We start from the raw sequence: 123,978 nt of genomic DNA, 5'->3' as shown, positions 1-123,978 counted from the left end.
ATACAGAGTTCTCACTGAAACAGTACCCTCACTACTGTATAAGATACTAGATATAGAGCTCTAACTGAAACAGTACCCTCACTACTGTATAAGATACACTAGATACAGAGTTTTCACTGAAACAGTACCCTCACTACTGTATAAGATACAACTAGATACAGAGTTCTCACTGAAACAGTACCCTCACTACTGTATAAGATACAACTAGATACAGAGTTCTCACTGAAACAGTACCCTCACTACTGTATAAGATACTAGATACATACCTCTCACTGAAACAGTACCCTCACTACTGTTTAAGATACAACTAGATACAGAGCTCTCACTGAAACAGTACCCTCACTACTGTATAAGATACAACTAGATACAGAGTTCTCACTGAAACAGTACCCTCACTACTGTATAAGATACAACTAGATACAGAGTTCTCACTGAAACAGTACCCTCACTACTGTATAAGATACAACTAGATACAGAGTTCTCACTGAAACAGTACCCTCACTACTGTATAAGATACAACTAGATACAGAGTTCTCACTGAAACAGTACCCTCACTACTGTATAAGATACAACTAGATACAGAGTTCTCACTGAAACAGTACCCTCACTACTGTATAAGATACTAGATACAGACCTCTCACTGAAACAGTACCCTCACTACTGTATAAGATACACTAGATACAGAGCTCTCACTGAAACAGTACCCTCACTACTGTATAAGATACAACTAGATACAGAGTTCTCACTGAAACAGTACCCTCACTACTGTATAAGATACAACTAGATACAGAGTTCTCACTGAAACAGTACCCTCACTACTGTATAAGATACAACTAGATACAGAGTTCTCACTGAAACAGTACCCTCACTACTGTATAAGATACAACTAGATACAGAGTACTCACTGAAACAGTACCCACACTACTGTATAAGATACTACTGTATAAGATACTAGATACAGAGTTCTCACTGAAACAGTACCCTCACTACTGTATAAGATACAACTAGATACAGAGTTCTCACTGAAACAGTACCCTCACTACTGTATAAGATACAACTAGATACAGAGTTCTCACTGAAACAGTACCCTCACTACTGTATAAGATACAACTAGATACAGAGTTCTCACTGAAACAGTACCCTCACTACTGTATAAGATACAACTAGATACAGAGTTCTCACTGAAACAGTACCCTCACTACTGTATAAGATACAACTAGATACAGAGTTCTCACTGAAACAGTACCCTCACTACTGTATAAGATACAACTAGATACAGAGTTCTCACTGAAACAGTACCCTCACTACTGTATAAGATACAACTAGATACAGAGTTCTCACTGAAACAGTACCCTCACTACTGTATAAGATACAACTAGATACAGAGTTCTCACTGAAACAGTACCCTCACTACTGTATAAGATACAACTAGATACAGAGTTCTCACTGAAACAGTACCCTCACTACTGTATAAGATACAACTAGATACAGAGTTCTCACTGAAACAGTACCCTCACTACTGTATAAGATAAACTAGATACAGAGCTCTCACTGAAACAGTACCCTCACTACTGTATAAGATACACTAGATACAGACCTCTCACTGAAACAGTACCCTCACTACTGTATAAGATACAACTAGATACAGACCTCTCACTGAAACAGTACCCTCACTACTGTATAAGATACAACTAGATACAGAGTTCTCACTGAAACAGTACCCTCACTACTGTATAAGATACAACTAGATACAGAGTTCTCACTGAAACAGTACCCTCACTACTGTATAAGATACAACTAGATACAGAGTACAGAGTTCTCACTCTCACTGAAACAGTACCCTCACTACTGTATAAGATACAACTAGATACAGAGTTCTCACTGAAACAGTACCCTCACTACTGTATAAGATACTAGATACATACCTCTCACTGAAACAGTACCCTCACTACTGTATAAGATACTAGATACATACCTCTCACTGAAACAGTACCCTCACTACTGTATAAGATACAACTAGATACAGAGTTCTCACTGAAACAGTACCCTCACTACTGTATAAGATACAACTAGATACAAAGCTTGCACTACTAGATACGAACCTATCTAGAATTCATTGATAAGTTTATAAGTTACAGACATCCCATAATACCAAGTACGAGACAGATTATTGCAGTTCATACTTACCTGGGGACAGGGCATGAGCAAATTTAGACTGGAAGTCACAAGCACTGCTCTGTAGATAATCATTGGAGAGAATAATGACCATCCTGCGACACCTGTAGAATGTCAAACAAAGTCATTCTTACAGGAACAAGTTCTGATAAAATACTAATAACAAAACGTAATATTAGGAAAGTACAAAACTAACAGTATATGAGTACAGCTATTTCAGGGAAAACCATTTTGTTGTGTTATAGTGTGACCATGCTGTTTCGAATTCAGTTTTACTTGCGATGTGTAGCGGTGAGAGTATAACGTATATTTGGTACAGTATATTCATACGCAAAACACAGTGGGGTTGCCCCTGTTCTAATTAATACGGGTTAATACCAGCCAAAATACTGATTCAGTACCCATTTTATGCTTGATTTCAGAAATATGCAAGTCCTTGTTCAGGATCCGAGACGCTCAAGTGATACTCAGATCAGGAGAGCTTTCTGTGCCATGCAGATCTATCTGGTGTTTCATATGTAGAGAGAGAGAGAGAGAGAGAGAGAGAGGGGGTTGTTGATTATGACCTTCCCTGATACCGACCCTATTTTTCCAACATTTTGGTAAAAGATAACTAAGCCATCTCCGTATCTAAATCACTCTTACAGCCAACCCCCTACCCCACCCCACCCCCCACCCCACCTTCCCACCTCCTCTCTCCTTGTAGCCACCTTTTATGTCCATGGCTTGGAGAAGGTGAGATAAAACAACGGGACACCACAGCAACAGAACACCAAACACGCAACACACAGTAAATGGAAAATCGAAAGTAGATATTAGACAAATACATTTAAGGAGACCACGAAAAATGGAAAATACCATTAACTTCCATGTAAAATAAAGAATGAAATCATGTGTTCCGGAGGAGTATGTATCTGAATGTGATGATTCTGCGTTGCTTCCATAGATACCGATAATTTTTTTAAATGATTTATTTTTGTCTTTCATTTCTTTTTTGATTCAAGATTATGGGAGGTTTTTTTACACTTCACCATGTGTATTTGGTCTCTTTAATCTACGATAAACCTTAGAAGGACTATACAAGTCTGCAACTGATTCGTAACAAAATGAAGTACTTACCGTGACTCAATGAGCTTTGCCTCTGTCACATATTTAGCTGCCCCTGGCAGGCCGTCTCTGCCTGGAATGTAGAGTTTCAGCTTGTGGGGTTCGCCTTCCAAGATCTGTATCATATTCTTCACAAAACTGAGATCCTTTCCTTCGTCGTTGTATGATACGAATGCATCAAAGAACTGAGGAGTTTTGCTTTCAACTAAAATATAAATATTACAATACATTTACCACATTTGTAGTGTGGACACAACAGGAAAATGTACTTAAAGATATGTGTTACGGAATGGTAAACATATCCAAGACAATGTATTCGCAAACAGACTGATGTATAACTGTCATTAAGATAGATGGTCAGGCTTGTGGGTAGAACAAACACAGCAGCTAACGAGAAACAATTACAGGTAATAGTGTAACGACGGTCGGACATCTTTACGATAAAAACAGATACATCCTTTATACAGATGTGATTCCTATCTTAAATGCCCAATCATAATCCAAACACAAATTCAATGAAACCAGGGCAAAATATGCATAAACTGGGATTTACATGGAGATTGCTGAACAAGTACAAGAAGAACAGAGAAGATGTTCTCCTTCATTGGCGACACCCGTCAATCAATCCAAGTAAATAATGTCATGTTCCCAAAAAAAGAACGGAATCAACATGTATACTAACAAGTACTCAACACATTCAACTTCAAATGACGTAAAAAAATAGAACAGTTCCCATAGAGAGCATTATGACAACCGTTAAACAACTGAATAGTACTGCAAATTTGGCAGAATGGAAATGTGTGTAATAAATCACCTACTACACCAGTCCACTGTACACCGAATCCTCTTTCATAGGTAGTCGTGATTACATGACCATGAAAAGGGTTTTGTCTAGTGGACTGTGATCAAAGCTACAGATGGTAGGGATAATTTTAAATAAAATATCCTACATGTGATTCAAACCCATGCACTAACAAATCCTCGAGTTTCACCCAGATGTCAGCTCTTTCTAGGAAAGTATATAGTCTGCAGGAACTACAATGCAATTTTCGTAATCACACACCATCCTTTCCAGATCTACAAAATCACACACCATCTTCTCCACATCTACCAAATCACACACTACCTCTCCAGATCTACAAAATCACACACCATCTTCTCCACATCTATAGAATCACACACTATCCTCTCCAGATCTACAGAATCACACTCCATCATCTTCAGATCTACAGAATCACACTGTCCTCTCCAAATCTACAGAATCACACACCATCTTCTTTAGATCTACAGAATCACACTCCATTTTCTCCACATCTACAGAATCACATTCCATCTTCTCTAGATCTACAGAATCACACTATCCTCTCCAGATCTACAGAATCACACACCATCCTCTCCAGATCTACAGAATCACACACCATCCTCTCCAGATCTACAGAATCACACACCATCTTCTCCAGATCTACAAAATCACACTCCATCTTCTCCACATCTACAGAATCACACACCATCTTCTCCAGATCTACAGAATCACACACCATCCTCTCCAGATCTACAGAATCACACACCATCTTCTCCAGATCTACAAAATCACACTCCATCTTCTCCACATCTACAGAATCACACACCATCTTCTCCACATCTACCGAATCACACACCATTCTCACCAGATCTACAAAATCACACACCATCTTCTCCACATCTACAGAATCACACACTATCCTCTCTTGATCTACAGAATCACACACCATCCTCTCCAGATCTACAGAATCACACACCATCTTCTCCAGATCTACAGAATCACACTATCCACTCCAGATCTACAGAATCACACACCATCTTCTCCACATCTACAGAATCACACACAATCTTCTCCACATCTACCGAATCACACACTATCCTCACCAGATCTACAGAATCACACACAATCTTCTCCACATCTACCGAATCACACACTATCCTCACAAGATCTACAGAATCACACACTATCCTCTCTTGATCTACAGAATCACACACCATCCTCTCCACATCTACAGAATTACACACCATCCTCTCCAGATCTACAGAACCACATACCATCCTCTCCAGATCTATAGAATCACATATCATATTCTTCACATCTACATAATCACACACACCATCCTCTCCAGATCTACAGAATCACACACTATCCTCTCCAGATCTACAGAATCACACACCATCTTCTCTAGATCTACAGAATCACACACCATCATCTCCAGATCTACAGAATCACACACTATCCTCTCCAGATCTACAGAATCACACACCATCTTCTCTAGATCTACAGAATCACACTATTCTCTCCAGATCTACAGAATCACACACCATCCTCTCCAGATCTACAGAATCACACACCATCTTCTCCAGATCTACAGAATCACACTCCATCTTCTCCACATCTACAGAATCACATTCCATTTTCTCTAGATCTACAGAATCACAATATCCTCTCCAGATCTACAGAATCACACACCATCCTCTCCAGATCTACAGAATCACACACCATCCTCTCCAGATCTACAGAATCACACACCATCCTCTCCAGATCTACAGAATCACACGCCATCTTCTCCAGATCTACAGAATCCAACACCATCCTCTCCAGATCTACAGAATCACACACCATCTTCTCCACATCTACCGAATCACACACTATCCTCACCAGATCTTCAAAATCATACACCATCTTCTCCACATCTACAGAATCACACACTATCCTCTCTTGATCTACAGAATCACACACCATCTTCTCCAGATCTACAGAATCACACACCATCCTCTCCAGATCTACAGAATCACACACCATCTTCTCCAGATCTACAAAATCACACACCATCCTCTCCAGGTCTATAGAATCACACATCATATTCTTCACATCTACATAATCACACACACCATCCTCTCCAGATCTACAGAATCACACACCATCCTCTCCAGATCTACAGAATCACACACCATCCTCTCCAGATCTACAGAATCACACACCATCTTCTCCAGATCTACAAAATCATACACCATCCTCTCCAGATCTATAGAATCACACATCATATTCTTCACATCTACATTATCACACACACCATCCTCTCCAGATCTACAGAATCACACACTATCCTCTCCAGATCTACAGAATCACACACCATCCTCTCCAGATCTACATAATCACACACTATCTTCTCCAGATCTACAGAATCACACTCCATCTTCTCCACATCTACAGAATCACACACCATCTTCTCCTCATCTACAGAATCACACACCATCTTCTCCACATCTACCGAATCACACACTATCCTCACCAGATCTACAAAATCACAAACCATCTTCTCCAGATCTACAGAATCACACACTATCTTGTCCACATCTACCGAATCACACACTATCCTCACCAGATCTACAAAATCACACACCATCCTCTCCAGGTCTATAGAATCACACATCATATTCTTCACATCTACATAATCACACACACCATCCTCTCCAGATCTACAGAATCACACACCATCCTCTCCACATCTACAGAATCACACACCATCCTCTCCAGATCTACAGAATCACACACCATCCTCTCCAGATCTATAGAATCACATATCATATTCTTCACATCTACATAATCACACACACCATCCTCTCCAGATCTACAGAATCACACACTATCCTCTCCAGATCTACAGAATCACACATCATCCTCTCCAGATCTACAGAATCACACACCATCCTCTCCAGATCTACAGAATCACACTCCATCCTCTCCAGATCTACAGAATCACACATCATCCTCACCACATCTACAGAATCACACACCATCCTCTCCAGATCCACAGAATCACACACCATCCTCTCCAGATCCACAGAATCACACACCATCCTCTCCAGATCTACAAAATAACACACCATCCTCTCCAGATCTATAGAATCACATATCATATTGTTCACATCTACATTATCACACACACCATCCTCTCCAGATCTACAGAATCACAAACCATCCTCTCCAGATCTACAGAATCACACACCATCCTCTCCAGATCTACAGAATCACACACCATCCTCTCCAGATCTACAGAATAACACACCATCCTCTCCAGATCTATAGAATCACATATCATATTCTTCACATCTACATAATCACACACACCATCCTCTCCAGATCTACAGAATCACACACCATCCTCTCCAGATCTACAGAATCACACATCATCCTCTCCAGATCTACAGAATCACACATCATCCTCTCCAGATCTACAGAATCACACACCATCTTCTCCAGATCTACAGAATCACACTCCATCCTCTCCAGATCTACAGAATCACACACCATCCTCTCCAGATCTACAAAATAACACACCATCCTCTCCAGATCTACAGAATCACATATCATATTCTTCACATCTACATTATCACACACACCATCCTCTCCAGATCTACAGAATCACACACCATCCTCTCCAGATCTACAGAATCACACACCATCCTCTCCAGATCTACAGAATCACACACCATCCTCTCCAGATCTACAGAATAACACACCATCCTCTCCAGATCTATAGAATCACATATCATATTCTTCACATCTACATAATCACACACACCATCCTCTCCAGATCTACAGAATCACACACCATCCTCTCCAGATCTACAGAATCACACATCATCCTCTCCACATCTACAGAATCACACATCATCCTCTCCTGGTCTACTAAATGTACTTACTGTCCTGTTTACATAGGTTCTCTTTCTTTTCCGCTGGACAATCCGATCTTTGTGATGCTGCAAAAGATTTCAAACAAAACTGAGCAATGGGTATACGATTTGTCTCCCCTTGTACAATAATCAAATACAATGATCTAGCATTACATGTACACCTTTGATTTAGCGTCTTTTATCTATTTTTATCCACGTAACGTATTTTATTTTGAACAGAACATTTTCCGGATATCGTAAGTAGCCCACAGTAGATTCATCATTTCCATTTTATGTCGATATTTATCCAACGTATTTCAATTTAAAAGGTATTTGGCAATATTTTAAACTCTAAATTCAAGGGACTGTGAAAAATATCTCGATTCCAAAGAAGTGTATAAATAAGGTTGACGATATCAGTATATCCTATATTTCCTTATACGGTCACAAATTGGCTTTAGAAATGTTTCGTACCTTCATTGCTCTTACGAGGTTGCATCAGGTCTTGTTCTCTTTCTCTGTTTTTCTGGTATGACTCAACATCTTTTACTGAAATTTACAAAAAAAAAAAAATGTTTGGAATTTTCCGTGTAACATTAGAGTCTAACAATTTGTCAGTTTTTACACCAATAATTGTTTATATCTTGAGTTACAATTTACCGTTATGTTGATGTTAAATACGATGGTATTCACAGAATTAAATTTTGGCACCATGTTGATTAGTATCTTAACGTCATGTCAAAGTTTTGTGAAAATCATTCTTATAAATATGTTTATCTTACAACCGTTGTTGCCATTGTCGAAATACAGCTGCCATATATATTTTGCCGTGTTCAGCAGTGACGGAAAACAGCTGTATTTTAGCACGTGCCGTAATGAGACAGATTTACTCTTTGAATTTAAAATGATATATTACGTTGAGAAATATAAATATAGTTGTTGAAATAAGCTGATTTACAAGTTTTAAGTTGCAGGATAAATCGAAAACATGATCAGTGTATTAAAATACAAGCTGCATTTTGGCTCGGGACAGAAAGACAAAAGGAGCGCGCCGAAGATTGACACTGAAAACCCAGATTGATTTCTCTCAGGACTTCACCCGGGATGTCTCTACATGTAGAATACAAGGAACACGCCCTGAGAAGAGTCCATTAGCTGTCAAGCTATACTGATCGAGTGAAGCGAAGGTAAGTAAATCCGGGAGATCAGAAGGCAGATATCGACCTATATTTAAATAATAGAAACTTTCTTTATATTACAACAATTTCAACTGACACTAATCATTCTTGTTTGTCCGAATGTAAGCGCGCGACGGGTCTTTTTGTGGGAGGAAACCGGAGTACCCAGGGAAACCCCACGAAGTCTTACGCCGAACGGCCAGGTGAAAGGCGAGTGCGTTACCACTGCGCCACCCGGCCACTATTTTCAAAAGGGCTTAGGGAAATGTGTAGTAATTTGTACATAACTTGTTTTTTATTCCCAGAAGTTTTCGAATTCAGTTATTTTTCTTGAGCATTATTCTACATCAACATCGCTATCGTGTCGAGGAAACACGTAAATTGGCAACCCTTAAAGAGAATAGGCCGGCGACCAATGTAGATTGGATCTGCGTGTTAATCAATCTTATTCATATATGCCAACGATAGCACGCCTATCATCTATAGCTTTAAATTGTTTCAAACACGTGTAACTTCACTACTTAATTGAGAGGACGTATTTTACATGTATAAATAAACAAATTGTCTGTTACTCAGGTAACAGAGCATGCTGCTTGGACCCAGATGGTGGAGCCAAGGGCTGACACCGAAAACCCAGAGTTGATACTTTAACCGGGATGTGTGTGTATTGTGGATGTCTCCAAATATAGATCATAAGTCTAAAGAAAGCTTCACGCTCCAACAACTACAGAGAGGCAATTGAATGTCTATATTTATGTGAAAAATGGGGGGAAAACCACACCCATCTGTAAGTTTTTATTGTTTTAAAACAAATCAAATTTCACAAATTAATTGTACAAAATATAAGCACTCAAAGAATGTTTCTCAAATTAATTGTTTTGTTCTGGTTTTGTTTGTTTGGTTTTTTTTTCAACTGCGATACATATAGATAATTCTATAATATATAATGATATATTTCGTTTACCTATACCCAACTGACAATCCTTCATGATATCGAATCTGTTGAGAATATACAGTCCCTCCCAAAGTTTGCCGATGGTTGACGGCGCTAGATCGTCCCGTGTTTTCCATTCTTCCAATAATTCCTCAGTGGGGCTTTCCTGTCTTCCGAAATGTTCTGTTTCCAAGTAAGTAAATCCGACAAACTCGGCCAAACCATTGTAGTCATTGACGTATCCCGTCTCTTGGTCCACAACGTCTGATGGATTGTTGAGGTGGAGAGCAACAACTCGATTAACGGAACAGCGAAGTGCTGTCAACGGAATATTGAGGAAGTGATCAGGAAGACCCAAACATTCGCCATTCCCGTCGACAACCTCCGGTATTTCGGAATTCATTACATCAATATGAAGAAATGCCAATCACTGAAGGAAAGATTCCAAACGACAAGAATCTACATTTTCGGTAACAATTTCTGATGCCTTAGCAGCTGTGAAATGTAAACACAAACAGGCTTCTTTGTCGTTGCATGAACCAAATAAATAAATTCCGGGTTGAGATTGCCCAATGCCACACACTTTTCTTACAATACACCAGGTAGTCTATGAATATCTGCACTGATAACAAGCGTCTATTGGACTGTTAAGTAATAGGGGAATTCCCATTAAAACCCTCAACATTTAAAGGCCTTATCGAAGTTTATGGCTAGACCAAACACTTGGAGGGTGTCAAGGTAACGCGACGTTCCGAGATTGTCCTATTCGGAGATTAGTATCTAGTGGAAATCCTAATGTTCTTCAGATCATAAATACTTTTTAGTGAAGATGTCTGTTACTATAGCCACAATACATTAACAAGGAAGAAGATATAGACACGACAACAAATTCCTTAGTCAAGCTCATAATTCAATTAACCTGGGGCAAGATCGGGGATCCCACGTGTGGACAGTAGGTCCAGAGAGGGCAGAGGTTAATTCTAAATCGTGATCGTACTGGTTTAATTTTCAGAGGTCTACAATGATGACGTGTTAGAGAAAGTCTACAATGATGACGTGTAAGTGAAGGTCTACAATGATGACATATCAGGGGAAGTCTACAATGATGACGTGTCAGGGGAAGTCTACAATGATGACGTGTTAGAGAAAGTCTACAATGATGACGTGTCAGGGGAAGTCTACAATGATGACGTGTCAGGGGAAGTCTACAATGATGACGTGTCAGGGGAAGTCTACAATGATGACGTGTCAGAGAAGTCTACAATGATGACGTGTCAGGGGAAGTCTACAATGATGACGTGTCAGGGGAAGTCTACAATGATGACGTGTTAGAGAAAGTCTACAATGATGACGTGTCAGGGGAAGTCTACAATGATGACGTGTTAGAGAAAGTCTACAATGATGACGTGTCAGGGGAAGTCTACAATGATGACGTGTCAGGGGAAGTCTACAATGATGACGTGTCAGGGGAAGTCTACAATGATGACGTGTTAGAGAAAGTCTACAATGATGACGTGTTAGAGAAGTCTACAATGATGACGTCTACAATGATGACGTGTCAGGGGAAGTCTACAATGATGACGTGTCAAGGGAAGTCTACAATGATACCGTGTCAAGGGAAGTCTACAATGATGACGTGTCAGGGGAAGTCTACAATGATGACGTGTCAGAGAAAGTCTACAATGATGACGTGTCAGGGGAAGTCTACAATGATGACGTGTCAGAGAAAGTCTACAATGATGACGTGTCAGAGAAGGTCTACAATGATGACGTGTAAAGGGAAAAATTAAAATGATGACGTGTCAGAGAAGGTCTACAATGATGACATGTCAGAGAAAGTCTACATTGATGACGTGTCAGGGGAAGTCTACAATGATGACCTGTCAGGGGAAGTCTATAATGATGACGTGTCAGAGTAAAGTCTACAATGATGACGTGTCAGGGGAAGTCTACAATGATGACGTGTCAGGGGAAGTCTACAATGATGACGTGTTAGAGAAAGTCTACAATGATGACGTGTCAGGGGAAGTCTACAATGATGACGTGTCAGAGAAAGTCTACAATGATGACGTGTCAGGGGAAGTCTACATTGATGACGTGTCAGAGAAAGTCTACAACGATGACGTGTCAGAGAAGGTCTACATTGATGACGTGTCAGGGGAAGTCTACAATGATGACGTGTCAAGGGAAGTCTACAATGATGACGTGTCAGGGGAAGTCTACAATGATGACGTGTCAGGGGAAGTCTACAATGATGACGTGTCACAATGATGACGTGTCAGGTCTACAATGATGACGTGTCAGGGGAAGTCTACAATGATGACGTGTCAGAGAAAGTCTACAATGATGACGTGTCAGAGAAAGTCTAAAATGATGACGTGTCAGGGGAAGTCTACAATGATGACGTGTCAGGGGAAGTCTACAATGATGACGTGTCAAGGGAAGTCTACAATGATGACGTGTCAGGGGAAGTCTACAATGATGACGTGTCAGAGAAAGTCTACAATGATGACGTGTCAGGGGAAGTCTACAATGATGACGTGTCAGGGGAAGTCTACAATGATGACGTGTTAGAGAAAGTCTACAATGATGACGTGTCAGGGGAAGTCTACAATGATGACGTGTCAAATGATGACGTGTCAACGTGTCAGGGGAAGTCTACAATGATGACGTGTCAAGGGAAGTCTACAATGATGACGTGTGTCTACAATGATGACGTGTCAGGGGAAGTCTACAATGATGACGTGTCAGGGGAAGTCTAAAATGATGACGTGTCAGGGAAAAGTCTACAATGATGACGTGTCAGGGGAAGTCTACAATGATGACGTGTCAGTGGAAGTCTACAATGATGACGTGTCAGGGGAAGTCTACAATGATGACGTGTCAGGGGAAGTCTACAATGATGACGTGTTAGAGAAGGTCTACAATGATGACGTGTCAGGGGAAGTCTACAATGATGACGTGTCAGGGGAAGTCTACAATGATGACGTGTCGGGAAAAGTTAATAATAATTTCCGACTTGGTTTTTAAGAATCCTGACGTTGTTACTGAAATATTATCTTTACTCCTCGAGTTCCGGTTTTAAAGCATGTCTTCTACTTTCTGAAATAATCGTTCAGATGTTCTAATGAAATATATGCTTGATGGGTTTATTTCATCGTGTAGACTCAGGAACATCTTTATGGCGGGGTTTACGTCAAGTGGTGGGTGGCTACCTCAGACATAACCTACTCAAAGGCCTGTCACATATCATCTAGAGTAAATCGGGCGGATTGCCTTACCGAAAGACATTACCATGACAACAATGAAGGGTCCTTCTCTCATCAGCTCTCTGAGAAACACAAACTGGCAGGGGTAGGTGGAGACTCAACGCTCTTCATAAAAATGATTTACGTTACAGTGTGATTCCAATGCAAATTTGGTAGAAGATAGTAGGCATAAGTTTCTCGTGTCCGTCCTATATACAATAACTGTAGACAAGATCGTATGAGAAAAATATGGGTCTATATCCACACATTATCTGATCCTCAATCTAGGTTCCTTTATTATTGTCATTGGATCCAAATCTTTTGATGACCAAATACAGACTTTCTACTCTATTAACCCCCCTCCACCCCTTGTCGACACCTCCCTTCTTTTGTTTGAATTCTACATGTTTTGTTATTGTTGTACTGATATCTGTTGTACTGTAAGATCGCGTGGTCACTATAAAACACTGCTTAACTTGCCAATGAAAGTATTTGATCGCTGAAAAGCCGTAATAATGGACATAAAAACCCGTTAAATGAATAAATAAATGGCGATGAATTGTGAAATAGTATATTCGTGTTTTTTTCTTACGTTACGTGAGTTTTCTTAATGATCCCGAATACGACTGAATAGGTTCTGTTTTTGTACATGAAGTGGTTGTTCTGTTTACCAATCTGTATAGAAAGTGGCTGCTCTGTTTAGAGATATGTGTAGGAAGTAGCTGTTCTGTCTACAGATCAGTACAGGAAATGGCTGTTATATTTACCGATCTCTATAAAGTAGATGTTCTGTTTACAGATCTGTACAGGAAGTAGCTGCTTTGTTTACAGATCTGGACAGGAAGTAGCTGTTCTGTTTACATATATGTACAGGAAGCAGCTGTTCTGTTTACAGATATGTACAGAAAGTGGCTGTTCTGTTTACAGATATGTACAGGAAGTAGATGTTCTGTTTACAGATCTGTACAGGAAGTGACTGTTCTGTTCACAGATCTGTACAGGAAGTAGCTGTTCTTTTTACAATTCTGTACAGGAAGTGGCTGTTCTGTTTACAGATCAGTTTAACAAGTGGTTGTCTGTTTACGGATCAGTATAGGAAGTAGCTGTTCTGTTTATAGATCAGTACAGGAAGTAGCTGTTCTGTTTATAGATCTGTACAGGAAGTGGCTGTTCTGTTTACAGATATGTACAGGAAGCAGCTGTTCTGTTTACAGATCTGTACAGGAAGTAGCTGTTTTGTTTATAGATCAGTACAGGAAGTAGCTGTTCTGTTGACAGATATATACAGGAAGTACTTGTTCCATTTACTTTTTTGTTTTTTTTCTGTGATAATACACTTGTCTCCTCTTCCAATGACTTTTTCCTTACATTTTCTTTATTCTTCAAACTCCCGATGAAAATAACTTTCAATAGATACCCGGTATGGGACACAGAACCTTAACACATCGGATTTTATTGATAGTTTTCACTCTCACATGCAAGCACACCTTAGACACAGCAAAGGCTTCTCCTCTGAATGGCTGTAGAACTTTGTGTTGCCAATAACGTTTTCATTTGCTTTTGAGACATTCAAGCTGGTTCCAGGTTGACGTTACACATGACTGGTTTTTCCATGACCACATTTCTAATACTGATAGTTCTAGACCCTTTAAACCTTAACCTTGTTAACTCCTTTATGCTGAATGATTCATCCAGATATTCTAGAGAAAAAAAATATATCATCTCACTCTTTCAGCACCCTGTCACTACTTTATCAACTGTAACATTGGCAGGATTATTAAAAAAAAAATCAAGAAATTCATATTATAAGATAAAAATATCACAATCTGAAAATAAATATGCTTATAATACATATTGCTGTGTGCTAAACCAAGCTATAAATTACAAACTACAATCATAATAGTTTTCTGGCTTTATTTATGTCTTGGAGAATATATATGCAATATATATGCATATGTACATGTATGTACAGGCTAGAGAGAGACAATATTCAATAAAATATAAATATAAATGTAATATGCCATTCTAAAATGTTTTAAATCATGGTTCTAGTTAGTAAAATATGAAATCATTTCTGAAACAAAGGCTAGAATTACAAAAGTTTGCATCTATGTCAGGTCAGTGTGTATTATGATAAAAACTCAGTCAGTAGGATCATTATCTTGTTTTAAATGTATTCATAAGTTAATGTAGAGAGGGGTTATTGAGCTATCTTGTACGCATGCATTTAAGTTCAGTGATGTGGCTATACTGTGGGAACATGGTCAATGATGTTACTGTACTGTGAGTACATGGTCAATGATGTGACTATACTGAGGGTACATGGTCAATGATGTGACTATACTGTGGGTACATGGTCAGTGATGTCACTGTACTGTGAGTACATGGTCAGTGATGTCACTGTACTGTGGGAACATGGTCAATGATGTGACTATACTGAGGGTACATGGTCAATGATGTTACTGTACTGTGAGTACATGGTCAATGATGTTACTGTACTGTGGGTACATGGTCAGTGATGTGACTATACTGTGGGAACATGGTCAATGATGTGACTGTACTGTGAGTACATGGTCAGTGATGTCACTATACTGAGGGTACATGGTCAGTGATGTGGCTATACTGTGGGTACATGGTCAATGATGTGACTGTACTGTGGGTACATGGTCAGTGATGTGACTGTACTGTGAGTACATGGTCAGTGATGTTACTGTACTGTGAGTACATGGTCAGTGATGAGACTATACTGAGGGTACATGGTCAGTGATGTGGCTATACTGTGGGTACATGGTCAATGATGTGACTGTACTGTGAGTACATGGTCAGTGATGTGACTGTACTGTGAGTACATGGTCAGTGATGTGACTGTACTGTGGGTACATGGTCAATGATGTGACTGTACTGTGAGTACATGGTCAATGATGTGACTGTACTGTGGGTACATGGTCAGTGATGTCACTGTACTGTAAGTACATGGTCAATGATGTTACTATACTGTGGGTACATGGTCAATGATGTGACTGTACTGTGAGTACATGGTCAATGATGTCACTATACTGTGGGTACATGGTCAATGATGTGACTGTACTGTGAGTACATGGTCAATGATGTCACTATACTGAGGGTACATGGTCAGTGATGTGACTGTACTGTGAGTACATGGTCAATGATGTGACTGTACTGTGAGTACATGGTCAATGATGTCACTATACTGTGGGTACATGGTCAATGATGTGACTGTACTGTGAGTACATGGTCAATGATGTGACTGTACTGTGAGTACATGGTCAATGATGTCACTATACTGAGGGTACATGGTCAGTGATGTGACTGTACTGTGAGTACATGGTCAATGATGTCACTATACTGTGGGTACATGGTCAATGATGTGACTGTACTGTGAGTACATGGTCAATGATGTGACTGTACTGTGAGTACATGGTCAATGATGTCACTATACTGTGGGTACATGGTCAATGATGTGACTGTACTGTAAGTACATGGTCAATGATGCGACTATACTGAGGGTACATGGTCAATGATGTGACTGTACTGTGGGAACATGGTCAATGATGCGACTATACTGAGGGTACATGGTCAGTGATGTGACTGTACTGTGAGTACATGGTCAATGATGTTACTGTACTGTGGGTACATGGTCAGTGATGTGACTGTACTGTGAGTACATGGTCAATGATGTGACTGTACTGTGAGTACATGGTCAATGATGTGACTGTACTGAGGGTACATGGTCAGTGATGTGACTATACTGTGGGAACATGGTCAATGATGTTACTGTACTGTGAGTACATGGTCAGTGATGTCACTGTACTGTGGGAACATGGTCAATGATGTGACTATACTGTGAGTACATGGTCAGTGATGTCACTATACTGAGGGTACATGGTCAATGATGTGACTATACTGTGGGTACATGGTCAGTGATGTCACTGTACTGTGAGTACATGGTCAGTGATGTCACTGTACTGTGGGTACATGGTCAATGATGTGACTGTACTGTGAGTACATGGTCAATGATGTTACTGTACTGTGAGTACATGGTCAGTGATGTGACTGTACTGTGAGTACATGGTCAGTGATGTGACTGTACTGTGAGTACATGGTCAGTGATGTGACTGTACTGTGAGTACATGGTCAGTGATGTGACTGTACTGTGAGTACATGGTCAATGATGTGACTGTACTGTGAGTACATGGTCAATGATGTGACTGTACTGAGGGTACATGGTCAGTGATGTGACTATACTGTGGGAACATGGTCAATGATGTGACTGTACTGTGAGTACATGGTCAGTGATGAGACTATACTGAGGGTACATGGTCAGTGATGTGACTATACTGTGAGTACATGGTCAGTGATGTTACTGTACTGTGAGTACATGGTCAGTGATGTGACTGTACTGTGAGTACATGGTCAGTGATGTGACTGTACTGTGAGTACATGGTCAGTGATGTGACTGTACTGTGAGTACATGGTCAGTGATGTGACTGTACTGTGAGTACATGGTCAGTGATGTGACTGTACTGTGAGTACATGGTCAGTGATGTCACTATACTGTGGGTACATGGTCAATGATGTGACTGTACTGTGAGTACATGGTCAATGATGTGACTGTACTGTGGGTACATGGTCAATGATGTGACTGTACTGTGAGTACATGGTCAATGATGTGACTGTACTGTGGGTACATGGTCAATGATGTGACCATACTGTGGGTGCATGGTCAGTGATGTGACTGTACTGTGGGTACATGGTCAGTGATGTGACTATACTGTGGGTACATGGTCAATGATGTGACTATACTGTGGGTACATGGTCAATGATGTGACTATACTGTGAGTACATGGTCAATGATGTTGATGTGACTGTACTGAGGGTACAGTCATTGTTGTGACATAACTCTAGGTACGTGGTTGCTGTAGTGATTTTGTGAATCTTCTGTATTTACGACAAAGTAAATGCTGTGCTAACCTCTGTCTATAGTGATTTCAGCTTTCTGCCGACTATGACCCTCTGGGACAACTGATTCTGGTGAATAATTCAATCAGTATAGGTATGACAGATCTTACCCCTGAAAAGTGTGCCATAGTGACTTAGTCTGATCAAATTCATAGCCTAGATAAGCAAATTATATGGATCAAGACATGAATTTAGTTACTTTGCTAGAACTATACCCCAACAAATCACAGGAAAGAAAAAATCTTTAGACAATATTGTTGTTCACATCTACTTGGCCCTACAAAGAAATCACTGCCTCAGCAGCCTCATTGTCAAGCACAAACAAAAACTCTATCTCTACAACAGAAACTTTTGGACCAGCTACATCGTGTAATCTTTCTTGTCACAGTCATGCTTTCAGCCCAGAACAAATATATACTTCATACAGGGTTTCAGCCCAGGACAAATATACACTTCATACAGGGTTTCAGCCCAGGACAAATATACACTTCATACAGGGTTTCATATACACTTCATACAGGGTTTCAGCCCAGGACAAATATACACTTCATACAGGGTTTCAGCCCAGGACAAATATACACTTCATACAGGGTTTCAGCCCAGGACAAATATACACTTCATACAGGGTTTCAGCCCAGGACAAATATACACTTCATACAGGGTTTCAGCCCAGGACAAATATATACCTCATACAGGCTTTCAGTCCAGAACAAATCCAGATACCTTTTGATAATACGGTAATTTATTACAAAAAAATATGTATTATTCTGAAACAGAAGCCCCTGATGTCAATCCATGTATATAATTAAAAGACAGTTATTAGGATCATAAAGAGATTGGAAATAATTATTTATACAAGAAACAGAAACCAGATTACATAAAAACACTGACATCTTTGTAAAACCAACCTGTAAAAAAGACAAGCATCTTCTTAACACAGACATCTTTGTATAACCAACCTGTAAATAAGACAAGCATCTTCTTAACACAGACATCTTTGTATAACCAACCTGTAAATAAGACAAGCATCTTCTTAACACAGACATCTTTGTATAACCAACCTGTAAATAAGACAAGCATCTACTTAACACAGACATCTTTGTATAACCAACCTGTAAATAAGACAAGCATCTACCTAACACAGACATCTTTGTATTACCAACCTGTAAATAAGACAAGCATCTACTTAACACAGACATCTTTGTATAACCAACCTGTAAATAAGACAAGCATCTACCTAACACAGACAACATCTGTATAAAACACAAACATCTGTACAAACGTGCAGATTTCTGTATAAACATGCAGACATCTGTATAAACACAAAGACATCTGTATAAACACAGATATCTATATGAAACACAAACATCTGTACAAACATGCAGATTTCTGTATAAACATGCAGATATCTGTATAATACACAGACATTTGTATAAAACACAGACATCTGTATAAACATACAGACATCTGTATAAAACACACAGACATCTTAATAAACACAAAGACATCTGTATAAACACAGATATCTATATAAAACACAGACATCTGTATAAAAACACAGACATCTGTATAATACACAGACATCTGTATAAAACACAGACATCTGTATAAACACAGATATCTGTATAAACAAAGATATCTGTATAAAACACAGACATCTGTATAATACACAGACATCTGTATAAACATACAGACATCTGTATAAATACACTGGCATCTGTATAAACATACAGACATCTTAATAAACACATAGACATATGTAAAGAGCAAGCATTTATGTAACACGGACCTTTCTATAAAACATCGACATCGGTAAAGAGCAAGCATTTATGTAACACAGACCTCTCTATAAAACACAGACATCTGTAAAGAGCAAGCATTTATTTGACACAGACCTCTCTATAAAACAAAGACATCTGTAAAGAACAAGCATTTATGTGACACAGACCTCTCTATAAAACACAGACATCTCTATCAAGTTAGTTATTAAATATCTATTGAGGCTACACCTAGGGGTGCAGACAGAACCCTTCACCATATTTCCGATTCAAATCAAGATGTTGACAGTGGATTTTATGAGCATCAGTGTTTCAGATCAAAATGTGATAAGACCTGGTCATGATTCATCTATATAAGTAAAGTTGTTATCAGTTTTAAATATTGCTGTTGTCAATCGTGACACTGGTATGTAATACTCATGTTACTATTATAATATACATATAAACATGATAATATCATCACATTGAATAGACCTTGTCCAGGAGAGTTACCGATACAATAAAGAAAATGGATTCTCATACACCATTAAGTATTCTGTGATTATGTGATGAAATGAATGGTGTGTGATATGAAAAAAAATACCTATTAAAGAAAAGATGATCAACCAACATGTATTACTAAAATTAAATAGTGATAATACACATGAAGTGTTTATAAAATAAATGCCTTCCATTTGCGTCGTGAATTAGATCCAAGAACTGGCCATAATCTAAATACCATATAAGGCAACCAACCAATATCAGCCAATAGGTATAAGTCTGGTTTACTGTAGAAAATATACTGCATGGCTATCAGCTTATCAATCATAGACTAAACAATGTCATCTTATCGGGCTAGAGATAAATATACAACAGAGTCGTGTGTATCACAAGGACAGTAATCTCCATCACAAGTCCATACACGAAACAGTCTATTCAGACTCTTTATAAACCATGTTGACATCTAACAAGGCATCAATTGTAACAAACATATAATTGACTTTATCACAAATAACATTCTAAAATTACAAATTTGTGAAAAAATTAAGGCAGCCATTATTTTTTACCATTTCTGTAAATCTAAGCCATTTGTTCCTTGTGTCATCACAGAGAGTTTTCTTATTAACAACAGGCCCATGGGCCTTAATGGTCACCTGAGGTCTTCAGGTCTTTAGACAGTTTTAGAACCTGTCCATCAGTCCCATCATTGGGGCAGACAGAACAGAACTGATATATATATGCTTACAAAGTTTTAATTGTTTCAAAGTTGAAAGGCTCAACTTTCTATTTAACAGAGCTGATGACACTGTCTGTTGTTAGCATATTTGAACCCTGTGACTTTGAAAATAGGTCAAGGTCATTCATTTGAATAAACTTGGTAGCCTTTCATCCCTTTATGCTGCTGGCTTACCGCCATGACACTGAGTCAAAAACGTAAATTGTTTACAATGCACAACGGCAGACAAAAGGAGATCACAATAGGTCACCTGAGACAAATGTAATTTATCAGCAAACACTCGGAGAATAAGGCTGTTTTACACCATTGTTTTATGTTATTGGGAAGAGTGGTCTTTGACAGATGAGCTACTTGATCCTCTAAACGTTGCACTTGTAAATTTCCCAATTTGTTCAAATATTCTTCTTTTCAGGTCTGGCTTCTTCACTCGAACAGAAGATCCCAAAGAACTGGATGCCGATGATTGCGATTTGTAGCAGGTTTCAGCCTTTTCATCCTGTTTAGCAGATGGAATGAAGGAAGGGGTTGGTGCAGATGAAGAGACTCCTGATGGGGGTGACATCTGTGATTCATCTAGAGAGAAATCATTACTTAGGTCAACCCAGTCTGACTTTACATCATCATAGGTGTTGCAAGATATCTCCATTTTAATCTCAGAACTAGATGACATCGAGTGCTCAATGCCACTATCTGGCGACGATGCTAACGAAGACATTGATCCTGATGATGTCAGAGATCCTTGACCCCAACCACTAGTGACTGGGTCAAGTGGCTGTTTGATGGCAGAAGACAGACGACTCCAAAACCACTCCTGCAAGTCGACTTTGGTGTAGTCACACAATGTCACATGACGAAGAATCTGTGGGATCTGTACCATCGGTTCTATGATGACAGGAATAAGTTTCTTGCTACGAGCACCTTCAAATAACAATGAAACAAAACTCTTGATTATATCATCAGATACATATAGGATCTCAAACGAGTAGTAGCTTTTATTTTTTTCAAGTCTTGGTAAGCAACCATTAAAACTGAGACAAGCTTCAAAAATCTCTTTTACAGTAAAATGAAAAAGAAATCTATGACACCCTTTATAAAATAACACAGAAAAGTTACATTTTGAAAGATTTTAAAGTAACAAGCTAATATATCACTGAGGAGCCTTGATGCCCCCTCTCACTGAAACAGTACCCTCACTACTGTATAAGATACAACTAGATACATACCTCTCACTGAAACAGTACCCTCACTACTGTATAAGATACTAGATACAGACCTCTCACTGAAACAGTACCCTCACTACTGTATAAGATACAACTAGATACATACCTCTCACTGAAACAGTACCCTCACTACTGTATAAGATACAACTAGATACACACCTCTCACTGAAACAGTACCCTCACTACTGTATAAGATAGTAGATACAGAGTTCTCACTGAAACAGTACCCTCACTACTGTATAAGATACTAGATACATACCTCTCACTGAAACAATACCCTTACTACTGTATAAGATACTAGATACATACCTCTCACTGAAACAGTACCCTCACTACTGTATAAGATACTAGATACATACCTCTCACTGAAACAGTACCCTCACTACTGTATAAGATACAACTAGATACAGACCTCTCACTGAAACAGTACCCTCACTACTGTATAAGATACTAGATACAGAGTTCTCACTGAAACAGTACCCTCACTACTGTATAAGATACTACTAGATACAGAGTTCTCACTGAAACAGTACCCTCACTACTGTATAAGATACAACTAGATACATACCTCTCACTGAAACAGTACCCTCACTACTGTATAAGATACAACTAGACACAGACCTCTCACTGAAACAGTACCCTCACTACTGTATAAAATACAACTAGATACAAAGCTTGCACTACTAGATACGAACCTATCTAGAATTCATTGATAAGTTTATAAGTTACAGACATCCCATAATACCAAGTACTAGACATATTATTGCAGTTGATACTTACCTGGGGACAGGGCATGAGCAAATTTAGACTGGAAGTCACAAGCACTGCTCTGTAGATAATCATTGGAGAGAATAATGACCATCCTGCGACACCTGTAAGAATATCAAACAAAGTCATTCTTACAGGAACAAGTTCTGATAAAATACTGACAAAACACTGATTATTAGGCAAGTACCAGCAAACATTAAACTCATTTGTCCATAGCATTTCACTACATCTATTTAGGGGATAACCCTACAGTGTTTTTTGAAATTGCTGTTGGTTACATATTGAGATTACACTGTTGCAAATTAAGATTTATTGGTGTAGCGTAGTAGAGATGGTTAGCAGTATTTGTTGCAGTGTAATCACAAATATCAAACACAGTTGGGTTACCCCTGTTTTACTTAATATGGGTTTATACCAGTGTAAACATGATGATTTAGTACTGATTTATGGTACAGAAATCTGGTTGTCCTCACTCGGGATTCCCGATTCCTTTAATATCGATACTCAAAATCAGTTGACATTTCGGGATCACACCGGAAATTATTTTCATGTTGTGCCAAAATCAACTATAATATAAATGTATATTGTGCCCAATAACAATGGTTCAATGCCTCTGGGCCCTATAATTTACATTTATAAAGTAATTTATCAGTTATGTCAAACCCTTACTCAATGATAAGCCTTGGGACTACAACAGTCTACAATTGATCCCTACAAATTTACCGTGACTCAATGAGCTTTGCCTCTATCACATATCTCGCTGCCCCTGGCAGGTCGTCTCTGCCTGGAATGAAGAGTTTCAGCTTGTGGGGTTCACCTTCCAGGATCTGTATCATATTCTTCACAAAACTGAGATCCTTTCCGTCATGGTTGTACGATACAAAGGCATCGAAGAACTGGGGAGTGTTGTTTTCAACTACAAAATTAGCATTACCATACACAAGCTACATTTTTAGCATTGTAACACAACAGAAAAATAACTAATGTATTCATAAACAGACCTATCTATAAACATCTTTAAAAATAGTCAGGTTTGTGGGTAGAACAAACACAACAGCTCAGGAGAAAAAAACAACCATGGGTTACAATGTCGTATTTCTATTTTTACAGCTATAGATTCAATCTTTATACAGAAATGAATGATATCTACCTCTTAAATCAATTCAAGTACTGAAATGTTTCTGGATGGCATTCATGGGCAATATGAATTCCAACCGAAAAGAAGCATGTCAGTACTTCCTGGTGAATTTCTCTTTATACTGTTTTTGTTCATAATGCATATGAATGTCAACTCAATGCAGCTCAATGCTTGTATTTATCATATTCATATTTTTATTTATTACAAGCCAAGATCTACACCCAATCACTCACCATCCTTCTAGATCTACACACATCACTTACCATCCCTCTAGACCTACACACAATCACACACCATCTTCTCTAGCTCTAAAGATTCACACACCATCTTCTCCAGAACTTCTAAAAGTACTTACCATCCTGTTTACATAATATTTTTATTTCTTCTACTTGATGGTCTGAACTTTGTGATACTGAAAAAGATTTCAAACAAAATTGAGCAATGGTTTATGATTTGTCTCCCTTTGTAAAATAATCAACTATAATGATATAGTATTTAGACTGTACAGTTAGTTCCTTTATAATTCTATAAATATAATCCACATTTAACAATAAATTCCTTTATGAGGGAAAAATAAATTTATTTTTTAAGAAAGAAAAAAATGGAATGGCAGCACACAGTAGCTGCATTCTTTCCATTTGATGTAGGTTTTTATCCTACTTATTTCGAAGTTTTTCAATTTTTAAATGCATTTGTCAATAATTACAGAATTTTTAATCATATCCCATATTTCATTTTAAGGTCACTATCAGTCTTTAAAATGTTATTTTCACAACACATGTTGTTCTCTAATTTTACTGTATGAAAAGAAACAAAATTTTTAAGAGAGTAAAATTTTAATCTCTAGTATCCTCTCCCTGTGATTAGGATTTTTTGTTTCTTCAAATTATTGTTGTGGTGTTTTATACTCACATTTGGTTTACACCACAAACAACTAGAACAAACATCAAATATAACTGTTAATTATCAAGCGGAGTTGAATTATAAATCTACCAAAAAATAAACCCTGTCAAACTGCAGTGTTGCAGTGCTTCGTACCATCATTGCTCTGGAGAGGTTGTATCAGGTCCTTCTCTCTTTCTTTGTTTTTCAGGTATGACTCAACATCTTTCACTGAAATTAGGCAAAAAAAAGGTTGTTTATTGTTTTTCTGTGCAACATAAATAGCCTCCAATATTTTACCACATATCATACCAAGAATTTTCTAGATCTTAAGTTACAATCTATCATGACATTAATGATAATATGACGGTATTCACAGAATTAGATTTTGGCACCATGCTGACCAGGAGCTAAATGCCATGTCAATGTTTTGTTGAAATCATCCTTAGAAATACTTGTATGTGTAACACAAACTACATTCATATCAACAACAAATACAATACGACCTTTCATGAATGGGGTTAAATAATACATTAATAAAAGTACAACAAGATTGTTTGATAATCATTTGTCAGAACCAATCATATACTGTCAGCCTGGTGTCTGGCTGATCTATACTTGCCACTTTGGTATGTACAAATAAACATAATTTCTGTCACTCAGGTAGCAGAGTATGCTGTTTGGACCCAGATGGTGGAGCCAAGGACTGACACCGAAAACCCAGATTTGATACCTGTTAGGACTTTAACCGGGATGTGTGTGTATTGTGGATGTCTTCAAATATAGATCCTAAGTCTAAAGAAAGCTTCACGCTCCAACAACTACAGAGAGACAATTGAATGTCTATATTTATGTGAAAAATGGGGGAGAAAACATACCCATCTGTAGGTTTTTATTATTTTAAAACAAATCAAATTTCACAAATTACTTGTACAAAATATAAATACTGAAAGGATGCTTTATATCAGTCTTAAAATTGTTGGAGACCTCTCAAGTTTTTTTGTTTTTGTTTTTTTTTAACCGAGAGACATATAGATAATTCTATAATATATACTAATAGGTTTCGTTTACCTATAGCCAATTGACAATCCTTCATGATATCGAATCTGTTGAGAATATACAGTCCCTCCCAAAGTTTGCCGATGGTTGACGGCGCTAGATCGTCCCTTGTTTCCCATTCTTCCAATAATTCCTTAGTCGGGCTTTTTTGTCTTCCGAAATGTTTTATTTCCAAGTAAGTAAATCCGACAAACTCGGCCAAACCATTGTAGTCATTGACGTATCCTGTCTCTTCGTCCACAACGTCTGAGGGATTGTTGAGGTGGAGAGCGACAACTCTCCTAACGGAATAGCGAAGTGCTGTCAAGGGAATATTGAGGAAGTGATCAGGAAGACCCAAACTTTCTCCGTTCCCGTCGACAACCTCCGGCATTTGGGAATTCATTGTATAAATATGAAGAAAAGTCAATCACTGAAGCAAGGTTTCTGGAAAAAAAGCGTCTACATTCTCGGTAACAATGGCTAATGCCTCAGCAGCTGTTAAATGTAAACACTCACAGTCTTGTTTGTTGTGACACGGTTTGTACACTAATTTCCGGGTTGAGATTTTTTGGAAGCGCCTCACACTGAAGACACTGGTGTAGTCCATCGATATGTGCGTTGATAACAAGAGTTTTGTGGACTGTGAAGCAATAGGGGAATTCCCTTCTCAACTCCCCATCACGCCAGATTGATGATGATGATGATAAACTTAGCAGCTTGACCAATGTCCTACAGGTCGTGGCTTCATTAAATGTTTTGCGATGTTCCACGGTAGTCTGCTTTGCAGACAAGTAAAGAACAATTCATCCGCTATTTCCCATTTTCTCCAGATTTAACATATATATCTCATGGAAATCTAGAGTTATCGTTCCTAAATTCAATTTCCAATAATATTTCGGGGGGTCGGGGAGGGGAGAGATGCAGGGCTGGGATTTGTCGGGATCAACTTTTTTAACCAGGCCAGTGGTAAAATGTGAACAATAGAAAGATTTCAACGGAGACCAGTAAAAAAAATTACGACGATAGATAAACATGCATCTCTTAAAACCCAGTGATATGAGTTTGCCCGCCAGTTGTCGATAGCTGGAAAGTCCTAGAATATCGAATCAACAGCCACATGTAAACGCCATCGATTGTGAGGAAGATTGTTGCTATATTTTGTTCTCTTAATCCAGATTTCTTTTTTTAAAAGATCTATTTTTCGATTTTTCCCAGTTGAATTAACTTTTCAGTTGTCATAGTAAGTTATTTACATACTGATTTATTTCTCTCCAATTTTCAGATTAAATGGCCAGTGTTCTCACTTAGTTGGTCTTCTAAAATGTCTTCAAGGATTTAAACTGCACAATTTCTCATGTGTTCTGGACCAGCAGAGCTGCACCAGTGTGCCTCAGCAATGGCATGTTCCTCGGGGAACAAAAATAGAGCCTGTTCCTCTGAATCACATTTTAGTAGCCAGACCTAAGGAAGTGAGGAAAAGAAAACCCCTGACATGTGGAGTTGATGAAAACTATAGGTATTACAACATAAATAAAGGACTATATAGCTCAGACTCTGCCTAACAATAATGATCATCTTGACCTTGTCTGTTTATTGGGTGATGAACCAGGCAATCAGAAAATCTTGGAAGACTACCTATATTTCTTTGCATATTTCAGGAAGAGATTAAGTTCTGGTTTGTCTCACGTTGGTATCATTAAAGTAATGCAAACAAATGTACTCTTAATGTCAGATATTATTACACCCTGATGACATTATGCTTAGTACATGTATTCATATTTAAAGAAAATACATAAATTGCATAAAAATAGCTTTTTAATTTGCCATAAATCTGTTTATCAACATGTAAATGACAACAGCACAACATGTATATCAGAAAATACTTAGCACTTATTGTTTTCTCCAGATTACCAGAAGTCACTACTTCAGATGAATCAAAACTGGCAGCATTAAAAGAAACACCACTCCAGCATCTTATGCTGAATTCTGCTCCAAAAGCAACTACAGCAGTATTTGGACAACTTCCTTTGGGATCCATTCTCTCATACCAGGTAAGTTTATTGTTATTCACAAGTGTAATATAGTTTTCTTTATATTACCAGGATGGCATATGTAATAATAACAAAACTCTTGTAGTTTTGGCAATATGTATGGGAAAAATGTTAGTACTTTCATTGTTTGTCTTTGACAAAAACATCCTGGAAAACAGTCAGAAGATAACATACAGACCAAATTTCATTAATTTTTGGAAATAGACTTGTCGGCACTCTGTGTGAAACCATTTTGAAAGTTTTTACTTTTGCTATGAGTCTCTCAATATGCACCCTGTGTTTAGCAATTTTTTGGGTTTCACTGATTTCTGTAGGACTCATTTGTGTACCAGTCTTGGCAAAAGGTGGAATATTTAACCTCAGTCCCAGTTTTTTTAGTTATTATCAATAGTGAATCCCTTGTCTGCCATGATAGAGTCATCATCTTCCATGTAGCCATGTTTTTTCATGTCCTTTAAGACTTCATAAAATCCACTTTCTTCTGCAATAGCCTTGTCAGAAATGGCACCTGAATGTAACTCTGACACAAACATTACATTACCATTTGGGTCACATCCAATTAATCCTTTTAAGGTGTTGCAAGATTTATAGTCACTGTACATTTGACTTTGAAGTCCAAGGGCAGAAGGAGTTTGGGTTCTTAGTTCTGTCCCATCAATAATCATCAGGGTTGTAGGATAGTCTTTCCTGAATTCCTTGGGCCTGTTTTCGATGATTGTGTCTCCATGAGGCCATATTGACAACTGTCCCAACTTAAAATACATATGAGCTATCCATGTATTAAACACAACACCAGCAGATTGTACACTGAGTCCAAACCTCATTGCAATATCTTTCAGACCGAAATTGTGACGCAAACGACACAAACTTAAAAACAAAGCGTCGGCATCCAATTTTGATAAGGTATCTTGTATCCTGGGGGAACAACGAAGCTGAGCAGTGCTAAAAACCGTACATGCACTATTCCTGTATAGTATTTGAAAACAATTTTGAGGTTGTCTTCCTTCTCCAGTACTTGTTTTACCCCAAAACCCTGTTCCTTTGTTTTCTTGTTAAGTTGTTGCAACTCCTCAATATTTTTTTCTTGGCTTTTTACTACTGCCCGAAGTTCATGAAGCTCTGTTGTGACAGAAAGTAGATCTAAAGGCGAGATCCCTGAAAAAATAATAACCACAATAAATGCATTTGATCAACATGATAACATGCATTTCATTCAGAATTAGTGGTATGTACATGTAATTTACAAGTTCATGTATAATACTTATGTATCATTTTATAATCAAAATAAATTATATGTATTTACAATTTACAGACAATACAGACAAGAAACTTAAAGAAACCACAAGTACAAGTATCACCTGATGGATGTGGAGATACCTGTGTCACAAGAACTAAATCAAGACCACAGTGTTAACCAAGATTACATCATAGAAATTGAAAGGGAAACCAGAGCGCAGTCAAATTCAAAACTCTGGATTGAGGCAAGAAAATCAAGGATAACATCTTCAAACTTTGGCAAAATACTGAAGAGGAAAGCTAAACCGAATCAGTCATTTGTGGACTCGATCTTTGGTACCAAATATGTTAATGCGGCACCATTAGAATACGGGAGAAAAACAGAGGTTAGCGGGAAAAGAAAATATTTGAAACAATTTCCTTCATCACATTTTCATGAATGCGGACTAGTCATCAATGAAGAACTTTCATTTCTTGGTGCTTCCCCTAATGGAAAGTTGTGCTGTGATGGTCAGTGTGGAGTAGCAGAAATAAAATGTCCATTTTCAGCAAGAAACATGACAATTTCAGAAGCGTGTGACAAAATCAACGGATTTTGCTTGGAAAAAAATAATGGGAAAATTAACCTAAAGCAAAGTCATGAATATTATGCCCAAGTTCAAGGACAGTTGATGATCACAGGATGTGACTTTAGTGAGTTCATTGTCTATACGCATTGTGAATTGTTTGTACAAAGAATCTTGCCTGATATTCCATATATGAGAGACATGTTGTACAAGCTGGCATTATTTTATAAGGACAATGCTCCTCATTCTTGAAAAATGTGTATTAGTATCTATTTTGATGTTTATTAAATATATTACTTACATCTCTCATCTGTCTGTGTTGCTGATTCAGTTGTTGAAAGGACTGTTCCCTCTGAGTTATCATCTGCTTCAAATTCACAATTTGTGCTGTAAAAAAAAAGGAGGAAGAAATTGTCTTATGCTGTCTTGAAGGTATATATAGTCATTGATTTTGTTATGACACTGATCTCATACAATACAATCCAATATATACATGTGTTCAGCGAATAATATAAAAAAAGACAGTAGTTAAGTATTTCTGTAAACAATATTAAAGACTTGTAACTAACATCTGAAGATGTTTTCAACTTGTATTTTACAACACTCTTGCCTTTTATATGTATACATATTTAATTGTTAAAAAATGACTTTTTTGTGTCCAACATGTATTATCCAGTAATAAAGATCTGTTTTACTCACATCTCTGTTTTCATTTAGTGGAAATTTCTTCCTCATTTTATTATCTGATGACTCTGTGTCAAAGGTAAGCAATCTTCTTTTTGGTAATGGCCTTGCTGGGGTACTTTTTGAGACATCAGCTGGTAATGGATCAGGGAATAAAGCAGTTGGTCCATTACCTCCTTCAAAATGCTGAGAGGAAAATAAAAAAAATACAGCTGTAATTAAATTGATTAATTTTTTATGGTTTAATGTCAGCATGACAGTCTGAATCTAGCAAGATACATTATCTTTATAGTGTCAGGCTGCCAGCTCATTGCAGTTCTGTTTTGTGTCAAGGCACCTGTACCCTACAATAGCTGGGGTATATAATTTAATGATCCCTGATTTGAAAAAAAATACTTCATGAGTTTGTGTACAAATAAAATGAATAATTTGAGATTTACTATGTAATGTGTTATAACCTTCATGTTTAAGATTTACAGAAATGTGTAGTGCTGTTCAGATATTCTGAGATGATATGAAACGACTTCTCATCAATTTGAATACCAACTAATATTTAAATCATTCAAACTGCCATGCTTAGAATATTGAGATAGAAATTAAAGAAAGTTGCATTTTGGAACAAAACAAAATTACACATATTTTTGTCTAGCCATGCAGATTAAACCACGTTTACTTCAAATATTGTTATAATGATAATCAGCTGATGGTATCCATCCGTGAATTAAAAAAAAAATGTAACGTGATGATGCATGTATGCCACGACAAGCACATGCAGTAGGTCCGTGTCTTTTAAGAACGTGTGCTAGGCCTGCTTGGCTCCGGGCTCACCATAATCATCAACATTGAACAGACGAAGTAAGGAGGGGTGTTATACTTCAAAATTATTCGAGCTTCCGAGTTTTGTATTATCAGAACATGTAAACTGAACTGGGCCTTGTGTTTCAAGTAACTTTAAGTTAATATTCGTAAGGAAAACCGTGTACAAAATTAAACGATAACATACCGTAGAGCACACGGCTTTGTGTTTGTTGATTCTGTCGACATTGAGCTGGTCATTTATTAGCAATTCATTAGCATAAATAATGGACGCAGGCTTAAAGCCTCTATGTCCATATCAAATATTACATATTGTATAGTAATTACATAGTAATTCCCGTGTACTGGCTTATATCTGAGTTAATTGATGTACATGATGTATCAAAACGGTTATTTTTCCAATGTTCATCTAACATTATTTCAAATTTTATTACAGAGTCCACATTTATTACTGATTGTGGTAAACTATTCCACAAATCCACCACTCGGTAACTGAAAAAGTGCTTTTTAATATCAAGACGGCATCGTTTTTTGGAATATTTTCTTGTTATGACCTCTAGTTCTACTTGTACTGTCCATTTCAAAAAAGTTCATAGTTACCCTACTATCGTATATATTGTTTACAATCTTAAAAGCGTTTATCATATCTCCTCTGGTCCTTCGGTGTTGAAGCGTTGGAAGACTTAGTTTTGCCAGTCGTTCCGGGTATGAGAGGTTTTTAAATCCAGGAAGCAGCTTCGTAGCCCTTCTCTGTACGTTTTCAATAAGTTCTATGTCCCTTAATTTTGACGGGCTCCATACACTGGCGGCGTACTCCAGGTGGGGTCGCACTAGAGATGTAAATAGCATTTTAAACATTGATTCATCTAGGTAAGAAAAAGATCTTCTAAGTGTTATTGAGGGGGAATGATTAATACAGTTTACATGGACTTCATGAAGGCCTTCATAAAGTGCCTCACAAGAGACTCATTGAAAAGCTGTCCTACTATGCTGTTTGTTTTGTTGACCATTGACTGTATGTGTGTTCTGAAGCTTAAATCCTCATCTATAGTGACACCGATGTCCTTTTCTTTGTTAACGTGCTCCAGCTGGATTCTTATATATAAATGACCTCCAGATCCTTCCATATAATAATTTCGTTTTTGGGTTGCCTTAATTGAAAGAACTTTACATTTGTTAGGGTGGAATTTCAATAGCCATTTGTTGGACCAATTTTGAAGATTATCTAAATCCTTCTGGAGTATTTTGATATCATGCATGTTATTTATTTGTCTATATAATTTGGTATCATCAGCAAAGAGTGGCGATTGAGATTCGGGTATTTCAGGTAGATCGTTGATATATGCAACAAATAATATGGGGCCCAAAACGCTTCCTTGTGGGATACCACTTAGTACTGGGTATGTTTTAGATGATTCGCCATTGACAATCACTCGTTGACATCTATTACTTAAAAAGTCTTGTATCCAGTTAACAATTTGAGGACTTATACCATAACCTGACAATTTTTTTAGTAGACGTTGGTGTGGCACTTTGTCAAACGCCTTCATGAAATCCATGTATACAACATCCAACTCTCCAGTTTTACTACAGTGAAATTTGAAGATTAAAACCAAGTGGTCACTACTTCCAATTGGGCTTTTATAATGGATTTCCTTAACCATTTCCTCTTCATTTGTTATGATTAAGCCCAATATGCTTGGATCGTTACCTCTTCTGACTCTTGTAAAATCTCTTGTATGTTGGTGAAGATAATTATCCCGTAGACATTCTTTAACGTTTTCGCTGACCTTATCATTGCGGTCGTCCACATGTTTTTATCCATCGTAGACATTTTTCCAGGTTAGTCTTCGGCTTTGGAAATAGTATCAACCTTGCACCATTCAGTCGCTGTGGGTATCTCTCATCGGCAGTGCAGGTTCCCCCATGCACATCGTAAAACCATACCTCTGTTTACTTGTGGGACAACATGCGCTTGTGGGACTTAATGGCGGACGAGTAAACAGCTGATCGGGGCAAAGTACATGCAATTGGTTGACAGGTCGGAACTATGTATTGTTTACGATCCTTAACATTAAGAGAAAATAACATCTATCACCGAAGAAGTGATGAAAATGGATCCAATTTTTCATAAATGGCGTTGGTATCGCAATTACGCGAAGACAAAATAAAATGGCATACTACGGCAAATTAGTAATATTAGTTACGTCACCATAATAAAAAGATGTATCGAGAGCAAGCTAAGGCGTATTAAGATTTACAAAATGTTTACGGAGGTTGAAAGTTTTTATGAAACATTTCATAAAGATATTTCTTTAACAAAATACAATAAGAAAATAACAGCGTGTCCAATAATCGTAATCCAACCTAAAGTCATTAAAACTGGAGCAAAACATGAACAAAAGAATGATATCTCTCTCCTTCTCTCTCCCTTCCTACCTAAAATAAGATGTTAAATTAGATGCCTCTCCGGTTAGGAGAGACTGATTTACACGAAATTACAAAATCTCTCTCTCTCTCTCTCTCTCTCTCTCTCTCTCTCTCTCTCTCTCTCTCTCTCTCTCTCTCTCTCCCCCCTTCTCTCTCTCTCTCTCTCTCTCTCTCTCTCTCTCTCTCAGTGTATAATTGTATATTTAAACATGCCACTTTGTCTTGTTGTTATATATTTTGTCAAACTTTATAGGGAAAGGGCCTAACATAAGTTGGAAACCTTGTGCCCAATCCTATTGAAATTGTCCAATAAAATATGTCTAAATCAAAATGATTTACACGGTCACCCCTGAAAAAGTAAATGTACAAGAATAAGACCATGTGCTTCGGAAGAGTAAACGTCTTCTGCTTTATCGCCGACACCCGTCATGTAAACCTTGGTCAATCCAAGTAAGCAATATCACGTCCATGAATGAGAACTGGGTATAAAGGAACCGACAGTTAAAATTAACGGACATCAAACATAATAATTTTATATTATGTATATTCCATCAGATTCAGCCAATTGTCATCTGATGCTATTTGGAGAAATATACCATGTATCGACAGCGTCAAACTTGAGGTACTTTATGGATTTAACGGACTTCATGACCGCTATTTCGGCCTTATCAGCAGACGCGAATTTTCAGACTTAATAAAATGTCTATATAACTTCAGAACGAATGAAAGTATCGTGACAAGCAGGGTTAACTCTGGCGATTTAAGTCGTATGGATAACTAGAATATCTTCGCCGTACACGCCTTCAGGATAAATCTACGACACCTAAATGTTATTTTTCAAAACATACCTTGGTGAAGTTTTCATATCTTATTGTGAGGAGATCTACTGTAAGACACGTTGCCGTATATATTTAAATATCTTCCTAACTAACTGGAGAAATAAACGATGTATTTAATTATCCGTGGAACTTCCTCTTTAGAATCAGTCTTGTAGTCACACGAAAAAGTGGATTCGTTTATTAACCGCCCTGCCACACAGGCGAATAAGACTTAAACGTTGAAGATTACGGATTTGATCACAGGGACTTGTCAGGGATTCCCAAACTTCACTCCACAAATTTGTATTATAGTGACTATAATACATATATGTACCATGGGTTTGGAATTCGTGAAAAGTCCCAGTGATCGACGTGCATGTTTAGCAATTAGCTCCGCCAATGTATATTATACACCGATGAGTGTAAAAATGTTATAAACAACGCACAGATGACCATAAAAGGTAATATTACCACCAAAAGTAGGTCACATTGATTAGAATGAATAAGTGATATTGATAAAAATGAATAGATGATATCATAGATTTAAAATGAATAGGTGCCACCGCCATAACAAATAGATTATGTAACCAAACTAAATTTAACGAGTTGATGAATGCTGTTTTTAGCAATATGACTATGATAATTATGTGATACCACGAGAATGGTGGGTGATGCCACTATAATGATCAGGTGAAACAATTGTGATGACTAAGTGATACCATTGTGATGACTAAGTGATACCATTGTGATGACTAATTGATACCATTGTGATGACTAAGTGATACTATTGTGATGACTAAGTGATACCATTGTGATGACTAATTGATACCATTGTGATGACTAAGTGATACCATTGTGATGACTTAGTGATACCATTGTAATGACTAATTGGTACCACTTCCATCGAATATAGAGTAAAGCGTTATCACAAAGAAAAGTATCGAAATATTCTTACTGGTAACTGGATACAGAATTGGACACAAACAGTACGTGATTTCAACGTCTGACAACATGGTCACACAGCTCATGGTGACCATCAAATTCAAGATGGCTGATTTTACGGCAAAAATAAAGAAATGGAAATTTCAGAGTTAATGAATATTACCAGGCCCGGAATGTTGTTCATATCTCGTTGTGAAGCCCATTTCCAATAGGTTGACTATACTGGTCATTGTCGGCCCGAATGACCATGTCCTCAGTCATATCCATAAACGATATTAGCTGTAAAACGGGAGAAAACTTTACAATATAGTTTTACACAACCGAGACATGTGATAAGATTCTTTCTCTTCCGGGTATAATAATAGTCTTCGAAATGGCTTCCTTGATAAGTTATTGAGAAACCTATCAGTGGCTTATCAGTAATGTATACTTGTATGCTTAAACATACACTCATTCCATTGGGATATGGTGTAACTTACTGCGTCACTGCAGGTCACGGATTGTGACTTTGATGCTTCCTGTTAGGACTATATAACTGAAAGCCCAAGATTTTTTACGGCGTGTTTCACTTCATTGCTTGATTGTATGGGGCTACTAAAAGTGGCCCCTACAGAATCGGGAGATTTAGTCCGTGTCTACTACCAAGTGGAAAATGAAGAGGCCAAATTAAGGGCACCTAAGCAAATCATGTGTTTTGTATTCTAAAAAGACTCTAAAGTTGAAATGAAACTTTACCAAACTACATCTGCTGATCCCGTTGTAACTCTTGGAATCTTGATATTGTTTTACTCCCTGTCAGTTCCATCGTTCTGTGCCATTCTGTTTTGCTGTTGACGTCCCTCTCGTCTCTCATCATCATATGACTCTGGCTGTTGTCAAGATATCAAAAATGACACCAACATCGTGTTAAATACATTGTAATGTCGGTGATCGGTTATGTTAGTGTGACTTCGTCAAAGGGGGATGAAATATTTATTTTTCAATAAGTTAAACAAAAAGAATTCACTTTATATAAATATTGGGCTAATCACCATATTGTATGGCAGGATTGCAGTTTGGTAGATTTCCACTGATATTTAGAAAATAAAGAATATTTAAGAACCAAATATATTCGGTTAAATCAGACTGAAGTTTCCTTGGTTGTGTTTTGAAACAGATTGTGAAGATATGTTAAAGGACAAAGATACAGTCAAACTTCGGTATTTCGAACTTCAGTATTTCGAATTTCTCGGTATTTCGAACTTTTTAAAAAGTCCGGAAATTTTTTTACTATATAACTATAGTAATTTTACCATACTTATTTCGAACTTTTACATATCGAATTTCTCGCTATTTCGAACTTTTTTCTAGTCCGATTAATAAAAACATAGGAACATACACGTTTTATTTCGATGTTTTGAAAATTTACCTGTATATGAGGATTGAATGATTTGTAATACAATAAACCTATATATGACATACAATACATTCGTGACAAGATTATCGCCATCTAACACAGACACTGCTTTTTAAACTACGTTATTAAGTATTGTATTAATGATGCTATGTACTGACTGTAGAAAAATGGCAATCTTGGGGCAGGCTTCTTCACTAGCACCGGATGTAGTATTCTCTTCGATTTCCTTGTTCGTGAAACTAGAGGTCAGAAAGTACCGTTGTGTATGTCTTTCTCAGATGACAGTTCCGCGTTACTATTCGTGAGATAGCAACAACACTTCCTAAAAGTGAAGTTCTCATCTCTCAAACCTTTAGATAAATGTGAACCGAGCTAAATCTGTGTTATTGAACCAACATTACGTTTCGTTGAAGGTAGCCATGTTTTTCTTGCATAGGCTTCTGAAACCATGACTTTACCTGGGGGGTGCATATCGACAAAAACTGCCCTGATTCAATCCAGACTTACGATATGAACTCAGGAAAAGAAACAGATTACTCAAATATTCAAAACCCTAATCGTTCTCCAGGCAATTTGACTTATCCCGGAAACTACGAATCATGTAAATAATATTAAAAAACTTACTAAAGAAAACTTCATTTCGGACATAAATGGTATTTTAAATCGTTATATTGTTTCGCACCATAGATTCCAATCAGTTTTCTCTTCAACATTCACCTACATTTTAAACGAGTTATCTCCCTTCCGCCGGTCAATTTTAATAAATAAATATCTGTTTTTTTTAAAAATACAGTCTTAATATGAAAGAACCAAGTTTTTTCCCCATCAATAAACAAAAGTTAGAATATCCTTTCCGTTATACATAATTAAGATGTTAATTGAATAATTGAAACTTACTTTCTTTTTCTCTTTCAGGCAACGAGTTCTGCTAACCGGGTCGAAACCGAAAATAGAAGTCTGCATGTTGGAAGTAGTCAGAACAAAATGTCTGCGTTTAGATATGTTCGTCCGAATCTGTTTACGCTAGGCATGTTAACTCTCATAATAGGGTTTTCTACTTCGAACTGGCGAACATTTACTGTGAACAGTTCGGACAATGTAACATATATCGGACACGAGGGTCTGTGGCAGAAAGTTCTCTCCAATGACAGTGTATCCTGCTCGGGGTATCTCGGCTATCATACAGGTAAGCTGCTTTGTTTTCCCGATCACATAACGAGTTACCGCTAAAGCGGGCCAGGAATTAGGGTTGTGTTGTGGTGGTGTTTTACACGAGCTCTGATGCATAATACTTGAAGAAATTGAGAAAAGATGACATAAGGACAACCTAACGTGTGAAATATGGTACGCCCTGTTCTGGCCCATTAAGTATGCTTAAAAGATCGCTGTATGAGTAGGTGATCGTAACGTCGGATAACATATGGACACTTTGATTTAAATATCTTATGTACTATTTTAATAGTTATTTTCACTTAGGTAAGTATATACCTACTATAATGAGTCATAGACCGTACAGCTGTATGATGCAGGGGTGCCAGTTTTGGTCATGTGACCATTCAGTGATAAACCTACATTTTGAGCTCACCTGACGCCTGTGAGCGATACAGGTCCTCTGGGCCTCTTGTTTGCAAGAAGACGTCTCTAAATTGTCAGCTGCAAAAAATGAAGCTTTTCGCTGAATGATTACAGACTATCAGCACTCGATTCCTCAATAAGAAACCAAGGTTCAAAATTTAAGCCCTTACCATCTGAGGCAAGATGATTTAATACAAGAGCTTAAACGTATGTATGAATCAACTTACCATCTTACTATATTTAGTAATGTCCTTGCATATATATCTACATGTAACACCTGTGGCCATACAATTACCTTGTTAGTATGTAATGATAAGACAATGCACAACTCACATCCTCCTCGGTATATTAACACAGAAGCGTATCGTAAGTATGGACAGTAGAGTTAGAATTTGTATCTACTTCTTTAGCATACCTGTCAACTTTTCAAAATTCTCTGTAAAGATCACTGACTGATGAAAATGTCAGTACTCCACCCTGTAAAGATCACTGACTGATGAAAATGTCAGTACTCCACCCTGTAAAGATCACTGACCGATGAAAATGTCAGTACTCCACCCTGTAAAGATCACTGACTGATGAAAATGTAAGTACTCCACCCTGTAAAGATCACTGACTGATGAAAATGTCAGTACTCCACCCTGTAAAGATCACTGACTGATGAAAATGTCAGTACTCCACCCTGTAAAGATCACTGACTGATGAAAATGTTAGTACTCCACCCTGTAAAGATCACTGACTGATGAAAATGTCAGTACTCCACCCTGTAAAGATCACTGACTGATGAAAATGTCAGTACTCCACCCTGTAAAGATCACTGACTGATGAAAATGTCAGTACTCCACCCTGTAAAGATCACTGACTGATGAAAATGTCAGTACTCCACCCTGTAAAGATCACTGACTGATGGAAATGTCAGTACTCCACCCTGTAAAGATCACTGACTGATGGAAATGTCAGTACTCCACCCTGTAAAGATCTCTGACTGATGAAAATGTAAGTACTCCACCCTGTAAAGATCACTGACTGATGAAAATGTCAGTATTCCACCCTGTAAAGATCACTGACTGATGAAAATGTCAGTACTCCACCCTGTAAAGTTCACTGACTGATGAAAATGTCAGTACTCCACCCTGTAAAGATCACTGACTGATGAAAATGTCAGTACTCCACCCTGTAAAGTTCACTGACTGATGAAAATGTCAGTACTCCACCCTGTAAAGATCACTGACTGATGAAAATGTCAGTACTCCACCCTGTAAAGATCACTGACTGATGAAAATGTCAGTACTCCACCCTGTAAAGATCACTGACTGATGAAAATGTAAGTACTCCACCCTGTAAAGATCACTGACTGATGGAAATGTCAGTACTCCACCCTGTAAAGATCACTGACTGATGAAAATGTCAGTACTCCACCCTGTAAAGATCACTGACTGATGAAAATGTCAGTACTCCACCCTGTAAAGTTCACTGCACTGCTTAAGCATGTAAAACTGGTCTGTTATCCTTATTAATATTATTTCAAATATATTTCCATTTATTTTAACGTGAATGTATTTTCATACATGATAGGCAAATATACTATCTTTTCTTTCTACTTCAGATTCTCATGCCTTGAACAGCCTACATACTGTAAGAAATCTATTGGCTGTTGCCATAGGAACGTCTTTCCTACTCCTGATAGTCTGTAGTTTAACACTGTGTCTGCAGGATGACGACAATGACGACGAGGAAATCCATGCAGGATGTGCAAAATGTCTCTACCGCGCACTGTTTGTGTTCATACTATTAATATGTAAGATTGAAATTGATTTTGATTTGATGAAGTTTTGAACTTTTCAGTAAGTGTCGCCACAAAATAATGAAACAAATATATTAAATAAACTGAGTGTCAGACATTACTTATATATGTTGATCCATTAGTCTGCTGAAGATAAATAAGCTTTTGAACATTTCAATGATATGAACAAAACAACATGTCAACAAAACCTTAATTCAGACTAAAATTAGATTTATATGGATTTCCCTGAGAAAATACAAACAGAATAAGGCCGCATGTTCTGCAACTATAACACGTTCCCCAACGAGAACTAGGTAAACAACAATGGAATCGAGACATGCTAACTAGCATTGGACAAGTTCAATTTCAAATTGCACAAGGAAATACAAGGGCTTCGTAAAATATTTGCCAATTACGCCAATGTAAGGACTGTTAAAAACCTAACGTTCATCAACCTGCATCTCGCTAAAATCTATGTTGTAAGTTTGTTAGTTACCAACACCTTGGAGGAAAATGGTGACATTAGGAGCAAGCTTTTGAATATTGAATCAACTGTAACATGTAAAGACATACATTGGGGAATCAGGCATGTTGCCATCTCAAAATGGAAAATTCACAATAGGTATATTGAAATCACACATATTGTATCTTGGTGGAAAACTGCCCCTGTTGGTTTCGTTTTAGGAAAAAATAGATATAGGCATCTAATGTAGAAAAGTCTGTCGAGTCCTCGACTTCCAATTCAAGTGGGTATATATGATTTACATGGTCAGTGTTTTATTACAGAAAAGAAAAAAACAACAAGATGTCAGTTGTTTTTTGCCTGTTTTGACAAGTTCTTTATTAAAGTCATCCTCTAATGAAAACAAAAGTTACCCAACAGAGAGAGCCACAGTTTAGTTCCATGCGTATGCCTTTAATTGGGTAGAAAATCACCAGCAAAGTCTACGGAGATATTGTCAAAGAAAAAGTGAGCTGTGATAATTTTACGATTTCTTACTTCACATTTTTATTCTTTGATTTGGATGAGTTGTTGATGTTGGAGACTGAAATTGAGAAAACATTCACAAAATATCTCCTATTTTGAAATGGATAATCGTATTTCCTTTATAATGTCTCATCAAATATCGATACAGATTATTTACGGTTCATCTGGAAGGCAGGAACTATATATTAGACAGTTTAGTCAACTGATATTTACAAACAATTTTATACGCTAACATATTAAGACAGGTTTGGCTGGTTACATCTTATGCTGTGATGTATTATATATATTTTGCAACATAACAAAATATTTGAACTTGAAATTTGCTCGTTAATTATGTCAGCAACAGATATCTTTTGGACATCCAGTAACATATGGTAGGTAACAATCACACACTGAGTAAAGTAGGTCTTTTTTAAATCGCACATATCTTAAGCCAGGTTCAAAATTACCATGATGAAATTTTGTTTATAATATTTAATTACCCAATTTATTACACACACTGACCTTAAAGCATGCTTTCACACAGATGCTTGTTGATATCTGTAAACAAGTGTGATGAACATGGAGTTTGAATCACAGCACATCTTGTTCTGTAAATAAAAGACATATATTTTCTTCTCTTGTAGTGGTTTTAGTTCTGGCGGGGATATTGATGTATGACAAACACGCCGATATCAGCAGTGCTGGAGAATTCGGGCGGAAGAAATCCTGGTCGGTTGTTGCGATGATCGTTTCTCTGGTTTTCTTTGGCCTGTCAGTTCTTGTGTGTGATCAGAGACTGTTAAATGTAAAAAAGACGTTCCCTTGGTTGACAGTGATTGGTGTTGCATTGTTGGTAAGGTACCTGTATGATATGATACCGGAACAGCGCCGCTGCCGACACGTTATACTTTGGTGTCTTCACGTCGCCATAACGACGCTGTTTAGCGTTGGTCTATTCGGCTGTACCTGGTTCAGCATGTCCAGTACACGGGACAGTAATGTGACGGTTGACATGGCAATGTGGTTCCAGTGTCGTTATCAGTATTCTCTTACATGTTGTAGTGGTACAACTTACTTTTACACAGATATACCAGGTAAAACAATTACTTACCTGCAAACCAGTTATCGTTAGATTCTCATATTATCCAGGAAATGTGTAAAATATGTATTGTCCAGGTAAAACGAATCTAGGTCTCCTCTGAATGGTATTTAATCAATTTCAAATTTAACAAAATTTTTTTTTACACCTCTTGAATTTATACCGCATATCTAATAATTATGGTATGCGGATATACGTGTTATATCTCAGGGACATAGACACCCCTGCCTTGCACAGTCTTCCGCTGCCTTGTGGGATACAGGTTCTCGTCAGAACCAAAAGCTAAGGGAGACAACCCTGACAGAAACCATGCAAATGTGGAGGCATTGAGGGCGGTTGCTGAATGGAACACCCATCATCTACCGGCCATCCGCTACAAGGACTAATAGTCTGCGCCTGTCTCGACTTGTTCTTGCCGGTGTAGGAATACTATTAAATCCTGAAAGAGTGTCGCTAGTAACTTGCAAAAGCTATCGACACTTCATCATCCTTTGCAAGCAGTTTTTCATGAAATGTACAACCGAGCTGCAGACAGGAATGACATGAAGGCTTTCTACAATGGGCTCAAGGAAGTTTGGGGACCCCAGAAAAAAGGACCTGTACAACTGAAGTCAGCGGACGGGCTGGAAACAATCTCAGACAACAAAGAAGTTCTGGCTAGATGGAGTGAACACTTCCAGAAGCTCTTAAATGTTCCCGGAGAGATTCAGACTGAAGCCCTTGACAACATACAGCAGCGGACCACCAAACACTACCTTGATGAGACTCCATCCATGAACGAGGTGACAAAAGCTATTGCTGGATTGAAAGATGGCAGAGCCCCCGGTGAAGATGGAATACCCGCGGAAGTATGGAAACATGGAGGTACCAAATTAGTGGACAGGCTGCACCAGCTGATATGCAGTGCATGGGATGAAGGTACAGTTCCACAAGCCTGGAAGGATGCAAGTATTGTAACCATCTACAAGAAAGGAGACAGGTCAGATTGCGGAAACTATCGAGGAATCTCTCTGTTGTCCATTGCTGGCAAAATCTTCGCTAGGATCCTTCTGAACAGACTCTCCAAGCATGTCACTCCAGAAATAGTTCCCGAGTCACAGTGTGGTTTCAGGCCCAAAAGGAGCACCATCGACATGATCTTCAGCCTCCGACAGTTACAAGAAAAGTGTATCGAGCAGGACCAGCCACTGTACGTTGTATTTGTAGACTTCACTAAAGCCTTTGATACAGTTGGAAGAACAGGTCTGTGGCAGCTGCTGAGGAAGTATGGATGCCCTGATAAGTTCACATCCATGATTGAGTCGCTGCACACAGGGATGAAGGCCAAAGTCAGCGATGGAGTGGAAACATCCGATGCTTTTGAAGTTACAAATGGAGTCAAACAAGGCTGTGTACTAGCACCTACTCTCTTCTCCATATTCCTATCAGCGATGCTGGATGAAGCTTTCAGAGACTTGACAGATGGTGTCTACATCCAGTCAAGGCAAGATGCAGACCTCTTTAAGGTCACACACTTCAAGGCAAGAACCAAGAGCATCCAGGTACTGATAAGGGAGCTACTCTTCGCAGATGACAGTGCCGTACTTGCCCACTCACCACAGGAAATTCAACGCATAGTAAATGCCTTCTCGGAAGCATCAAAGAAATTTGGACTGAAGATAAACATCAAGAAAACTGAAGTGCTATACCAACCAGACTCTTCAAAGTCCCAGGAGGTGGATATACTGGTCGATGGTATCAAACTAAATTCTGTCCCAGAGTTCACCTATCTTGGTAGCACAGCAGCGAAAGATGGGCGTATTGATGCCGAAATACAGAGAAGAATTGCTAAGGCCAGTTCATCTTTTGGTAGATTACATCAGAGACTCTGGAACAACCATCATGTTTCATTGAAGGTGAAAGGAAAGATATACAGAGCCATTGTCATATCCACTCTCTTGTATGGAGCCGAGTCGTGGACAGTATACAGAAGCCATGTGAAGAAGCTTCATGCTTTTATGATGCGGCACCTTAGAACCATCATGAAAGTAACCTGGAAAGACAAAGTTACCAACAAGGAAATACTCGAAAGAACTGGATTAACACCCATGGAAGACATGCTGATCAGAAAGAACCTTCGATGGACAGGGCACATCATGAGGATGCCGCAAGACCGACTTCCAAAACAGATCCTGTTCTCACAGCTTCCAGTTGGTAGTAGGAAGAGAGGCAGACCCCGACTACGGTTTAAAGATACAGTCAAAAGAAATTTGAAACGGAGGAACATCAACTTGAATTCCTGGCCAGAGTTGTGTAATGACAGAAGCATATGGAGATCAGCGGTTGGATAGAACAGAGGAACAGACTTTGTCGCATTGCGACCGTCAGCATAGTAGTAGTATCTAATAATAATACTGATAAGAAGATGACACATAACAATAGGACTTTTCACACATGTTTTCATCAATTAGTAAAAAAGGCCTAGTTAACAAAATGACATTGTGAGATTAGAAATGGGTCGCACAGATTGCTTTGTGTGTTGGAGTTCCAGCTAAACTCACTTACAGATGCCAAGTTTAATGGTTTAACCAATGACTGGCAGAATTTAAAGTTTAAAATTATGTATATTTTAAAAGGGTTTATTTCAGACAGTGAAGTAGACCTATTCATATTTGAATTAATAGAATTTATATTTGATTGGGTAAAATATGAGTATCATAGAAAAAAAGAATAGAGATCATTAAGACATGTTCATAAAATGGATAGAAATTGCCTCATTGTGTATGTACCTTCGTTTTCAGGCTGGTTTTTCACCTGTCGAGATATCACCATGGTAGCATATGCCCTGTGTTTGCTGGCTCTTACTTTCAGTTCCATTCTCATGTTTATTCCGACATTCCGAACACCACTTTTTATCACCCAAATATGTTCAGGTAGTATTTCAATCAGAATATCTTATATCTAATATCTACAACTTGTGAGTATATGTGTATTTTTAACATATCATGAAACGAAAAAAAAAAATGTTAAATGGATTTTGTAAGAAACCTTTAGAATGGATGAAACAAGCAAATTTGAAGAAAAATTTTATCATGAGCTTTAGAAATTAATTATTGGAAATTATATTATTGATAAAGAATGCATCTGCCATGGAGAAATCCAAAGAGTGTGAAATGGGTCACGATTCTTTTCATCGCGATGTTTTAGGTGTTGCGTTGGTGGTCAGCTGTGTCCAATACATCATCAACATAAATAGTGAAGCCGATGTGCACTTACACTTCAGGGCTGCCTTCATCATTAGTGTTGTCGTCGCTGTCACTTTCATATGCCTCTATTTGGTAGTTGTAACAGGTAAGTATTGCGCTGAACATTTGTCAATGTTATGATAATTTATTTACTTATGATTTCAGTAGTTGATAACTCCTTGTCAAGAGTAGGTTGCACTGTCCAGGAAAAGTGATAACCTTTTTTAGTTATAGTAATGACGATGGGACATTGTGTGTAAAGTCATGGAAGTTGATGGAAATTTATTGGGAGCTGATAGGTCAGAGCAGTGACGATGGGACATTGTGTGTAAGGTCATGGAAGTTGATGGAAATTTATTGAAAAATGATAGGTCTGTGCCGTTGCATGGTCACCAAGATTAAAATGTCTAATTGGTCACTCTACAAAATAGGTTTGTTAAATTGTCATTGATCAGATGATACAATATTGTCAGTCTCATTGATCAGATGATACAATTTTGTCAGTCTCATTGATCAGATGACATGATATTGTCTGTCTCATTGATCAGATGACATGATATTGTCTGTCTCATTGATCAGATGATACAATATTGTCTGTCTCATTGATCAGATGACATGATATTGTCAGTCTCATTGATCAGATGACATGATATTGTGTGTCTCATTGATCAGATGACATGATATTGTGTGTCTCATTGATCAGATGACATGATATTGTCAGTCTCATTGATCAGATGACATGATATTGTCAGTCTCATTGATCAGATGACATGATATTGTCAGTCTCATTGATCAGATGACATGATATTGTGTGTCTCATTGATCAGATGACATGATATTGTCTGTCTCATTGATCAGATGACATTTCAAAATATTTGTTTTTCAGAATGCCAGCAGATTCACCCAGACTCGGACAGCAGTATGACAGAACCTCTCATACCACGGTCAAATGAAAGAGGTATATATTGTTGTCATTTTAGATACGTTTCTCGGGGAATTCTCTCTCATGCCAAACCCACATACATTTAGCATTCTCACCACACGATGATGACTTGTGAACAAAGAATTCGACCTGACGAATTTTTCGATATGGGAACAAATGAATTCAAACAGGATAATATTTACCACACGTTGAATGGTGAAATGCTCAAAATCAGTGCATTTGTTTAGAAAATGTCTTGATGTGCAATAAACGCTATATACATTAAAGTTTGGAGGCAGTTCTTTTGAGAACAAAATCCAGAACCTAGGAACAGTGTCACAACCAGAAAACCACTGAAAATATGCATTGCCCTTTTATTATTTTTTTTAACATGCAACAATAAACATTCTTCTAAACATGTGACTATAGCATTGTCCCTGTCATATCTTCTAAACATGTGACTATAGCATTGTCCCTGTCTAAACATGTGACTATAGCATTGTCCCTGTCTAAACATGTGACTATAGCATTGTCCCTGTCTAAACATGTGACTATAGCATTGTCCCTGTCTAAACATGTGACTATAGCATTGTCCCTGTCTAAACATGTGACTATAGCATTGTCCCTGTCTAAACATGTGACTATAGCATTGTCCCTGTCTAAACATGTGACTATAGCATTGTCCCTGTCATATCTTCTAGACATTTAGACATAGGTAGAAAGTGTACTTTTTTCCCATTTTTGGCAGTTATCCGCTCCACTGTTCATTCTAGATATTTTTGATTTACATGTGTATGAGGTATTCACAGCTTTACTGTGTCATCTGTACTAAAGTGTATTATTTTGGTTTGAATTTCAGTTGAGGACTGGTCTTGGAGAAAGCTGTTTATTTTGTGGAAGGAGAGGTTGAATCATAGTAAGTCTGATACATAATATCTGTAATACACAATCGTAGAATTGAACCAAATGACAATGTAATACATCATGCTTATCTCATGGATTTCATACATTCCTTTTCTGTAGGGAAATCTCGAATGGAAGCTCGAAATTCTGTGAACGAAACAGGTATGTGCAACTTATCTACACTAATAGACTTTTATGCAGCATATTCACACATATTCATTAATCTTGTTTTATTTCAAGAAGTTTGAGCAATACATTTGTTTTCTGTCTTGACAAACTCCATTTCCAGGTGTAAGTCTTTAATATGATCATAATCCCCTTAATATGAATTATCCGTCTCCTCGTTTGGACATCATTCTGATCTCATTGACATTTCTTCTTCAACTTTTGATGCTGGTTTTTATGCCAGCTCTCAAATCAGAATTGTGGAATTTTACCTAGATTTACGATGTGGGAATTGGTTAAATGGTAATTCTATAGTGATACAGATACAAGATTAACCTCTTACATTATAAAATTTTACAGTGTAATGTTTGTATGATAAACCTTTTACAGTGTAATGTTTGTATGATAAACCTTTTACAGTGTAATGTTTGTATGATAAACCTTTTACAGTGTAATAATTGTATGATGAACCTTCCACAGTGTAATAGTTGTATGATAAACCTTCCACAGTGTAATACTTGTATGATAAACCTTCCAGTGTAATAGTAGATGATAAACCTTTTACAGTGTAATAGTTGTATGATAAACCTTTTACAGTGATAAACCTTTTACAGTGTAATAGTTGTATGATAAACTTTCAACAGTGTAATAGTTGTATGATAAACCTTTTACAGTGTAATAGTTGTATGATAAACCTTTTACAGTGTAATAGTTGTATGATAAACCTTTTACAGTGTAATAGTTGTATGATAAACCTTTTACAGTGTAATAGTTGTATGATAAACCTTTTACAGTGTAATAGTTGTATGATAAACCTTTTACAGTGTAATAGTTGTATGATAAACCTTTACAGTGTAATATTTGTATGATAAATATTTTACAGTGTAATAGTTGTATGATAAACCTTTTACAGTGTAATAGTTGTATGATAAACCTTTTACAGTGTAATAGTTGTATGATAAACCTTTTACAGTGTAATAGTTGTATGATAAACCTTTTACAGAACCTTTTACAGTGTAATAGTTGTATGATAAACCTTTTACAGTGTAATAGTTGTATGATAAACCTTTTACAGTGTAATAGTTGTATGATAAACCTTTTACAGTGTAATAGTTGTATGATAAACCTTTTACAGTGTAATAGTTGTATGATAAACCTTTTACAGTGTAATGTTTGTATGATAAACCTTTTACAGTGTAATAGTTGTATGATAAACCTTTTACAGTGTAATGTTTGTATGATAAACCTTTTACAGTGTAATAGTTGTATGATAAACCGTTTACAGTGTAATAGTTGTATGATTAACCTTTTACAGTGTAATAGTTGTATGATAAACCTTTTACAGTGTAATAGTTGTATGATAAACCTTCCACAGTATAATACTTGTATGATAAACCTTCCACAGTATAATACTTGTATGATAAACCTTCCACAGTGTAATACTTGTATGATAAACCTTTTACAGTGTAATACTTGTATGATAAACCTTCCACAGTGTAATACCTTTTACAGTATGATAAACCTTTTACAGTGTAATGTTTGTATGATAAACCTTTTACAGTGTAATGTTTGTATGATAAACCTTTTACAGTGTAATGTTTGTATGATAAACCTTTTACAGTGTAATAGTAGATGATAAACCTTTTACAGTGTAATAGTTGTATGATAAACCTTTTACAGTGTAATAGTTGTATGATAAACCTTTTGTATGATAAACCTTTTACAGTGTAATACTTGTATGATAAATATTTGACACCATAAAATGCTGATATCCTCCTTTTTGAATAATTTAAGTGACATATTATTGCAAAGTGAATGTGTTATATTTGCAGAATTAATGTAATATTTGTCTGGTGATTATTTTTGTAGTGTTAATTACTTGTATGACGAAATTTTAACCAATAATTTAAAATATTTCAGAGTGTGACGTATGCATGATGAATCCAAAGGACACCCGACTTCATCCTTGTGGTCATACCTGCTGCAGAGTGTGTGCAGAACAACAGCAACGATGCCACATGTGCAGAGGAGAGATAGAAGATCGACATATTTTTTACCTATGAAAGATAAAAACATGAAGATAAAGATGTTGTCACTATAACCAATGTATCGGGGCCATCAGTAGGGTATGGGGGATGGGGACAGTTATGAACCTGCACTGTCTAACCCATGTCAACATACCCCCCACCCTCCCTGGGAAACATCACATTAAAATACTGTTTTCTATCCTTAATTCTAAAAGTTACACTCTGCAGGCACTGTAGAGTCAACATCCTTAACATCCTAGAGAAATATTTCAACTTGTAATTTATGTAAAATTGAGTGTTTAAATAAGAAATGATATGTTTTTAGCATGCATGCTGAATGCCAAGCATTTTGCAAGACTGCTACTTCTATCATTATTGTTCTCTCCTAATATTGGCTTCAGCAAGATAAAAGTTATCAATTTAATATCTGGAAACAGATTCCATCATTTTTTTCTTTAAATTTTTTTCTTAGTTCACAATCATCAGAGTGTGGACTATTCAAATTGTCCTATGTTCATATCCGTCGTCATCAGTAATTCTTGTGTACACAGTATTACCTGAGAAGATCTGGATGGATCCCTATAGAATTTGCATGAATGACCCCTTGGTACCTAGTTATGACTTTTGATTTTTGGAACTGGACAGGAAAACAAAATAGCCAGCGGGCGACCATCTTGGATTTGGCAGTTAAAAATAGCTCAAAATTCATATAAATAACACAAAAAAGGGTCAGAAAAGAAGGGGAAAGATCTAACTTTTAAAGAAACAAATGAAGATCAAATGATGGAGGGTGCCAAGATCCCTCTAGGACCTCTTGTTCCTTTAGGGGTTAATAGTTATAGATTAGTAGCCATTCTTTATCATGATTGGTCAATTATTTATGCATTTTTAAGTGGTGCTACCATTGTTCATTATGGCAAAATGCTTCCAGAGTTGGTACTGCCATCTTTCATCATGGCAGAATACGCCTCTCAAAAGATGGTGCTCTCAACCTTTACCATTGACTGTGAACTAGAAATTAGGTTTGTTATAACAATATCATAAGTGTTATATGTCAACAACATCGAAGTAGTAAGACCAAGGTTATGGTCTCGCAAACCTGTTTGACTTCACAAATAGACACTTAAAGTTCTCTTAAACCTAGAAAACATTGGAGAAAATTACAAAAAAATTTTGCTACCTATCGTTAAGTGCGAAGACGACGCATTCCGATGATCGGCCCTGGGATACTTTATGGACAGGATAACATGTTTAATTAACATTACATCCATGACTACACTTCAGAATCAGACTCGTACGATACCAAATGAGAGATATACCAGTATTGTGTCATTCATTTTCTTTAAAAAAACCATCAATACCATAGATGAGTGTCCCTATGACTGTGAAATGTTTGCTTTTTTGGTGAATGAGAGCTAAAAGTTATTTACATAAAAATATATATACATGAACAGCTTGAATTACTATAGTGCAATTTGTTATCTTATCTGTTTGTTAAATTTTTTGTTTTGCCTCATAAATTTAATCATGTGGATTGGCACAAATTAAATCAACTTATTGAGCCCCCCCCCCCCCCCCCCCCCCCCCCCCCCCCCCCCACATATATGTAAAAGTTGCGTGATTAAACTAAAAAATCTCTATCAACATACAATCACCATATCAAAAAAATGTTGTTAGCAAAGTCACTGATATCCTCTTGATTGAGAAACAATAACAAACTTTGAATTCTTTCGATTTGAAACAGGTTGTGTTAAAAAAACTAGACAAAAAGAAACTACTAAATATTAGATATATATCATGGCTCAACAAGACGTCAGTCGAAATTTTTTATTATTTTTTTTTCAGAGTGAAATGCAGTAAGCATTTCAGGGATTTTTATACAATTTGGATGTTGGTGAATATCTGTCATTTGTTGTAACATTGCTTTTGTTTATCAAATGTTTACATACTTGTCATAATTATTGTCATATTATTTTTTTATCTAATATTATTACTTTATTATATTTAAATTTTTTATCTACTTTACGCTTCAAAATTTAAGAATTCCATCATTTACTTGCTTGTATGTTTTAATCATGTTGCAAATATTTATATCACTATTAATCACACCACTTAACGGTTAATGACTTGAGAATACAGCTTGTGTAGACAATCAGACATGGTCAGTGATTATCGCCACTTTGTGTCTAGCCCTTGCCTGGCCATTGTTCACGCTTCCGCCGAGCTGTGAAAACTGCCATGGGACATTCAAGTTTTCTCGTACAGGTAAATTTTTTGACTTCGATTCATGTGTTGTGATTTCTAATGGTTTCTTAACCATGGGACCGGGAAAAAAGTTCGAAACAGCGAGAACTTTGATTCATAAAAGTTTGAGTCATAAATGTGAAATTAGTAGTATTATATAGGGGAAAAAAATCCGGACCTGACAAAAAAATTGAAGTTCGACTCATCAAAGTTTTACTGTATATAACACAGGACAGATGTAATGTTTTGCACCACCATTTAATGGTGTGTTCAAATCACACAGTGTTTGCAGTTTGTCGTGCCAAAATTTCGTGTGAAGTACTGCATGGATGGATCTGTCTCAGGTTTAAAACGAAAATTCTCTTTGTTTCCTTCTTGTTTCATTTTGATTGGGCGACTGATCAGAGCAGCAGAATGGCTGATAGACAAAATTTGATCCTGAAATTTTGTAATCAGTTCTTGGGAAATGTGTAAATCAGTCTTGATCATGTTTAGTATCCTTTCCATCATGCACACATGGACAGTAATCTTTCATATTCTGGTAAAATCGTTCAATTTTGTAAATTTAATTCTATCATCCAAAAACATGGACAATAATCTTTCATATTCTGGTAAAATTGTTCAATTTTGTAAAATTTTATTCTATCATCCAAAAACATGGACAATAATCTTTCATATTCTGGTAAAATTGTTCAATTTTGTAAAATTTTATTCTATCATCCAAATACATGGACAATAATCTTTCATATTCTGGTAAAATCGTTCAATTTTGTAAAATTTTATTCTATCATCCAAATTATATGCTTGACTAAAGAATCAACAGTGCAATTTTTTACAGAATACTCACACAATTTTCTTGATTTGTTTTATCAGATTGAGTCATATATATTTATATATCATTCATTTGCAGATAAAGAATAAATCTTCTGGTTTTTGTTTGAGTGCTCTTTTTTGACAAATTTTGCATTGTTCAATGCAAATTCTTCATCAATCTATTACTTTCTTAACAATTCAAGTTAGTCTTGGACCAAAAAAACAAAAAATATATGATTCTAGAAAAACTTATTAATGGTGAGGTAATGTCCCTGTAATTTCAAATAACAACATGTTTCTTGTGATATTTCAGATTAAAACACTTAAAGATGATTTTCAATTACCGGTAGTTCACACCTCTGAGGCGATAGTTAAATCTCTCCACAAAATATGTGAAATCAAAATCGATGACACAAGAACAAAATGTGTACAAAAGAAAGGTTGACATGGAAATCCTTCGAATTTGAGGCCTGTAAGTTTTCATGTTCATCCAACATTTAAACATCAGAGAATTTAGCCAATATATTGAATATCCTTTTGAAAGGAAAAGTAGAAATATTTGGTCTGAACATTTCTACAACCCCAGGAGATTAACCTCATTTATGTAAGAAAGAAATGTCCTTCTTCGATGATGTTTCAGTCTAAATTTAGCTGAAATCCATCAAAACCATAGGGCGTAGAATTTCGTAGAATGCAAGTATAAAGGAGAATATAAAACCAGGTGTGAAGGTAAAGGGTAAACATTTCATCCACGACACCTGCCATGTGCATCATGTTCAAATCAAATATTAAGTAATATCAGATTCTCAGATGAGAACACATTTAAGAACAATAAAACATTATTTCTCTTCTCCCAAGGATATGCTGGACCAAATCTAGTTAAAATATCCTCAGCTGTTCATGACTAGTAGTGATATCTAGGAAAAGTTGACAAATTCATTCTATTTCCACTTTGAGACCCGCCCTCTCACCAACCATTTATATAAAACTGATTTCACTTCTCCCAAGGATGCTTCAGACCAAATCTAGTCATAACTTCCTCAGCTGTTCAAGACTAGTAGTGCTATCTAGGAAAAGTTGACAAAGTTATTCTATATCCACTATGAAGCCCCGCCCTCTTGCCCACTGTTTAACCATGCTTCAAACCATTGAGCCTCATCCCTCCAACCCAAGGACGAGACCCACTGTTTATACAATATAAAACTATTTCCTCTTCCACAACAATGCTCAGACCAAAAATCTGCTCCGTCATTCATAGCAAGTAGCCAGACATCGGACACTGTGGTATCCCGATAGCTCTCTTGTTTCCTTGTGTGGTCATGGTAGCAACCAGAAAACTTCCTCATTGTCTCCTGCAATGGACCCTGTGGTTTTTTTGGTTCTCTTCATCTTTCAGTAAAGTCGTGATATGGCTAATAATCTCATGTACTGATCTCATCAATTGCGACAAGTTAAGACAACAGGTTGGAAAGTAGGATTATTGCTATCATTAAAAGGAAAGTTCATGATAAGGGAATTGTCGTAATCGTGCTTGTCATACAGCTAGATGGATAATTGTCCCTGTTGGTCTCGTTGGAAAATATTGGAGTAAGATGATGTAAAGGTTGTTCATGTCTTCAATTTCTCATTAACAGTTAAAAGGACGTAGTCAATAGCTTTTATTTGAAGATATCATCACTATCTAAAGAAAAATTGACATGTTTTCATCTTTGATAATTTCAATCTTGTATGAAAACAAAATACAAGCCAGAGAGGGGCAATTTTTCTTCCTGTGAGCATGCCAATAGTCAGTTTGAAGGTTCAAACATCTCTGTAGTTATATACAACTCTCTATCCAAATTTTCATTTCTTTTTAGCAATAACAAGACTTTAAACTTGTTTTTAACAAAGGAACACAATTTGTTTCATTCACTTCTGATATCTTTCCCAATACACATTTTTTTTCTCAGGTAAAACTAAGATATTGTGATCTTGATGGGTCAAAACATAACAGAGAGCACAGCAGGTTATAGTAATATTTATCACAAACACAACGTGAATTGTTGTGATAAACAAATACAAATTATCAGAATTAAAAATAACACAACAGTCATAACAATCATACATACATCAAACAGAAATAATGGAATGAATTATTATCATCGTATGTAAATTATTATTATAAATACACACCTTATTGTTAATAAGAAATGAAGTGTATTATTACAAACAAATAGTATAGTAGCTTATACACTACTATCATATCTACATACCTCAGGATATGAAAAAATCTTTTATGATAATTGGGTTTGCATCCTTGAAAAATGTAGTGACAGAATTGTTGTCTTGCAGCTGCCCTGTTCAATGGTCTGGGACAACTAAATTTCACAAATCACTACCACGAAATATATTCCTAAAAGTTTACAATGAAAAATGTTTCCTAATCAATTGTCAATCAATAAAATATTGATTCTGACATTTGATTTCTTTCCACTTTGAGGAGAAATCATCGTGATTTAGTGCCAGCTTCCAGTGGTGGTGAATACATGGTGTTCCCTTACACCCTACAGGATCATACTGACGGCTAAACAATGGTTAGGTTTTCTGTCTGGGACCCATGAAATGTCCAACTGCAAATCTTTAGTTCTTTTCATGACCTCACAATCTGCTGATTTTAATCATGACGTCATTACATGATGAAAAGTCATGTACAAGCTGCCGAATTTATCCTGATATGCAGAGAAGATAGGAACATACTGATGAGTTTATCATGACGACATGACATGTAGAAAAGAGTGCATGTTATAGGCTGCTGGGTGTTAACAACCTTTCAAAAACAGAACTTTACATCAACAAGTTAAACCAATATTAATGAAAAAAATAACTGATAAACTGTACACATGTGTGCATCACACAAACCTGTCTTGTAATTATTATCAGGTAAAACTACACAAATAATCTCATATAAAACATTTTGGCCATGAAGTAATATACCAGCAAACGATTTGACTATAATGAGAATCATTATAAAACGTTCTTCACACCCTTTCTTCATTAAAATAATTTGCATACGAAACAGATACAAACTTAAGACAAACAATTAAAATAATTGGTAACATTATATGGTTATGAAAACAATATTATCATGTGTTGATCTTCTTACTCATCAGATAAAGGTTACACTATAATAGCACATTTGTCTCATTTATGTGATAAAAATCAAATTTTAAAGAAATTTCAAAAGCACAGCAATTTAGCACACTGAACAAAGTCAACGGGTGAAAAAGAAAAATAAGTGATGAAAGTTATATACATTTCTGCAGCGTAGCACCATTATAATTGTTACTAATGGATAATTTGGCTCATCTTTTCAAAAAATTAAAAAAATTAGAGCTCTGCTTCTGTACACATGTGCACACTCAGTGGCCTATATTATCATATACATTGCCTGTAAATAATACCTGGAGTCTCTCTCCGTCTCTCTCCATCTCTCTCTATCTCTCTCTATCTCTCTCTAAAAATGTAGTCACTTGTTTTGTTATTTTTCTATATGTGATATTTAATTAGTATCTGAGGGAGCTGAAAATAAAAACATATCACAATCACATTCAGTTTCCTCATTTTCAGCCACAATTTCTCCAATTGTATCTTTTATGTCAAGCCTAAATCTTTCTGAATACGTTAAACATTTAAGTCATGGACTGAACAAGTTCACTTACCAGTGAACACACTCATTGTAACTTATATAACAAAACATAAAAACAACCATCAATAATCAACCTAGTCAGTTAGATCAGGTTGGAATAAAAACTTGTTTACCCTACGACTAGATTTATTTTAAAAATTTCGAGGCATTTTAAATCAAAAGATATAAATCAATATGTTAAAATCATGTTTAAATTAAAAGGAAACCGGGTCAAGTATGTGTGTGTAAAATGAACACTCATGTTAAAGACTAAAAATAAAGAATAAAATATGTAAATATAACTGCATTTCCTTTAGAAATAGCACTGTAAAATTATAGATCACTCGTTAATTTCACTGAAAGTGGGTCAAGGATGTCCATTTACACAAATTAATAGTCTATCACCCTAGTAGCCCAGCAATTCAGAAAATTGCGAACTTTCAATTATCAATTTATAAACTCATCCCAGCATGCTATTGACCGAACACCGTGACCTTTAATGCAAGAACTGTAGTATTCAGAAGTTGGGTAAAAATTTAAACAATTTGACTCATGTGATCTTGAAAATCACTAGTGAGATGTGCTGGTCATGGAAACAGGTTTATCAGGTGTGAGATGTTCTAGTCATGGAAACAGTCAGGTTTATCAGGTGTGAGATGTTCTAGTCATGGAAACAGTCAGGTTATCAGGTGTGAGATGTGCTGGTCATGGAAACAGTCAGGTTTATCAGGTGTGAGATGTGCTGGTCATGGAAACAGTCAGGTTTATCAGGTGTGAGATGTGCTGGTCATGGAAACAGTCAGGTTTATCAGGTGCGAGATGTGCTGATCATGGACACAGTCAGGTTTATCAGGTGCGAGATGTGCTGGTCATGGAAACAGTCAGGTTTATCAGGTGCGAGATGTGCTGGTCACAGAAACAGTCAGGTTTATCAGGTGTGAGATGTGCTGGTCATGGAAACAGTCAGGTTATCAGGTGTGAGATGTGCTGGTCACAGAAACAGTCAGGTTATCAGGTGTGAGATGTGCTGGTCATGGAAACAGTCAGGTTTATCAGGTGTGAGATGTGCTGGTCACAAAAACAGTCAGGTTATCAGGTGCGAGATGTGCCGGTCCTCAGAGACAGGTTTATTATCAGTGGTTAAATATGTTGCTCTTCTGGGACAGCCATGTTTATCTGGTAATTAGAAGGATCTTCTATGGACGGTGCCATTCCTGCATACTTTGCCTGTATTTTATTTCCCAGGACACCGAAAGTGAAGAATCCTACTCCTGACCCTACAGCAGTTGATACAAAAGCTGTTTTAATAAAATAGTTTAAGGAAGGACTGAGGGTTGACATCTTGGTCCATGTATCCAGAATATCACCTTGAGTGGCCAAATAACTAATTCTGACCTTGATTAACATGTGTTGGGGAAATAGACAACTATAACATGGGTTGGTGAAGTGGACAATTATAACATGGGTTGGTGAAATGGACAACTATAACATGGGTTGGTGAAATAGACAACTATAACATGGGTTGGTGAAGTGGACAATTATAACATGGGTTGGTGAAGTGGACAATTATAACATGGGTTGGTGAAGTGGACAACTATAACATGGGTTGGTGAAGTGGACAACCATAACATGGGTTGGTGAAGTGGACAACTATAACATGGGTTGGTGAAATGGACAACTATAACATGGGTTGGTGAAGTGGACAACTATAACATGGGTTGGTGAAGTGGACAACTATAACATGGGTTGGTGAAGTGGACAACTATAACATGGGTTGGTGAAGTGGACAACTATAACATGGGTTGGAGAAATAGACAACTATAACATGGGTTGGTGAAGTGGACAACTATAACATGGGTTGGTGAAGTGGACAACTATAACATGGGTTGGTGAAATGGACAATTATAACATGGGTTGGTGAAGTGGACAATTATAACATGGGTTGGTGAAATGGACAATTATAACATGGGTTGGTGAAATGGACAATTATAACATGGGTTGGTGAAGTGGACAATTATAACATGGGTTGGTGAAGTGGACAATTATAACATGGGTTGGTGAAGTGGACAATTATAACATGTTGGTGAAGATGGACAATTATAACATGGGTTGGTGAAGTGGACAATTATAACATGGGTTGGTGAAGTGGACAACTATAACATGGGTTGGTGAAGTGGACAACTATAACATGGGTTGGTGAAATGGACAACTATAACATGGGTTGGTGAAGTGGACAACTATAACATGGGTTGGTGAAGTGGACAATTATAACATGGGTTGGTGAAGTGGACAATTATAACATGGGTTGGTGAAGTGGACAATTATAACATGGGTTGGTGAAGTGGACAACTATAACATGGGTTGGTGAAGTGGACAACTATAACATGGGTTGGTGAAGTGGACAATTATAACATGGGTTGGTGAAATGGACAATTATAACATGGGTTGGTGAAATGGACAATTATAACATGGGTTGGTGAAATGGACAACTATAACATGGGTTGGTGAAGTGGACAATTATCAGTTGGGTTGGTGATATGGACAACTATAACATGGGTTGGTGAAGTGGACAATTATAACATGGGTTGGTGAAATGGACAACTATAACATGGGTTGGTGAAGTGGACAACTATAACATGGGTTGGTGAAGTGGACAACTATAACATGGGTTGGTGAAGTGGTTGGTGAAGTGGACAACTATAACATGGGTTGGTGAAGTGGACAACTATAACATGGGTTGGTGAAATGGACAACTATAACATGGGTTGGTGAAGTGGACAATTATAACATGGGTTGGTGAAATGGACAACTATAACATGGGTTGGTGAAGTGGACAACTATAACATGGGTTGGTGAAGTGGACAACTATAACATGGGTTGGTGAAGTGGACAACTATAACATGGGTTGGTGAAGTGGACAATTATAACATGGGTTGGTGAAATGGACAACTATAACATGGGTTGGTGAAGTGGACAATTATAACATGGGTTGGTGAAGTGGACAATTATAACATGGGTTGGTGAAATGGACAATTATAACATGGGTTGGTGAAATGGACAACTATAACATGGGTTGGTGAAGTGGACAACTATAACATGGGTTGGTGAAGTGGACAATTATAACATGGGTTGGTGAAGTGGACAATTATAACATGGGTTGGTGAAGTGGACAACTATAACATGGATTGGTGAAGTGGACAATTATAACATGGGTTGGTGAAATGGACAATTATAACATGGGTTGGTGAAATGGACAACTATAACATGGGTTGGTGAAGTGGACAACTATAACATGGGTTGGTGAAATGGACAACTATAACATGGGTTGGTGAAGTGGACAACTATAACATGGGTTGGTGAAATGGACAATTATAACATGGGTTGGTGAAATGGACAACTATAACATGGGTTGGTGAAGTGGACAATTATAACATGGGTTGGTGAAGTGGACAACTATAACATGGGTTTGGGAAGTGGACAATTATAACATGGGTTGGTGAAGTGGACAACTATAACATGGGTTGGTGAAGTGGACAATTATAACATGGGTTGGTGAAATGGACAACTATAACATGGGTTGGTGAAGTGGACAATTATAACATGGGTTGGTGAAATGGACAACTATAACATGGGTTGGTGAAGTGGACAACTATAAGATGGGTTGGTGAAGTGGACAACTAAAACATGGGTTGGTGAAGTGGACAACTATAACATGGGTTGGTGAAGTGGACAACTATAACATGGGTTGGTGAAGTGGACAATTATAACATGGGTTGGTGAAATGGACAATTATAACATGGGTTGGTGAAGTGGACAATTATAACATGGGTTGGTGAAGTGGACAACTATAACATGGGTTGGTGAAGTGGACAATTATAACATGGGTTGGTGAAGTGGACAACTATAACATGTGTTGGGGAAATAGACAACTATAACATGGATTGGTGAAGTGGACAATTATAACATGGGTTGGTGAAGTGGACAATTATAACATGGGTTGGTGAAGTGGACAACTATAACATGGGTTGGTGAAGTGGACAACTATAACATGGGTTGGTGAAATGGACAACTATAACATGGGTTGGTGAAATGGACAACTATAACATGGGTTGGTGAAGTGGACAACTATAACATGGGTTGGTGAAGTGGACAACTATAACATGGATTGGTGAAGTGGACAATGGGTTGGTGAAGTGGACAACTATAACATGGGTTGGTGAAGTGGACAACTATAACATGGACAATTATAACATGGGTTGGTGAAATGGACAAACATGGGTATAACATGGGTTGGTGAAGTGGACAACTATAACATGGGTTGGTGAAGTGGACAACTATAACATGGGTTGGTGAAGTGGACAACTATAACATGGGTTGGTGAAGTGGACAACTATAACATGGGTTGGTGAAGTGGACAACTATAACATGGGTTGGTGAAGTGGACAACTATAACATGGGTTGGTGAAGTGGACAACTATAACATGGATTGGTGAAATGGACAACTATAACATGGATTGGTGAAATGGACAACTATAACATGGGTTGGTGAAGTGGACAACTATAACATGGGTTGGTGAAATGGACAACTATAACATGGGTTGGTGAAGTGGACAACTATAACATGGGTTGGTGAAGTGGACAACTATAACATGGATTGGTGAAGTGGACAACTATAACATGGGTTGGTGAAGTGGACAACTATAACATGGGGTGAAGTGGACAATTGGGGTGAAGTGGACAACTATAACATGGGAAGTGGACAACTATAAAATGGACATGGGTTGGTGAAGTGGACAACTATAACATGGGTTGGTGAAGTGGACAACTATAACATGGGTTGGTGAAGTGGACAACTATAACATGGGTTGGTGAAGTGGACAATTATAACATGGGTTGGTGAAGTGGACAACTATAACATGGGTTGGTGAAGTGGACAACTATAACATGGGTTGGTGAAATGGACAACTATAACATGGGTTGGTGAAGTGGACAACTATAACATGGGTTGGTGAAGTGGACAACTATAACATGGGTTGGTGAAGTGGACAATTATAACATGGGTTGGTGAAATGGACAACTATAACATGTGTTGGGGAAGTGGACAACTATAACATGGGTTGGTGAAGTGGACAATTATAACATGGGTTGGTGAAGTGGACAACTATAACATGGGTTGGTGAAGTGGACAACTATAACATGGGTTGGTGAAGTGGACAACAACTATAACATGGGTTGGTGAAGTGGACAACTATAACATGGGTTGGTGAAGTGGACAACTATAACATGGGTTGGTGAAGTGGACAACTATAACATGGGTTGGTGAAGTGGACAACTATAACATGGGTTGGTGAAGTGGACAACTATAACATGGATTGGTGAAGTGGACAATTATAACATGGATTGGTGAAGTGGACAACTATAACATGGGTTGGTGAAGTGGACAACTATAACATGGGTTGGTGAAGTGGACAACTATAACATGGGTTGGTGAAGTGGACAACTATAACATGGGTTTGGGAAGTGGCCAAGTATAACATGGGTTGGTCAAGTTGACAACCATGACATTGAGTGGTGAAGTGGACCACAATTGTCTTGTACAATTTGATATTGACTTTTGTTTACATACCTACGATGACTCCAATTGTGATCCAAACATTATATGTCATCACTGCTAACATGAGGATATAGCCAATGATAAGATTAAAGATGTGTGTCAGCAGCCCTAGGCAGTGGTACTTGATTCTGTAAGGGAGATAACTGTTAGAATTACTGTAAAACTAACCCCAGGCAGTGGTACTTGATTCTGTAAGGGAGATAACTGTTAGAATTACTGTATAATAAACCCCAGGCAGTGGCACTTGATTCTGTAAGGGAGATAACTGTTAGAATTACTGTAAAACTAACCCCAGGCAGTGGTACTTGATTCTGTAAGGGAGATAACTGTTAGAATTATTGTAAAACTAACCCCAGGCAGTGGTACTTGATTCTGTAAGGGAGATAACTGTTAGAATTACTGTATAATTAATTTGTAATATAATATACATTTATTTTATAACAATTGCCAAACAACCTATCAGCTTATATCACTCTTGTTGGCGTGGATGAAAGTGTGATAGGGTTCTTACTCTGGCAGGAAAAACCCACATGGTTGGGCAGGTGACCCATACCTTTCCACTTCTGTTTCGGGAATCAAACCCCTGATAGCTAGGTGAAAGGCAAAGGTAGTACCACTGCACCACCCCACCACTCATGATTCTTGATTCTATAAGGGAGATAACTGTTAGGATTACCGTATCATCAACCTCAGGCAGTTCATCCTCGATACTCCAGGAGATACAATAACTTTCGATCTCTGTTGAAGGTTCCATGCATGACACCTTGTGGACAAGACAAATAGACTAGTTTGATCGTTTGATGTACATCGAACGATCCTCAAGGTCGCATAACAGTATATTGTACTGGTTTTGAAGTTGGGTGTTGCTCCTTTGTAATCTTCAAAAGGAGCATATCAGCCTGTGATTGGTCTGTTTTTGTTCTCCTGGCACTTATCAAATTACTTTGTTGGTGCCCTCAATTTTGCTATGACATGTTCAAAGGGTGCAGAGAGCAAAAGTGGAGTATCAAGGATGTAGGCATTGGCACTTTATTATGCAAGGGAGATAACTGTTAGGATTACTGTATAACTAATCCCAGGCAGTGGCACTTAATTCTGTAAGGGAGATAACTGTTAGGATTACTGTATAACAAACCCCAGGCAGTGGCACTTGATTATGTAAGGGAGATAACTATGAATCCAAGAGAGGCCCTTTGCTGTTTCCATTGGACCTTGTGAACATGATAATTTTCTTAAGGTTGGTTGTCAACAGAACGAGAGTTCATATAACACGAGCAGAAGAAGATTTGAGTGTGCTGTTTTGATGACTACACAGTCATCTTCATCCGAAAAAAGACCAGTGTGAAACATTCTAGCACTGACAAAATTTGCATACAAGGCATACAAGTTGGCAAGAAATCGACTTTTTTTAGCTATACTATAATCCTTTGTACACTAAAAAATGCAAAAAAATGTGACAAGATGGTAAACACTAAATACTTGACGTAAAGAGATTATCATGTAATCTTTTTGAATAAGATCTTTGATGAGATGGACAATGGAACTTACTTAATTGTATTATATAGAGTTATGGCCCTTTGCAGTTTTATGACCATCAGACTTTGTGAACAAAATAACTTCAGTAAGTATGGACAGATTTTGATTAAACTTGGTATGCTGCTTTATATAAATAAGATATTCAAACCTTCTTGATCGAATTTGTTCTAAACTTGCTGGAATCATCAGTGACGCTGTGAGATCATCACGTTCATCTAAATCTTCTGTGTCCGTTAGACCATATGTCAATGGGTTCTGTTTGATTCGTACTGACCAGTACATCATCAGCATCTTGGCCCCCTCCAGTAAGAATGTCATAGCTCCTACCACCAGGCAGGTCACAACCAGTCCTGAGTGACAATGACAAACAACTCCAGTATCACAAATAGCAGGAAAGTGTAATACACTTATAGTACATGTCATTACAATGAGGTAATGATCGAATGAAAATTACTCAAAAGAAGGCATTTATTCTTTTGTATCAAAATCATACATAAGATAAATAGGTACAGTTCATGAATTACTTGGTATCACATTTTTTTTTTATCTCAGAAGTGCCTATCATGAATATAGTTCTTATAGTGAAAATACAATATGATACAGTAAAAATGCCCTTTAAAACAATAAAATAATGATAGATTCTGAAGACTTGTTACATAAACAGATTCCAAAATTGACAATACTGTCGATAAGAGAAGAACACATTTCAAACTAATTAATATCTGAATATCAGTTAGGAAATTGAAACTGATTTCCATTACTAAAATGCAGTGATAACTACTAGTTTTGTGTTAATGAGATGAATACCATAATGAAGAACAATTTCAAAAGAATCAAATTAAGAGTTTAATTTACCACAATGTGCATGAATTAACTTAACCAAAGACTTTAATTAACCTAAACTTACCACTTGTATTTTCAACATTTAATCCCTTGAAAATGAAATTATTCAAGGGAGTGTGAAAATTGAAATGACCAGTCTGAAAAAGAAATGAAAAACACATTAAACATTATCTTTTAATTCTAAATGTAAGACCTTTGAACTTCAGTCATAGTTAAGTCATTCTTTTACTGCGAGCACCACATGCTATCCAGAGAACTTTGGGTAAATTGTCTTGTTTAAGGATACTACTGCCATATCAGTGTAGGCCCTGGTCTGCGATTTCAGCGTTTGAGAAACACAAGCCAACCCAAGTAGAGATTAAACCACACTCTTTGGATCTTCACCTGAGTCTACTGAAATCTAAAGTAAAGGAATGAGGTTCTCTAAATCCAACACTTTTCAATTTAAACTATTTCCAACCTATTGGCCAGATTGAGAAAGCACAGAAACGTGCCCAAAGTTCTGATATTAGGTATATATCAGACATTTTTGGTTTTCATTCAATCATTTACATCAGGTTATTTTTCCCAGATACATCTATAATATGATTTATGGTGTGAGCATACTACAAAACACCTTCTTTTTTTCATTAATATGGCTATCAGCCCACACCTGATACTTTTGTAACCCTGGTAAATATTTAGGCATAACTTATTGTTCTGCTAGCAATAGAGTACTTTTCTTTAGCTTGATAAGTTGAGCATAAGTAAACCAGAGATCCTGGGTTTCACATAGAAATAAATAATGACATCTGCTTATGTTATGTCAGCCCAAACTTATCATTATACAGTGTTTGGAATTAACAATAAATACCAATGTGTAGTTTATCAGCCCAAACTTATCATTATACAGTGTTTGGAATTAACAATAAATACCAATGTGTAGTTTATCAGCCCAAACTTATCATTATACAGTGTTTGGAATTAACAATAAATACCAATGTCTAGTTTATCAGCCCAAACTTATCATTATACAGTGTTTGGAATTAACAATAAATACCACACCATCGTCCTGTAATCAATGAAATGTGCTGGACCCCTGGATTCATAACAGAATGAAGAGGGGGTATAACTCACAATTCTTCTTCTATGTATGGATGCTTTACAAGATGATTGGAAAACATGCTCTTAATATCACACAATTATATTGTACCTTCTTAAATGAATTAAATCCCTTGGTTTAGTGCCAGTGTTCACACGAATAGGACATGTATTCTGTGTTGACATGAGTTAGCATCAGAGTTGTGGGGAAGCATTGGAGTGTTCACTCTCAATCAAGTAGATTTTACACAGAAAATTGGTCAGGGGTTGGGCATTCCCTTACTCTCAACTTTCCAGTAAGGGTTTTGTGGATTCATTTGAAAATAGCAATACTATATCACTAATGGATCATAAATGTGATATTGATATCTTAGATGCGACATTTTTGAAAACAGAAAAAGAAAATTGTAAAACAGGAACAAATATGCAAGTGAAAGTAGGGGTCAGGTGGTTATCTGCCAATCTGGCATATGGTAAAAAATCACACTTTCAATTTCACATATCATGATAATTTCTCGAAAAGCGACCATTAGATACAAGCTATTTACCATAGTTAGTATCAAAGTTTCATCCCCAGACAAACTTTTACACTAGATATTCGGTAAAAATTTGTAAAACTCGTTGTTGGTGGTGAAAATCCATCTCTTACAATCCTTCAAGTTTCCTGGCTACCATTTTCTTATCATGTGACATCTAAATATAGACTATCGACTTCCGGCGCTTCCGGTAAATGAAATGTGTAAGACGTGTTTTCATTGGTTAGCTGTCAAACGGCTCGAAATTCGGATTCGAAAACGTAATGGGGAATGTTTACATTTGTGGCCGTTGATAGGCTGACTATCAATGAAGTAGCTAGACCTATATATGCTGAAGATTCAACGTTAGCACGATGGATATTGGCGACCACACTGGTACTCTTTCTCTTCGTCAGGATGATGCGTTGGAAAACTTCGGGCCTATTGCCTTCACAACTTCAACTCCGAGTAACCCAACTCGACGAAGTGGAAGAAAGTCATGGTTTGATAATTTGGGAAATGCGGGGAAGGGTACTAAATATGAAATTGCTGTGGAGAAAACGGTTAAGAGACGATCAGTTTGTCGTAGAAAAAGCGAGGATGATGATATAGAAACTCTTACACTAACCCATTTTACAAATCCACCGAGGATAAGCTTTGGTAGAGCAAAACCAGGAACGATAAAAAGACGAAGTTTATTAATAAAAAATCCCCACGAACACTCTCAAGATGTTGTGGTAGAAAAATTCCCGTTCAAAAAGCATTTTGACATTGATGAAACGAAATTCACAGTGGAAGCAGAGGGCACCTTGCTCTTGACAATAACATGGTCACCAGAGGACGAAGGCAACTTCAGGGAGATGATTCTACTTCATGTCGACGGATCTTACAGACTACAGGCTTTTGTTTTTGGCACCGTTGAAAAGCCTCCACAAAAGAAAAAAGTGGTGTGTTTGAGTTTAATATATATCAGGTTGGAAACTTAATTGGAAAATTGAGGCTGTCTCGATTTTGGGATAGGTCTTTGTAATGTATGTATATTTAGTGTATACAACCAAAAGAGTTAAATGTTTAATGAGTATGAAATATCTTTGGTGCTTTACATAGAGTTTTGTAATTTGTAAAATATGAAATATGAGAGTCTCAACCTTCCAAGGATGTTCCCAACATAGATAGAAGTTAATATGTATACATAATGACTGTAGTGTTTAGTGTTTCTTACCAATTGAGTTATTTAAAGAGAAATGTTCTTATCTTAATTAATAAGTAAATTGCCTGCATTAAGGCAGTATTCTGATAAGTGGGTGGATGGGGGTAGTGTTGTGGAAAAAACTATCTGGCACCTAACCATGTTAGGAAGAACCCAAGAGTTATTGATTAAGTAACAATTATGATGGAAGTATTTGGCCTTACTCCACATGGGACTTTTCTAGATGGGTAAACACCACCACCCTATCAATCACACATTAGGTAATTAATTCATCTAGACAAGTTCTGTGGGTATAGGACAAATCAGATCAGCAAAATTGCAGAGCAAACCACTTTCAACCAATAGATTTCATTCAATATGTCAAAAATTAAAAGTTCACTACGACGAGTTTCATGGAATTTTATATGAAATATGAAATGTGTGATTTCTGACTGGCACAGCCCATGAAAAACACTACGCTAGTGACACATGGAAAATAATTGTAGGTGAATTCACTGGTTAACAAGCTTGATGTGTGATAAATGTTTTCATTCAAATAAATTTTATAGAATGACAGGGCTCTCACACCCCATTTTGGGACTGGGGCCCGGGGCCCTTAGAATTGGGAAAATTGGGGTCTAAATTGGGAAAAAAAGATACCATTTTGCATTGGGAATGGGGCAGAATATCGGCACCAAATCTGGCAGATCGAGAGCCCTGAATGATCACAAACTATTAATCATTGTAAACACACTGTACTTTTTGAATCGTACCAGGAAATTGTTTGATAAACTTTCCCAAACAGGTCAATGTTTATAATAATATGATTCATTAAACTTTGTGTATCTGACCTTCACATTGCTCTTTATTATTAACGTATCATCTGGGTTTTTTTTTTCAGAGAAAAGGTCTTATGGGAAAAGCTACAAAAAAGCCATTTGCTGTCATACATACAACAAGCCTGGCCAACATTGCCAAGTCATACAGCCCAACAAAGGGAGAGGCGAGAAAGAGTGGTGAGGGACGCAAGAGGCTTTCCAAGGGAAGGGAAAATAAAGTTAGTGTTAAAAAGACCCAAGTGAAACAAGATAATTCCTATCCAAAACCAAAGCAGCATTCAGCACAAGTAACTGAATTTGTTGATGGAGGTCTTGATTCAAACATCAAAATCAGTCACATTACCCCCATCAAACCAGTTGAAGACCCTGTTATATCTGCGGCAGAATTTGTAGTCCCTAAGGTAGTGAAAATGCCTGGTAAATCTTCAGTCAACAAACTCCAAGGTGACTTTCAGGAGGAGTTGGAGTGTCTGTCACCTTTAGTGGCTAAGTACCTTGATAACAGTGATGATGATGTTATTGTTGTTAGACAAACTGTGAACAGTGAAGATCAGAAAAATCAGCTGAATACACCAGATAGAATGATGTTGGCTTCAAACAAAATCTCGTCATCAACGACTCATGACACTCCTAAAAGCACTGTGCAAGTAGTTGAACCACACAAAAACAAACTAAACACATCAAACAAAGTTGATGTTGTGGAAAGAAAAACTCCTGATAAGGAAAATCAGTGGTTTGACCAAGAAGGGAAAGCAGATGCACTGTCACCCAACAGTTTCCTGCAGGACTCTCTGTGTAGCCAGAGAGGTGTAGATACCAGTCTGTATGATGCTGTCTCCACTATCAGCAGACAACCAGCACATTCCACTATACTGCCAACCCCAGAGAGGATGTCATGTGCTAATCAACACAAAGATTTTATTAGCCCAAACAAGTTTCTGAAGGAGTTGAATGACACACAGGAAAGGCTTGAGTTGAGTCTCCAACATGATCCCGATACTATTCTCAGTCCTGAGTCCATTTTGAACAGTTCAATCCCACATGCCATCATGGTTAAACAGTTACAGACAGTCAAAATGTCTCTGGCTAGTCCAAATCCTCCAGTATTTTCACCTATGTCTAACAAAAGAGAGACATTTGTCCTGAAGTCTAACCTCAGTATTAACCAATCTCCAGCTCTTCGTAGGGAGACATTCCTTAAGGGAAGAACAGTTACCAAATCAAAGCCATTTCCATCCAGTTCCAGAAATGCCCTATTTACACAACAAGGGAAACAAAAGACAAATACAAAGAAAAAGGACACAAAACCTAGAGTTGATTCCAATAACTTGAGGAAAAAGAGCAAGGAAGACTGTGAGAATCTCTACAAGAAAACAAATTGTGAAAATGGAAAGTTCAGTCAAGACTGGATAAATGGAGTGAGTTCAAGTAAAGCTATTCCTGTGTCACCTCTTCCTACAAATATTCCATCTACTGGCATACACCAAGGGGCCATTAACACACCTGAATTACTCTTAAATTCTCAAGCCATTACTGATTCTGTGAGTTTAAAAACTACAGATGGGAATACTTTGTCAGGGAAAACATTTACGCCATCTGGTGTTGTTTCACTTAACACAAAAAGTACTATCTTGGAGACCCCTGCTAACTTGACTGTAGACACACCTGTAGCAGAAATGCTTTCTGTCAGAGTTCCTGCCATCAGTATGCAACTTCCCTGCGATATTCGTACAGGAAAACATGACAGGATGAGTCAAGATAGTCTTGAGGGTTCGGTTTTGGCTATAGACTCAACAACAGTAATGAAGGAAAAAACATTGAATGATATCACTCCAGAAAGGCAGACTTCAACAGGGAAGAGGCTGTTAACACCTGAAAATGAAGTGTCGCCACCACAAGATTACAGCTTCCAGTCCCCAAGCAATCTTCCTGAAGATACACCAATGAGAGAAGTGTTTACACGTCGGACCACTCTGACAGTCACCAAGGAGAAACCGTCTGATGCTCTCCTACAGGTCACAAAGAAACATATCTCCTCTCAACTAAACACAGAAGACAAAGCTATTACCTCTGATAACACAGTTCACAATCTGACAAATGGTTCTCCAAGACTGCATACAGCTGTTCCAGAGGAAAATCCCGAGCGATGCATTTCTATTTTGTTAAGAAATAGCACAACTTCACATCCTGTAGAGCACACCCCAACTGATGTTAGTGTCAGAAGCATTGACAATAAAACCAGCAGTTTTACAACAACCCCTCATCAGTTACCAACCAGTCCAAACCCTGATAATTCCCGGCGGTCTACACATGTTATTGAGAAGCCAAAGGTTCTTGACCTCAGCATCATTGGGAGAAAGCGTCTGTTTCCACCACTGGAAGATTCAGCTGATGAATCTGTCACTCAAAAAGACAACTTGACAACAGTAACAGTTGCTGCTACTTCTAGTACACTGGATGTTGTTCCTGTGCAGTTGGCAACTGACCATTCTGACAACTTAACATTGGATATTAGCCGTCACACTAAGCAGGCGAGTGAAGAAAAATCCCAAGATGAAGGTATTCCTAGCAATGATGAAGTTTCTTTGAAATCTGATCTTGGGAAATCTTGTGTTCCCGATATTGGAGATGAAGAAAAGCAAAAAGTTGATATCACTTCAGTCAAGCAAAGCCCAGACAAAATGGTGACAATTTCACAAGAGAGAAAACCGTATGTTGCCTTCATAACAGGTTCTCCTGTTGATCCGCCTTCTAAACAACCCAGAGTGACCAACAGAACTAAGGAGATTGTAAAGAAGCGTACCCACAGTGAGAACAGAGCTGTGGATCGGGTCGACAACAAGAGACTGAGGTCCACTGGCACTATAAACACGGGTATGTCTGGGAGAAGCCAGACTGTCTCTTCATTGTCTCATTCTACCACCAGACCAAGACCAGCAACAGCCAGTAAAAGAGACAACAAAACAGGTAAGCACACCCTCCACAACGGCCAACATATGAACAATTTCTAGCTTTCAGAACTCGTATTTTTGTTTAGAGTAATTGATGGTTCATTGTTGATAAATTTAAAATTCTCCACTAAACAAGGTTTAACAAGTGTGTTTCACAATGTTGAGAAGGTGTTGTCACAAGCTGTTTTAGGGCTATTTCACCCTGTTTATTTGGAGTAATGTATACTCCAACTTTGATAATGATAAACTGCTGAAAAGTTCAATGTTTTTTGTGGAGAAACAGGTGGACCACTGAGAACATCCAGTAAATTCAAGAGTTCACTGAAAGGCGTGGCACAGACCAAACTCATCCTGATGAAAAAATCACATCCAACAGGTACTCAGATATAACATTTTTCATGTCTTCCTATCACAAGTGATTTAATCCTTATAAAATTTTCCAACTTATAAAAATCAAAATTGACTTTACATTTTGCACTTTTTAACATTTGTTGATTTCTCATTTCCTGTTATCAATTTTCAATTTTTCCACTTTACCTGCTTTTAAGGTTTTCAAGTTTTTGACATATTCTATTTTCTTGTGAGCATAATAATTCAGCGCAGTGCTGAAAGATGTATCCCTGCAAGAAAGGTTGATAGGGGCATATTAGAGTCAAGATTATGGAGTTTTGCTCAGAAAGTTCTGTTTACTGTTAGAAATCTGGTAGGCTTCTTGTACAAGATGAGTGCCACTTACCTAAGGTAGGTAGTACACATCCTCAGGAGTCATAGTGTCCCTTTGATAACAATCTTATACGGACAGGAGATTACACAACACATTGATTGTCTTCTTAACTAGTTACTGTGAAAACAAGAATACATTGTCTTTACTTTATGTAGAACCTGAAACCTGACTTTGTGGCCACAATATACTGGCTGAAACTTCTAGTCAATGTAGAAGCTGAAACCTGACTCTGTGGCCACAATATACTGGCTGAAACTTCTAGTCAGTGTAGAACCTGAAACCTGACTCTGTGGCCACAATATACTGGCTGAAACTTCTAGTCAGTGTAGAACCTGAAACCTGACTCTGTGGCCACAATATACTGGCTGTAACTTCTAGTCTAATTAGAAGCTGAAACCTGACTCTGTGGCCACAATATACTGGCTGAAACTTCTAGTCAGTGTAGAACCTGAAACCTGACTCTGTGGCCACAATATACTGGCTGAAACTTCTAGTCAATGTAGAACCTGAAACCTGACTCTGTGGCCACAATATACTGGCTGAAACTTCTAGTCAGTGTAGAACCTGAAACCTGACTCTGTGGCCACAATATACTGGCTGAAACTTCTAGTCAATGTAGAACCTGAAACCTGACTCTGTGGCCACAATATACTGGCTGAAACTTCCTGAAACCTGACTATGTATACTGGAACCTGAAACCTGACTCTGTGGCCACAATATACTGGCTGAAACTTCTAGTCAATGTAGAACCTGAAACCTGACTCTGTGGCCACAATATACTGGCTGAAACTTCTACTCTATGTAGAACCTGAAACCTGACTCTGTGGCCACAATATACTGGCTGAAACTTCTAGTCAGTGTAGAACCTGAAACCTGACTCTGTGGCCACAATATACTGGCTGAAACTTCTACTCTATGTAGAACCTGAAACCTGACTCTGTGGCCACAATATACTGGCTGAAACTTCTAGTCAATGTAGAACCTGAAACCTGACTCTGTGGCCACAATATACTGGCTGAAACTTCTAGTCAGTGTAGAACCTGAAACCTGACTCTGTGGCCACAATATACTGGCTGAAACTTCTACTCTATGTAGAACCTGAAACCTGACTCTGTGGCCACAATATACTGGCTGAAACTTCTACTCTATGTAGAACCTGAAACCTGACTCTGTGGCCACAATATACTGGCTGTAACTTCTACTCTGTGCAGAACCTGAAACCTGACTCTGTGGCCACAATATACTGGCTGAAGAAACCTAAACCTACAATATACTGGCTGAAACTGTGGCCACAATGATACAATATACTGGCTGAAACTTCTACTCTATGTAGACCCTGAAACCTGACTCTGTGGCCACAATATACTGGCTGAAACTTCTACTCTATGTAGACCCTGAAACCTGACTCTGTGGCCACAATATACTGACTGAAACTTCTACTCTATGTAGAAACTGAAACCTGACTCTGTGGCCACAATATACTGGCTGAAACTTCTACTCTAATTAGAAGCTGAAACCTGACTCTGTGGCTTTGAATTTAAGAAAATTTCACTAATTTTTCGATGAGTGTGTTATTCGCAATCTTTTTTTCTGGTTCTCTATTTCTACATTTTAGTTGGTGGTATTGGTTATCCAATGGTTTATATCTTTAATTCTATCTGTTGTACAGCTTTACCAAAGCACCCCATGCCCTTTGCATCAAAGAATATGTACTATGATGAGCGGTGGATTGACAAACAGGAGCGAGGCTTTGTGCACTGGCTCAACTTTGTGTTAACACCTGCGGAAGAGTATCAGCACAGCAACAAACAAGTAAAAGGTGAATGATATTTCATTGGTTTTCTGATTTCTTCAGTAGTATAAAGAACGATGTAACATAGAGATAAAGTTAATGAAATAAGCTTTAGCAAGCTGCAATGAAATAGTATTATGTATATTGTATTATTTTTTCCTTGCTTTCTGAAAAACATCTTATTATTCCTTGTGATGTCTTCAAGAATACACATTACTGATAAATTAGAAATAAATTTAACATCAGTGTTTTTTTTCAATACTCATCAGTGTTATATATGAACTATCCAATGAAACATTTTTAATGACAAGTAGTGGAATTTTCAATTTATTTTTCATTTTGACACGAATAGAATTTAAGGATTTAAAAAAATACTTTTAATGCAAAGAATACTAGATTTTCGTCATTATTCTAGAAAGAATTTTTCATGAGAGCTTCCTGTCGAACTAGTAAACTAATATATAAGTGCTACAAAGAAATATGATTTTCAAAAAAATTAATCTTAATCAATTTTCCCTTGATATTGATCTTTATCTGAAAACAATATTTTTAAAAGTAGATGACTTCAGATTTGATATCTTTCTTCAGTTGATGCGGGGGCTCTGTCTGTGGAGGCTAGTCGAGCTAGTGTTAAGCTGGCACCAAGCAAAGAAGTTCTGTCCATACGAGCTTACACTGCAAGACGCAGACTCAACCAGCTTCGTCGAGGTGCTTGTAATCTCTTTCAAACAAAGGAAATAATTTGCGTGATTCAGAAACTAGAGGCAGAAATTGAAAGTCTGCGACTGGTGATCCGTAAAGACAAGAAAGTACATGCAGACCTTGGTATGTATATAGATAAACTGGATGATAACTGATAGACTTATATACAGGTGTGTTAAGGATTGAATTTTGCTTATGTCAGTTTCATGGGATGATGAATTGAGTTGGTCTTGAGACAAATTTAATGAACTGCAAAGCAGTTCATGTTTTTACAGGCACCAAAGCGGAGAGCGAGAAATATCAGGCTTCAGTCGCTTCACATCTTTTGAAACGTAAAGATACTGTTATTAAATGTTGAATTAAATTTTTATTTTGATGTTTTTAAATCTCATACTTGTGGTATATTGCCAGTCTAGTAGAAGTTGGGGAGTTTTCTCCCCTTACCTAATATTTGTATTCATATGCACTGGCAATGTTATCTGGTCAAATTCATTGGTAAATGAAACGGATCACATTTAGTAGTTTCATTGAGTCAGATTTGGGTAGAAATTGAAATATTATTGTATGAATATTGGCAATACAGAAATATCACAAATTCACAAAGATCAGCAGCTTGTTTTAAAGAGAATTTCAGCTCCCAGTGTTCAGAATTTGAATAATGATCTTGATTTCCTGAAATATTTCTGAAAAAAGCTTTGGATACAATTATGCAAATTCAAAAGTAGAAATCATAATGATGTTATATTGGGATTAAATGGGTTTTTTTTTTTTCATTTTCATAGCAGCAATGAACATCAGCAGCTATCTTGATATCCTATGGTGTGACCTAAACATGCTAACTTTGTATTATTGGTTTGACTCTGTAGGTATGAAACAGGACATTCTTGACATGATCCTTTCCTTCAATCCACTGTGGCTAAGGATTGGTTTAGAGGTAAAGACACCGCTTTTCACTCGTTTGACAAATCGATAAGGCCATAAAATTTACAATCTTAGTTTTTCAGACCTGCTTGCATCCAATTTAAGACCTACTGCCAAGTTGTACATTTAGGGGTAGTGGAAATGGTAAAAAAAAATATTTAAAGCGTTTGGCCCATGAACTTTGAAGCCATTTATATTTAAAGTCAGTAGGCGTCAACATTAGATATATAAAAATCCTGAAGTAGATATTGACTAGTTTATAAGGTGAGACATTAGTGGCAAAAGACTTCAAATTTACCATTGTAATGTTACTTTTTTTCCCTTTTCTTGTGTAATTTTTTACAATCATTGAAATTTCTTTAAGATTTCAAAATTATTTGTGATATTAAAGAGAGATTATAAAATCTTTAATTGTGCACTGTTATCGGTTATTGTGTTATTCTTGTAGACGGTTTATGGAGAGATGATTCCCATGCAGAACAACACTGACGTAATCAGTATGTCTCGATTTATTGTCACTCGTCTACTCAGCAATCCAGACATTGCCTCAGAGTATTGTCATCCTACAGTACCACACCTGTATCGTGATGGTAGGTATTCTGTCACCCTACAGTACCACACCTGTATCGTGATGGTAGGTATTCTGTCATCCTACAGTACCACACCTGTATCGTGATGGTAGGTATTCTGTCACCCTACAGTACCACACCTGTATCGTGATGGTAGGTATTCTGTCATCCTACAGTACCACACCTGTATCGTGATGGTAGGTATTCTGTCATCCTACAGTATCACACCTGTATCGTGATGGTAGGTATTCTGTCATCCTACAGTACCACACCTGTATTGTGATGGTAGGTATTCTGTCACCCTACAGTACCACACCTGTATCGTGATGGTAGGTATTCTGTCATCCTACAGTACCACACCTGTATTTTGATGGTAGGTATTCTGTCATCCTACAGTATCACACCTGTATCATGATCGTAGGTATTCTGTCATCTTACAGTATCACACCTGTATTATGATGGTAGGTATTCTGTCATCCTACAGTATCACACCTGTAGCTTGATGGTAGGTATTCTGTCACCCTACAGTACCACACCTGTATCGTGATGGTAGGTATTCTGTCATCCTACAGTATCAAACCTGTCACCATCAGTATCACACCTGTCACCCTACAGTATCACACCTGTCACTCTACAGTACCACACCTGTCACCCTTTAGTATCACACCTGTCACCCTACAGTATCACACCTGTAACCCTACAGTGCCATACCTGTCACCCTCAGTATTGCACCTGTCACCCTCAGTATAACACCTGTCACCATCAGTATTGCACCTGTCACCCTACAGTACCACATCTATCACACTCAGTTTCGCACCTGTCACCATTAGTATCGCACCTGTCACCATCAGTATCATGCCTGTCACCATCAGTATTGCACCTGTTACCCTACAGCATCACACCTATCATGTATCTGTCGTTGGATTCTCATCAAATCTGGTATTTGAATTTTGAAAATTGACCATTTTATTACTTACTGCACAATAACTTGTACATTCTGTAGTCAAATTTTCTTTGAATGTCTTATGTCGATTTGCATCACTTACCACGTGATTACCACTGCCATCCATCATTATTTGATAGATTTATGGGACTATGAATGCCAAAAGTATACTATTTTATTACTTTTCATGCACTGCATATTTGCAGTCGAATCTTCACCATATTTGGTATGTGGGTTTATTAACATGAGACATTGCATGGATTTGATAACAAATGGAATCTGTTCATATCTACAAGAGTTATGGGGCTTTAAAAACCAAGCAATTGTTGATTTTATGCCATTTTGTACAACAACTGTCATGGTTGTATAAGATTTCCACCAAACTTGTGTGTTGTCTCTTATATGTAAGACCTTGTGTGGGCTCTGCTCCAACTCACCACAGTGGTTCCCATACTGATCATGTTTAGTATTGAGGCATTGATCATTCCCAAGTCATCCAAATGTGGACACATCATAGCGATCATTAACAGATATTTGTGGACTGTATGGACTGGATAAGAATGCACTGTTGCAATATCACAATCTCAGGTTAAGACTTCTGCTTTGTATGTAATGAGAAGCAATGAACTGTTGATAAATAAAATTAATTACAGATAGGACAATTTTTACTTGATAGGATATTGTGCCCATCTCATTGAAACATCACAATAAACCATAAACATGGTTTATTTTTATTTGTGTTTTTTTTTTTTTTTTTTTCACATTGTTATAGGTCATTTTTTTTTATAGGAGATTGAACTTTGTAGATCTTGGAGTTTAAGCCTAGATTATTATTTCAAAAACAATATTGAAGCATAAACGAAACCTTCTGTAGATTATCAGAGGGCCCCTGCCCTGATATTGGTCTTTAAATCTTTGTTTCATATTTGTTCCCCAAGTCAGTGTATTCAGTTCTACAAAACTCTTCTGCAGGAAAAGTTGTTGTAAAGAATACGAATATTTAATAATGGTGTTTTAATCTAAGATGAATTGACTTTAAAGGTAATTATGTAAAATCTTTTTACTTTTAGGTTATGCTGAGGCCATTGCCCAACACCTGCTGAAGAAGGTCTTTATGTTGATCTACTTCCTTGATAAAGCCAAATCACACAGACTTATCAACCATGACCCATGTCTCTTTTGTAAAGACTCAGAGTTCAAGGTATTATGTTTTGTGTCACTTATCTGGTTGTCACTCTTTGTCATCATTTCAACTGTCTTATTAAGAGACAGCAGGTATTATGTTTTGTGTCACTTGTCTAGTTGTCACACTCTTTGTCACCATTTCAGCTGTCTTATTAAGAGACAGCAGGTATTATGTTTTGTGTCACTTGTCTAGTTGTCACACTCTTTGTCATCATTTCAGCTGTCTTATTAAGAGACAGCAGGTATTACGTTTTGTGTCACTTATCTGGTTGTCACACTCTTTGTCATCATTTCAGCTGTCTTATTAAGAGACAGCAGGTATCTTTTTACTGACACGTTTTAAAGACTTCACAAATGTATTTAAATGTCATGGTGATCTGTCTAATTTAAGATCACTGTTAACCAAAAATAAACTTACATCATCACAATGTCTGTTGTTTCTCTGTCCTATCTTCTATCAGATAAGTTTGAATGAAACTTTAATGGTGAAAGTTTTGGTTCTTTTTACAGCTAAATTATGCCAGTTTCACAAAAAAACCTTGAAAACTTGCGTGTCAATTTTCACAGCTTCAAATGAGCACCTCAAGCTTTTAATTTTCTGCATTCTAAGGCCTCTTCATCCTCTGTTTGATTGTACACATGTCTGTACACTAGTGACCTGATTGAAATGCCAAATCATATCTCCAGCCCAAAGTAGTGATATAATGTATATCAAAAGCACATTCAGTGATATAAGGGTGGATGTTTTTTACTCCAAAAATCTTTTGTAGCAAGACAGTTTCTCACATATCTAATGATCTGAAGATATGATCAAAAGCATTTTCTATTTGTAAAACTTTTCTGCTGGAGAAATTTGTGAAAATTAAACATAATATTTAAATGTGTTGGTAATACTTCATGGATGTACATGAGATGTTTTGTCTGTTTCAGTCAACAAAAGCCATGCTGATTCAGTTCTCCAGAAACTATCTTAGCGGGGAAGGAGATGTTACAAAACACCTTGGTTACCTTGGTTACGTGGTAACTCATCAACAGACCTCCATGGACGAATTTGATTACGCTGTTACCAATCTGGCTACAGACCTTCGCGATGGTGTCAGACTGACGTAAGTTATTTCTAAGAATAATTTTGGTTCGTTTTCACTACAATCATCAAAACTACACACCTATATTTAGTAATGCTACATCTTAATTGATGATCACACAAGCGTTTGTAATGAACATAGCTAAAGAACTGTTTCAAAACCAAGATACTCTTTTCTTCAAGGGTGCAGCATAATTGTAAAATTTTAAAGTTTCCATTGCAAGAGATCAAATGTAACTGATATTTTAATGAATTGTTCTCTTTGTCACTGGTTTTTTTTTTAACACCTTTCAATGATGCCAGTTTGTATTTACTGCTCAGCTGTTATCAGATTATGGATGTAAACATGAAATCTTATTGATATAGTAAAGTATACGGTAATTAATTAAATGCAGTAAAACATGACTAAATATCTAGAATCTATTTAGCTGTAAAACAATCACAGTTACAGTTCTTATTATAGTCTCAGTGTAATATCCACTTCATGTAATATGTGTGGTTTTCATAGTGGTTTTCAAATTTTTGAAAAACTAGTTCACATAGAAATTATTTCATAACGGAAAAGCCTAAAAGCAACCATGCTGATATGGAAAACGGCCGGATTAGGTTGAGAGCAAAAGTGACAAAAATAATTATTCTAGTTTAAACCAGCTGTATACAGGCAGTAGTATATGCTACTGGAAATGTAGTTTTTAGAGGTTCTACTTGTAGTTGGTGTTTTTATTTCAAGATGGCTCTTATAGATATCCTCCTAAAACCCATAAAGTCAACTAAAGTATACACATTAATTTTTGTACTTTTGACTCTTGGGGATTCTATGGACATGTTGTCTGTTTGTCTGTCTGTTTGTCTGTTGTCAATATTCATCTTCCCATAACTATTGCACTGTAAATGGAAGGGCTTTCATATTTGACCTTGACCTGACCTTTCTGGTGCTACCAAAATTTGTAACCATGACTGTGAACTTTGACCTACATTTAAATTTTTTTAATATTAGCCTTTCCTATGGTACTTTCAGAGGTAGGCTTTAATATTTGACTGTTACACCCCTTGAACATAGAATTTCCAATAATTCACAGTTGCCGTTCATTATCTCAGGACAATTCTCATGCATGTATAAGTGAGAGTTCAGATTAACATTGTGTTTTGCCTCAGATATAATTATTTGTAATGAAGTATAAAGTTTCACGAAGTGTGCATGCAATTAGCACATGCCTTACACAATACAGTTTTAATGTACCACTTCAGAATTTTGTTGCAACCGGGGGCAATAGTGCTTCATAAACACATCTTGTTTTCTTTACATTTACCGTTTGTTTGTTGTTGATTGACAGACGTGTATTAGAGCTACTGACCAATCACTGGGATTTATCTCGGAGTCTTAGAGCTCCAGCCATCAGCCGTCTCCAAAAGGTTCACAACATGGAGGTGGTGTTTAAAGCATTAACCACGCAAGGTGTTACCTTTGACAAGGGTGAGTAAGCTGACCTTCTAGCAGTCAGGGGTCACAAAATTCTCACAGTTTTTTCCTGATATCACTGGAATGTTAGCCTCATAGCCCTATTGTAATGCAACATTGAAAATCATTCTTAGATCATTAGGATAGATTTTATTATATATATTCTTTGTATCATTCTCAATAGAGAAGTGTTTTACAATGTACGAGATGTCTTGATTACCGAAGTATTGGTGAGGTTTGACATCTTACTAATCTGAGGCAACTTGAGACATCATTATCTATGACCTTTACATATTGTATACTAGATCACTAAGCATGTTTCTAGAAGAGGAAACCTCTCATACTTTTATATATGATGAAGGCATGACATGATGATAATTTTGTTTACAGAGAAAAAGATAACTACTAAGGACATTGTGGATGGACATCGTGAGAAGACCCTTCATGTTTTGTGGGCTCTTATCCTACAGTATCAGGTAATTTGTTACTACAGTAGTGTAAAGAGGGAACAGATAAACAGTGGTCAATGTGTGTTGTTACTACAGTAGTGTAAAGAGGGAACAGATAAACAGTGGTCAATGTTACTTGTTACTACAGTAGTGTAAAGAGGGAACAGATAAATACTGGTCAATGTTAGTTGTTACTACAGTAGTGTAAGGGGGGAACAGATAAACAGTGGTCAATGTTACTTGTTACTACAGTAGTGTAAGGCGAGGGAACAGACAAACAGAAGTCAATGTCAGTTGTTACTACAGTAGTGTAAAGAGGGAACAGATAAACAGTGGTCAATGTTACTTGTTACTACAGTAGTGTAAGGGGAGGGAACAGATAAACAGTGGTCAATGTTTGTTGTTACTACAGTAGTGTAAGGGGGGAACAGATAAACAGTGGTCAATGTTACTTGTTACTACAGTAGTGTAAAGAGGGAACAGATAAACAGTGGTCAATGTTACTTGTTACTACAGTAGTGTAAAGAGGGAACAGATAAACAGTGGTCAATGTTACTTGTTACTACAGTAGTGTAAAGAGGGAACAGATAAACAGTGGTCAATGTGTGTTGTTACTACAGTAGTGTAAGGGGAGGGAACAGATAAACAGTGGTCAATGTTACTTGTTACTACAGTAGTGTAAAGAGGGAACAGATAAACAGTGGTCAATGTGTGTTGTTACTACAGTAGTGTAAAGAGGGAACAGATAAACAGAAGTCAATGTCAGTTGTTACTACAGTAGTGTAAGGGGAGGGAACAGACAAACAGTGGTCAATGTTAGTTGTTACTGCAGTAGTGTAAGGGGAGGGAACAGATAAACACTGGTCAATGTTACTTGTTACTACAGTAGTGTAAGGGGGGAACAGATAAACAGTGGTCAATGTTACTTGTTACTACAGTAGTGTAAAGAGGGAACAGATAACAAGTACTCTGTTGTTAAATAAGGCATCCTACAGAGAAGTAATTTAATTTACTATACCACATACAGACCCTGTATAGGGTGTAGAACAGCTGGCTGCTGTACAGAGTTAGAACAAAGTAAGAGTTCACTATACCACACACAGACCCTGTATAGGGTGTAGAACAGCTGGCTGTTTTACAGAGTTAGAACAAAGTAAGAGTTCACTATACCACACACAGACCCTGTATAGGGTGTAGCACAGCTGGCTGCTGTACAGAGTTAGAACAAAGTAAGAGTTCACTATACCACATATAGACCCTGTATAGGTGTAGGACAGCTGGCTGTTTTACAGAATTAGAACAAAGTAAGAGTTCACTATTTTTAAACACAGGTGGATGTGTTGTTAAATAAGGAAAATCTGAGGGAAGAGATTAACATCCTACAGAGAAGTTTGTATGTGAGGAACCAACTAGCAGCTTTGCAGAGATATGAACAAGGTAAGATTTCACTATACCACATACAGACCCTGTATAGGGTGTAGAACAGCTAGCTGCTGTACAGAGTTAGAACAAAGTAAGAGTTCACTATACCACATATAGACCCTGTATAGGGTGTAGGACAGCTGGCTGCTGTACAGAGTTAGAACAAAGTAAGAGTTCACTATACCACACACAGACCCTGTATAGGGTGTAGGACAGCTGGCTGCTGTACAGAGTTAGAACAAAGTAAGAGTTCACTATACCACACACAGACCCTGTATAGGATGTAGGACAGCTGGCTGCTGTACAGAGTTAGAACAAAGTAAGAGTTCACTATACCACACACAGACCCTGTATAGGGTGTAGGACAGCTGGCTGTTTTACAGAGTTAGAACAAAGTAAGAGTTCACTATACCACACACAGACCCTGTATAGGGTGTAGGACAGCTGGCTGCTGTACAGAGTTAGAACAAAGTAAGAGTTCACTATACCACACACAGACCCTGTATATGGTGTAGGACAGCTGGCTACTCTAGAGTTAGAACATGGTTCTGTGATAACCGTTATGGATCAACTACAATATATATACAAATTGAAAGCAGTCTCTTCTGCACTTTTAAGTTGCCATTTTTCCAGCTTTGGTGACAGACAGGTGATTTTATGGTAAATGGTGGGATATGACAGCTTGTAACAGCCTAGTTTGTAAGTTAAGAAATTTTCCACATCAATTTGTATGTATGTTCAAGAAGATAGGTATTTGATTTCTCACGTGAATAAGCCAGCATGTTTTGAAACTTCAGTGATTTTTCTTGCAGGGTTGAGCAAGAAACGGCGTGAGTCATCGGAGCAGGACTTACATTTACAGAGTGATAGCCTGTTGTTGCTGCTGCGCTGGTGTCGCACCGTGTGTGCCTTCTACAATATCAAGGTTGGTAACTTGTTGTGGTAGGTTTGATGTTTTTGTTACAGGTTTGGTACACCCGTCAGTAAACATCAAAGCAACAATTTAGTCTGTCATAGGTTGAGGATCTTTGTGATAATCTGACTTGAATTCACCATTGAGTAATCAGAGGTTCTGTTAGGTAGGAATCATGTATAAATGACATATTCAATACTCTATACTTTGCACTGATTAGTCCAATTAATGATCGTGTTGAAAGTTTGACTAACTGATATTTTCAATGGATTGATTTTTACCTTGGGGAAATGTGGAAAATTTGTCATTCACAGCTCTCTTCATTGATAACAATATGTAATTGATGAATACTTTTGGAATATCTGGTTGCAGCAACTTCAAGTGATTATAAAATGTTGATGTCATACATTGTGTTGTTAATTAATGTCAGCTTCTGAAAATATCACTCTGTGGAAAGTCATATTTGCTACTTCATCCTTACCCTCCTGCTAAAAATGTGCTGTTTTCTAAGTTGCTGTAACACTGCAGACAAACCTCAGTTTGAACAGTGATCCCTTTACATGGATGAAATGGTTTCTGAACTGTACGCTGAGATAATGGGCAGAGTTCCCTCAAACTTCATACACTATTACGTCACCAAACCAAAAGCTAGTGCTCTCAAGTGTGAGGGCAATGTCATTATTGCTGTAAATAAAAAATTGGTTCTGACACAACACCAAAGAATTCATATAAAATTTCTAACTCAGCTTCCATTCAAATAAATATGTGGGTGTTCAGAATATATTTCCTACATTAACAAATGTCATTTATCAATACAACACTGGTGAATTGTTGGTAGTATTGTATGTACTTTGTTGATATTGTGATAGAATTTCATGCCATGAAGTTTGCTATCAAGTTTGATTTATTTTGTGAAATAGACAGGTCATGCTGATCCCCTTTTTTTTTACAATTTGTTTTGATGTCGGCATTTCAGATCAGATTTGAGTAATTTTTCATTTCCTCAATCTACAGATTGAAAACTTCACTGTGTCTTTTGGAGATGGCCGTGCGATGTGTGCTTTGGTCCATCACTACCATCCAGCTCTCCTTCCTTGGAACTCTATTAACACTAAGACTACCTTGACGTATCAAGATACCCTAGATGAGGAGATGTGTAGTCGTAACCAAGATCTCAACTCCTCTGAAGTGTTTAGTCCAGCTCCATTTCCAGGTAATATTACAAATACAGAAAAAAAAACTCTCAAAATGTCCCAAATACAAGCTTTTTATTTTTGTTTTTGCAAGTATGAACAATCTAGAATAAATGAAATCTCACTACAGACGCCACTAAGAGACCATCATTCCTTCAATACTACATCCATTGCTTTATAGAGTGACCAGTTCAGATTAGTCTAAACATGACGTTGTTAAATGTACTTGAAAAAGTAGGTTAAACAGAAACTTAAGTTTTATCTTTACTCTTTGTCTTTTTATACGTGTCATGTGACTATGATTAACGTGTTACTACATTTCTGTGAGCTTCCTCATCAAGATTGATCTTGTAGGATTTACAGCTTAAAGCAGAACAAGATCAGCAATTCAGATTTTTTCTTTTTGGTTTTTGTTTTTGTTTGTTTGGGTTTTTTTTTTTAGATATATAAACATGAATAATCACCATAACTTGACTGTGCATGCTCCTATCTAAAATGTTTCTTTTTAGTTGGTGCCATTTTGAGAGTGTCACATATTTTATATTTTAAGAATTTTCGGTCATCATTTGACTTTGGATTTCATATAAGTTCCATACCTTTCTTATTTCTTCTTTTAACTGAAACTATTTTCAATGACAAAATGTTCCTTTAGGGACGGTTCTAGATAGAAATTTCTTCCTTATCATAGTGGCTGAAGATCCAGTACTGTTTGAAGAATTCCTTTCCAATGAGAAGGCTAACTTCAAGTTACTGTATGAGAAAGTATCAGAATTAGGAGGTATTCCCCTGATGCTGCGGTCGATGGACATGTCCAACACCATTCCCGATGAGAAAGTTGTGGTCACGTACATCTGTTACTTGTGTGCACGCCTATTGGATATCAGGCATGAGTCACGCGCAGCAAGAGTCATCCAGCTGGCATGGCGTAGACACTATCTGAGGAAATCAAAGAAGGAGCTACAGGTCAGTCAAATCATTTTATAGTAACAATAGAGACAACCATTTCTTAAGTTGCAAAGTCCACACCCTTCAAAAATTTAACCAAAAGATCACGGAAGTTCAAAAAACAGAATTTGAATAAAGAAAAATAATGATGGGGATCAGAGTATCCTTCAAGGTCAAACACAACTCAAGGAATACATTCACAAAGAGCAAAAACAGAATGTTTTATTACACACTCATGTTATACAGAGCAGAAAAGTTAGTAACTCGTATGTAGAACTTACAGAAAAGGGAGTTACTCACATGCAGTGCAGAAAAGTGAGTAACTCACATGCAGTACAAAAAAAGTGAGTAACTCGTATGTAGAACTTACAGAAAAGGAGTTACTCACATGCAGTACAGAAAAGGGAGTTACTCACATGCAGTACAGAAAAGTGAGTAACTCGTATGTAGAACTTACAGAAAAGGGAGTTACTCACATGCAGTACAGAAAAGGGAGTCACTCACATGCGGTACAGGAAAGTGAGTAACTCGTATGATTACTCTTGAACTTTTAAGGACTTATTACTGGTAATCACATGCATTGTTTCCTGGGGATGACCATTGCTGCTCATGAATAGTCACATGTTCACCCAAATGATTATCAACAATAAGAGTCCCTTATTGATTGTCATCCATCATTATTTGCAAGAATTACTGGACTTTGAACGCCATAAATATACCTTTTTTTTTTACTTAGCGCACACTGCCTATTTGCAGTTAGATTTTAACCATATTTGGTACGTATGTTTATGTATACAAGATATAGCTAGGATTTGATAACCATTGGAATCTGTGCATATTTAAAAGAGTTATAGGACTTATGCAAATGGTCATTATGGCCTCCCTCAATAATGTGTTGATTTTGGTGCAGATTGGAAATTCTAATATAGATGCTGTGGCTTCAGATTGCCTGAGGCATTTTAAAAACTTCTCCTCAAGAACAGCTGGAACAATTGACTTCTTATTTGGTATGAATGATACTTGTGGAGTCCCAAACAAGTATTGATATTTCTCATGCAGATTGGAAAATTGAATATGGCCACAGTGGCTTCTGATTGGCTGAGATATTTTTTATTTTTTTTCTCAAGAATGGGTGGTGAAATGGATTCTTAACTTGGTGAGAAATTATCCTTATTAGGTCAGGACCATGCAGTGCTACTTTTCGCTCTGCCCTGGCATATGAAACCTGTGCAATAGGTTATAGGCAGGGGCCTTCCTTGACATTGGTCTGGTTGTATTCAAAAGAAATAGTCATAAAGGAGTCTATTCAAAACAGATTTTTAAACACATGTAATAAATCCAGTAAGCTCAATACTTTATGTTTTTAGATGAAGCATGACGCAGCTATTGTCATCCAAAGAGCAGCAAGACGTTTCTTGAGTTCCAGACAGGCTGTCAGGAGAAATGAGGGGGCAAAGGTCATACAGAAACATGTGAGGGTGTGGCTGGCTCGGAGGACTATCGCACAGCTGAGAGCGGCAAAAGAGGAAAGGTGTCGCACAAATGCTGCTTGTGTTTTACAGGTATGATTATACCTTGTTACTCAGTAATACAAAAGATTGATGTGGATTCATGTCATGATATAAAGGTGTATTGTTTGTAACATTTCAAGGGGCATTCTACTCAAGAACCATTTGTAAAACATAGTTTATAATATGGTGACGGTAAAAGGATAGCACAGATATACATAATACCTTTCTGTTTATTAAAAGGGTTTAAGGAATTAATTTAGAATATTAACATACCGTGTATATGCACTCTGTAGGGCAGTATTCGGATACGAAAATGATTTACAAATATTCACTTTTGCAAGTATGAAAAATTAACATTTGGAAGATTGCTAAAATTCATCTCTTATTTGTTGATGAATTGTCCAATTAAATAAAACTTCGTCATCTGTACAATTCATCTTGACATTGAGTAGCCTATCAATGGATGGTCTGAGGTCACTGTTATCAAGGCAATCTCCACAGCCAGGTGTACACATGTCTGCTTATCCACTGAGGGTTTAGTGGCAGTTATTGTGACAGATGCAAGCAAAAACAAAATTTTGTCTCTAAAGCTCATTTCTGCACGTGTACTTTAAAATGAGCAAAAATGATAGAATTGTCCATTAATTTCATATTATAATGATTACTGGACCTATGTTTGAAGCTTGAAAATAATGTCTCTTTTTCTTAAACTTTTAGTCGGATAATAATAATCTCATGGCTAAATATATGCAGCACAGGCCACCATTGTATCAGAAGTGGATTTACTGTTACCATCGTACATATAAACAATAAAGAACCAATACATGTCATACAGTGCTATGATGATTCTGCTAATTCTGTTTTCGAAGTTTTCTAAAAGGATATGTTTGTGTCTTAATATCTAACTATTTCTTTAGACATATTTTTGCATTATATTTGCATTTTCATGATAGCGTTCAATTGCCTAAAAGCTGACGTTAAACTAATTATGTGCTGTGCTTATCCTTTTCCAAAATTTGAGCCATTGTGGATGCCATTCTGTTCTGTAATGGTAAGACATTACCGATACAGTAGTGTGGAACTTCTGCCTTCTGACATGAAAACAAATATTCAAATACTGAATCGGACAAATATTTGAATACAGAATCAAATGAATATCAAATCGTAGTTTCTATCAAGTTGACATCCTTAGTATTTTTTGTGGATGGTAGCTAGTGTAACTTCAAGGCGAACCCCGTCTGTACTAACAACTGTGTAGCTGGATCATAGCCAAATCGTGTTCTTTGTCTGAAACAAGGCAACTTTGTTTACTGTCTTCCACCTTTCACCTTATCTTTGTAATTCAAGTGAAATTGAGAAATGCAAATACTTTGTAATCTAAAAACTTCTTTGAATTTCAACTGCAGTGTCCCATTTCGTTTTTGTTTTTGTAGCTTAAAATCATGCATCAGGGTTAGAAGTGATAGTCACCAAGAGGTGATTTAAGATAACTTTTTAACAACTTTATAACATCCAATTAATTTAATACCTCACAACCTAGAATAAAGTAACATTTTACAGTGGTTAGTTTTGTTGATTTTAGGTGGCCGTCAGGAAGTGGCTGAAAAAGCAAATGACCAAGAAAGAGACAGCTGCTGTCAGAATTCAGGCTGCTTGGAGATGTCACAGGGAAAGGAAAAGGTTCAGACAAATCAAGTCTGCCTGTGTTATCATACAAAACCAAGCACGGATGTACTTACAAAGATCACGCTATGGAAAAGTCAGACAGGCTGTGATTTGTATACAGCGAAGATATAGAGCCCATCATTCTATGACGAGTCATAGGAAAGAATTCCTGCAAATAAGATCTGCTGCCATCACCATACAGAGTAGATACCAAAGTCTGGTGCAAAGGCGACTGTTCCTCCGACTAAGAGCTTCTGCAGTGAAAATTCAGGCTACAGTTAGGACATGGATAGACAGACGTAGGTATTTGTCACTCAGGCTTGCTACAATAAACATACAGCGACATTATCGTGCCAGGCAAAAATCAGCAGAAGTCAGAAAGGAATTCCTTTTGCAGAAACAGGCTGCTGTTTTGATTCAAGCTCACTTCAGGAGTTACACGGTCAGAAAAAACAGGAAACGCCTTCATGCTGCAGCCGTCGTCATTCAAAGTCGCTTCAAAGGTCTTCATGACCGTAAGAGATACCTGAAAGTGAGATCTGCTGTGGTTACACTACAGAGATGGATACGGGCAGTTACTCAAGGCAGAAAGGCAAGGTCAGATTTTAAAAAGGTCAGGTCCTCAGTGGTGAAAATACAATCTGTTTACAGAAGTCACAGGGCAAGGTCAGACTTTTTAACAAAGAGGTCTGCAGCTATAACCCTTCAAGCTCACATCAGAGGTCATCAGAAAATGGAAGCATTTAAGAAACTGAAGGCTGCTGCAATAAACATACAGAGAAGATTTCGAGCTCAGAGAGAGGGAGAAAGAGTGAGAAGACAGTTTTTAGTACAGAAGGGTGCTACGATGACAATACAGGCTTTCTATAGAGGTCACAAGGTCAGACAGCATATAAAGTGTCAACATTTAGCAGCCACTAAAATTCAGGCGGTGTTTAAGGGACACGTACAGAGGAATATATTCCTTAGGGTGAGAAAGGCAGCCTTAATTATACAACAGAAGGTCAGAGCAAAATTTGAAGGAAACATAGTAAGAAAAGAATTTCTAATAAAGAAAGGAGCTGCCATGACAATACAGGCACATTTCAGGGGACACATGATCAGAAAGAACATAAAACGCCTTCATGCTGCAGCCGTCGTCATTCAAAGTCACTTCAAAGGTCTTCAAGACCGTAAGAGATACCTGAGAGTGAGATCTGCTGTGGTTACACTACAGAGATGGACACGGGCAATTACTCAAAGCAGAAAGGCAAGGTCAGAATTTGAAAAGGTCAGGTCCTCAGTGGTGAAAATACAATCTGTTTACAGAAGTCACAGGGCAAGGTCAGACTTTTTAACAAAGAGGTCTGCAGCTATAACCATTCAGGCTCACATCAGAGGTCATCAGAAAATGGAAGCGTTTAGGAAACTGAAGGCTGCTGCAGTAAACGTACAGAGAAGATTTCGAGCTCACAGAGAGGGAGAAAGAGTGAGAAGACAGTTTTTAGTACAGAAGGGTGCTACTATGACAATACAGGCTTTCTATAGAGGTCACAAGGTCAGACAGCATATAAAGTGTCAACATTCATCAGCCACTAAAATTCAGGCAGTGTTTAAGGGACATGTACAGAGGAATATGTTCCTTAGGGTGAGAAAGGCAGCCTTAATTATACAACAGAAGGTCAGAGCAACATTTGAAGGAAACAGAGTAAGAGAAGAATTTCTGACAAAGAAAAGTGCTGTTTTGACCATCCAGGCATACTTCAGAGGTCATGTGGTTAGACAGGAAGTAGCAACGATGAACTCGGCAGCAAGCATGATACAATCTAAGGTCAAAGGCTACCTTCAACGAAAAAGGTTTCTGAGGCTGAAAGGTGCAGTTTTAGTTATTCAACAGCGATTTGCTGCACAGTTAGCGGGACGACGCCTTAGACAGGAGTTCTTGGTGAGGAAAGGTGCAGCTATGACAATACAAGCAGCGTACAGGGGGTACACAGTCCGTAAAGAATTGGATAGATATAACAATGCAGCTGTGATCCTCCAGAGCTTTTACAGAGCCCATAGAGCCACTACCTTGTATAAACAGCAAAGAACAGCAAGTATACATATACAGCAGTGGTACAGGAACCTCATGTTTACCCGACAAATCAAGGCAGAATATTTCAGGATGAGGGCTGCAGCAGTCACTATTCAAGCCTGGTACAGATGTCATAAAGCTGTTCAAGCTCTGAAAATGGACAAATCTCGTGTGATCACAGCACAGGCAGTTGTCAGGGGTTTTCTGCAGAGGAGGCGTTTCGTCAAACTTTGTCATGCAGCTGTACTTATCCAGCGCAGATTTGTTGCCAGGAGGCAGTGCATTAACATGCGAAGAGCATTCCTTATCAAGAAAGGTGCAGCCATGACAATACAGGCTGCATTTCGAGGCCATCTGGTTCGGCGAGGTTTAAAGAGGATGCATGCAGCTGCTGTAGTTATACAGAGTTCTTATAGAACTCATCAGGCTGTGTTATCATACAGTAAACAGCGCAAGGCGGTGACGACCATTCAGTCATGGTATAGAAACTGGCTCTACTCTAGAACTGTACGCTCAGACTATCTCTCCAAGAAAAATGCAGCTGTAGTCATTCAGAAACATTACCGATGTTTTCTGGCTAGAAGGATTTATCTTCGTGAACTTTCCAACATCATACTTGTCCAGGCCCTGGTCCGTGGTGTGTTACAAAGGATAGCGTTCAGACGACTTCAGTGGGCTGTCACTGTTTGTCAGACACAATACCGTTCCATGCTGGCAAGTCATCAACAACGGTGCTGGTTTCAAAATCTCCGATCTGCAGCCATCGTGTTTCAATCAGCTTGGAGGAAACGTAGAGCCCAGATGATGTACATAAAAACTAGACAAGCAGTCATCTTATTGCAGTCACATGTCAGAATGATTCAAGAAAGAAAACATTTCTGTCAGTTGAAAGCAGTCACTATTAGGTGTCAAAAACTTGTTCGTTCAAAGCGCCAAATGCAGGAATGTCGCAAAGACTATCTGATTACACTAGGCGCTGTTATTACCATTCAGGCTCATGTTAAGTCTTACTTGGTACAAAAACAATACCATGCCACCCTGAGGTCCGTGATCTGTATTCAAGCACATGTGCGAAGATTCCTTGCACAGAGACAATATAGGAAAGTATACAATAATGTTGTCGCTGTACAGACTCGCTTCAAGGCCAATATAGCTGCAAAGAAGCAAAGGAGCCTATTCCTTGTGCAAAGGAAAGCAGCCATAGTAATCCAGACTGCTTTTAGGAAACAACAAGCCAGAAGACATATGCAGAGAGTCAGGTCAGCCATTGTAATCCAGAAAATTTTCAGAATGTTTGTTACTAGACAAGATTTCATGAGACAGAAAAATGCTGCTATAGTGTTGCAGTCCCATCACAGAGCATGCATAGCACGTCGGGAGAAAGAAAGACGCAAGCTTGCAGTTGTATCTCTCCAAAGGGCAATGAGAATGTTTTTATTCAGACAGAGGCTTCGTCAATGGATGCAACGGAGAAATGAGGCTGCGATGAAAATTCAGTGCTGTTTACGAGGCTACCTAGCCCGTCGATGGGTGAGGAAAACCAAGTCAGCCATTGTTATACAGTCTGTATACAGGATGTATCATCAGAGGAATCTGTATCGTCGTACAACCAAGAGTATCGTACTCTTACAGAGTGCATTACGAGGAACCCTAGCCAGACGAAGGGTGAATCATACTCGCACACAGCACAGTGCTGCAACTTGTATACAAAATGCCTACAGATCATTCAAGAGGAGACAAGCAGAGCAGGTATGTCTATAGAACTACCAGACAACTGAACTTACTGCATGTTATCTTTAATGTGTATACTTTTTCATGATTGAAATTCACAACAAATAATGAGAGGTTTTAAGATGGTAAAGGACTAGATATTGTAAAGACCATTATTTTCTATATAAATAATGAGAGATTTTAACACTGGTAAAGGACTAGATCCTGTAAAGACCATTATTTTCTATATAAATAATGAGAGATTTTAACACTGGTAAAGGACTAGATACTGTAAAGACCAATATTTTCTATATAAATAATGAGAGATTTATGACTTGAGAGTTTGTCTGTGTTATGTAATGGCTAGAGAGACAAAGACGGTTTCAGAGTGGTAAAGGGCTAGATACTGTAAAGACCATTATTTTCTATATAAATAATGAGAGGTTTATGCCTTGAGAGTTTGTCTATGTTATGTAATGGCTAGAGAGACAAAGACGGTTTAAGACTGGTAAAGGACTAGATCCTGTAAAGACCATTATTTTCTATATAAATAATGAGAGGTTTATGCCTTGAGAGTTTGTCTGTGTTATGTAATGGCTAGAGAGACAAAGACGGTTTCAGAGTGGTAAAGGGCTAGATACTGTAAAGACCATTATTTTCTATATAAATAATGAGAGGTTTATGCCTTGAGAGTTTGTCTGTGTTATGTAATGGCTAGAGAGACAAAGACGGTTTTAGAGTGGTAAAGGACTAGATACTGTAAAGACCATTATTTTCTATATAAATAATGAGAGGTTTATGCCTTGAGAGTTTGTCTGTGTTATGTAATGGCTAGAGAGACAAAGACGGTTTAAGAGTGGTAAAGGACTAGATACTGTAAAGACCATTATTTTCTATATAAATAATGAGAGGTTTATGCCTTGAGAGTTTGTCTGTGTTATGTAATGGCTAGAGAGACAAAGACGGTTTCAGAGTGGTAAAGGGCTAGATACTGTAAAAATTGTAATTTTTTGAGGATGGAGTAAAAGCATGAGAAACAGACACCTGAAAATTCCTGTTTTTTGATAAAATTACTAGGTTCTTGATTAAAAATTTTGTTTAAATCACCAGAGTTTGTAAATTTAAAAAAAAAAAAAAAAAAAAAAAATTTTTTAAACAATGCTTTGATGAATGTTGATTTCTTTTGAGGGAGTCTTGACCCCAACAGTAGGTTCTATTACTATCAGTTTTATATGTAAGACTTGTGTAATTATGTGAACAGGTATTGAGGAGGAGAAGAATGAGGTACCTACACAAGTTCAGTGAAGTGGTGTCTGCCCACCTGTCTGCCATGAAAATACAACGCTGTTACCGTAACTACCGAGTCCTGTTGGTTGCACAGCAACGCCTTAACACCATCATAATTATACAGGTGAGATCTGGGAGACAGTAAAAACACAAATGATAAGCATCAGCAGCTTTTAAATATTCTTACTTCAAGGACATTGATGAAGTGAGGCCAAAACATGTTAAACATGTGTTTCCTATTCCTTGAAATTTCCAGCGTAAAAACCATATGTAAACCGAACATTTTATTTTTGGGGGACATTAACATTTATGATAAGAAAAATGGAACCTTACTGGATTACAATATATCAAAGATATTGGGTTTATTTGCAGCGATGGATGAAGGCAAAGTTGGCTCGTATGCGATTTCTACGGTTTGTGTCAGCTGTCAGGGTGGTTCAGGCAAGGGCGAGACAGTATCTCCATCTCCGTCAGGCCTCTGTGATAAAACTGCAGGCAGTTGTTAGGAGTTGGCTAGCACGACGATGGATCGTCCGTCGAGAAGAATCGGTCATAAAACTTCAGGTTTGTTGCTAGATCATACATAAAAATGTCTGTTTTCTCTGTTGTGTATTTCGTGAAAACAAGTCACAGATTTTTCTTTCTGTATGGGCTGTAACTCTTGAAAACAGACCTTGTATATTGCCAGGGTATAATTTATGTCTAGATTAGAAGAAGTCTTTATCACAGTATGGCTCAGGGAGCAAACCATAGCTAAATAATAGATTGTATTGGCATGAAAGTCATAAACTGTCACTGGTGACTGCTGGTAATAGGAACTGGTCGCTATAGACAGGGGGAGGGAATTGTAAACCTGTGTCATCAATTCTTCAACACCATATACCTTACATTCATGATATTTGAACGTTTTTCGATAGTCATTTTAAACTGAGGTCATTAAAGGCTGATTTGACAGGACTATGAAGAACATCATTTAGAGGAACTTTCCTTTTTTAAAGCACAGTAATGTAACTATACATAGATGAACATGAGTGCCACTTCATACTGATTTGTGATGGTGTCATGAGTTAGACAGACAGTGAACCAGTGTTAGAGGGACAGTGAACCATTGTTAGAGGAAGAGTGAACCAGTGTTAGGGGGATAGTGAACCAGTGTTAGAGGGACAGTGAACCATTGTTAGAGGAAGAGTGAACCAGTGTTAGGGGGATAGTGAACCAGTGTTAGAGGGACAGTGAACCAGTGTTAGAGGGCTAGTGAACCAGGGTTGGAGGAAGAGTGAACTAGTGTTTAAGGGATAGTGAACCAGTGTCAGAGGGATAGTGAACCATTGTTAGAGGGACAGTGAACCAGTGTTAGAGGGACAGTGAACCAGTGTTTGAGGGATAGTGAACCAGTGTTAGAGGGATAGTGAACCAGTGTTAGAGGGATAGTGAACCAGTGTTAGAGGGACAGTGAACCAGTGTTAGAGGGACAGTGAACCAACCAGTGTTAGAGGGACAGTGAACCAGTGTTAGAGGGATAGTGAACCAGTGTTAGAGGGACAGTGAACCAATGTTAGAAGGACAGTGAACCAGTGTTAGAAGGACAGTGAACCAGTGTTAGAGGGATAGTGAACCAATGTTATTGGAACTAGGTTTTTTGTGTGGTCTGTCACAATTGGGGGGAAATAGTGTTATAAGCAGTTGTTAGCTTGCTTATAATGATGCTAATAAGAGACGGAGTGTATTATAACCCCAAAAATTTAAACAAAATTCGGTTTTTCCTTTTCAGTCTATCTGGAGAGGCAGGAAAGTAAGAAAGGCTTATCGCTCAAAGAAATTTGAAACTATCCGCAAGAACCTGAAGGAGGCGACAAAGTCTGCTACGGAGGATAGAAAGCTAGGGAACAGGACAGAATCAGCACTGGATTATCTCCTTAAGTACAAGCAGCTGTCACAGATCCTTGAAGCTTTGATTCATCTCGGTAAGGCTTAACTTAACATAATCACAATATTACTGTTAATGGTATCACATTCTAATAGGGATTACATGTAGACACATCACAAGTATCATACAAAAGGCCAGCTAAAAATCCATTATGAAATGTCAAATGTGAATTTCATTTCATGTTTTAATGTAACCAGCAAAAAAACAGATGAATCTTATTAATCAGTCTACTATTTATCAAGTAATATGCCCCCCAATGTAGTGCTGAGATGTTTGTGTCGTTTCTTATAAAGTTACATGAGCAAAATTTTACTGAAACTCTGTGATAAGGAAAGTAAAATTGGATATTTTCACAGAAACATCGACACGTCTGTCACCAGCCTGTTGCCAGCGGATGGTGAACGTTAATGCCGTCGGAGTGATCTATCGTCTGATACAGAGTTGTAATCGTAGTCAACCACACATGGAGATCATCCGGTATTCCATCAACATTCTGCTCAACCTAGCAAAGGTAACCACTTTAAATATCATCTTCCTAGCTGAGAGTGAGGGCCACTGCATACCAGTTTGTGATGGTGTCACTGAGAGTGAACCAGTCTTAGGGGGACAGTGAACCAGTGTTAGAGGGATAGTGAACCAGTGTTAGAAGGATAGTGAACAAGTGTTAGAGGGACAGTGAACCAATATTAGAGGATAATGAACCAGTATTAGTGGGACAGTGAACCAGTATTAGTGTGACAGTGAAACAGTGTTAGATGGATAGAGAACCAGTATTAGAGGATAATGAACCAGTATTAGAGGGATATTGAACCAGTATTAGTGGGACAGTAAACCAGTTTTAGAGGGATAGTGAACCAGTGTTAGAAGGATAGTGAACAAGTGTTAAAGGGACAGTGAACCATTTTTAGAGGGATAGTGAACCAGTGTTAGAGGGACAGTGAACCAGTGTTAGAAGGATAGTGAACAAGTGTTAGAGGGATAGTGAACCAGTGTTAGAAGGATAGTGAACAAGTGTTAGAGGGATAGTGAACCATTGTTAGAGGGACAGTGGACCAGTATTATTGGGATAGTGAACCAATGTTAAAGGGACAGTGGACCAGTATTAGTGGGATAGTGAACCAGTGTTAGAAGGATAGTGAACAAGTGTTAGAGGGATAGTGAACCATTGTTAGAGGGACAGTGGACCAGTATTAGTGGGATAGTGAACCAGTGTTAGAAGGATAGTGAACAAGTGTTAGAAGGATAGTGAACAAGTGTTAGAGGGATAGTGAACCATGGTTAGAGGGACAGTGGACCAGTATTATTGGGATAGTGAACCAATGTTAGAGGGACAGTGGACCAGTATTAGTGGGATAGTGAACCAGTGTTAGAAGGATAGTGAACAAGTGTTAGAGGGATAGTGAACCATTGTTAGAGGGACAGTGGACCAGTATTAGTGGGATAGTGAACCAGTGTTAGAAGGATAGTGAACAAGTGTTAGAAGTTTAGTGAACCAGTGTTAGAAGGATAGTGAACCAGTGTTAGAAGGATAGTGAACAAGTGTTATGGATTTGCGATTTTGTACATTATTTCACAGGTGCAGGAATTCGCTTTAGGTGCCCATAATTAGAATCCAGTCTTTCAAAGGAATGTATAATATTTGACTTCGTAATCAAAATATATATCTCTTAAGACAATTACTGATGGTTTTTATTAGAAGGATCTGACATTTTGAAATCCAACAACAGGGCAATGCATTAGCTTTACTTACTAATGAGTATAATTACATCATGTCACACTAAATCTGCGGGTATAGTGTGCAGGTACATTTTTGGGTTCAGATTTTTTAAAAATGATAATAATAGAAAGTATATATGATATAGATATTGATTACCAGTTACCGCAATGCATCAGTTAATGTCTTAATCCATCGATAATAAGGAAACCACAATGAGCGTGACCCTAACACATTCAATTATCTTAAATTCACGAAGGTGCCTTACCTAACAAGCATGGAAGGCTAGGCTAATTGAATAATGGTCATTAACAGGTAACAAGTTGAGTATAAGGGGATTGATGACACCCTGCTTGGGCTGAACACGTGCTATTGGCCAGAAAACGATATTGTTTTAAGTCTGGAAATGTTTAGTCCTACCCTGTATCCATAAAAGCAGGTGATATGTTCAGTATTGGTATGACCTGTCGTGGTATCTGTACCCACCGCGGTATCCGAAGGTACTTAATGATAGATTGCTTACAACGACTTCGACATGGGGAAATAGCAAATATTATTTACAGCCAAAGAGATACTGGAGGCCATTGACTGTGCCGAAAGACTTGGTTGTCTTGCCAACCTACTTTGACATCACAGAATCCAACATTCGGGCATGGAAGATCAAAGAAGAACGCCTAAAGTCCCAACCTCTGACCAGAAAAGCCGACAGATGGAGAGAGAGAGAGCTGTATAATTTTGAATGTGATCGCATTGGTGTCAGAACGACAGAGCTTCGTGTGCAGGCCATGCAGATCCAGAGAGGTCATAAGGTCACCGACTTCAAAGCATCAATAGGATGGGCTTTTAGTAGACCCGCCGTTGCTGTTGACGTGGAGGATAATTACGACCGGTTTTACCACAACAATGAAATCCTTCCGAGGGAGACTTCGATCCGGTGTTCTTTTACAATGACAACGATGAGGAGGAATTCCAAGGATTTCAGGGACTGTTTGTTTAGCACACAGTTAAGAAAGTGATTGGTGACTGTGTTTAGTGGAAAGTAACTTCAGTGCTATTAACCGCTTCAGTCTTTATATATAAAAAAATAATGAATTGCATTAAAACATTCAAAATTTATTTCATATTTTGTTGCTTTTTTTCTTTAATTTATCATGTATGACTGACGACTCTAAATATATTTATGTAAAGGGAGGTAATCCAATATGGCAGACAGAGAACTGAGGATGATAACCCCTAGAATGGCATGTTCCTTCGTATAGTACACACCCCCTTTTAGACATGACAACTTTTGCCTAAAAAAGTGTGCTCTGTACACACAAATTTACAGTATATATTGACTAATCAATACTAATGAATTTGTTTGCCAATTAAAATCTTAGTCCAATGACAAAACTTTATCAAGATGAGTGAACATTTTTTATTGTCAGTCCTTAAACTTACCAATCTTTTCAAAGTAAAGGGAGGATATTAATTTCTTAAAAATTAAAAGTTAAGTTTGCTCATCTTCACACCATCCTAAGCCACCTGTGATACCGAACCCTCTCTACCTTCACCTCAGAGAAGTTATTATACACTAACAAATTCAGTTAGGTTAAACAGGATATGCACACATTTCAGATACCAGGCTGTCATTTACATCAAGATTGAGCTGGAAGTGTGTGTCTTTTCTGCTTGACTTTCTATCTGCTAAATGTGACTGGATTTCAATCAGATTTGGTTTTTAAGGTGTATACAGCTATCTTTCAGTCTGAGTTTGGTTACCAACATCATTTGATGACATTTCAGCAGAATTTATTGTACATAGCACTTCAACTCTGATTTGCTAATTATTTCCCTTACAATAACTTCGCTGAATGTGAATGAATTTTGATCAAATTTAGTTTGAAGGTGTATCTTTCCTTTAGCCTGAGGTTGATGTCATCTATTACTGTTTATGCATCATTCATCAGACACTATGATTATGATTTTCCAACTGGTTTCTGTGCATTAACTTTGCTTAATATCAACGGATTTCAAGGGAATGTTGGTTTACATATGTATTTTACTTTTCTTTAGTAAGACTGAAGCTGTCTTATGTATTAACCATTGAATTAGTTTGTTTCTACAAAACTATGTTCATTTCAGTGCTAACTTGTATCATCTGATATTATCAGGAAGTGATACCTGTATATGTAGATACAGGAAGTGATACCTGTATATGTAGATACAGGAAGTGATACCTGTATATGTAGATACAGGAAGAGATACCTGTATATGTAGATTTAGGAAGTGATACCTGTATATGTAGATACAGGAAGTGATACCTGTATATGTAGATTTAGGAAGTGATACCTGTATATGTAGATACAGGAAGAGATACCTGTATTTGTAGATACAGGAAGTGATACCTGTATATGTAGATACAGGAAGAGATACCTGTATTTGTAGATACAGGAAGTGATACCTGTATTTGTAGATACAGGAAGTGATACCTGTATTTGTAGATACAGGAAGTGATACCTGTATATGTAGATTAAGGAAGTGATACCTGTATTTGTAGATACAGGAAGTGATACCTGTATTTGTAGATACAGGAAGTGATACCTGTATATGTAGATTTAGGAAGTGATACCTGTATATGTAGATACAGGAAGTGATACATGTATATGTAGATACAGGAAGTGATACCTGTATTTGTAGATACAGGAAGAGATACCTGTATTTGTAGATACAGGAAGTGATACCTGTATTTGTAGATACAGGAAGTGATACCTGTATATGTAGATTTAGGAAGTGATACCTGTATATGTAGATACAGGAAGTGATACCTGTATATATATAGTTACAGGAAGGGATACCTGTATATGTAGATACAGGAAGTGATACCTGTATATGTAGATACAGGAAGTGATACCTATATATGTAAATATAGGAAGTGATACCTGTATATGTAGATAGGATACATTTGTAGATACAGGAAGTGATACCTGTATATGTAGATTAAGGAAGTGATACCTGTATTTGTAGATACAGGAAGTGATACCTGTATATGTAGATTAAGGAAGTGATACCTGTATTTGTAGATACAGGAAGAGATACCTGTATTTGTAGATACAGGAAGTGATACCTGTATTTGTAGATACAGGAAGTGATACCTGTATATGTAGATTTAGGAAGTGATACCTGTATATGTAGATACAGGAAGTGATACATGTATATGTAGATACAGGAAGTGATACCTGTATTTGTAGATACAGGAAGAGATACCTGTATTTGTAGATACAGGAAGTGATACCTGTATTTGTAGATACAGGAAGTGATACCTGTATATGTAGATTTAGGAAGTGATACCTGTATATGTAGATACAGGAAGTGATACCTGTATATATATATATAGTTACAGGAAGGGATACCTGTATATATATAGATACAGGAAGGGATACCTGTATATATATAGTTACAGGAAGTGATACCTGTATATATATAGTTACAGGAAGTGATACCTGTATATATATAGATACAGGAAGAGATACCTGTATATATATAGTTACAGGAAGGGATACCTGTATATATATAGTTACAGGAAGTGATACCTGTATATATATAGATACAGGAAGTGATACCTGTATATATATAGTTACAGGAAGGGATACCTGTATATATATAGATACAGGAAGGGATACCTGTATATATATAGATACAGGAAGTGATACCTGTATATATATAGTTACAGGAAGGGATACCTGTATATATATAGTTACAGGAAGTGATACCTGTATATATATAGTTACAGGAAGTGATACCTGTATATATATAGATACAGGAAGTGATACCTGTATATATATAGTTACAGGAAGGGATACCTGTATATATATAGATACAGGAAGTGATACCTGTATATATATAGATACAGAAGGGACCTGTATATATATAGATACAGGAAGGGATACCTGTATATATATAGATACAGGAAGTGATACCTGTATATATATAGATACAGGAAGTGATACCTGTATATATATAGATACAGGAAGTGATACCTGTATATATATAGATACAGGAAGGGATACCTGTATATGTTGTTTTTTTTTTCGTGTTTATGTTTTTTTCTGATGGATAGTTTATAGCTCTTTGCAGTTTCTAATTTTCAGTTTTCTTTGTTTCAGTATGAAAAAACTCGTTCTGCAGTTTATGAGGTAGAAGGTGCCACAGAATGTCTTCTTGAGCTGATGCAAGTGTATCGAGAGAAGGGACACATTTTCAGCTGTTCTTGTACCCTGATGGGTATCCTGGGCATGATGGATGATAAGAAACAGGCAAGTACTCAGTTCTATTTCGTCAATTACCCCAATAGTTCTTAAAGTAAATCATAAATTTATATTCAAATCTTCCTAAGAAACCTATTTTATTATCCAGCAACTTCCTCCAGTATTCAATGATTTTCTCCAGTATTCAGTGAGTTCTTCCTGTAACCAGTGACTTCCTCCTGTATTCAGTCAGTTCTTCCTATATCCAATGACTTTCTCCTGTATTCGGTCAGTTCTTCCTATATATAGTGACTTTCTCCTGTATTCAGTCAGTTCTTCCTATATATAGTGACTTTCTCCTGTATTCAGTCAGTTCTCCCTATATATAGTGACTTTCTCCTGTATTCAGTCAGTTCTTCCTATATATAGTGACTTCCTCCTGTATTCAGTCAGTTCTTCCTATATATAGTGACTTTCTCCTGTATTCAGTCAGTTCTTCCTATATCCAATGACTTTCTCCTGTATTCAGTCAGTTCTTCCTATATATAGTGACTTTCTCCTGTATTCAGTCAGTTCTTCCTATATCCAATGACTTCCTCCTGTATTCAGTCAGTTCTTCCTATATATAGTGACTTTCTCCTGTATTCAGTCAGTTCTTCCTATATGTAGTGACTTTCTCCTGCATTCAGTCAGTTCTTCCTATATATAGTGACTTTCTCCTGTATTCAGTCAGTTCTTCCTATATCCAATGACTTTCTCCTGTATTCAGTCAGTTCTTCCTATATATAGTGACTTTCTCCTGTATTCAGTCAGTTCTTCCTATATCCAATGACTTTCTCCTGTATTCAGTCAGTTCTACCTATATGTAGTGACTTTCTCCTGTATTCAGTCAGTTCTTCCTATATATATAGTGACTTTCTCCTGTATTTAGCGTCTTCTTCCTATATCCAATGACTTTCTCCTGTATTCAGTGACTTTCTCCTGTATTCAGTGACTTTCTCCTATATCCAGTGACTTTCTCCTGTATTCAGTGACTTTCTCCTGTATCCACTGACTTTTTCCTGTATTCAGTGACTTTCTCCTGTATTCAGTGACTTTCTCCTGTATTCAGTGACTTTCTCCTGTATCCACTGACTTTCTCCTGTATTCACTGACTTTCTCCTGTATTCACTGACTTTCTCCTGTATTCATTGACTTTCTCCTGTATTCACTGACTTTCTCCTCTATCCACTGACTTTCTCCTGTATTCACTGACTTTCTCCTGTATCCACTGACTTTCTCCTGTATTCACTGACTTTCTCCTGTATTCACTGACTTTCTCCTGTATTCAGTGACTTTCTCCTGTATTCACTGACTTTCTCCTGTATTCAGTGACTTTCTCCTGTATTCACTGACTTTCTCCTGTATCCACTGACTTTCTCCTGTATTCACTGACTTTCTCCTGTATTCACTGACTTTCTCCTGTATTCAGTGACTTTCTCTTGTATTCAGTGACTTTCTCCTGTATCCACTGACTTTCTCCTGTATCCACTGACTTTCTCCTGTATTCAGTGACTTTCTCCTGTATCCACTGACTTTCTCCTGTATTCACTGACTTTCTCCTGTATCCACTGACTTTCTCCTGTATTCACTGACTTTCTCCTGTATTCAGTGACTTTCTCCTGTATTCACTGACTTTCTCCTGTATCCACTGACTTTCTCCTGTATTCACTGACTTTCTCCTGTATCCACTGACTTTCTCCTGTATTCACTGACTTTCTCCTGTATCCACTGACTTTCTCCTGTATTCAGTGACTTTCTCCTGTATCCACTGACTTTCTCCTGTATCCACTGACTTTCTCCTGTATTCACTGACTTTCTCCTGTATTCAGTGACTTTCTCCTGTATCCACTGACTTTCTCCTGTATTCACTGACTTTCTCCTGTATCCAGTGACTTTCTCCTGTATTCACTGACTTTCTCCTGTATTCACTGACTTTCTCCTGTATCCACTGACTTTCTCCTGTATTCACTGACTTTCTCCTGTATCCACTGACTTTCTCCTGTATTCACTGACTTTCTCCTGTATTCACTGACTTTCTCCTGTATTCACTGACTTTCTCCTGTATCCACTGACTTTCTCCTGTATTCACTGACTTTCTCCTGTATCCAGTGACTTTCTCCTGTATTCAGTGAACTTAAGTGATGATATGAAACTGTATACAGTGACTTGTGTTCATTGACTTCCATTATGATAAACTGGATTAAGGTCTAAATATCAACTATTTTTTTTGTGAATTTTCACAACAGTGTTTGATCTATATTCAGCTACATTGTCCAGTATAACAATTGACATCATTTACCATTTTCCTGACATAAAATATCTTAAAGGTGACCTTGAATTGTATTCACAGCAGTAACAGCCTAAATTGGCAAGCAGAATTTAACAGCCAGTTTTAGCTCAATTCAAACAAAGTTAAGGGAAATGGACTAATCATTTTGTACAAAAGAATGGTTCCAGCTAGTTTTGATATTATTACAGTGTCATATAATATACACTAAGACCCCGATAAATCTAACTCCTTGAGATCATCTCGATAGTTTGAGGAACAGGGTATTCTAGTAATCAGAGGTTGTTGGGTATTGACCATCCATGTTTGTGAATGAAGTATTAAATAGTTCTTTGACCAGTCCAATTTATAATTATCATAAAGTTTTTAAGTAAATTAGTAACTGAGGTGGATTTATGATTGAGGTTGGTGATTGAGGTTGGTGATTGACGTAGATTTGTGATTGAGGTTTGTGATTGAGGCTGGTGATTGAGGTTGGTTTGTGATTGAGGCTGGTGATTGAGGTAGGTTTGTGATTGAGGTTGGTGATTGAGGCTGGTGATTGAGGTTGGGGATTGAAGTAGATTTATGATTGAGGTTGGTGATTGAGGTAGATTTGTGATTGAGGTTGGTGATTGAGGTAGATTTGTGATTGAGGTTGGTGATTGAGGTGGATTTGTGATTGAGGTTGGTGATTGAGGTGGATTTGTGATTGAGGTTAGTGATTGAGGTGGATTTGTTCTTAAGGTTGGTGATCAAGTCAACCTTTATATATATGTAGTCTTTGAGTGATCTGTTTTTATTCCCTACAAAATGTGTTGCAGGGAATATTGAATAACTAGGGCTCTGTATTTTACTTCTGTTTTGCTTCTTATAAACTGCTCATCTGAGTGTCTAAAAATCTTTAAACTTTGTACACATGTCATTTTAATTCCTAGTTGTGCTTTAGGCTCTCAATAAGATTTGATTTTGTAGGTCACCTGTCACAAATTCTAAAGTAACCTGTTGCGATTGCCTTCTGTTCGTTGTTGTCCGTTGTAATCAATTTTTTTTTCTTTTAATTTTCTTAATAACCAGAAGGCCCAGAGTTCTGATATTAGGACTGTAGCATGCTCAGATAAAGGGCTTCTAAGTTTGTTCAAATCAATAACTTTTACTGACTTTCAAGGTCACCGGGGTCAAAGGTATTAAAATCTTCCAAACAACTTTTGAATAACCGAAAGGCCCAGAGGTCTGATAATGGGGCTGTTGCCTGTTGGGAAGAAGTGCTAATAAGTCTGTTCAGGTGAATAACATTGACCCACTTTTAAGGTCACAGGGGTCAAATGTTTGAGTATTGGTATTCATTTTCAGTTGGAATTACAAAACAGGTTAGAATTATGTTGTCAAGGAGGTTTGATGTTTTGAAAACTTTAATGCAGGGCCTGAAGGGTTAGATTTGTTCATATTTCTGCACTGTCCTTTAAATACACACTTGCCACAACAATACTCTGCATGCTTTAATCTGTATACTAGATGCTGGATAAGGCAGTTTTGTTAAGTTTTTGCTTGTCATTCATTAAAAATAGAAATTCAACTCAGGTGACTGTTAAGGCCTATGGACCTCATTTTTTTTTCTTTTTTTATTTTTTTTTTTTTTGAAAAAGCATATTTATCATTCCTGTCTTTAACGTTCCTTATATCACCATTGTACTTTCTGAGATTGTGATTGAGGATCTTTCTATTGATAGTTAGGTGTATTGTGTTCAAAATCGTCAACATAACCATAGAAAATTCATCTGATTTCACACTGGGAGTTTCCGACTCTCCACCATGTTTAAGTCAATAATTAACTCAATGTACACACCTGGGAATGACAAATCATCCACCAAGAGCTGTCACATTGTGTCAAATCTACTTCTGTTTTACCAGCTTTTGTGATAACTGTGGTGAGTCTTTTGCTACACAAGACGGGTACCATAAAGCAGTTCAATTCTGGTGGGGTTTTTTTTCTTTTTTAGATTAAAAAACTGGTGTGGGGCTAAAAAAAATGGGATCAGGCGATGATGGGAATCTTAGAAATAATTTGTTATAGCATTGACATGGAAACAAATAGAAATTTATACAAAATATACTTTTAGCAAGCTTTTCTTGAATGCAACTCAATCACCGTTCAACTGTTTTACAAATACAGAGCTCATAACAAATAATATGCTAGAGCTTAATTACTGTCCAAAAAAATTTGTTGATGGACAAAACAAAACTGTTCTCAAGGTCATAAACAGTGAAAGATACTAAGGATCTGCCAATATGTTAACTTTTACTGTAAGTTTAATGTTGATACATAGGCAAAGATATTTCAATATACTGCATTTTGAGCAGTCAATCCAGTTGAGGGGCAGGGCCCAAAATTGGAAATTCTTAAAAATCTCTCTGTAAGGTCATTGTGTGAATTGGTCTGAAGCATCTTTTGTAGACAGAAACTTCATTTATAGCTCAGCTGGGCCCAGTAGGGGAAATAGAGTAAATTTTTTTAAATCCTACTCCTCCTGTACAGATGAATGAATAGTTCCCAAATCTGAAGTATTCTATGGTGAAGCTGAATCAGTTGTGTATAAACAGTTTATTCTGGCCCCCGAGGGTGGGAGGGATGGGGCCTGTTGGGGAAATAAAACAAACTCCTTAAAATCCTACCTTCCATTAGGGACGATAAATATCGCCCAAATTTTTTCAGAAGTATTCTTGAATGAAGGGGAACAAAATTTGTGTAAGGCTTGGTTTCCATTTGCCTTCAGGGCGGGGCCCAAATGGGGAAATTTCATATAAGAATGAATTGATATTGCCCATAATTGGTCTGAATTATTCTTTGGTGAAGGGGACTAAATACAAACAGTACAACCTGGCCCCCTAGGGCAGGAGGGGGGCCCATTTGGGGAAAGATAAGATTTTACCAGTCTTTCTTCCATATAAGAATATTGTCCAAGTTTGTTCTGAAGCAATTGAAATGAGCGCATCAATTTTTTTGACTGTAGCAACTCGTTACTATTTACTTGGAAATCTCAAATTAATCAGATTTGCATATACATGTTTGATCCCTCGTGTTGATAGGATTCCTGTGGTATATAATATTAAGCTTTCAGTGATGTAGCAGTGTATAGGCAGCACAAGAGAAATGTCACATTGTCACAGCAAACCTTGGCATTGAAAGTCCTGGGCTGAGGCCTTAACATTGATTTCCGACTCACGTGTCAGCTACTGCTGTGAACTTGACTTTTTATTCCCAAAACAGATCGTAACTGCTCAGTTTTGCGACTTTTAGGATTGGAGTATCATGAAAAGTTTGATCAATATTGGAAAGGTACATCGACAGCATTGCTTGCCATGTGGGAGGGTGGAGGCGTGCTGAGGGTGTTCTCACATGTTGGAACATGTGTATGTTGTAAGCTGGCCTTCTGTGGGTGTGCAGCTCTGTGAAGTCATCCCATCAATATAGAGAACAATTTTTGACGTAATCAGTAAACAAGAAAACTCTCCTCAAATAGATGATCAATAACAATTTCCAAACGGGGTAAAAAAGATAAACTCTTGTTGTTCTGTCAACATTCACACAGTTTTGCTGGCCAAGTTGAAGCCCTACTTGTTTTCTGTATGATCTACATCCTGAACAATCTAAATGTTTCACAACTGTTTATATTCTTTTCAAAATATTTGTTGGGATGTATTTTGGTAGGTGTTTTGTTGTCCATTCATTCATTGTAGGCTTTTATTTGTTAACTTTTCAACCAATTTCTTTCAACCTTGATACACTTAGTAAATATTATGTTTTTCTGAGTGACAGCTTGGGTAAACAAATTTGGAAGTCTTATTGTAATTTGGGTTTTTTGGGGTTTTTCCTTTAGAGTATCATAATCTTGCTTTTGACTGATCTTGTTTAGAATTGGTATGGTTTATTATCAAAAACATGTTTTCCCTTGTGACATTTTGCATAGGACATGTTTGGTGTTAAAGCGTGTTTCGCGAGGAATAGCTGTCATCAATCATTAGTATTTACTAGTTTGTTTATGATATACAGAATCAGCCTTAGTGCATGGGTCAAATTTGTTCAAACCTTACAACTGACAAACCAATGGCACAAAAGCATAGTATTTGGCCGGTGGGTTGCTGGGTTAAAGCCTGTAAAAAGTTTGCAAAAAGAAATGACCTTGACCCATATTCAAGGTCACATGGGTCAAATTTGTTAAAACCTTTAAATGACTTCTGCTAACTAACCCAGATTCATTAAAGTTTGATATATGGCTGACAGGTTCCAAGGATAAATAGTGTGACTTAGAGTACACACAACTACACATGTGAGACCTGTATACTAAACAGTGTGACTAGAGTACACACAACTACACATATGAAACCTGTGTACTAAATAGTGTGACTAGAGTACACACAACTACACATGTGAGACCTGTGTACTAAATAGTGTGACTAGAGTACACACAACTACACATGTGAGACCTGTGTACTAAATAGTGTGACTTAGAGTACACACAACTACACATGTGAGACCTGTATACTAAATAGTGTGACTTAGAGTACACACAACTACACATATGAAACCTGTGTACTAAATAGTGTGACTAGAGTACACACAACTACACATGTGAGACCTGTATACTAAATAGTGTGACTAAGAGTACACACAACTACACGTGTGAGACCTGTGTACTAAATAATGTGACTAGAGTACACACAACTACACATATGAGACCTGTATACTAAATAGTGTGACTAGAGTACACACAACTACACATATGAAACCTGTGTACTAAATAGTGTGACTAGAGTACACACAACTACACATGTGAGACCTGTGTACTAAATAGTGTGACTAGAGTACACACAACTACACATATGAGACCTGTGTACTAAATAGTGTGACTAGAGTACACACAACTACACATGTGAAACTTGTGTACTAAATAGTGTGACTGATAGTGGCACTTGATAGGAAACTCTTATTTCAAACACAAATACTTGCTTTTCCATTTCAGTGTAATGGAACTGATGACACAACAGATGATGGCTGCAAATTAAGATTTCTTATATTGTATTGTAATTCAGAGTTCACTGATACTATTTTTAGATAATATTGTAGTGAAGCATAGCTCAATAATGCTCTTAAGGGCGAGCTGTTATGGTTGTTGTTAACATACTGGAGACTGATTGTTGCCATGGTCACACCTGAGCAAGGCAAAACGTGGGAAAGGGAAAACGTTTGATGACCATCCACACACCAGGATATTGATCGATATAGTGATGTCACCAGCCATATGCAATCTGACCAAATATAGGTCCTCCAGTTTATTGCTTTGCTGCGTTATCAATATTTAGAGAATATGTGTCAGCAGCTGTCTTATGATTGAAGAATGAATAAGGAAAAACAGTGCAGATGATCTATGTTTGCTTACAGCTTGGGGTTTGACTTCTATAGCAACAGAAAGTGCACATTCTTGTCAACAATATCGGAATGCATCAATAACACATATGATGTTGTAGAGAGTTTGGAGAGACGGTTCATAGAAAGTATCGTTTTTTTAAGAGTTCTATACAAAATATTGTATATTTATTTATTATTAAGAACAATTTGAATCAAACGGGAAATTTGAGTTTTTTTTCCATCCATTCAGATTTTACAGGAGAAAACTTGACTATATGACTTATTTCAATGGTAGATATACTTACACTACATCAAACTAGAAAAACTCATGGCACCATATTACTACCAGGGTCGTCACATATAGATATAAACTGATGAACTGCGGATCCAGATTTTGACAATTTTAAGAAAATTAAACGTTTTATTCCCTTACAAAACATATTTAATATATACATGCTGTATGAATATAATGGAAATGAATAATTCAATGCATAACTGTCCCAAAAATTTTACATGTTTTGTGATTAAAGAATAGTTGTCAAATTTGCTATCAAATCTTTGTTTCTTTTACCAGCAAAACTGTCACCAAAAACCATGTGTTTTCCTTAATTCTTCAGTTTTTATGGAATATTTATCCATTTTTTTTTTTTTTCAATTTCTTTTAAGACTTTGAGATATATGTATTGAAATATACAAAAGGATACATCACCATATTTGTTTCTGAATTATGATCGATTATACTGCTGGTAGTGTTGTGAAATGACGTTGCAGATTAAGTACAGTTCCAAGGATTTCGGGTCGCTACACCTGGAAAGCCTCGTACCTCTACATTACCTTTGTTTAGCTCACAGTTTTCGTGCAAATCCAGTCAATAGAGAAGATTCTTTCAGAGCCTACTTCTCTAATAGAAATTATTGGATCTTGTTTGGATTTAGTCTGAAACATGGTTGGGTTAAGGGGTATCAGTTTTATATAAACAGTGGTTCTTGGACCACTAGGGTGGGATCAACAGGGCCTACTGGGGCAGGATTGGCAGGGCCCACTGGGGCAGGATTGGCACGGCCCACTGGGCAAATTAGAGAAAATTCTTTAAATCCAATCAATTTTCAATGAATGGATGGTCTTTGCCCCCTGGGGTAGGGGAATGAGAGAAATAGAGTAAATTCTTCAAAATTCTACTCCTCCTGTAGGAATGATTGAATTATGCCCAAACTTGGTCTGATGCATTCTTGGATAAACGGGAATCAATGTTGTATAACCTGCTGGGGGCTAGATGGGCATAGCACAATAGGAGAAATAGGGAAAGTCCTTTAAAATCCTTTTTCTGTAGGGATACATGGACTCTGTCCCAATATGGTCTGAGACATGCGTAGGTGAAGGGTATCAATTTTGTATGAACACTGGGTTCTGGTCCTCTGGGGCGGAGCTAAGTAGTGGAATAGAGCAAATTCTTTCAAATCTCCCTTCTATTGGAACTGAAGACATCCTTGGTGAAGATAACATAGTTTTATACTAACAATACATCTAACACCCCAGGTAGGAGGGACAAGGCCTTTATTAAACACTTTTCCTTCGGCTTGAATTAATCAATTAAGCAAACTCAACCATTTGAATGATACAGGCCCTATGGCCCTCTTGTTTATAAATTAGGTCCAGTTTACTTTATAACCACACTCAACATATAATCTACATGTGATTGCTCATTCATGTAATTCTTCGAATTTCTTCTCTACAGATGGTACTTGCTGACAAAAAGATGACGGGCAAAATTTTGAGTATCTATACTCTGACTTCAAGAAAACACAAGATCACAGAGAACAGGATGATCAGACAAGCCAAGATTTCCGCAGCCAAAAGTTTTAATGCTTCTTTGCCCATTTTGACCTTACAGAAAAGACAGAATCGGATCCATCCTGATTGGGTTTTACAACGCAACCAAATGAGACATATAGAGGATCCCCTCCAAGCTATCAAGTTTGTGCTGGACAACTTTCAGCTCACCCCAAAGTGAAAACAGACATTCATTTTAGGATAAAGATTTATGATCTTTAGACAACGTACACCATTCATAATTGTTTTGACAAAGTGAGATGAGTGAGCTAGGAGTGTGTGTCTGGGTTACAGCTTGCCCTATACCTAGATATCTACAGCAATTTTAACTGCTAAACTTGAAAAAAAAAAACATGACTATGTTTGTCAGCTTAAGGTGTTTTTCTCTATAATGTAGTGATGTCACAGAATGCTTCATCGTAAGTATAGCGATTTATTTATCTGGTGTTATTTTCCACCATTGTCAAGTATCTGGTCACTGACGTTTTATTTTCCATCACTTTCGAGTGTCTGATCACCGACATTTATTTTTCAATACTGTCGAGTGTCTGATCACTGACGTTTATTTTTCAACACTGTCGAGTGCCTGATTACAAATGTTTATTTTCCACCATTGTCGAGTGTCTGATCACTGACGTTTATTTTCCAACACTGTCGAGTGCCTGATGACAAATGTTTATTTTCCACCTTTGTCAAGTATCTAATAACTGACATTTAACAGCAACCTGCACCTTCAGATCAAAAATAGATACTAGTAGTTATTGTCAATAAACAGAGGCTGATATGTTTTTGTTCAAAAATAAATTTCAAGGTGTAATCAAAGTTTCCAATCCCACAGATGTAGTAATGGAAGCCGTCACATATTGGTGTTTTTATACTGTCTAGCTTAAATAGCCAAAATTATTCAAGTTGTAAACTTTAACTTATTTTGGGGTTTTGATGAGTAGTATATTTATCATGTAACATTTTAACTGCTGTATTCTTTTGATAAAACCTTAATGTTTATGTTCCATTTTGATAAATCCTTTACTGGTAGCTACACAAAATGGTGGCAGTGTCTGTTTTTCCTTGGTTGGACTTTTAAGAGTTTAATTCCTGTCACACTGTTCTGAAACACTACTTCCAACCTGTCACACTGTTCTGAAACACTACTTCCAACCTGTCACACTGTTCTGAAACACTACTTCCAACCTGTCACACTGTTCTGAAACACTACTTCCAACCTGTCACACTGACCTGAAACACTACTTCCAACCTGTCACACTGACCTGAAACACTACTTCCAACCTGTCACACTGACCTGAAACACTACTTCCAACCTGTCACACTGACCTGAAACACTACTTCCAACCTGTCACACTGTTCTGAAACACTACTTCCAACCTGTCACACTGACCTGAAACACTACTTCCAACCTGTCACACTGACCTGAAACACTACTTCCAACCTGTCACACTGACCTGAAACACTACTTCCAACCTGTCACACTGACCTGAAACACTACTTCCAACCTGTCACACTGACCTGAAACACTACTTCCAACCTGTCACACTGTTCTGAAACACTACTTCCAACCTGTCACACTGACCTGAAACACTACTTCCAACCTGTCACACTGACCTGAAACACTATTTCCAACCTGTCACACTGTTCTGAAACACTACTTCCAGCCTGTCACACTGTTCTGAAATACTACTTCCAGCCTGTCACACTGTTCTGAAACACTACTTCCAGCCTGTCACACTGTTCTGAAACACTACTTCCAGCCTGTCACACTGTTCTGAAATACTACTTCCAGCCTGTCACACTGTTCTGAAATACTACTTCCAGCCTGTCACACTGACCTGAAACACTACTTCCAGCCTGTCACACTGTTCTGAAATACTACTTCCAGCCTGTCACACTGTTCTGATACACTACTTCCAACCTGTCACACTGTTCTGATACACTACTTCCAACCTGTCACACTGACCTGAAATACTACTTCCAACCTGTCACACTGTCCTGAAACATTACTTCCAGCCTGTCACACTGACCTGAAACACTACTTCCAACCTGTCACACTGACCTGAAACACTACTTCCAACATGTCACACTGTCCTGAAACACTACTTCCAACCTGTCACACTGACCTGAAACACTACTTCCAACCTGTCACACTGACCTGAAACACTACTTCCAACCTGTCACACTGACCTGAAACACTACTTCCAACCTGTCACACTGACCTGAAACACTACTTCAACCTGTCACACTGTTCTGAAACACTGCTTCCAACCTGTCACACTGACCTGAAACACTACTTCCAACCTGTCACACTGACCTGAAATACTACTTCCAACCTGTCACACTGACCTGAAACACTACTTCCAACCTGTCACACTGTCCTGAAACACTACTTCCAGCCTGTCACACTGTCCTGAAACACTACTTCCAACCTGTCACACTGACCTGAAACACTACTTCCAACCTGTCACACTGTCCTGAAACACTACTTCCAACCTGTCACACTGACCTGAAACACTACTTCCAACCTGTCACACTGACCTGAAACACTACTTCCAACCTGTCACACTGACCTGAAACACTACTTCCAACCTGTCACACTGTTCTGATACACTACTTCCAACCTGTCACACTGTTCTGAAACACTACTTCCAGCCTGTCACACTGTCCTGAAACACTACTTCCAACCTGTCACACTGACCTGAAACACTACTTCCAACCTGTCACACTGACCTGAAATACTACTTCCAACCTGTCACACTGACCTGAAATACTACTTCCAACCTGTCACACTGACCTGAAATACTACTTCCAACCTGTCACACTGACCTGAAATACTACTTCCAACCTGTCACACTGACCTGAAACACTACTTCCAACCTGTCACACTGTTCTGATACACTACTTCTAACCTGTCACACTGACCTGAAACACTACTTCCAACCTGTCACACTGACCTGAAATACTACTATATCCCTGTCACACTGTTCTAAATTTCTCTCTTCTGAATTCCTGTTATGTGTACTCCTGGTTATATCAAGGTACCACAGGGTTTTTTGGCAATGTCCATGTATGTTTACCACAGTTTTTTTTATATCTTGTTGGAATAGATACCATATTTAGTAAACATAATTAAGTCAGTATCCTCTTCCTAGTCAAGAAATTACAAATTACATTTAGTTTTTATTTAGTAAAGAAAATTAGCCACATGTAAATCAGTTGTAGAAGCTACTCAAAGTACATATACCGCGGTACCACAAAGCAAAGTTTTAAAACTTTGAATAAAGTAATTTCATTTTATAACATAATTTTACCATTCAAACTCTTTTATCTTAATTGTTAGTGCAGTTTTATTTCTTGATTTCAGCAGATCCATGTATGTGTGATCTATGTATGTGTGATCCATGTACGTGTGATCTGTGTATGTGTGATCTATGTATGTGTGATCCATGTACGTGTGATCTGTGTATGTGTGATCCATGTATGTGTGATCCATGTACGTGTGATCCATGTACTATGATCTGTGTATGTGTGATCCATGTACGTGTGATCTGTGTATGTGTGATCCATGTACGTGTGATCTGTGTATGTGTGATCCGTGTACGTGTGATCTGTGTATGTGTGATCCGTGTACGTGTGATCTGTGTATGTTTGATCCGTGTACGTGTGATCTGTGTATGTGTGATCCATGTACATGTGATCTGTGTATGTGTGAACCGTGTACGTGTGATCTGTGTATGTGTGATCCATGTACGTGTGATCTGTGTATGTGTGATCCATGTACGTGTGATCTGTGTATGTGTGATCCGTGTACGTGTGATCTGTGTATGTGTGATCCATGTATGTGTGATCTGTGTATGTGTGATCCATGTACGTGTGATCTGTGTATGTGTGATCTGTGTACGTGTGATCCATGTACGTGTGATCTGTGTATGTGTGATCCATGTACGTTGGATCTGTGTATGTGTGATCCATGTACGTGTGATCTGTGTATGTGTGATCCGTGTACGTGTGATCTATGTACGTGTGATCCATGTATGTGTGATCTGTGTATGTGTGATCCATGTACGTGTGATCTGTGTATGTGTGATCTGTGTATGTGTGATCCATGTACGTGTGATCTGTGTATGTGTGATCCATGTACGTGTGATCTGTGTATGTGTGATCCGTGTACGTGTGATCTGTGTATGTGTGATCTGTGTACGTGTGATCTGTGTATGTGTGATCCATGTACGTGTGATCTGTGTATGTGTGAACCGTGTACGTGTGATCTGTGTATGTGTGATCCGTGTACGTGTGATCTGTGTATGTGTGATCCATGTACATGTGATCTGTGTACGTGTGATCTGTGTATGTTTGAACCGTGTATGCAATCATTGTAGGCAATTCAGAGGTAAATGTTTCTTATGATCAAGTTTTATTGAGAATGCTTTGTTTCAAAAGTAATGCCACTATCAAATATACCACATTGAAAATAGAGTTCAAAGGTGGGATGCTCATCTTTGAATCAAAATGAAAGAAATTATTTCTTTGAAGTCGTCTGGAATTTTAATAGAATCATGATGTAATTAGTTGTCTTGTATTCTTTCATACATGTATTTTACAAGATATCTTATATCTGTCAAATAAGCTTCAGATAATACAGACATATGATATTCATATCGTTCTTCTGTCTTTTTACTGATTTCTTTTTCATAGTTGGCAACATATCCTTCAAAATATAGGAACTGACAACAGAATATTTGTGAACATTTTTGCCAAGTTATTACCTCAATATGTAAAACTGATTTTTGCTCATTTATGCATAACATTCATTCCTGAATATCTATGATGATTTACGGGTCACATTGGAGATGGCAAGAACTTCCTCAGTTTATCTTGACTATCAAAATACACAGTCAAATACACAGTCAGAGTGTATACTGTATGATCCATTCCTTCTCTGTCCATCAAAGAAAATCTGATACCAACTACATTCTGTGCCTCACATGTTGACAAGTTTGGTAAAACACTTAACAGTCAAGTTTGGAAAATCTCAAGTTTGGCTTAACAGTCAAGACAGGTAAAACATCCAGCAGTCAAGTCAGGTAATACATCCAGCAGTCAAGTCAGGTAAAACATCCAGCAGTCAAGTCAGGTAAAACATCCACCAGTCAAGTCAGGTAAAACATCCACCAGTCAAGTCAGGTAAAACATCCACCATTCAAGTCAGGTAAAACATACACCTGTCAAGTCAGATAAAACATCCACCAATCAAGTCAGGTAACACATCTATCAGTCATGTTTGGTGAAATACCTAACAGTTAGGTTTGGTAAAACTCCTCGTAGTCTAGTTCACAGTCAAGTGAGGAAAAATACAAGAGTTATGTTTGGTAAATCTCCTAAGTCAAGTTTAGAAAAACTGCTAACAATCAAGTTTGGTGAACACATCTTGACAAACAGGTCATGTTTATAGTGGATGAAATACCTAACAGTTAGGTTTGGTAAAACTCCTCGTAGTCTAGTTTGGTAAAATACCTTACAGTCAAGTGAGGAAAAATACTGAAGAGTTATGTTTGGTAAATCTCATAAGTCAAGTTTAGAAAAACTCCTAACAGACAAGTTTGGTGAAACTCATAACGGTCATTCTTCAAGAGTTGACAAACAGGTGGAAACGTTATCAGAATCTATATGATGTTAGCCTGATGTAGACAAGGATATCAGAATAAGATTGTTAGCCTGATGTAGAAGTCATAATGTATGCTGCCAACTGATGATTGTTAGCCTGATGTAGAATAAAGAAAGATAACAGAATACTGATGATTGTTAGCCTGATGTAGAATAAAGAAAGATAACAGAATACTGATGATTGTTAGCCTGATGTAGAATAAAGAAAGATAACAGAATACTGATGATTGTTAGCCTGATGTAGAATAAAGAAAGATAACAGAATACTGATGATTGTTAGCCTGATGTAGAATAAAGAAAGATAACAGAATACTGATGATTGTTAGCCTGATGTAGAATAAAGAAAGATAACAGAATACTGATGATTGTTAGCCTGATGTAGAATAAAGAAAGATAACAGAATACTGATGATTGTTAGCCTGATGTAGAATAAAGAAAGATAACAGAATACTGATGATTGTTAGCCTGATGTAGAATAAAGAAAGATAACAGAATACTGATGATTGTTAGCCTGATGTAGAATAAAGAAAGATAACAGAATACTGATGATTGTTAGCCTGATGTAGAATAAAGAAAGATAACAGAATACTGATGATTGTTAGCCTGATGTAGAATAAAGAAAGATAACAGAATACTGATGATTGTTAGCCTGATGTAGAATAAAGAAAGATAACAGAATACTGATGATTGTTAGCCTGATGTAGAATAAAGAAAGATAACAGAATACTGATGATTGTTAGCCTGATGTAGAATAAAGAAAGATAACAGAATACTGATGATTGTTAGCCTGATGTAGAATAAAGAAAGATAACAGAATACTGATGATTGTTAGCCTGATGTAGAATAAAGAAAGATAACAGAATACTGATGATTGTTAGCCTGATGTAGAATAAAGAAAGATAACAGAATACTGATGATTGTTAGCCTGATGTAGAATAAAGAAAGATAACAGAATACTGATGATTGTTAGCCTGATGTAGAATAAAGAAAGATAACAGAATACTGATGATTGTTAGCCTGATGTAGAATAAAGAAAGATAACAGAATACTGATGATTGTTAGCCTGATGTAGAATAAAGAAAGATAACAGAATACTGATGATTGTTAGCCTGATGTAGAATAAAGAAAGATAACAGAATACTGATGACGAGTTTCTCCGCAAGCGTCTCCACCGACGATACCTGTCATAAATCTGGGCCAGATGCAAGAACCAATCTATCGACAAGGCTATTCCGACTGACAAACAATCTAAAAGGAAATGAAATTCTGCAGAAAACAAAATATATAAGATGTTTATGAAATCACTGCCTTGCCTTTCGGACGGTTTGATGCTCTTGTCTTGTGACATTGATTCCTGACAGAACTTGACGCTAACCACCATTTCGTCTTTATTGCTTTAATGCAAATTAGAAATTGCCTATTTCTTGATTAGCTGTTGTGACACTCAAACTACGATCATTCATATTGAACGAACACTTCTCGGGACTGACTTGAATACGACGGGTGGGTGATGTTTTGTGTTGGAGTAATTAATTTCCATTTTTCACAAGAAAGATTAATGAATAAAACCATCGATTTGCTGCTAATTCTGTCCATTCGGATTGCTGTTAGGTCTGTCCATTCGGATTGCAGCTAAGTCTCTCCACTCAGATTGCTGTTAGGTCTGTCCATTCTCCGTTGGAATCAGTAAGCCTAAAGCAGATAGTTCATTGTCTCCAGATTTATATAAAGAGATATGACGTTAAAAATAGCATCTATAAATAGCCAACACCCTAAGTCCGCAACTCTAAAAGGACAAGGGACACGATTTTGATTTTCCACAATCTAACATTTTTAAGATGATATGACGCCACGGTAGCTTTAATTCACAAGACTTCGCCCCTTCCCACGCTTAAGTGACTGGCCCACCCGATGAATATGCATATTCTGTGAACGAAAACGAGGCTAATGGACCTGTTATATCAGCCTAAACGCCCGTTTGAGTCTGTATTTTTTCAAACATTGGATAGATTTTTCATTCATCACTAAATCGGTAAGATCGATTCTTGTGATGCGTGTAGATTAGAAAAGATAGTTAAAACTTAACGAGGATAAAATTGTATAAAAAAAGTATCTGCTTTAGGAAGAAATTACTAAAAGTTGGACCATTTTGACGGGAAAACCTTGGCTTCAAATGCATAGCGCACTCAAGTACCAACTAAAAAGTTGGTTAACTTAACCTAATTCAGCGTAATCATATGTAACACGAATCCTGTCCTCGATAGAGTGGGCGCTTATGCTCTCGATATTGAATTTACGGCTAAAATGTGGCTGATTTTTACATCAGACAGAGAGACGTCACTCTCACGTCAGGGGAATTTTCATAATGTCGCACGTTCGATCTCGACTATTGACATAAGGACATTATCGCAACTTAATTTTTATTTCATATTTTAATATACCAAATCTAGTGGTGAGTGTCCTTTTATTTATTTGATTGTCCATATGCATTGCGACAAGTACTGGTCAAACCACGTGATAATGACTCAGTCAACGATTTACAATACAGTGCTAGTGACATAGTTCTTCTTCATTTCTTAAAAAGCCACCATGCTTTCTATTACTGGTATTGTTATTCAGCCAGACTGGAAATTTTTCATCGATAACATTATTTGTTATTTTTACATTCAGTACCTTGTGCTACACACGATCGAACGGTTCGAAAACGGAAGTTTAACTTATTTCAAACACTGAACATGATCGTGTCATTGATATCCAAGTTAGTGATTTGAGTGTAGACTTTCTTGGTCCTTATGATCATCCAGGAGTAATTTTAGACGAATATTACAAATTAGGTAGACACATAAAAATATTCCTAATATTGCATCCAAACAGGTAAGTGTTCTCTGGAAAGTTGGGGTACATGTTGAATAGATAAACTTTAGTAAAAATCTATAAAGTATACATACTTCCATTATTAAAATCTTGCTTTGAAGTTTGGGATGGGTGTTTTCTCAGTGACGCAGAAAAATTGGAAAAAATCTTCAGTTAGAATCCCCTCGAATTATTACAGGTTTACCAGCATATAGCCACAGAGAATCTCTCTATATCGAAAGTGGTTCAGAACCGCTATCAGAACGAGGCTCTAGAAGAAAGCTACAACTATTCTACACAATAAGTAGTAAACTCACACCTAATTATCTATCCTCTTTATTGCCTCCTTTAGTGTCAGAAAATTCACAATATAACCTCTGTGACGCACAAAACTATTCTTTGCCAAATTTTCGACTACAGCTACATGTAATTAACTTAACCTTTTTATCGTCTACTATCCGACTTTGGAACCAACTTGACCTTGAAATTAGTCGTAGTGTTTCTTATCTGGTTTTGTTTTTAAAAAAAATTCTGTTCAAACCCCTACACTAGTTTAAAATTATTTGATTTCTCAATATGAAGTCCTATCATCCCGTATTGATTTGGCAGCAGATGTGCAGATGTTTATATCACTCTTTCGTAAACAACGAAGAAAAATCCAACGTGTCAAAAGAATCTTAATTCATTATAACATCACATCAAACTAGGACAAAATATAAACAAAAGAAAAAATTACACAGGGACTTCTGGATAAGTAAAAAGCAAATAAGACGTGGTGTTCCGAAAGTGTTAGCGCTATCTTCTTCGTTTATGATACCCGCCATGAAAGCCTTTGTCTATCTAAGTATGTAATGTCACGTTCTTAAGTAAAATACTGTAAACAACAACGGAATCAACAGGTTTAGTAATGAGCATCATACAGGTCAAAGTTCACATCGCATGATACGATATGTTCCAATGAGATGAGTATGATAATCGTAAAACTTCTCCGTAAAGCTCACTAACCCACACCTGCTGAAATTCTGTGCTATGAATTTAGCCGTCAGTTGTCTCAGAACTTGAGAATGGCTCAATCATAAATGGACGTCGTATTTGCAAATGCTTTATTCTATTCACCATTATGGACTTTCTCCTTGTTAAGACACCTTGGGACTTCCTCCGGGTTTAGACACCTTGTGACTTCCTCCGGATTTAGAAACCTTGAGACTTCCTCCGGATTTAGACACCTTGGGACTTCCTCCGGGTTTAGACACCTTGGGACTTCCTCCGGGTTTAGACACCTTGGGACTTCCTCCAGGTTTAGACACCTTGAGACTTCCTGCGGGTTTAGACACTTTGGGACTTCCTCTTTGTTTAGAGACCTTTGGTCTTACTCCGGGTTTAGACACCTTGGGACTTCCTCCGGGTTTAGACACCTTGAGACTTCCTGCGGGTTTAGACACTTTGGAACTTCCTCCGGGTTTAAACACCTTGGGACTTCCTCCGGGTTTAGAGACCTTTGTTCTGCCTCCGGGTTTAGACACCTTGTGACTTCCTCCGGGTTTAGACACCTTGGGACTTCCTCCGGGTTTAGACACCTTGGGACTTCCTCCGGGTTTAGGCACCTTGGGACTTCCTCCGGGTTTAGACACCTTGGGACTTCCTCCGGGTTTAAACACCTTGGGACTTCCTCTTTGTTTAGACACCTTCGGTCTTCCTCCGGGTTTAGACACCTTGTGACTTCCTCCGTGTTTAGACACCTTGGGACTTCCTCCGGGTTTAGACACTTCGTTATTGCAGTAAAAGAACCGTCACTTGCATAAAGAGTAAAAATTCTCCCTACGGTTTGGTCTACAGTTAAAATGAAATCCAGTTAGCTTCACTACCATATATACTGACCTTTCTGAACGAAATGAGAAATTGAGAGATTCAGACTTATTGTTCATTGAAACCGGTGGTTGTTTGGAAGGTTACTGAAGGGACAATATTTTCACAAACAATCGTGACAAAATGTCACAAAAACAATTATCTGATAAGCCTCGTTATCAAAACTTTAAAATTGTGTATCTAATACGTTTCTACATCCAATTCGTTATTTCTTTTTAAATATCATTTAATATTTTTTTCGATTTCAACTTGGAGTTAAAGTATTTCTTTTTGTGATGGTCATTTTCAGGTGTTTTGTCCACAAACGACTCTAATCGTCGATAAAAAAAGAAACGAGTAGGCGTGAGTTCATGTTGAATGATCTACATCCGGTTGATGTAGGCAACGGAATACATACCTATCAGGAGACCTAAGGATAAAGTACCCATTTTGTGGGTCAAACTGTCTCGTAGGACGAACCCATAGACATTGTTCACTGAAATAAAGTAAATTAGAATCTAGATTTAATTAATCACCCCGGTCTTTTCAAATTTTCAAATACGACGTTGTGAGGAATCCGAGATAATGTATTTGTATATAGTGTTGTTCACCTAGTCCTAGGTACGTTGAGCTGAGGCAGCAGTGATCCTGGCTAGTCGAAGACAAATGGTTGTGTGATATATGTCCTCCAGTGATTTTCCTGTTGCTATCCAATATGAGAAAATACACAAAAAGAATGAAATTCTCGGAAACGGTAAGTACTTCATTGAATTTATTCTGGTTAAGCATCAAACGAATACCATGTATTTATTTTCTTAAAGAGGTTTAAAGTTTGTTAGTCGGAAACGTAAAAGATATTTCAGTTTAAATCACTGCTTTTTTGACACAGTAATGAACCTATAAGACATTTAGATACAGTTGAGACCATCCCCTTTACATGTAAATCGTGTTAGGCCCAGTCGTACAACCTGTATTGGTTGATAATATGTACACAGAGTTTTGTTATGAACGTTGTTAATGGAACATTTTTTCGGAAGCCTAAAACATCTTTGTTATAGAAATAGAAAAGTGTCAGAGAACGTCTCCGCTGGTTATTCTATCTGTATCGTTAGTAATTGTTCATTGTGTCTTAATGTACGGGTTTCAGAACTGATACAGTAAGTCTGAGTGTACATGTTTAGACCTGGCCAGTCCTATTGTACATGTTTAGGCCTGGCCAGTTTCAGAGCTGACACAGTCAGTCTATTTGTACGTGTTTAGGCCTGGCCAGTTTCAGAACTGACACGGCCAGTCCTAGTGTACGTGTTTAGGCCTGGCCTGTTTCAGAACTGACACAGTAAGTCCTATTGTACGTGTTAAGGCCTGGCCAGTTTCAGAACTGACACAGTCAGTCTATTTATACATGTTTAGGCCTGGCCAGTTTCAGAACTGACACAGTCAGTCCTGTAATACGTGTTTAGGCCTGGCCAGTTTCAGAACTGACACGGCCAGTCCTAGTGTACGTGTTTAGGCCTGGCCAGTTTCAGAACTGACACGGCCAGTCCTAGTGTACGGGTTTAGGCCTGGCCAGTTTCAGAACTGACACAGCCAGTCCGAGTGTACGTGTTTAAGCATGGCCAGTTTCAGAACTGACACAGCCAATCCTATTGTACGGGTTTAGGCCTGACCAGTTTCAGAACTGACACGGCCAGTCCTAGTGTACGTGTTTAGGCCTGGCCAGTTTCAGAACTGACACAGTCAGTCTATTTGTGCGTGTTTAGGCCTGGCCAGTTTCAGAACTGACACGGCCAGTCCTAGTGTACGTGTTTAGGCCTGACCAGTTTCAGAACTGACACAGTCAGTCTATTTGTACGTGTTTAGGCCTGGCCAGTTTCAGAACTGACACAGCCAGTCCTATTGTACGTGTTTAGGCCTGACCAGTTTCAGAACTGACAAAGCCAGTCCTATTGTACGGGTTTAGGCCTGACCAGTTTCAGAATTGACACGGCCAGTCCTAGTGTACGTGTTTAGGCCAGGCCAGTTTCAGAACTGGCCAGTTTCAGAACTGACACAGCCAATCCTATTGAACGTGTTTAGGCCAGGCCAGTTTCAGAACTGACACAGCCAGTCCTATCGTACAGGTTTAGGCCTGACCAGTTTCAGAACTGACAAAGCCAGTCCTATTGTACGGGTTTAGGCCTGACCAGTTTCAGAACTGACACGGCCAGTCCTAGTGTACGTGTTTAGGCCTGGCCAGTTTCAGAACTGACACAGCCAATCCTATTGAACGTGTTTAGGCCAGGCCAGTTTCAGAACTGACACGGCCAGTCCTAGTGTACGTGTTTAGGCCTGGCCAGTTTCAGAACTGACACGGCCAGTCCTAGTGTACGGGTTTAGGCCTGGCCAGTTTCAGAACTGACACAGC

General features: G+C 37.5%; 6 protein-coding genes and 1 pseudogene across 6 annotated transcripts; 2 read left to right on the top strand and 5 right to left on the bottom strand.

The window, feature by feature from the left end:
- Window positions 1–2,167: 2,167 nt before the first annotated feature.
- Window positions 2,168–10,612, bottom strand: LOC132562614 (myeloid differentiation primary response protein MyD88-like). The gene is made up of 5 exons (XM_060227363.1): window positions 10,126–10,612; window positions 8,458–8,532; window positions 8,014–8,070; window positions 3,295–3,487; window positions 2,168–2,279 (listed from the first exon to the last, which is right to left on the bottom strand). Exons 1-5 carry the CDS (start codon window positions 10,496–10,498, stop codon window positions 2,168–2,170), a joined length of 810 nt encoding a protein of 269 aa, XP_060083346.1. The 5' UTR covers window positions 10,499–10,612.
- Window positions 10,613–20,189: 9,577 nt separating this feature from the next.
- On the bottom strand, window positions 20,190–26,903 carry LOC132562618 (myeloid differentiation primary response protein MyD88-like). The gene is made up of 6 exons (XM_060227368.1): window positions 26,397–26,903; window positions 25,482–25,556; window positions 24,799–24,855; window positions 24,029–24,221; window positions 23,318–23,409; window positions 20,190–22,235 (listed from the first exon to the last, which is right to left on the bottom strand). The coding sequence occupies exons 1-6, from the start codon at window positions 26,767–26,769 to the stop codon at window positions 21,634–21,636; spliced, it is 1,392 nt and encodes a 463-aa protein (XP_060083351.1). The 5' UTR covers window positions 26,770–26,903; the 3' UTR covers window positions 20,190–21,633.
- Window positions 26,904–28,537: 1,634 nt separating this feature from the next.
- On the bottom strand, window positions 28,538–33,664 carry LOC132562612 (uncharacterized; annotated as a pseudogene).
- Window positions 33,665–37,472: 3,808 nt separating this feature from the next.
- LOC132562611 (uncharacterized) lies at window positions 37,473–51,557 on the top strand. The gene is made up of 10 exons (XM_060227362.1): window positions 37,473–37,568; window positions 38,221–38,491; window positions 40,487–40,678; window positions 42,278–42,727; window positions 45,513–45,644; window positions 45,919–46,062; window positions 46,843–46,914; window positions 47,738–47,794; window positions 47,902–47,943; window positions 49,867–51,557. The coding sequence occupies exons 1-10, from the start codon at window positions 37,473–37,475 to the stop codon at window positions 50,007–50,009; spliced, it is 1,599 nt and encodes a 532-aa protein (XP_060083345.1). The 3' UTR covers window positions 50,010–51,557.
- Window positions 51,558–55,129: 3,572 nt separating this feature from the next.
- On the bottom strand, window positions 55,130–66,413 carry LOC132562616 (protein SLC31A2-like). The gene is made up of 5 exons (XM_060227365.1): window positions 66,316–66,413; window positions 64,752–64,824; window positions 63,993–64,194; window positions 62,321–62,436; window positions 55,130–57,971 (listed from the first exon to the last, which is right to left on the bottom strand). Exons 1-5 carry the CDS (start codon window positions 66,316–66,318, stop codon window positions 57,835–57,837), a joined length of 531 nt encoding a protein of 176 aa, XP_060083348.1. The 5' UTR covers window positions 66,319–66,413; the 3' UTR covers window positions 55,130–57,834.
- Window positions 66,414–66,656: 243 nt separating this feature from the next.
- Window positions 66,657–111,384, top strand: LOC132562610 (abnormal spindle-like microcephaly-associated protein homolog). The gene is made up of 25 exons (XM_060227361.1): window positions 66,657–67,231; window positions 67,584–67,586; window positions 68,375–71,277; window positions 71,545–71,637; window positions 73,655–73,804; window positions 74,366–74,602; window positions 75,346–75,413; window positions 75,849–75,990; window positions 77,983–78,113; window positions 79,028–79,203; window positions 80,516–80,655; window positions 81,031–81,116; window positions 82,421–82,526; window positions 83,324–83,436; window positions 84,439–84,637; window positions 85,306–85,580; window positions 85,809–85,877; window positions 86,930–87,124; window positions 88,656–92,543; window positions 93,766–93,915; window positions 94,164–94,355; window positions 95,563–95,755; window positions 96,075–96,229; window positions 101,578–101,727; window positions 111,109–111,384. The coding sequence occupies exons 1-25, from the start codon at window positions 66,657–66,659 to the stop codon at window positions 111,382–111,384; spliced, it is 10,665 nt and encodes a 3,554-aa protein (XP_060083344.1).
- Window positions 111,385–120,865: 9,481 nt separating this feature from the next.
- Window positions 120,866–122,023, bottom strand: LOC132562609 (myosin IC heavy chain-like). The gene is made up of 2 exons (XM_060227360.1): window positions 121,993–122,023; window positions 120,866–121,494 (listed from the first exon to the last, which is right to left on the bottom strand). The coding sequence occupies exons 1-2, from the start codon at window positions 122,021–122,023 to the stop codon at window positions 120,866–120,868; spliced, it is 660 nt and encodes a 219-aa protein (XP_060083343.1).
- Between the last annotated feature and the right edge of the window lie 1,955 nt (window positions 122,024–123,978).

Source organism: Ylistrum balloti, unplaced genomic scaffold (assembly GCF_031769215.1).
Source record: "Ylistrum balloti isolate Yb309-2 unplaced genomic scaffold, AGI_CSIRO_Ybal_v1 Utg371464, whole genome shotgun sequence".
NCBI classification, from domain to species: Eukaryota; Metazoa; Mollusca; class Bivalvia; order Pectinida; family Pectinidae; genus Ylistrum; species Ylistrum balloti.
Note: the sequence above shows the minus strand (reverse complement) of the source record. Positions and strands in the feature narration are given on the sequence as shown.

Excerpts from the sequence above, each read along its gene's own strand:
- LOC132562614 (XM_060227363.1), bottom strand. The coding sequence starts at position 10,498 with ATGAATTCCGAAATACCGGAGGTTGTCGACGGGAATGGCGAATGTTTG. Across the intron at positions 8,533-10,125 it reads GGATTGTCAGTTGGGTATAG|TAAAAGATGTTGAGTCATAC; the intron begins GTAAACGAAATA and ends TGTAAATTTCAG. Across the intron at positions 8,071-8,457 it reads ACCTCGTAAGAGCAATGAAG|CATCACAAAGATCGGATTGT; the intron begins GTACGAAACATT and ends AATCTTTTGCAG.
- LOC132562618 (XM_060227368.1), bottom strand. The coding sequence starts at position 26,769 with ATGAATTCCCAAATGCCGGAGGTTGTCGACGGGAACGGAGAAAGTTTG. Across the intron at positions 25,557-26,396 it reads GGATTGTCAATTGGCTATAG|TGAAAGATGTTGAGTCATAC; the intron begins GTAAACGAAACC and ends GCCTAATTTCAG. Across the intron at positions 24,856-25,481 it reads ACCTCTCCAGAGCAATGATG|TATCACAAAGTTCAGACCAT; the intron begins GTACGAAGCACT and ends AATCTTTTTCAG.
- LOC132562611 (XM_060227362.1), top strand. The coding sequence starts at position 37,473 with ATGGCAATCTTGGGGCAGGCTTCTTCACTAGCACCGGATGTAGTATTC. Across the intron at positions 37,569-38,220 it reads AGGTCAGAAAGTACCGTTGT|GCAACGAGTTCTGCTAACCG; the intron begins GTATGTCTTTCT and ends TTTCTCTTTCAG. Across the intron at positions 46,915-47,737 it reads ACCACGGTCAAATGAAAGAG|TTGAGGACTGGTCTTGGAGA; the intron begins GTATATATTGTT and ends TTTGAATTTCAG.
- LOC132562616 (XM_060227365.1), bottom strand. Across the intron at positions 64,195-64,751 it reads AAATGTTGAAAATACAAGTG|GACTGGTTGTGACCTGCCTG; the intron begins GTAAGTTTAGGT and ends ATTGTCACTCAG. Across the intron at positions 57,972-62,320 it reads CACAATTGGAGTCATCGTAG|GGTCAGGAGTAGGATTCTTC; the intron begins GTATGTAAACAA and ends CAACTGCTGTAG.
- LOC132562610 (XM_060227361.1), top strand. The coding sequence starts at position 66,657 with ATGGATATTGGCGACCACACTGGTACTCTTTCTCTTCGTCAGGATGAT. Across the intron at positions 71,278-71,544 it reads TAAAAGAGACAACAAAACAG|GTGGACCACTGAGAACATCC; the intron begins GTAAGCACACCC and ends GTGGAGAAACAG. Across the intron at positions 101,728-111,108 it reads TGATGGATGATAAGAAACAG|ATGGTACTTGCTGACAAAAA; the intron begins GCAAGTACTCAG and ends TCTTCTCTACAG.
- LOC132562609 (XM_060227360.1), bottom strand. The coding sequence starts at position 122,023 with ATGGGTACTTTATCCTTAGGTCTCCTGATAG. Across the intron at positions 121,495-121,992 it reads ATCCTTAGGTCTCCTGATAG|TGTCTAAACCCGGAGGAAGT; the intron begins GTATGTATTCCG and ends GCAATAACGAAG.